Source organism: Cnephaeus nilssonii (genome assembly GCF_951640355.1).
Source record: "Cnephaeus nilssonii genome assembly, chromosome: 2".
NCBI classification, from domain to species: domain Eukaryota; kingdom Metazoa; phylum Chordata; class Mammalia; order Chiroptera; family Vespertilionidae; genus Cnephaeus; species Cnephaeus nilssonii.
Window position 1 is genome coordinate 47,595,728 of NC_137073.1, and position 144,179 is coordinate 47,739,906.

The 144,179-nt window shown below is 40.7% G+C and overlaps 3 protein-coding genes across 6 annotated transcripts; all 3 read left to right on the forward strand.

Moving 5' to 3' along the window:
* Window positions 1-6,383: 6,383 nt before the first annotated feature.
* Window positions 6,384-18,023, forward strand: TMED7 (transmembrane p24 trafficking protein 7). The gene is made up of 3 exons (XM_079793734.1): window positions 6,384-6,837; window positions 11,491-11,736; window positions 14,882-18,023. Exons 1-3 carry the CDS (start codon window positions 6,643-6,645, stop codon window positions 15,116-15,118), a joined length of 678 nt encoding a protein of 225 aa, XP_079649860.1. The 5' UTR covers window positions 6,384-6,642; the 3' UTR covers window positions 15,119-18,023.
* A 14,037-nt stretch (window positions 18,024-32,060) lies between these two features.
* Window positions 32,061-75,041, forward strand: TICAM2 (TIR domain containing adaptor molecule 2). Of its 3 annotated transcripts, XR_013814749.1 has the most exons (5): window positions 32,061-32,280; window positions 40,241-40,361; window positions 48,505-48,595; window positions 70,412-70,568; window positions 74,035-75,041. XR_013814749.1 is itself a non-coding variant. In XM_079793717.1 (3 exons), the coding sequence occupies exon 3, from the start codon at window positions 45,820-45,822 to the stop codon at window positions 46,522-46,524; it is 705 nt and encodes a 234-aa protein (XP_079649843.1). In that variant the 5' UTR covers window positions 32,061-32,280; window positions 40,241-40,361; window positions 45,765-45,819; the 3' UTR covers window positions 46,525-47,316. The 3 variants fall into 3 exon arrangements, 1 of the variants encoding a protein (XP_079649843.1); XR_013814750.1 differs by lacking the exons at window positions 70,412-70,568; window positions 74,035-75,041 and having other exon boundaries at window positions 48,505-48,675; XM_079793717.1 differs by lacking the exons at window positions 48,505-48,595; window positions 70,412-70,568; window positions 74,035-75,041 and adding an exon at window positions 45,765-47,316.
* A 9,611-nt stretch (window positions 75,042-84,652) lies between these two features.
* Window positions 84,653-114,813, forward strand: FEM1C (fem-1 homolog C). Of its 2 annotated transcripts, none has more exons than XM_079799517.1 (3): window positions 84,653-84,826; window positions 85,696-86,432; window positions 110,241-114,813. In XM_079799517.1, the coding sequence occupies exons 2-3, from the start codon at window positions 85,889-85,891 to the stop codon at window positions 111,548-111,550; spliced, it is 1,854 nt and encodes a 617-aa protein (XP_079655643.1). In that variant the 5' UTR covers window positions 84,653-84,826; window positions 85,696-85,888; the 3' UTR covers window positions 111,551-114,813. The 2 variants fall into 2 exon arrangements, with proteins under 2 accessions (XP_079655643.1, XP_079655644.1); XM_079799518.1 differs by lacking the exon at window positions 84,653-84,826 and adding an exon at window positions 85,329-85,419.
* Window positions 114,814-144,179: the final 29,366 nt, after the last annotated feature.

Genomic DNA, 144,179 nt, shown 5'->3' on the forward strand with positions numbered 1-144,179 from the left:
GTAACTAGTTTTTAATTGTCTCATTTTATAAAATTTTAGTTTCTTAAGTGTTATGGATCTTTAATATAGTATGTCCTTGTTTATTTACCTTACAGTACATGTTCAGTATAGTGTAGAAGAAAAACATAATTCATATCTGATACTGTATAGTATCCTTGAGAGCTACATACAAACATACCATTGACGATCCCATTAAGTGTTAAATAATTGGATGATTAATATTATAAATACTTATATCATGCATATACATTTAAGGATTGTTATAGAATGGAAGATTGTTATTAGTGATATTTAGGAAAATTGGTTGGATTTTTTTGTATGGATATGATTATTTTTCCCATTTAAAATACTAGAATATTAGACCACCTCTAAAAAATACTAGAAATAGAAGCAGACTCTAGTGTCTAAATTGCTACTCAATATCTCAGATTCAGATAATGAGGAATACAGGCTGTAGGTAAAACAGTGAAGATGTTGACTTTTCTGGTCCCGTCCCCCCCAATTTGTGGCAGGTGCTGTCTAAATGGTCATCTTCATCTCTGCATGGCCAAATGCTTCATCCTACAGCTTCTCTGATCTGTATCTGATGCTGACACCAAGGAGGTCATGGAAGTGTCTCCATCCCAATCCTAAACATTGTCATTTAAAACCTCTTGATTTTATACAGACTGTCTCAAAAAATATACACTGAGTGGCCAGATTATTATGATCTCTGAACACATAATAATCTGGCCACTCAGTGTGTGTGTGTGTGTGTGTGTGTGTGTGTGTGTATAGATATAGATATATATAGATATATATCTATATATAGACATTAGAGGCCCAGTGCATGAATTCATGCATGGGTGGGTTCCGGCCAGCCTGGCCAGGGGCAGGGGACATGGGCGGTTGGCCGGCCTGCCTGCTGGTCGAACTCCTGGTCAAGGGGACAATTTGCATATTAGCCTTTTATTATATAGGATATACACTGAGTGGCCAGATTATTATGCGTTCAGAGATCATAATAATCTGGCCATTCAGTGTATATACTCACTGTAACAGCTGATAGCTCAATTTTGAAAATGAAATGTATTTTAATAAATACATTTATTATTATATATAATTATTCAAAGTGTGTGTTTACATTTTGGGGGGACACCCTATATTTACCTTCCAACCTGATCACTTAACCTGATTTAATAGTCTAACATACAGAAATAAGCATAGATCCATATACTGGTATAGGAGTAATAAGATAAAGTTTTTTCATTGTAGCTTTTTGGAGAATTATATATAGAGTCTCTACTTCATTTAATGCACTATTCTGTGTGCTGTATGCTATACAAAATAGGCATTATTACCTCTTTTTTATGGATGAAGAAACTGGGTACCAGAAAGTTAGGTAATTTGCCCAAGCCTACATGACACTACCTACATTAGGAAGGGGTATGAGATGACCTAGGCACAAAGCCTATATTTAGGTCAAAATTTCTATTGCTGTGTTTTCACTGTAGGCTGAACAAATCATGGTGTGTTTTTTCTTGTACCATTTTGTAGTCCCTACAAGAATGTGTATCTGACATAAAGATCATATCATCTCGTGTATTTTATGAAGCTTTTTCACATTATATACTCTCTGGTTCTTATAATAATTCTGGGAAATTAGAAAAAAAATAAACTAAAAATTTGGAACAAAGTTAAATTTCTATTTTCTAGACTATGAACTGTCCAAGGGCAAGAATCTAATTTTATTCATTTTCTGTCTTTATCCAGTAGGGTAGATTGATTGCAAAAATGAATAAAATTCTTCCTTCACCCCACCCCACCCCCCATCCCCTGCTTCTTCAAAGTGTCTGTGGTGCATTTGTACTGTATTAACTTAATTTAGCTCAGCTGGAACTATTCTTTCCTCGAATTCCATTCCCTGCATAGTTGGGGGTTAGTGGTCCACAAGAGACATTTTGAAAGACAGCAGTGATGAAGCAGCTGCAATATTCCTTTCTGCATCCAAAGAAAGGAATGGCTCTGGGCCAGTGCATGTTTAACTAGATGAAGAACACCAGCTCTTCCTGTAGACCACCCATCATGGAAGTTGGAGAATTGGAGGCGATAAAAATGTGATGTGGGTTGTGGCTGATTCTTGAAGGTCCAGTTTCTCTTCCTCCTTCCACATCACATCCATCTTCCCTTTCTGACTGCTTTACCTGCAGACTTCTGGCTCCGGCACCAGATGAAGAAGTAACAGCCTCCCAAAAAACTGTTTAACCAGCTACCCCAATTAGAAATGTCAAATTCCTATAGTCGACTCCTTGCTACACACACACACACACACACACACACACACACACACACACACTAGAGGCCTGGTGCACAAAATTCGTGCACGGGGGGGGGGGTCCCCTCAGCCCAGCCTGCACCCTCTCCAATCTGGGACATCCCTCTCACAATCCAGGACTGCTGGCTCCCAACCACTCGCCTGCCTGACTGCCTGATTGCCCCTAACTGCTTCTGCCTGCCAGCCTGATCACCCCCTAACTACTCCCCTGCCAGCCTGATCGACGCCTAACTGCTCCCCTGCTTGCCCGATTGCCCCTAACTGCCCTCCCCTGCAGGCCTGGTCACCCCTAACTGCCCTCCCCTGCCAGCCTGGTCACCCTAACTGCCCTCCCCTGCAGGCCTGATCCCCCCCAACTTCCCTCCCCTGCAGGCCTGGTCACCCCCAACTGCCCTCCCCTGCAGGCCTGGTCACCCCTAACTGCCCTCCCTGCAGGCCTGATCGCTCCCAACTGCCCTCCCTTGTAGGCCTGGTCCCTCCCAACTGCCCTCCCCTGCTGGCCATCTTGTGGAGGCCATCTTGTGTCCACATGGGGGCAGCCATCTTGTGTGTTGGAGTGATGGTCAATTTGCATATTACCTCTTTATTATATAGGGGCCCAGTGCACAAATTCGTGCATCTTGAAAGGAACTGTGGGCCGTGAGGCTGCGGTGGGCACAGGGGCTAGTCTCAGCCCATCCTCTGTGTCCCCACCTGGCCCCTCCCATTGTGGCCCCTGGTCCCCTGTCTGCCGGCAGGCAGCCCCACTCCCGCTGCCACCCACGCGCTGACAGCACTGGCCCCCCTCACACCCACTGATGGCGCGGAGCCATTGGGGCCAGAGCAAGCAGCAGGTGCAAGATGCAGCTGATGCTCCAATTGCCCCTCAGGAGCAGGGGGAGGTGGAGAAGCCCTCAGGAGTGATTGGGACCAGCGCCGGGCACTAGCAGCAGGTGCAAGTGGTGGCTCCGGTGCTGGCAGCTGGTGCAAGTGGGGCCAGCGCCGGCAGCAGGTGCAAGCGCCGGGCAGGACTATGGTGCACAGGAGCAAAGAATTTTCAGTAACCACCAGAGGCTCGCCCTGATGACAGCAACCGGCACCCTGCCTTGGTCTGGTGCCCCCACTCACCTGCTCCACCATCCCACTGTGGCCGACACCCACTATGTTCTGCGCTCTGCCACCTTCTGTCAATGCCCACCATGTTCTACATGCTCCCCCTGGTGGTCAGTGCACATCATAGCAACAGGTTGTTTGGTTGTTCAGATGTTCAGTTGTTCTGCCGTTCAGTCTATTTGCATATTAGGGTTTTATATATATAGATATTGTTTTTCATTGTTCTGCTTCCCTAATGGAGCCCTGACTTTGCAGCTCTTCCTTGTCCCTTGAAAATAGGTTGGCCTTGTAATTTGTTTTGGGTTACAGAATGAGGCAGAAGTGACAGGGCCCAGTTCTGAGCCTAGGCCTCAAGAAGCCTTGCACATTCTTGTGGAATCCTATAACCATCGAGTGCACAATCCCTGGCCTGCCTATTGGAGGATGAGAGGCTACAACATGGACTACATGGAGGAGAGTCCAGTTGTCCTAGCCAAGGCCATTCTTGACCAGCCTATAACCATCTGTTCCACCAAAATATGAGTACGCCCAGCCAAGATCAGCAAAGCTGTCCACCCAACCTCCATCTGACCACAGATGATGAGTGAGCCCATCTGAGAGCAGATGTACCAGCTGACCTATAGTCTTCCAGGCAGTAATATATATTGTGCAAGCCACAAGTTTTTAGGTGTTTTTTCCCCCAAAATAATAGCTAACTGATGCATCCAACATAGTAATTTTTCCTTTTTTTTTTTTTCAGGACAGTTCAAAGAAATTCACTTATACTTAATCGTAAAATACATAAGGGTTTTTTTTAGCTTTTAATATGCAATTCTTCAAACTTAACATCTACATATTACTTTTTTAATTGCCATTTTTTTATTTTTTAAAGTTTATTGGGGTGACATTGGTCAACATGAACATATAGGTTTCAGGTGTGGGTTTCTATGTTACAACATCTGTATATTGCACCATGTGCCCACCACCCAAAGTCAGATCTTCTCCTGTCACCATATATTAGGACCCCTTTTCCCCCATCCCATTTTTTCTCTTCTCTTATTGTGAAATATAACAAACATACAGAAAAATACATAAAACACATGTGAGTTTAACAAGTAATTATAAAGTTGAAATAAATGTAACTACCTCTAGGCAAAAAAAAAAAAAAAAAAAAAAAGAGCATTGCAGGCACCAAAGAGCCCCCACCTCACAGGCCACCCTGTGTTGCTTCTCACCTGTTACCCCATTCTTCCCTACTACCCTGACTTTTGAGATAGTCATTCCCTTGCTTCTTTGGATCACTGTATTAGGGAATATAGTATCATTTAGTTTTGCCTGTTGTAAGCCTTCATTTTCTGTGTATGAGGGGTCTTGTTGCTTTATATGCTCGCCAAAATCTGGTAGTGTTGCACTTTAAAATTTATGCCTAGTATTTCTCTTTTGTTCATGTTCATGTTGTCCTCTTTTGCCTAGCTCTATTGTATTGTTTATATAATTTTCCCATGTTGTCCTATGTTACTATAATCTGTTCATTTTCATTGCTATGTAATGTCCTACTTTATTAATATACTCAAATTAATGGATATTTGGGGTATTTCCAGGTTGGGACTCTTATTAGGCTTTAAATATTCCGTATATTATTGTGGTGTACCTGTGCTTAAGTTTCTCTGAAGTAGCTGTTCTCAAATTTTTGATCCCAGAATTTTTAAAATTAAATGTTATTTAATTTCAAATTTTAAAATTATATTTCATTAGATAATGCCACATTGTATTCCAACGCAGTTGTAGCAGTTTCCACGTCCACAAGCAGTGTATGAGGGGTCTTGTTGCTTTACATTCTCGCCAATATCTGGTAGTGTTGCACTTCGAAATTTTTGCCTATCTGGTGGTATGTAATGTATTGCATTGTGATTTTAATCTAATTCACTTTCATTCTTTGTTTATATTGCCATTTTATGTATAAAGAAATTGAGGTTTAGAAGAGCAATGTTACTTGCCCGAAGTCAAGAGTTGGAAAGTAGAACCCACAACTTCGACTTTGAAATTGTCTTCTTCCTACTCACAGAAGAAATAATGCTTCTTTTCAGCCCAGTTTTCAGGAAGGTGCGATCTCCCGCAAATTTCACCTCCTTGGAGCTCCTTCATCCTGCCATAGAAGTTCTGCCTCTCGCTGCCCAGGAACACCCCCTCCACCCCATCTCTCTACCCCACCTCCTCACTGCCCCCCTCACTTCCGTGCCTGGCTCCTACCCACCTGCCTCTATTTCCTTCTCGGCTGATCATCTTACAGCGCATGAGCCTCCCCATGGTCATTTATTTTAAAAAGGTATAATACCTAATTCGTGTTTATAAACACGAGAACATGTATAATGTATGAAATCAACAGCTGTTGGCTACTATTAATATTACCCTCTATTATTTTTTAAGTACTCCAAGACAAACTTCCTCCTCAGTAAAACAGGCATAATACCTACTTTCTAGGGTTATTTGAAGGATCCAAAAACACAGTGAATGTCATGTGCTTAGCACAGTGCCTGATGATAATGAACACTCAATAGGCGGTCCCAGAATTCACGCTCCTCGCAAACTGCTTTCCCTCATATTTGTTATTATTTAAGAGAAAGCTCTCTGCAAATAGCTAAGCACTCTACCTTCGGTGGTTAGCCCCCGAGGGTAAAAATGAGCTCATCATCACTCCCTGGGAGCTCTCAGCTCTTACAGCACCAGCCCGTGCAGCTTACTCTCCCCGGCGGGAGCTCGCTCAGTAGGCCGAACGCCCTGACAGGAGCCCGCCGGCCACACCCCTTCTTCTAACCCCGCCCACCCGCTCCCTACATTGGCCCCGCCCCACCCGCTCCCTACGTGAGCCCCGCCCCTCGTCCCAGGCTGCGGCGGAGGCCTCGCGAGCTTCCACGTATACACTCCCACGTCTCTCCCCTCAGTCCGAAGAGAGTACATCCGGGTCGCTGGGGCAGGTGCCTCAGGCCCCGCCCCTTCCCAAGCGCTGGCTCCCCACTTCCGGCCACCTCAGGCCTTTCCGCCGGTTCCGTGCGGGTTTTAATACCTGCTCCTCAGGTGGCTCTCGGCGCCAGGTCCGGGTCTCTCCGCACCCCCACTTGCCCCCCGCGGCTGGCTCCTCATCCCCAATCTCACCGAGGCTCGGAGCGACTCGGGCTGAGGCCTGCGGCGCGGTGAGTCCGCGCAGACCCGACTCCGCGTCTCCCCTGCTGTGTGAAGGCCGCCGCCACCGCCTCGGGATGCCGCGGCTGGGTTCTGCCCCCCGCTGGGCGGCCGCCGCGGGCCGTTGGGGCTGCCGGCTGCTCGTGCTGCTGCTGCTGCTCGTTCCGGGACCCGGCGGCGCCTCCGAGATCACCTTCGAGCTGCCCGACAATGCCAAGCAGTGTTTCTACGAGGACATCACGCAGGGCACCAAGTGCACCCTCGAGTTCCAGGTACTACGGGCTCGGCCCCGGGCCCCCGCCCTCGGTCCAGGATCCGGAGTAATCTGCCAGTGCTCCCCTCCCGACCTGGTTTCTTCACTCCTTGGCTGATTCAGGAATCAGCTCTAGGCAGCTGAATGAGCTTTTGGTTTCCCTCTTCTAAACCGTGGACGAGAGACATTTAAGACCAGATATTAATATATATGAGTTTCAGAAATGCTTTCCGTAGCTGTGATCCCCCCCTTCTCTAATGTCCTTTATTTGAAGGCCATTGGGCTTACATTTTTAAAAGACTTTCCTTTTTTAAAAAATTATTCCTGTTCTATAGTGCCCAGTGTCTGTCCCCACTCTCTAATCCCACCTCTGCTTTCATCAGATGTGAGATGCTGCCAATACCTAGCTCCATTGCTTTTAACTTTTTTTCATTGATAGTAGAACTGTTGGTTAACGCATCCCTGTCTTTGGAAAAGCATCATTTTAGGCCAGATGACCATCAAGGTGGTGTAAAAAGAATTGCTGCAATAAATGAGAGAGGCCCCTTCTGTCTTTGGAAGTATAGTTAAAAAAAAGAAGAAGAAGCTTTATTTGGCAGAATGTAGTTTAAGTTGGTTAGGACAATCTTGACTCCTGTTTCTATTCTCTTTGGTAGACTTATTTCACGTATTTGAGCAGCTTTTCGGTGCTAGGTGCTGTGATCAGAACACCGAAGGGTGTTTTTTCATTCCTGATTCCCCGCTTATCCTACCCTTCTTTTCTTACTTAGTACCTGCTCATTCATCAAAACTGCTTTAAGAGCAGAAAATACGGAATAGACAATCTGGTCTTTGGGATCAATGAAGGCCTCCTTTAGGAAGTGATTTTAAGCTGAATTGTAAAGAATGAGTTGTACATACTTCAATAAGGAGGAAGAGGGAATAGGCTTTGCAAGGACGCTGTGTAACTGATCATTTGAAAACTATAGAGAGGTCCTATATATTTGGGAATCAGAAGCCAGAAAGGGGGGCAGAGAGGAGGGGTGTCAGCAGGGGTCAAACCACATAGTACTACAAACAGGACCTGTTATGTGGAGACAGTATGCCAAGCATTTCAGGTATATTAATTCTCAGGGCAACTCGATATGAAATAGGTATATTTCGTATTCCTTTTTTATTGATGAAGAAACAGGCTTCCATAGGTTAAAACACAAGGACATAAAACATAGCAAGTAGCAGAATCAGTATGCAGTTCCAGGTTAACTCAAGACTTACTTTGACCTCAGGAGCTTATATAGGCATGTACAGTCATTTAATGTTAAATGCAACAGTGAAAGTACACAGTAGGTATCGTGGGGCCATAAAAAAATAACTTCCTCCCTCCTTCAAAGTTCTAGCTGGACTCAAAATCACATTAACAGGAGAAAATGTACAAAGTTTATTACGGATGTATATGCAGGGGTACCACGTATCCCAATGATCCAACCCATTGGGCAGTTGAGGCTTATCTGCCATGTTGGACAAAGCGGAAGGTGTGGGCAGGGTCTGGGATTTCAGAGGAGAAATAGACAATTCACAGGTAACCCAGAAAGAGCAGAACATGTGGCAGACAAATTCCTGCTAGGCAAACCAGGAACACTGGGCGGAGGGCTAGGGAACAAACAGGCTTTGCTAAATTTTTTCCTCTTGTGTGATAAAGTGAATATGAGGTTCCCTTCCTGAAGAAGGTTTTTTATCTGAATCTCCTTAGAAAAGGGGGTGGAAATGGGGGTCTGCAGGGGCCAAACCCTGGGTGGGAAAAGGGGAGGTAACAGTCTTTTTGAGTCTTTTGTTTCTTAATCAGCTTAAAAATCAATATTCCAGAAGGCACATTTGGGGTGGCAGAACTTTGGTGCTGACTGAAGGAGGAAGGATCATTGGGAAATTTAGCTGAGGGGCTGATGTTTGGTCTGAGTCTAGAAGGATAAATAGGAGTTACAAGTCCGCAGGACGAAAAAGGACATCCTAGGTAGGTATATTATGTTTGTAAGACTAAATTCCAGCAGGCCTGAAATTAGCCTTAGCTGGCACTGAAATACACTGAGTGATAGTGTTGCTTTGTAACTGTGGACCCAAGGGCTTTGGGGGTAATTTGTACTAGTTTGTTGGTATTTTTTAATTGATAATAGTGAGATTGATGATTTGCACCTGGTCTCTTTGAGACCTCCCAGAGGCTTGGTATTAAGACTGGTTACCTATCAGGAATATGCCTATGTGACCAGCAAAATGTAAAATACCAAGCCAACACTCTTGGGCTAGTTCCAAGGTGTTCCTTGCACACTTGGTGGTACCTGATCTGAGCGAGAGAGTACTAGTATTTGTGTAGCCACACCCCTCAAAGGGAGCACAAAGAAGCCAAAACCTAACTTCTTGATCTGTTTCTGTGAGACAGCTTTTAGCTGTGATGTTTCTTTTCCTGTAAAAAACCGGATTTGTGAGTATTGTCATTTTGGGTCCTTTGGTTCTTCTTCAGCAAAAAACTCTGTTTAACTGTTAGAAAAGATTTAAAGCGAGGACTTCAGAGAACTTCTGGCTGTCTGCTGTTTTTGGAACACAGAATGAGAAAGGGTATAAAGGAAGAGCTGAGGCTACCTGGAGGAGGTACAAGGGAACCGATGCCATTGTTAACAGGTTTGGATTTTTCTGTAGAGGAAATCAAAAGGGGATTTCTAAAAGGAAGTGTAATTATCAAAAGGTTTTAAGCAAGTGGGGTATGGAGAAGGATAGGGAGGTTGCCCCACCTCCAGGAGACATGTGTGGGGAAGGGGAGACTATTGGCATCTGCACAAGGCAACACAGTCCCCACAACCAAGAATTACCTAGCCCACAATTATCTAATCAAAGTTGAGAAACACTTGATTAGAGGAATGAGAGATTGGGTTGTGGGAAGAACTTTTAGTAAGTTGTGGCAATAGTCCTGTCTGGATTGTGGATTAGGAATAGAAAAGATGGGATGTATTTGAGAAAGGCAAAAACATCAAGAGATTCCTTTGATTTAACTGAACTGGTAGGGCCACTTAATTCGAGATGATTTCCAGTTTCTATCTAATGTGACTAGACAGGTTGTAAAGGGTTACTGTTACCTGAAATGAGAATACTTGTTTGAAAATTTGTTGGAAGAAAAGTGGCATTATTATAAGTTCTGGCCCTATTCAGTTTGTGTATGTATGTACTTATTTGATTATTTAAAGTGCAACAGTCAATATGAATTAGGTGAATAAAATGATAACATATTTCTTCCCCCCTCCCTATCCAGAAGAAAAGTTGTTGACTTTTGGGGAGAGAGGTAAAATGATAAGACACTGTTTTTTATGTCAAAACATTATGTCTCTAATATTAGTCTTACATATCTTTACAGTTTCCTAAGTGCATAATTTCATTTAATTATCAAAATGATCTTGTAGCATAGTACAGTTACAAGAGGTCATATAAGTAACCCATTCTTCTTTGAAGTTCAAAGTTTGATCTCTGTTCTGCAGATCTAGAATGTCAATAATATGCTAACCAAAGTGTTCAAGCTTGAAAATACAGGCTTGTGTCACTCAGTCTCATGTTTGGGAAACCTCAAACCCATTGTCTCTTCCTCATGAATTCTTACCCAAGTGTATACGTGCACCCTATTTTCTTCTCCTGTCTCCTCCCTCTTCCCATCAGTTCTTTCTCATATAAGGAGGCCTTTCTTCTCTTTATTCCTCTCCCCCTTTTCTCTGGTGATTGTCCAGTTACTTCAGGAAAAATCTCCCCCTTCTCTCTTCACTTGGAAAACGCAAGTTGCCCAAATTGTGACTGATTAAGCATAAGCCTTTGAAAATAGCTCCAAAATCCTCTTCAGAAACGTGTTATCTATTCCCAGCTTTCCTTTCAATGTGCTTGCCCTTAAATACAAACTTTCCAGATAAAAGGTCTTTTTGTTTTTATGTTGTTCTGTTTTGTTTTTGCTTTACTCATTAATCATTTCTGTTTCTCTTGGAAACAAGTTTATAAATGATGATAATACTCTTAGAACAGCCGGTAAGTCTATTCAATTCGCATTGTAGTTTAAAACAAAATATATATCAAATTCTATGTAACTGACTTGTAAAATAATTTAAACACAACCTATTTGTAATTTGGCAATAAAATTAGTTTGAGTTCTATGATGGGGTGTTATGCTAAGGACTGACCTACCTTACTATTTCATTCTCTATCCATGGGTATGCTTGGATGATACTAATAGGAAACTAGATGAGAAAATTTGCAGAAGAAAAATATTACATGACATTAAGCTTAAGGGTAAAGAGTACGACTTTGGAGGTCAAGTTTCATCTTAACTCAGTTTGTCAGATGGAAAAATGAAAAAACCTCTGGTAGGTTTGTTTGGGAGAATTAAGTGATATAAGAGATCTACATTAACTAGAATAGTTGTCTGGCTAATTAGCTAGTTCCTTCTCTCCTATCATGAGGAAATTTTTTTCAGTTTTTATAAACCTTTAGTTGAACTGAAATCTGCCTCCCCAAGTTCCATCCACTGGTAGAAATAAAAAAATGTAAAATTGTCTGTGATAGTAAAGGTCCTTAGCCTATAATTTTATTGCCATTTTAATAGGAAATCTGGTTATTTCTAAAACTTGTTAATTGCAGTGATCTCTTTTTTTCCCCCTCTCTCTCTTTATAGGTGATTACTGGTGGTCACTATGATGTAGATTGTCGATTAGAAGATCCTGATGGTAATGTGTTATACAAGGAGATGAAGAAACAGTATGACAGTTTTACTTTCACAGCCTCCAAAAATGGGACATACAAATTTTGCTTCAGCAATGAATTTTCTACTTTCACACATAAAACCGTATATTTTGATTTTCAAGTTGGAGAAGACCCCCCTTTGTTTCCTAGTGAGAACCGAGTCAGTGCTCTTACCCAGGTAAATAAAAAGTCAATGATACAATGTTGGTGTGTGAAACACATAATTTATGTGCATTACCTCGATACACACAGAATTTTGATTTTTAACACAGTCATTAAGACTTATCTTAACTCTTATAGTAGATTAGGCATTTCACAGAGAACCTCAGACTTTTCAGTGAAGACCATTGTTAAAGGATTTTATGAACTTTTAAGTGTAAAGAAAATAAGAAGTATTTAAATAGGAGGATCATTTAAGTAGAAACATCAGTGGCAAAGGAAATTTAGGAAGTCTAAACAGCGTTCCAGCATTCTGAAGCATTTTCATGGAGGAATATTGCTACCATAGCTTAGCAGATTAGTATAACTAGATGCAAAATGATGCCTTAATTAATATATAAAGATACCACAGGTGGTTTTTACCAATATTTATGTTCTTCAAGCTACTGGTACAATAACTTTTGCTGTAACTTAAGGTAAAATATTAAAAGATTAATGATAAGTCATCTAATAAAAATAGTTAAGCTAAATTGGATTTTATTTTGAAGAACAGCTTAATGAGAAAAAGATAGCAAAATAAATTTAAAGTCAGTGAACAGGTACTGTTCAGCTGATGAAAGGGCTAATTTAGTTCTAGTTCAAATACAGTATGAGCTCAGATTATCTAAAAGATACTCAGGTATTCAAAGGAATTATTTAACACCTGCTTGTTAAAACCTTAAACTGGTATTTCATTGTTCCCACATTTCTTGGCAAAATCATGATGATAGAGGCAGTTTTTAAGAATGTGTAAGAAGCCCTAGTCGGTCTGGCTCAGTGGATAGAGCATCGGCCCTCAGACTGTAGGATCCGGGTTCAATTGTGGTCAAGGGCACATACCGTGGTTGCAGGTTCAATCCCCGGTCCTGGTCGGGGTGCGTGTAGGGGGCAACCAGTAGATGTGTCTCTCTCACATTGATGTTTCTATCTCTCCCTCTCCCGGTCTCTCTAAAAATCAGTGGGAAAATGTCCTTGGGTGAGGATTTACAACAACAAATTAATAAAAAAAAAAAAATGATAGTTTTAGTAAATCACCATTTTTTAACCAGTAATAAAATGCTGGATCTAGAGTAGGCAGTAAAACCCTCAGGTGAAAGGCAGATGGGAAACCTTATAATGGGTAGATAAGACTGATATCACTAAATCTAATGATATTTCACAAGTAGAGAGGTAACTAGACATGTGTCTTCTGATAATAGGCAGTAGCGGAGTACACAACATTGCCTATACTATGTTCCCACTAAGAACAATACACCTGAATCCCATCAAGTCTCTAGTTCCAACTACTAGTTTATAAGAAATACAAAGGATAGAAGAACACCATGGGAATACAATTACCAAAATTCAGAAAGTGGGAAATGCTACAGGAATTGAGGCCCCAGTTTCTTCAATAAATGGATGAGAAAGGAAAAAAGGGAGAGAACCAAAAGATTAAAGAAGACCTAAAAGACCTATCAACCAAATTATTGTGTTGACATTGTTTGGACTCTGACTTGTAAACAACTTTTGAGGCGTTTGGGGGAAATTTGAATACTAATTTTATATGCTATATAAAATTTGTTTACCTTCTATAATTGAAACTTTGTAGCTTGAGTGGAGGCTTAGGCCTGGCAAGGTCAGGCAGAAAGCTTGGCTTCCTCTGTTACCTAGGAAACCTTGCTCTCTGTGGCTGTAGCCATCTTGGTTTGGGTTAATTTGCCTACTCGCTCTGATTGGATGGTGGGTGTGGCTTGTGGGCATGGCTTGTGGGTGTGTCGGAGGTATGGTCAATTTGCATATTTGTCTATTATTAGATAGGATTTTCAATTGTTTTCAGAGAGGAAGGGAGAGGGGAAGGAGAAACACCAGTGATGAGAGAGAATCATTGATCAGCTGCCCCCTGCACAACCCCTAATGGGGATTGAGCCCACAACCTGGGCATGTCCCCTTAACTGGAATCAAACCCAGGACGCTTCAGTCTGCAGGCTGGTGCTCTATCCACTGAGCCAAACCAGCTAGGGCAAGCTGTTCTTTTAAAAAAAAAAAAAAAAAAGTAAGATGAAGGCTTACAAACTGATTACACAGTGAAACAAACTTGTATCCCATAGAGAACATATATATGGGTTTGGTTGATTGGTATGAGGGAAAAACTTATTTAACAAATTGGTAACTATTTTTTTTTAAAAAGGTACTCTGACCTATTTTCAGATTCACATATTTTTAAAATAGATAAATAACTTTTGACTAACAATCTATTTTTATGCCATACTTGATTTATATGTGTATATAGTCTTACTAGAGGCCCGGCGCATGAAATTCGTGCATGGGTACGGTCCCTAGGCCTGGCCTGTGATCAGGCCAACTTCCCTGGCTGCCGGCAGCCGGCCCTGCCCCCCACTGCCACCCACCCCCCAGGTCCCCATTCGCCATCAGTCGATAGGAGCCTACCAGCCGTGGAGAGGAACTGAGCGGTTGGCTATTCCCGCCCGCTCACCATCCCTGTCCCCCAACACCAGTCGCCCTCTGTGTGTGGGGCGACCAGTGGGGTGGGGGCCTTGGCCTGGTGCCACCCGCATCTGTTGCCATCCACCCCCGGTTCCCCATTCCCCATGGGCTATCAGAGCCTGCCCTCTGGGGGAAGGGACCAAGAGGTTGGCCCGCAGGTGATCGGGGCCTGCGGGCTGGGGGCAGCTCCTGCGTTGAGTGTCTGCCCACTTGTGGTCAGTGTGTGTCATAGCAACCGGGCGTTCTGCTGTTTGGTCAATTTGCATATTACCCTTTTATTATATAAGGATTGGTCATATTTACTGATCTACCCAATTTCTTCTTCCTAATCTTTCCTTTTTAAGGAATCTGGGTTTGAAATTTTATAGCCACAAACCTTAACTGATAAGTATTTTTGCTGCTGTTAGCAGCTTAGTGTTCCATCCTTACAGATGCCACAGCTGTGACATTTTAGTTTGGGGCAAGCAGCTGCTTTATGGGATCTCTAACTTTACCAATTGTACTAGTGGGAATGAGTAAAGGGTTGCATTGCCAGGACCTCTGACATAAATGTGTGAATGTTAATGAAATAAGAAATTAAAAATGAAAGATGGAGTGTACAGAAAATATTAAACATGCTAACTGGAAATATTTCTCTTTAGATGGAATCTGCCTGTGTTTCGATTCATGAAGCTCTGAAGTCTGTCATTGACTATCAGACCCATTTCCGCTTGAGAGAAGCTCAAGGCCGAAGCCGAGCAGAGGATTTAAATACAAGAGTGGCCTATTGGTCAGTAGGAGAAGCCCTCATTCTTCTGGTGGTTAGCATAGGGCAGGTATTTCTTCTGAAAAGCTTTTTCTCAGATAAAAGAACCACCACAACTCGTGTTGGATCATAACTACGTTTTGGGAATTGATGCACCATTGCCACTGTAATATTGCTGTCCTCTAATTAATTTTAGGTAACTGAAGAACTGAATATTGGCAACATTTTAAAAACCTTACTCATATACTTGTTTGGGGGAATACACAATGCATATCCCAAACTATGGAAAGGACACCTTTTTTTATTTGTAAAGGTATAAAAACCTTGGGACTTACTTTGGGCTATTCGTGTTAAATATTCAACACCAATACACCAGTGATCTCTTTTCTTGGTTGTTTATATCTATTCTTCGCACACTAAACTTTGGTATTTTGATTCCTTTTTGCCATTTAAAACTACTTTTCTTATAGGTAGTGAATATTTTTAAAACCTTCGATTTAATATCTACATGTGTTATGGAGGAAGAAAATTGCCTTTTAATTGTTTATAGTAAATTGGGTTTTGTTTTTCAGAAAACCAAATGTGACTCACTATAGCCCAAGCCCTATTCTGCACTGTTTAATTTTCATGGGGGGAAAATGTACCATAGAAATGTTTGTTAATATTGATATAATTTTAAACTGATACATCATGGTATAACTTATTTTTCACTAGCTTGGAAAATGTCAGATTTTTGGTTTGGGGATTTATTCTATGATTTATAACCAGATATGTTATTTTCTTCATAAAGATATTTTTACCACATAGAAAATAGTATGTTTCAGTAGCATAATAGAGTTTTCAGGCCTTAAAAATCAGATTGTCATACCAGTTAGAATAAATACAGAATAATTTAAGGTACTGCAATGTTTTATAGTGTAGGGACAAATGAAATAAGAATTTTATTGAGTTATCTGCACCCATTACATTTTCGGTGCTTTTACAAAGAAAAAAGGTGATCTGTTTCATTTAAACATTTAATTGGCTCGTTCTTGCCATTATGTGGCTTTAATGTTTTTGAGTCATTCCCAGATTAAATTGATAGTTGTAATATTAGTATCTTAAAAGTGCCATACATTTAATCCCAGTAGGTGTGATGCACTGAAAAGTTAGTTTCTTTGGATTTTATTTTTCTTTCTCTTTTCCATTCTTTTTTTGTCTTGTATATGTAATTTGTATAATTTCTGGTTAGCATCCCAAAGATTTAAAAATTTAGAATGCTGTGTGTTTTTTATTTGATTGTACTGCATTTAATGAATATTAAATAGTGCATATTCTGTACACTATATGGTTTAGAATGTGTTTGTATTTTATAACTTATATAGATTGAGCTGACTGGAATAACATTTTGTTCTAAGATAAAATACAAGATACTGTAAAATTGTATAGATGTTTAAAGCTTTTCTGCTATAAAAAAAAAAATAATGCAACTACTTTTTGCCATGCCTCCCTTCCCCACCCAAAGTGGTAAGTGCTGAAAAAGACTCATATTTAATGCCAGGGGTCTTGATCCAGCACCTTGAAGGGGTTTGGGAATCTGGAGAAGGCGCTATGTGTAATTTAATAAAGAGTCCAGAGACGAAACATAATTTTGGAAGGCATTTTGGAGAGCCAGAGAAGACTTAGCTCAAGGAACCAAGTTCTTCTGTCTCTCTGGACCCCTCACTTTTTATTAACACAAATTGTTCTAAAGCAAGGTAGATACACATATCAAGGGCCAAGGTTTAGTATACAGAGGTTTTGTTGGATTGGAGGAACTGCCTTTGGCTGTTCAGGTGTTTGGCCAGCAGGAGGCAATAACATGTAGATTGAAATGCTCTCAGCTCTCTGGCAGCAAGCAATCATTTATGCATCCTTTTCAGGTTTTGGGAAATGCCCTCAGCCATTCCAGATGATTCAGCCCTGCTGACATGCTGGAATTAGCTTCCAGCACGTATTGTATAGACTTTGATATGTGGTGCCATGGAATACTGATTGGATAGCAATTCTAATCACCACTACTGACTAAAAGTTAACTCAGTTTTAAGCTGTCTTTAAATGCGTATATACGTATATTACTGCATGTAAAAGCAAAAGGAATTAAAGTTGTCATGCTGGCTAATTTCAAATGCTGCAATGTAGTAAGGGATAAATATGTTTTCAACTTTAACCCTTTAATTCTAAAAATTTTTAAGACCAAATAGCAAATTCTTAATATCAGATTAAAAACTGAAGTTTAAGATTTTGCAGTTTTATCATTTGGATTCTTATGTGGGAGTTGTCCCACAGCTTTATAAGTGTCCCTCTGTATTTAGATTTGGAAATTTTCAACACTAATGTTAATGTGATTCATAAGCATGGGTGTTCTTAAATGTCCTTTCTGGTTACCTGTCTGCTCTGTTTTGTTCAGATACTTAGACCATAAGTAAGCAGAGTCAGGTACCATTAGTGTGCTGAATTTGGCATAGATAATGCAGTGATTTCATCTGTGTCTATCAGAATTTCATAATATTAGACTATTGCTACAAATAACTTTTGATGAAACTATTGAGATATATTAATATGTTTGAAATCACCACTGTTACCTGTCGTAGAAAATAGTACAGGCTTAGTCTAATCTGTATGTAACTGGTTAATGTTTGATGGCTGCCTATACTCAACTGGGTATGTATATATAAATGAGAAAGTACAGATTTAGCCAGACATAAGTGTTAAGTAAACTTTTTTCTTCCTCCTATATAATTTGTAGCTCATTTTTTTTCTTTAATTCTTTCATAACTTGATGCAACAAGTTATGAAATATTATTTATATTTGAACATATGGTTCAGAATATTTAAACATCATTAGCTGTATATATTTTTAAAGTAGACTAAATAATGGAAAAGGACTTTGATATACAAGTGTATCAAATGAATACTTAAATTTCAACTGTGAAGATACATTATAAGATTACTTTGCTAATAATCTAAACATCCTTTTTACTATTAAAAGAAATAAATGGTGTGTGGTCATTACTTGACTTCTGGCTTGATGCTCATCAACTTTGAAAATACAGTGGACTAAAAGCAATTCTATTCTTTTAGATTTCACTTAAATCTCTGTACTGTCCATATTTGCTTAGTTTATAAATGTGTAACATTGATAGTTAAATAGGACAAAGCTAACCCTATGACTATTGATTTCAAAAATTAAGCAAATTAATATATAAATAAATCAGAGAGGCTTTTTAGTTACTTTTGAAAAGAAAAACAAATTTCTCTTAAACAAGTATTGGTTCTGTAGGGTTGCACCAATCAGTTCTTGTAGAATTTTTTAAAAAATCAATAAATTGACTTGTTTCTGTTAGGATTTAAGCTCCTATGAACTTATAGCTTGGAGTACATTTTTGTAGCCACAGAGTGATTATTTATTTGGTATTTCATCAAAACATCTTGGACTGGCCAAGAAAAAATAAATGAAGAGAAAGTTCATAATATACCACTTCCCTTTTACAAAAAGATCTACATTATATGTTCTTGTTTTCACTAACTAGAAGAAATCCAAAGAGGATTGTCCTTTTATGAGAAACTAGAGGCCTGGTACACAAACTTTGTGCACTCGGTGTGTGTGTGTGGGGGGGTCCCTCAGTCTGGCCTGCGCCCTCTTGCAGTCTGGGAGCCCTCAGGGGATGTCCAACTGACAGCTCTGTGGGGAGTGGGCCTAAGCGTCATTCAGACATCCTTAGCACTGCCACGGATGCAGGAGAGTCTCCCGCCACTGCACTCCCCAGCTGTGAGCCCGGCTTCTGGCTGAGAGGTGCTCCCCCTGTGGGAGCACACTGATCACCAGGGGGCAGCTCCTGCGTTGAGATTCTGCCCCCTGGTGGTCAGTGTGCGTCATAGCGACCAGTTGTTCCGCCATTCAGTTGATTCGCTTATTAACCTTTTATTATATAGGATGGTGAAAATAGCATTCAGCAGCAGTTTTGCAGGGAACCATTATAGAGGCAGCATGCACCCTGAGCAGCATGAGTGGCACTGCTTTCATTATATGTTCATGTTATTTTAGGTTTTATGTGTTATTTAGTACGTTATTTTTTTGGTCTGGGAATGCTTAAAATTTTTCCCATGTAAATTAATGGTAACTGCTTCTTTTCTTTACCCCATTTATGCTTAGGAAAGGTTTCATAGGAACACTCAGCTTTCAGATAGCACAGGAAACCTGTACCACCTATAAACTGCCTCATTTTTAAAAAAATATATTTTATTGAATTTTACAGAGAGGAAGGGAGAGGGATAGAGAGTTAGAAACATCGATCAGCTGCCTCCTGCACGCCCCCTACTAGGGATGTGCCCGCAACCAAGGTACATGCCCTTGACCGGAATCGAACCTGGGACCCTTGAGTCCGCAGGCCAACACTCTATCCACCGAGCCAAACTGGCTAGGGCTAAACTGCCTCATTTTTAACCTTTTTGAATTTCTTTCTTTTAATCCTCACCCAAGAATATTTTTTCCATTGATTTTTAGATAGAGTGGAAGGGAGGGGGAGAGACAGAGAGAGAGAAACATCTATGTGAGAGAGACACATTGACTGGTTGCCTTCCACACGTGCCCCGACCTCCAGCTGGGGTCAAGCCTGCAACTGAAGTACATGCCTGTGCCCTTGACCAAAACCTTTCAGCCCGTGGGCTGACACTCTAACCACTGAGCCAAACCGGCTAGGGCCCTTTGCATTTCTTACTGAAAGTTTGGGTGAAAGGCAGTTTAGCCTGCAGTTTCCTAAAAAGCTCTTATTTGTTAAGCAAATTAACCTAGACTGTATAATGCCAAGTTGCCTCAAGTTTTTTCTTTCCCTTTATAATGTAGTCATAGGGGACTTTCTGGTTTCTGAGCACAATCCTATAAAAAATAATAGTAAATAGTGAGGGTGAGGGTAGGATTGGGGGGTGGGGGGCAATTGGGGGATAAGCACACATTTGTAATACCTTAATCAATAAAGGGGGGGAAAAAGAATGCAAAAAATCCCTCTTATATGCATTGCCCACGGACACAGACAATAGGGTGATGAAGGCCTGGGGTGGAGGAGAAACCAGCTGGTGGGGGTCAAGGGGAAAAAATGGAGGACATCTGTAATACTCTCGACAATAAAAATTAAAAAAAAACACAGTAAATAGAGATTAACATTTATTGAATGCTTACTCTGTGCCAGGTGTGCTAAATACTTCACTTGTATTGATACATTTCATCTTTGCAATAGTCCTATGAACCAACAAATTCCCATTTTACAGCTGAGAAAACAGAGGCACAGAGAGGTTAGGAAACCTGCCCCATATACAAACATTGCAGTCTGGCTCCAGAGCCCTCTTTCTTAGCCACCGTGCAGTATTGCCTTACAAACACTAATTAAAGGATAGATTTATGAAGGCTTACCTATCTTGATTTTAGGGTAGCTCAATATCGGTTTAGTGCTTTAACATCAAGTTCAAATCATGATTGCATGACTTCACACAAATGGTTTTATTAACAGTATGTTTCTTCATCTATTACTAAGGTGATATCTACTATAATGATACTATAACAAGTTGTTTATAAAACATTAGGATCAGTGCCTATCATATACAAGCACTTAACAGTAGTTATATTTTTATCATTGGTCCAATTCTGGTTTCTTGTTCTTTTGTTTCTAAAGTTCTTACTTTGGCCTCTACCCATATGGTTCTTAAGTAGTATATAACACACGTATGAAAGTGTTTGAACATCTATTGTGTATATAATAGTCTGTTAAAAGTTTCAAAAATGAATAAGATAGTCTGACCTCCAGGAATATAACTTAATTGGGGGAGGCAGGCAGGACAGCTATGTGAGCAACTAATGTTTTATAAGGAATTAAGCAGAATGGCCTTGGAAGGGGCTAAGGCTTTTACAGGGTGCTACAGGAGGAAGAAAATATATAGGTCGAAAGACTTATATCCCAAGAAGTTTAACTTTGTCTACCCACAGGGGAGGTCTGTGGTTGTCTAGCTAGGTCAGCAATTGAGTGGAGTAAACGCTAATTCAGGGATAGGGACTATTAGCCTGACCCCATTGCTACAGGTGGGGGAAAAACATGTTCTTTAACTTTGTTAATAATAAAGTGATCTCTTAACCTCTCCACCTCAGTTGTTTCCAAATTCTGGAGGAATATACAGGATGTTACCCCTAAACTATCAAATGTGCAATTTTTCAGTCTGCATGTCTTGATTTTATCTATAAGATATCATCATTAGAAATTATCCCATTCCTTGCTGAAATCAAGGTTGTACCAGAAGTAACACTGGTCTAGCATAATCCGTTTTTAGTGCCGTTATTTGCTAGTGATTATTACTACCTTAAAAAGAAAATGCAGCTCTAACCGGTTCGGCTCAATGGATAGAGCGTCGGCCTGCGGACTCAAGGGTCCCAGGTTCGATTCCAGTCAAGGGCATGTACCTTGGTTGCGGGCACATCCCCAGTAGGGAGTGTGCAGGAGGCAGCTGATTGATGTTTCTCTCTCATCAATGTTTCTAACTCTCTATCCCTCTCCTTTCCTCTCTGTAAAAAATTAATAAAATATATATTTAAAAAAGAAAAGAAAATGCAGCACAAGAACTTAAGAAATAATGTTTCAGCCCCGCCAGTATAGCTCAGTGGTTGAGCATTGATCTGTGAACCAGGAGGTCACAGTTTGATTCCAGGTCAGGGCACATGCCTGGTTTGCAGGCTTGGTCCCCAGTAGGGGCCATGCAGGAGGCAGCCAATTGATGGAGATCCATGTATCACTCTCACATCGATGTTACCCTCTCCCTCCCTAAAAATAAAAAATAAAAAACATTTTTTTTAAAAAAAAAGAAATACAACATTGCCAGCACCTTAGAAGGTTCTTATGTATCTTTTCCTGACCACATCCCTGAATTTCTCCACTAGAGATAACCAATGTTCTGCTTGTAACGAAAATAATTTTATTTTTCTTTATATTTTCACCAGTTATATATAATAGTTTTCAAACTACTTTTTAAAATAATTTCCATATGTCACAGATACTTTTATAAATACAAAATCAAATACTTGAATGTTTTGTCAATGTCAAACTCACTTGATTTGCTTATCTCAGCATCAGCCTATAACAGTTTAATACAGTCTATAGACCACACTTTGAATAGTACTGATGTCTGTGTTACTGAAAAATATTTCTTTTTTAATCAGGCAAAAATTAACTTGAATAAGTAAAATTTAATGGAGTATTAAGTTCTATTTAATAAGTTGAATATTACATGTATTCTTTTGTGACTTTGTTTTGCTGAATCATCCATGTTGATACATATGGCTGTAGTTTGATTTTGTTATTGTATATAGTAGTCCATCATATGAGTATACCACAGGTATATGTCTACTGTAATAGTTTTGGGATTGTTTCATGTTCTTTATTATTATTAACAAATCCACTATGAACACTCTTGTATACTAGTATGTGTCCTATTGTACATGTGTATGATCTCTTGAGAATACATCTAGGAGTGGAATTATTTGCTCCTAGTGTGTATGTATCTTCATCTTTACTAGGTAATAGCTAATTTTTCTAAAGCAATTGTATCAGTTAGTGCTTTCACCAGCAACATTGGAAGGTTCCACATTTGGTATTGTCAGACTTTAAAACTTTTGAAAATCTGAGTATTTCAGTTATTTTTATACATAAATGTGCATATTGTTAAACTGGCATTAAACTTCATCATTGCTTAATTTGTATTTTCATGAGGTAAATCTTTTTTTCTCATGGGTCTATTTACCATTTTGATTTCTTCTCTTGTGAAGTCCCTGTTCAAATCATTTGCCCATTTAAAAAAAATGGCATTAGTTTGACATTTTTTTATTAACAGGATTCCTTTATGTATTCAGGAGACTCAATCCTTTGTTTATAACTATTTCAAATATCTTCTCACTGTTTGTTTTTATTTTCCTGTTTCTAGTGTATCAATTTTTCCTGTATTAATGTTTTTATGTCTTGTTTAAGAAATATTTCTCTATCCTGAATTCATGAACACCTCCTATACTATGTTCTAAAATATGTATAATTTAATCTTTTACTTGGTTTGAGTTTTGTATGAGATAAGGTAAGTAACCAGGTTTCTTTTTTCAATTTCTTGAAAACTCATATTTCTCTATTGATTTATAATGCCAATTTGGTCATCTATTTATTAAGTGCCCATATTTACATAAGTCTGTTTCTGTGCTCTCTATTCCATTGATCTGTTTGTCCTTAATACCAGTAACATTGTATTAATTACTAAAGCTTTTTAAATTCTTGATAATTGGTAAAATAGGTATTTATACCTTGTTCTTCAAGATTTGGGCTGTCTTTTGCATTTTTGTGCAAAATTTTTTTTTAATATTTTATTAATTTTTTACAGAGAGGAAGGGAGAGGGAGAGAGTTAGAAACATCGATGAGAGAGAAACATCGATCAGCTGCCTCCTGCACGCCCCCTACTGGGGAAGTGCCCGCAACCAAGGTACATGCCCCTTGACCAGAATCGAATCTGGGGCCTTTCAGTCTGAAGGCCGATGCTCTATCCACTGAGCCAAACTGGTTAGGGCGCAAAATTTAGAATTAGCACAATGCTCTACCACTGAGCCACACCGGCCAAGGCTATGTTAGTTTTCTATACTATGTAACAAATTACCACAAATGTGTCCCTGTCAAACACATACTTTATTATCTCACAATACCTGTGGGTCAAGAGTCTGGGCAAACCCTAGCTGGGTCCTCTTTTCAGGGTCTCACAGGCTACAATGAAGTTGTCACCTGGACTGTGCTCTCCTGTGGAACTTGGTGTACTCTTCTTAACTCTTCAGGTTGTTGAGGAAATTCAGTTCCTTGCAGCTGGACAACTGAGGCCCTCAGCCCGGGAGGCTTCCCCTCCACATAAGCAGTTCCCATCGTGACTGCCTCTTCCAGGCCAGCAGGAGAGAGAATCTGCTGCTTTGAGTCTCTTCTTTCAGGGAAGGACTGATAGGATTTTCTGACTAGGTCAGAGCCACCTGGAATATTCTCCCTTCAGAGTCAACTGAATAGGGACCTTAATTGCATCTTCAAAAATTTTCCATCTTTGCCATATTCTGTTGGTGAGAAGCAAATTACAAGTTCTGCCACACGAAGGTACAGATAAGGGGATGGGGAGGGATTTCAGGGACCATCTTAGCAGTCTGCCTACCACGAGCTCCATTCTACAAGTCTTGATATCTACTTATCAATTTCAAAGAATTTTCTGATTTTATTATTCTAATTTGACCCATAGATATTATTTGGAGTTATAATTCTTAATTTCCAAACGTAAGTATTTAAGTTTCTTTTTATTATTGATTTCTAATGTAATTGCAGCATTGTGATCAGAGGCCATATTCTCTATTATTTAAATTATTTGAAATTTATGGACAATTGCTTTGTGACTCCATTTACCTTCTCAATTTAAATGTCATCTATTTTGTATACCTTTAAATATGTTATTACTATTTTATGTAGTCAATATTAATTTAATTTACCCATATATTTACCATCTTTGTTCTCTGTTCCTTGATGCTCTTTGAGCTTTCATCTGGAATAATTTTTCTTCTGCTTGAAGAATACATTACAATTTCCTTTAGTGCAGGTCAGCTGGTGGCAAGTTCATTTTGTCTTTTTTGAAGAAATGTCTTTACTTGGCCTTCATTTTTCCCCCCTTCATTTTTGTGCTGAGTATAGAAGTGCACCTTGAAAGGAACTGTGGGCCGCTAGGCTGCAGTGGGCACAGGGGCAGGTGTCTTTGCCCATCCTCCATGCCCCGCCCTGCCCCTCCCGCCGTGGCCCCCAGGCCCCTGTCTGCCAGCAGCTCCACTCCTGCCACCTCTCCCATGAGTTGACGGCACCGGCCCCACTTGTACCCGCTGATGGCGCAGAACGGTTGGGGCCGGCACCAGCAGTGGGCGCAAGCGGGGCCAGCGCTGGCAGCAGGTGCGAGTGCCCTGCAGGACTGCAACAGGTGGGAGCAAAGAATTTTCAGTAACCACGAGAGGCTCGCCCCAATGACAGCCACCGGCGCCCTGCCTTGGTCTGCCACCCCTGCTCACCTGCTCCACCATCCCGCCGTGGCCGCGGCTGGTGCCTGCCATGTTCTGTGCTCTGCCGCCTGCTGCTGATGGCCGCCATGTTCCGCGTGTGCCCCCTGGTGGTCAGTGTATGTCATAGAGACCGGTTTTTGGTTGTCCCGCCATTTGGTCTATTTGCATATTAGGGTTTTATATATATAGACTAGAGGCCTGGTGCACGAATTTGTGCACCAGTGGGGTCCCTCGGCCTGGCCTGCAGGATCGGGCCGAAACTGGCTCTCTGACATCCCTCAAGGGGTCCCAGATTGCAAGAGAGCGCAGGCCAGGCCAAGGGACCCCACCCGTGCAGGATCGGGGCCGGGGAGGGATGCAGGAGGTTGGCCAGCCGGAGAGGGACTGCAGGGCGTGTCCAGCCCATCTTGCTCAGTCCCGATCAGCTCGACGCCAGCATCAAGCTAATCTATCAGGTGGAGCATCAGCCCCAAGGTGGTCAGTGCACGTCATAGCTACTGTTTGACTGACTGCCCCCTGGTGATCAGTGCACGTCATAGCGAGCAGTTGAGTGGCCTTAGAATATCATTAGCATATTATACTTTGATTGGTTCAACGGGCGACTGGATGACCAGACACTTAGCATATTAGGCTTTTATTATATAGGATATCTTCCCGTTGTCTCCTAGCTTCCATTTTGTTATGAAAAAGTCAGCTATCCATCTGTTGCTTTATTGAGACTAATCTTTTTTCCTCTGGCTGCTTTCAAGATTTTCTCTTTGTATTTGATTTTCTGCAGTTTCGTTATCCTGTAAGTGAGGATTTCATGTATTTTATTACTTGGGTTTTATTTGGCAACTTGGATCTGTGAATTTGAATGTCAGTTCTGGGAAATTCTCAACTCTAATCTCTTTAAATATTACCTCTGTCCAATGTGCTATCACTTTGCCTTCTAGGACTTCAAGTAAACATATGTTAGTCCTTCTTTGTGTATCCCCTATATCTCTATATTTTTCTTCTATATGTTCTGTATTTATTTTCTCTGCATCATCTTAGATAGTTTTTGATATAGCTTATAAGTCATGAATTCACTTTTTAACTTTAATTTACCATAAGAGATTCATTGAGTTCATGATTTCTGTTTTTATATTTTTTAATCATATTTTTTTCAGTTAGGTCCTTTTTCCTTATGTGCTCTGTTACTTTTTATGGCATCCAGTTCCTTGCGGCCTTTATAAAGTGAGGATTTTATTTCTATGGATTATCCTTTGTATCTGATAATTTCATTATGTACAGCCTGTTATGATTATTTTTGTGCTATTTGTAGTCCATTTGCTTCTAATTAATGTTGTCTTGGTTATACTTATACTTCATTATCTTTGATTGTTTACTTGAAAATCCTGAAGAAAAAAGAAATAACTTAAGATCTGAAATGATTTTCTCTTCCTTAAGAGACTTAGGCAGTTTGGTTTATTTGTTCATTTGTTATGTAAATTAACCCACTTATTAAAAGCTAGCAATGTTTCAAATGACAGAGCTGCTATTGTTTTTTCAGTTCCTTCAGTCTTCTGATGGCAGACTTCACTGTGATGGCAGAGTGTTGTTGTAGGTCCAAGTACCACTAGCTATCATTTTCATGCAGGAACCACAGCCACATCCCCACAATTCACCTCTTCATCTTGGTTTTGCCATAGAAAGAGCAGGTGTACTTGGTGTGTTGGCCGACTTTAATTTTCTTCACTATTTCCCTGAGGGAGGCACCATAATGGGTCTCTATTTACCAATAATTCTGGCCTTGGTGCATTAGCTATGTTGCTGCCAAGTAGATTCAAGGGCAGAAGTTTTTTATTCTTTCTGCCAAAGTGCCTGAGGTCGCAGTCTGGAACTTAGGCATTCGAGTTTCTGTGCTCCTCTAGGTGACACACTGCACTGCAGTTTGTACCCCCCACTCCAGGTACAGCCTTGGATACCAAGCCCAACCCTTGTCTTTCCAGTTGTAGTTGGTGAAAAGACAACTCTGCCCTGGCCACGGTGGCTTAGTTGGTTGGAGTATCCTATATACTGAAAGGTGACCGGTTCAATTCCTAGTCAGGGAAGTCAATCTGTGTTTCTCTCCACATTAATGTTTCTCTATCCCCAATTCCTCTCTCTAAAAAAATCAATAATAATAATAATAATAAAAGACAGCTCTACTGCTCAGCTACTTCCTCTAAGATTGCCAATCCACTCCAAGGGCAAAAGTAGTTCTGGCACTGCTTCCTGAACTCCAATCCTGTCCCTGATTGTGACCTGGGAAATTCTCTCTTTCATGTCTTCAAGAAGACATGTTTCATCTTCAATGGGAACATGGTCCCAATGACCTGTTTTCTCATTATCCACTTCCAGAAATTCAATTTACATTTGGGTCATGAATGAAATGTGTAATTTCTGTACTTTCATTTCCTACATCACCCTTGATGACTCAGAGTTCAGATAATGCCCAGATGATATCTTTTTATTAGTGACTCATTTATTTATTCAACAAATACTCATTTAGTGCCAAGTATGTTCTATCCTTTTTTTCTAGAAATAGAGATTCAGTGGTAAACAGCTTAATCATTTTGTTCTAGGAGTTAGCCAGTTTTCATGAGAGGCTCGATCCCCAGTATGGGGCGTGCAGGAAGCAGCTGATCAGTGATTCTCTCTTGTCATTGATGTTTCTATATCTCCATCTCCCTTCCTCCCTGAAATCAATAATATATATACATACATACATATATATATATATATATATATATATATATATATATATATATATATATATATTAAAGCATTATTCTGTATGATGTTAGAGTAATTTAGCTTTATGAAGTTTTAAATTCTAAGCCTATTTTGTTACTTATTCTACACGGTGGGAATTGGAGATTAACTTTAAAACTTTCTACTATTCAATAGATGTTTGACTAAAGGTCTACTGTGTGCTAGGAAATGGGGATACTGAAGTAAATATGATAATTTCTTATTCTCAAGGCATCTGGAAACAGATACCAAACAGAAAATTGCGATAGTAAAATTACAAAATTACAACCTGAAAATAGTTGTTCTCAAACACTGTGCTATAAGAATCTCCTAGTCTACTTGTAAAAAACTGATCTTTCTCAAGTTTCTTCCCCTGACCCTGAGATTTTGATTCAGTAGATGTGGAGTGAATCTTGGAAATCCTCACAGAGATTCTGATGCAAGTGTTATACCACATTTTGAGAAATAATAATAGTAAAACACTTTTATAATACTATGTACCTACTATACTATGTGCTATATAGTTTATTTACTCCTCTAAACAATGCTTTCCCACCATTTTACAGATTAAGAAACTGAAGCACAGAATGGTTAAGTTCACTTGCATAAGGTCACACAATTAGTGCTAGAACCAGTGTTCAAACACACACATATCTGCAGGGCAGGCTTGTGTCTCCCATGTGTATGTGTAGCCTTCCAATCATGCAGAGATCTGTGAAGAGCTCATTTGGATTTTCAATAGCTCTCTCATTTCCAGGACCTTCCTGTTAAATTGCTGGCTATTCCACTGGTCTGCTGCTTACCTCATGTGAGACCACAACCTCAGACTAACTAATAAATAGGGTTTCCCTATTTATTTCCTCCCAAGTTTGTGATTTTTATTGACACAAACTTTTTGCCATCCATCCACTCCAAGTCAAGTTAGCTCCCTCCAGCAGCTTTTTTTTCTTCTTTTTAATACATTTTTATTGACTTCAGAGAGGAAGGGAGAGGGAGAGAGAGATAGAAACATCAATGATGAAAATCATTGTTTGGCTGCCTCCTGCACGAGGGACAGCCCCACACTGGGGATCAAGCCCATACTTGTGCATGTGCCCTGACCAGGAATTGAACCATGATCTGGTTCATAGGTCAATGCTCACCCATGGAGCCATGCTGGCTGGCCTCTCCAGCAGCTTTCATTGTTGGCCTCCCCCTGGTACACCAACACTGGAAAATGTGCTGAGTTTGGGAGATAAGAGCAGCTTTTCGCAAGAATGCCACAGACTCCTACCAAAATTTCAGCATGTTTTTTTTTTTAAATGAATAAATGATTCTCAATTTGTTGTTTATCTCAATTTCCAGAGCCCTTGAATGATTACTTTTGACAATTTTGTCCAGTGTATATTTGTTTTGGGGGAGAAAATTTGATTTTTTAGAAGTTCCACCTACCAATTTTGTCAGGTCTAGGATTTGGTTTTACCCCACTTACAGTCTAATAAATCAACCTGTTACTGTTTCATGGATGCTGGCAGAAGACAGAATTCCTGGGTCAGAGACAGAGGACGTTTGTTACTCATGACACAGCAAGCAGCACCACCATCAGCACATTTGCATTGGTTCCTCCTCACAAGGCCACATGGGGTGGTTGACACATACCTGCCAGGGCTTACCTTTCATGGCCATCCTGTTGTTAGGTAAGGGTAGAGGAACAGGAAATAACTTTTAGCTCTACCTGTGGCAGGAAGTAGGGATTGCCTGAGAATTAAAAGAGAAGGGGTGAGGGGCTATTTTTGAATTGGGTTCTTTTTTTTTTTTTTAATATATATTTTATTGATTTTTCACAGAGAGGAAGAGAGAGAGGGATAGAGAGCCAGAAACATCGATGAGAGAGAAACACGGATCAGCTGCCTCCTGCACACCCCCCACTGGGATGTGCCCGCAACCAAGGCACATGCCCTTGACCGGAATTGAACCTGGGACCCTTGAGTCCGCAGGCCGACACTCTATCCACTGAGCCAAACCGGTTTCGGCTGAATTGGGTTCTTAGGATATGACTAGGATTGGGATCCTGAAGTAGAGATGGTAGGATCAAGTTTTTGGCTTTATAAGTGTGAACAAAACAGAGACCACATACTAAACCTGACAAACTCCAGGGAGGCCTAAAGTAGGACTATAGGGCAATATGATCCTTAATGGCCATTTGTAAGCTTCCTGCTGCAGGAGAACAAAAGACCAGGAAAAACTTGCTAGACACTAGGAGTTGGACTAACTAAGGAATTGAAACTGTCCTGAAGGCACCTGATTGCACTCCTGCATTCCATCGCATTCCAAGCCCACCACCTCAGCCCCCAAAGCCATTGACGACAAAAGCTTCCCTCCAGTGACTACATCTACACTAATAAAAGAGAAATATGCAAATTGACCATACCTCCACGACACCCACCAGCCAATCAGGGGTGAGTATGCACATTAACCCAACAAAGATGATAGGTTAATTTGCATACACAGGCGCGGAGCAAAGACTGAAGGCTCGGGCCAGAGCGAAGACTGAAGACTAAAGACAACTGTAGACTAAAAACAACTGAAGACTGAAAAGGCTTGGCTTCTCCGCTGCAGCCAGAGCGAAGGCTTGGGTCCCGGGTGCTGGAGGAAAACCGGTGCTAGCAACCAGGGGAAGGAAGGCCTATTGCACTAATCTTTGTGCAACGGGCCTCTAGTATAAGGATGAAACTCCAGCTCCTGAGTGCTGCCATCATCGATCCAATGTCCCTAAGGCTGGGTGCTGTGCAGCCCTTCCCTTTGGATATCCCAACCCCTACCCCCTCGATTTTTCTTTATCTACCATCTGAGATGGCTATTTAGCCTGCCCGTGTGCACCACCCATGTTAACCTTTTAGTACCCACATAGGATGGTCTGAAATTAAAACTTTTTAACCAAAAACAGGTCCTGCAGGTATTCATGTCCTGGGTCAGGATCTTTCTCGACAAAGGTCAATCTTTACCTCAGCTGAGTCTTTCTTATTATCTTTTTGCATTTAGGATAACATATGTTTGGAATGTCAGGGTAATTTCCTTTTTCCAGACCCCCTCAGGGCACAATCTCCCACAAGAGGAAGACCACAGAACTCCTCATTGTTATTGTTATAATGTTAATTGTTAACTGTCCTATACCCACCTATTAAAAAGAAGTATGTGTCTATTCGTCTTACTTTTTAATTCTGACCCAGAGATTTCTCTGCTTTGCCTTTTCCCACTTTCCCTAATCTATCACCAATAAATTTCATGTAACCCCCTTATGCCTCCTCTTTTGATTGTAATGTATAAAATAAGATGTAAAACTCTCTGGAGCATTTTTCTCAATTCATTGAGATTTTGCTTCCTGGCAATTGCCATCTGTTTGGCTCAAATAAAGGCAAAACTGTTCTTACAGGTGTTTCTTACATAAGGCTTTTTATGCTTCTTTTACTTGATTGCTTTTTCTTTCTTTCTTAATTCAGAGAAGTTTCAGTCGGTTTCAGTTGTGGGAAAGGAACCTGAGAAAGGTGATTTTGCAGGGGACGGGGCGATGCGCTATGCATCCCTGGCCAGGGATGTGGTTGATTGCAGCAACAACATTGAGTGACCGAGCCCCAATGGGAAAGGAAACCCCAAGGAGCCATCTTGGAGGACCAGGGGAGTCGCAGTACCTCGGGAAAGGTCTAGGGTCTGTTTGGCTAAGACAGCCCACTCCTTCCTTTGGAGTTTAGGGGCTCCGGTTTGGGAAGCGTCGGTGGATATGGTAGGATCGAGTATTTGGCTTTACTGGCGGGTTCAGTGTTGGGCGCGCGGGGAAGGCGGAAGCAGTGCACCCAAGTCTGTTAGGAGCAGATACAGTGCAGTCCCCCGCACTCCCCAGCCTCAAAGTCAGGGCTTATGGGGACCCCCCATAAAAAAAAAAGCAGAAGCGCAGAAAGAGTCCACGTTTGCCTGGGTCAGAATTCTGATTTCTTCTCCGCCCTTCTGAATGGTCCGCTTCTCCCTCCTGCGCGGAGAGGTCCAGCCACGTTATAACCACTCCCTACACACACGCGCGCGCGCGCACGCACAAACACGCACACACACACATACACACACGCACACATACACACACGCGCGCGCGCGCGCACACACACATACACACACGCACACATACACACACGCGCGCACACTAGCCCTGGGGAGCTGCGGCGCCCGCACCGCCGACCTCCAAGGGTTAAGTGTCAGCGCGGCCCCGAGGGGTGGGGACTCTGGGTGCCTTGACTTCCGCGCGCAGGGCAGTGGGCGTGGGCACGGGACCTGCAGCCGGGCGGGGGCTGGACACCTCGCCCTCCCGACGCCCCGGGGAGGTCGCACACTGAGTGGGTCCGCTCAGCAGGAGACGAAGACCAAAAAGCCACGAGGCTGGGCCCGGTGTGGCCCGCACTCCTTCCAGGCAAGTAGGGCGTCGCGGGGCGGCGCCGCCGGGCTCTGGAGCGCTGGGGGGCCGGGCGGCCGCGCGCAGCTGCCCCAGCGAACCCGGCCCGCGGCGAACGGGGCGCGGCCCGCTCCTGGGGTCCCCGGGGGGCCCAGCGCCGTCTTTTCAGGCAGACGGTGCCTGTCTCTGAAGGGAATATCCATGAACTTTCTACTGCCCTTGTAAGTTTCACGTTGACTAGAAAACCCTTTTTTTTTAAAAAAAGAAAAGAAACCTTCGAGCCACATGCAAATAGCCCAGCGTCTTAAATGGTTTAATTAAAGGTTCTGCATGAGCCTCAGCCAGGCACAAAATGCTGAAGGTTTCGATGGTCTTATTTGGCTTCTTGTCCAAAAGTTAGTTTGGATAAAAATAATTTGGACTGACAACTGTGAGCTGCTTTTAGGTATTATATTAGTTAAGGACTCTCCATATTTTTTTTTTCTTTCTGGCAATAAACTTTAAAAAAGAAGGGAGAGGGGTGTCTTTAAAATATGAGATAGTTGAACACTTTAAATAGTGTGTTGGTTATAAATGGAGTTAAGCAACTCCAGTTTATATTTCATTTAAATCTGAAAGTAGAGGAGCTGGAGTAGAATAATGCCTTACTTCCTTTTGAAGCAAAGTAAATTGACGCATGCCCAGCAGTATGGTACTTGAAGTATAAACCACATTTATACTGTTGAGTCATTTGCTCCTCGTGGTATTTTTTTATTATTATTCATTTAACAAATTCGGGACTGCTGATAAACCTTGTCTTTAAATAATTCTCCCCGCCCCCAGACCGAACATCCTTTCTGGGTCCCCCCCATTTCTTTGCTCCCTTTTATTTAAGCAACAACTAAAGGGGACATCTGTAATACTTCCAACAATAAAGATTTAAAAAACAACAACACTTCTTTCCATGACTTGCGGCCAAGTCTCTATTTCCACTCCTCCAGTGTCCTCCTCCACCCTCTCCTCTGGGCTTTTTGTCTCCATCACCCCCTTGCCATTGGGGAAATCCAATATCTGTGCCTAGTTTTCACTTCCTATGACAGTTGACTACTTCTCCTTGATATTCTTTCTTCATTTGGCTTCCAGGTCACCAGTTCTGCTCTTCCTTCCACCTCACTGGTACTCCTATGTCTGCAGGCTTCTCCTCTCCCAACCACTAAATGTTAAGAGTACCACAGAGCTCAGTTCTTGGCCATATTCTCTTTCTAGCCATACTTCATCCCAAGGCAGTTTCTATCCCAAGCCATATCCCATGGTTGTGAATAACATCTATAGGCTGAAAAACTTCCAAATTTTCATCTCTAGCTTTACTTCGCCTGAGCACCAGATGCATACATCCAGCTGTTTACACACCATCTCCACTTGGAAGTCTAAAAAGCTTGTAAATGGAGTTAGTCCAAACAGAACCCAGTCCTCCCCTTCCACGTTCCCCTCAGTTACCTTCCTTGTCTCAGTAACTGTTAATGCCATTCAACTAGGCTGAACCTCGAGGAATCATCCTTGATGCTTCTTTTTAGCTCAGACCCTACATCCAAGCATCTAGCAAATTCTGTTGACTCTACCTTGAAAAGATACCGCAAATCTGACCACATGTCACCGCCTCCCTCATGCAAAACACAATCTCTCTTACCTAGCTGACTGAAGTCTCAGATTTACTCTTCTTGCTTCTGTCCTTATTCCTCCTCCGTCTTTCTACAAATAGCAGTGACTTTTTTCAAGTATAACCAGAATTTTCACTTCCCTTAAAAATCTTTTGATGGCTACTTATCACAGTCATAAAAAACAAACCCTTAATATGGCTTCAAAGCCTTGTGTGATCTAACTCCTGGCTGCTTCTCTGACCTCATCCCCTACCTTCTCCCTTGCTTACCCCACTGTAGAGGCACTGACCTCGAGGCTGATCCCTTTGCCTGCCATGGCCTCTAGTAGACCATCACAGGCTATGCACCTTCACTTCCCTGTTCAAGTGCTCTGTCTCAGTACTGCCATGGTCCTGTTGTACCATTTGTTTCTTTACTACTGACCCTCAGGTGGGTTGCTGTTAGATACTGGTATTCCATGAAGCATGTGGCACCTTTAGAACATTATAGGTTACGAGGACTCTCTAATATATTTTTTTATATATTTTTAGTTGGTTTCAGAGAGGAAGGGAGAGGAAGAGAGAGATAGGAGCATCAATGATGAGATAGAAACATCACTGATCAGCTGCCTCCTGCATGGCCCCCATTGGGGATCCAGCCTGCAACCTGGGCATGTGCTCTGACTGGGAATCGAACTATGACCTCCTGGTACATAGGTTGATGCTCAACCTTTGAGCCATGCCAGCCAGGCTGGACTCTCTCTATTATTAAAATACACAACCATCTTTCTGTTGAGCCTCATTTTGATAAGATATACAGTTTACCCTTAAATTCTGTGTTTTTATAAAATGTTCTTCCTGCTTGGGAGAAGATTTGCCCTTTAGTGCCAGCTCTCACTTTTAAATTCAGAAAATGAAAGAAAAATACCATCCAGTTTACTAAAAAGATTATGTAATAATTATTTTTGTTAATTCCTTTGCTTCAGTAGGAAGTTGTGGTCTCTAATTTAAAGACTTTCTTAATGGTACCAGTAACAGGTACTTTAAGTAGAAAGAAGAAAAATGAAGTAGCTTGTTCAGAAAATATTATACACATTTTAAGTGACTAAGTAGACATCAGACTATCAAGCTTTTATAGCAAAATCTCCATTTAAAAGTATAAAACCTAGAAAGCAATTTTTTATTTACTAAAATAAGTTTTTTTTCAGATTGCATTATCATTTTAGAAAAAGGATACATATATATAGATATACATATAGATATACGTACATTCACACACCTACAAAACACAGATAATCAGTGTTACCTTTTTGGTGTACTTCTTTCCAATCTGTTTTCTCCAGTTAGTTTTACAAAGCTGAGATCACACTGTATATGCTATTTTATACTCTACTTTTTTTCTGTTAATATTATGGATGCATTTTCTCGTGTCATTAAAATTATTCATAACATTCATAAACATTTTAAATGATTTAATAGGATTCAGTCATATAAATAGTATGATACAGTTTAAGTTATTGCCATTCCCCAGCTTTTGGACATTCTGATTGTTTACCTTCAATAGAATTTTGGCTAGTCCATGATACTATGTTCAAGTATCTAATAAAAGGAAAATATAGTCATAAAACTCATTCTTCAAAATCGCAGTAAAATGTCTTCGTAGACCCTGTGGCAGGAGAAAAGCTGAGCAAATTGGAGGATCTGGGGGAGAAAAAAAAAAAGACCTGTGTGCGGGGACCTGGAGGAACAGTGGGGAGCGAGGCAGGGGACGAGGTTGGAGCTGAAGAAGTCAAATACAGGGCAGCATTGACCATATTAAGAAATTTTTATTCTAAGAGCAGTAGAAAGCCATTGCTGGGTTGTAAGTGGAAGTAACTTGATCCGAAGTATGTGTTTAAAAAGATCAGTGCTTTGAGTGGAGAAAGGATTAGATTGACCAGAGTGCCTACAGAGACCAATTAGGAAGCAGTGCAGTGGACTAGGGGAGAGATGTTGATCTAGAGTGAAAATGTGGTGTAGAGGGAAAGTGGAACAATTAGAGATGTATTTTGGAGGTTGAATAGACAGGATTTTTGATAGCTTGAAGTGAAAGTGTAGAGAGGAAGGGGAAAGTGTCAGTGATGCCTCAGGTTTCTGGCAGTCATAACTGGAAAGTGATGGTGCCATTTTCCTTGACAAAGTATGGGAAAATGAGTGGAAGCTACCTCCCAGGCTACCAAGGAAGACAGGTTAAGATTGCTGTGCTATACATATTGCAAGAGCTGTGAACAGGATATTATGGGTGTCCAGGAGAGGAGTACTTAACCTAGAGATAACAGAAAATGCCTTCTGCCAAATATGAACCGTGAGCTGTGTCCTGAAATGAATATACCATATTTATGTTCACATAATTTTAAAAAATGCAATATAATTGCTCATTTTAAAATCCAAGATATCTTTGGATTGGCTAGTCCTATTCTGATTGAATAAGTAATTTATCTAATACAGATGATAAAAAGCTATTTGTTTGGCTATCTCTCTAAACGAAACCATACCAAAACAAAACAAACGAAAAACCTGTTAGTCATATCTGGAATTGTCTTATTTACTCATTCAGAAAGGTTTTCTTGAGTGGTGATTGTGAGACTTTGGGGGTATAGTAGTGAACAAGGCCAATTTGGTCATTGTTCTGGTAGACTTTACAATCTACTAGTTTATAGCCTGCCAGTGGGAAAAATGAGAAACTAGGCAGCAACTTAATAAAGTGTATGTGATTAGTGCCATGAAGGAAAGATGCAGGGTGCTACACTCCTAGATAGCCGATAACCCTAACTTTTCTCATGCAAGCTCTGGTATCTTTTATGAGAAATACAGGCACTAATTAGTTGGGCTATAAATAAGTATTAATAGGTAATATTTGCTAATCCTTTTATTTATACTGGGCCTCTGCCATCCTTATGAATTCTGCACAATCTCCAAAAGAAGAAAATAAATAAATGCCAGCTGATTCTTAATAATATTATTTCAGTATAAGATCAGGATGGATTAAAATTCTACCTTTTGCCCTAGCTGGTTTGGTTCAGTGGATAGAGTGTCTGCCTGTGGACTGAAGTGTCCTGGGTTCAATTCCGGTCAAGGGTACATGCCTGGGTTCCAGGCTCAATCCCGAGTAGGAGGTGTGCAGGAGGCAGCCGATCAATGATTCTCTCTTGTCACTGATGTTTCTCTCTCTCTCTCTCCCTCTCCCTTCCTCTCTGAAATCAATAAAAGAAAATTTTTTAAAAATATACTTTATTGATTTTTTTTTCCTTTTTTACAGAGAGGAAGGGAAAGGGATAGAGAGTTAGAAACATCGATGAGAGAGAAACATTGATTAGCTGCCTCCTGCACACCTCCTACTGGGGATGTGCCCGCAACCAAGGTACATGCCCCTGACCGGAATCGAACCTGGGACCCTTCAGTCCACAGGCTGACGGTCTATCCACCGAGCCAAACTGGTTAGGGCAATAAAAGAAATTTTAAAAAAATTCTACCTTTTTATGCTCGTATTGGTTACCATAGTTGGTATTTTAAAAATACTTTCAGTGTGAAGACAAGTCAACATGTTCCTTGTCTGGCTGTAGGTCTGTTCTCTTGTGTCCTGGCATTCCTGTGCTGTCGTCCTGGGGTTGGCAAAATTTTCCTGGAAAAGGTCAGATAGTAAATATCATCAGCTTTATGGGCCACATGGTTTCTCCTGTAACTACTCAACTCTGCCTTTGTAGCATGAAATTAGTCACAGACAGTACATAAGTAAGTGGGCATGGCTGTCTTCCAATACAACTGTATTTACAAAACAGGTGGCAGGCTGTTTTGCCCTGAAATTGGATGTTGTACCAATCACAGTTTAGTTGCAGGGAACAGAATCTACTCCAGCTAGTTGAAGCAGAGAGGTATGCATACGAGGATATGGCAGGATTTACAGTCTCATCAGGAAAGTTGAAGAGCTAGGCCCTAGGTTGCGTTTCTGGGGACACCTCCTTGCACCACCTAGCAGCATTGGGGCTTTTGCCACAACCAGGAAACCTATAAAAAAAAACCTATTGGGAAGCTGCCGGCTCCTGAGTCACAACTCTGCTAAAGTCTTCACCAGCTAAATAGGGGCCCCATGCTCTGCCTGCCTTCATAGTTAACCCAGACATGTAAGTACATCTGATTGGCAGAACTTAAACAACATCTTGAACCCTAGCTTCAAGGGAGTCTAGGAAATACATCTTTAAGTACTTTTGATATAGGAATTTCGGGAAGGAACACTAAAAGGAAGTCAGAATCAATTTTGCGTAAGCAAATCTGTAGTACCTGCTACAGAATGCCCCTTTGGCCACTTCACATCCATACTGAAACTTCCAGGCAACAATATCTCTCTCGAGATACAGGCAGTCCTCGGGTTACATTGGACTCGGCGTACATTGTTTTGTGGTTACGTCGCCATCTCCCATTTATTTATTTAAAAAAAATGTTTCATCATTTTGACGTATGCACATATGTGCTTTATGTTTTTTATTATTTATTTACCACAAGTAAAGGTCAGTATTGTTATCTTTCTTTTAAATTTTTTTTTACTGTCCCACTTCATCACTGCTGTGTATGTGCTCCATGTGAGTGACGCAGGTGCTTATGTAGGTGGGTTCCCGCTGTAGGAACGGAGGGATCTCCGACGTAACCCGAGGACCTATTGTAATGCAACTATCCCTCACACAAACAGAAGTGCACTCACCTTCTCCTGAAAGCCGCTAGGTCACCACGTTGTGTGCAGTGTTCCTCGGGAGCATGATCCCACGACCTGGCACACTCAGGAGCTAAGGCTTCTCTCTGCTTTCCTCAGGAAAGGGGAAGTTGGAGAGGCAGAACTGCCTAATGACCAAGAAGATAACAGCTCAGCTCTAAGAAGCTCCCTCATATTTTTCATCATCTTTTTCTCTCCTAGCAAATTCCTTCAGTTCCTAGGCATTCCAAGTATCACTTTTCTTACTGAAATCTTCTCTGGACCCTTCGTTCATTTGTAACTATTGGGTCTCTCCTTTCCTTCTTGGGGAAGTCCCCCCGCCCCCTCCTCGAGCCCTCACGTCCTGGACTCTGAAGCACACTGCAGTCTGGTGTGGTGGCTCCCGTCATTCCATCACTGCTCCCCACAACCTCCAGGTGCTAAAAGCAGTGGACACCAACCACTGCTCAGAGCACCCTCCTCCCTCAGTTCCAGATACCGATCTGTGCCTGATTTTCCTGCTGCTCCAGGGCCACTCCTCCCTTTCCTCTGCGGGCCCCTCCTCCTCTGGATGCCCGTCTGGCATTGGTTCTGTCTCTGTTCTCTCACCTTACTTTCTGCCTAGTCTCAGTTCCTCACAGAATTGAAGTAGTGCCCAACTTTTATCCCCCATGAAGATGTTCTCCTATTTGTGCATTGGACCTATCTGTGTATGTGCCTACTGGACAACTCATCTTCTAGGTTATGGGGTCCCCAAGAGCTAGGCTCTAGGTTGAGTTTCTGGGGACACCTCCTTGCACCACCTAGCAGCATTGGGGCTTTTGCCATGACCAGGAAACCTATAAATTCCAAGCAGGATTAATTGTTCACACCCGCCTCCCCCATTTATCTAGGCCCGTGGTCGGCAAACCGCGGCTCGCGACCCACATGCGGCTCTTGGGTCCCTTGAGTGTGGCTCTTCCACAAAATACCATGGCCTGGGCGAGTCTATTTTGAAGAATTGGTGTTAGAAGAAGTTTAAGTTTAAAAAATGTGGCTCTCAAAAGAAATTTCAATCGTTGTACTGTTGATATTTGGCTCTGTTGACTAATGAGTTTGCCGACCACTGATCTAGGCGAATGGCAATACCACCAAGTTACAGCAGGCACAGGTTTGGGAGGCATATGTGATTCTTCTTTCTGCCACCCACCCACCTTTGTTACCTACTATAGGTCTTTGTCTCCATGATCACTTCTTTAGGTCAGGACTCTGCTTTCTCCCCTAGGTTATTATTGCACCAGCCTCTCAACTGATTGTTCTGCCTGTCTAAGGCCTTACAGACTTCTATCCTGTCTAAAACACCCCAACTGAACACCTACCAGGGGCTCTCTTTCTGCCAGCATGATCAGATTCAAAGTCCTGAACAGAGTATCATAGGCCCCTTATGCTCTGTAATCCTATTTATCTCTCCATTCTAATCTCTCATCACTACCTTCTTCCCACCCTCATATATGTGGACTCGAGCCATGTAAACACCTAGTGCAAAATGATCCTAACAAAAGTTGCCCTCTGGTGCCTGTGTTTTTGCAAATGCTGGTCCCACTGCGTGGAAACGTCCACCTCTCTCTCTGCCGCGCTAACGCCCGTGTTCCCTGCTGCAGGTGTCCTTCCCCAGTGCTTGCGTGGCACCCGTTCTCCGGAGTGAAGCCCCAGTGCAGTGGGTCTAACTCGTCTACTTATCCTGGCTTCACAGCCCCAAAGCCCAGCAGGTGTTGGTACAGAGTAAGTTTTCAACAACACTTATTTATTAATAACATCAAAATGTATGAACTGACAAGCAAAGAACCCATTGATTTTGCATGTATTTGCCACAAGATGGAGCTGTTTAGATCGGACAGAAAACGTAAAGGCTGAAGGATTCAAGTCTAGTCCTAGATGCATTAATTTTAAATGTGTTAAATTTCAGAGGCTGTGATTTGAACACAAAAACTTTCTTTCTGTGGTAAATACATGGACAGATTTATAAATTGTATATGTGCATGTATTTTATTATCAAATTATTAATGATTATTATTTTATTTATTGTTTGGGAGCCTCTCTTCCCAAGTGGTCATAATGTTTTAAAAATGCAAACATTAACTCTTAATTTTAGGGCAACAAACTTTTAAAGAAGGTGGTATTAGGGTTCTCCAAAGAAACATGACTAATAGGTTAGAGGAGGGAGAGAGGGGAGAGATGGAGGGAGGAAGGGAGATTTATTTTAGGAATTGGCTCACATGATTGTGGGAACTGGCAAAATCCACTTCCTTTTTCTCACTCCCTTAATAATTTCATATAACCTTTAGATTTTAAATGCCAAATAACCACCTCCTGGCTGGACCTCTCCCCTAAACCCAGACTATATGCTGTGCTTACTCGACATCATTAGCAAGTCTTGCCATACATTATGGCTGTGCATATCAATCATATTGAATTACACCAGGAGGTACATAATGTCTAGTTGTCATCATTAAGATTGATCATTTGGATTAGAGTGATGAATCTGTTATATCTTTGAATGTTTTTGTTATGATCATTGAGTTTTCTGTTTCAGATGCATTGATTTTCATTTTATTGGTTGTCTTTTAAAAGAAATCTTCATAGCTATATCTTTTTCTCAAATTGCTTTATTGGGGTGGAGGGTGTCTTTTTTTCCTTTCCATATTCTGTGATTTTTTTTCAAGTCTTTCCACCATGTTTAACTGATATGGTTTTGATTTCATATTTACTTCACTCTTGGCTGTTTCTATTTTTTCCTAATAGTGTTAGGTCCTCGATTTGTCTATAGCTTCCCTTTCCATCTAATTCTGTTAATCTCATTTTTAATGTTTTTGCTTTATGGATTGTCCTAGGGTTATAGGCTATCTGGAGCAACTTTTGTTAGGATCATTTTGCACTAGGCGTTTATATGAGGGTGGGAAGAAGGTAGTGATGAGAGATTAGAATGGAGAGATAAAATAGGATTACAGAGCATAAGGGGCCTATGATACTATGTTCAGGACTTTGAATCTGATCATGCTGGCAGAAAGAGAGCCCCTGGTAGGTGTTCAGTTGGGGTGTTTTAGACAGGTTAAAATAGTTGCAGTAAGGAGACGAGGCTAGAAGCCTGTAAGGCCTTAGACAGGCAGAACAATCAGTTGGGAGGCTGGTGCAATAATAACCTAGGGAGAAAGCAGAGTCCTAACCTAAATATTCTCTTTTGTGTCTCCTAGAGCATATTACTCCAAGTGCTTGTCTATAATGTAAGAAGCATGCATCCAATGTAAACCATGCTGCTTTCTTCATTGAGAATGTCTTACTATGAAAAAAAGTCAGCAGAATTAAACAGTATATTTAACTGATGTGGTTGATGGACACTCTGGCACAATCTCCTTATCTTGACATAGGCTGGCACCAAAAAGTTCAGAGACTAGCAACTTGTCCATGCACTACACTTTGAGTTGCACTGTCCCAGAGCATAAGCGTTTGTTGTGTAAATTTTTCTTTAGCTTTTGTTATGTATGTAATAACAGTAACAGCTGCTAAAATTTTGGGTGCATTGTTCTAAGCCATTTTGATCTTCATAGGTACTATAATTATATACTAAAAACCCTACATGTAGGTGCTATAATTATTACCATTTTACATATGGTGAAATCAAAGCACAAAGATATTTGGTAACTTGTACAAAGTTTCCCAGTTTTTTTAATAGCAGAGCTGGGATTTACATTCAGACAGTCTGATTTCAGAGCCTTAAGGAAAATGGAATTTTTTATTGGTCTTTTGCATGCTATGATTCTTCTTTATATTCTTTTTTTATTTCCTGTAATGTTTTTGCATATTTGGCAAGATGTCCTTTCCATCTTACTCTTATTTAATATGGGAGTTCTATTGGAACCTCTTTAGCCTAGATATAAAGTGGGTACACTGTGGACCTTCATTCCCTCTTATCTCAGACCTGTGCTGATCTTTCCTTCAGAACCTCAGTGTCAGGCTTCATTCGGATGGATTATATTTTTCCACATTTCGCTTGCTTAAGGGGATGTGATTAGCTCTGTTGGGCTGTGGTCAGTAGTAATTGGTGGCTTCTATGGCCTTATATCTTTGCTGGGGCAAGGGGGGGAGGTGGGGGTGTCATTGTATCAAGTTAAAAACAGACAAACAAAAAAGGTTCAATCTCATAGAGAGCAATTTGGCCAAATCTATCATTATCACAAGTGCATTTGTTATTTGATATATAAATCCCATTTGGTAGGATTATTCTGCAGATGAACTTGCACACATATGAAATGACTTTTGCCCAAAGTTATTCATTGAAGCATTGTTCATAATAGTAGTAGACTGGAAACAACTCACACGTGCAGGAACAGGGGACAGTTATAGTACATCCACATGCTGCAAGATTGTGTCATTGTAAGGAAGAGTGAGGAAGTTCTCTATGTGCTGATATGGAAAGCTCTGAGGTCATAGCGTTAATGGGAAAAGCAATCTGCTATATACTGGTGTTTGGCAGTGTGTGTGTGTGTGTGTGTGTGTGTGTGTGTGTGTGTGTAAATGAACATTCACATATATATGTATATATAATACTTCTTTTATAAAAAGGAAAGAAAAGAAAATATATATTCATAAAGAAACAGTAGAAGGATATAGGGGAAACTTGTAAAACTGATCACAGTTGGAGACCATGGGGGTAATAGGATGGATAAGGATGGGAGTGAGACTTTTCAATATAAATGTTTTCAAAGTCATTAGGTGTTTCAACCACTACCTTTCCTAAAAAAGTGAATGCACACAGGATTTTATTCCTGTGAACAGCCATCTCATGTGCCTCTCCCCAGCGGCCACCTTCACTCTCCTTCCATTTAGCCGAGGGGAAGGAGATGAAACCTAAATGTGTTAGCCCTGTTGCTGACCATTCCTGATGGGTGAGGAGAACTTTAAAGGGAGCTTCCAGGGATTCTTTTTGCGAGCCTTCTCTCTCCCTCCTTTTCCTTCAGCACTCTAAGCCTTCCTTCTGATCTAGTAAAGCCCTTTGTCAATAGAGTTAATGGCTCAGAGTGGGCGCACTCAGGTTCTCTCCTTTCTCCCAGCCTTGTGAACCCCAGTGATGAATCTGGACCATCTCCCCGGCTGTGCATCACTGATGGTAGGAAAGGCAGGTTTCAGCACACAGCTTTCCACATCCTTTCCCCTTGGCCATCTCCTTTCTCTCTCCCTCCAAATTAGAAGGTCATAGTGAAGCTTTTCAGACATCGTTATTCACTTTTTTCTGCTTAGGGGTGGGTGGGAGTGCTTGGAAGTTGAATAGCACACAGAGGTTTCTGGAGTGTTTTGCTCTTTTTGCTGACTGGTATTTAAGAAAACGAAAGCATAATGTTGTAATTCTTTTTTAAATTTTTAGTTCAAAAGACTTTGTGATCTGGCTTGACACAGCATTTTACCTTAGAAGTTTTTGACATTTTTATGAATATCTTTATTACTTAAGTGCACTTACCTGCAGCAGCTAATGATCAAGACAATGATAGTAAGTTGCTTTAATAAACCACTCAATGAAGAAATGAAGATCATTTTAATTGGCACAATAAACCAATGTCTCTGAATGGTTTAACAGTTATTTTATTGTGCAGGGGAAGCTTCTTTCTGCAACTTTGCATGGTACAACCTGTTTTCATAATGCAGTAACAAAGTCGGCAGTTAATCCTAACCAGTGAAGAAAGTTCAAATTCATTTGTTTTTAAACATATTTTTTTTTATTTTTTTTAAATATATTTCTTTATTGATTTCAGAGAGGAAGGGAGAGGGAAAGATAGAAACATCAATGATGAGAGAGAATCAGCTGCCTCCCACTGGGGATCAAGCCCACAACCCGGGCGTGTGCCCTTGGCTGGAATCGAACCTGAGACCCCCCAGTCTGCAGACCAATGCTCTATCCACTGAGCCAAACTGGCCAGGGCAAATTGATTTGTTTTTAATTATTTGGAATGTATATATGTATGTAAGTAGCAGTTTAGAATTATTATGCCTAGAATACCTCTTGGTAGTTGGCATAATATACTATGGAGTGAGAACCTGAAGTACAGATTGAATAAATGACAGACAGGAGCTGAATTCCTTCACTATTCAGGGGAAGCAGCAAACCCTTTCACGCTTTATAGATATGAGAAAGAAGTTCTAGGTGTTTTTTCCCTATCTTTCTTCCTTCCCATAACAATTTTTCACCATTTTTGATGAATGGTTTCTTCTAAACCTGAATTACTTTGGTATATGAAGCTGTGTTACTCATGTCATTATCAATGTAATTCTGATTTCTTCCTGAACTCTGGTCTTTGCCCATGAACAATAAATAAAAATGCTCTGGAAAATAAACAGAATGGGCCCATATTTGAAAATATGGAGCCTAAAGTTATATATTCTGAACTTTCTGTTTTTTGATAAAACAATCCCCCTTGTCACTGCCTATTTTGGAGTTACACTAACAATGTTACCAACATTATCTGAACATTTATTTAAATTAGATTCACGTGGAATACTTTTCTTTTATGTCTGATTTAATTCTTCCACTCTGAAATTAGACTCCTATATAATAAAAGCCCAGCGACCAAATGGCAGAATGACCGGTCGACCAGTAGCTGTGATATGCACTGACCACCAGAGGGCAGACATTCAACACAGTGGGAGCGCCGCTGGGCTGACCGGGATGAGCGGTGCTTGCACAGCAGGCCGATCCCTGCAGGCCACACCCCCACCAGTGCACAAATCTCATGCACCGGGCCTCTAGTAGCCTATCTAATAAAGAGGGAATATGCTAATTGACTGTCACATCCTCACAAAGATGGTGGCACCCACAGCCAATAAGGAGGAAATATGCTAATTGACTGTCACACCCTCAAAGATGGTGGCACCCACAGCAATAGAATAGCATTTAAAACTTCCAAATGTCTCCTATTATATTTGCCTGACACTCGGTTTAACTTACCTTTGACCACCTGCAGTAGCCCTTGTGAAGCTCACAAAAGACAGTTGATTTTGTTTCCCAATGATCTGTGTGGCATTTCTTCCTTAGGATCTATATGTTGTCATCTTTTTGAGCTTTTCATGTTGAATGCACGTTTCTGTTTTCAATGTTTTGATTAAATTTACAATGTTCTTTGTTATTTTTTCTTTTAGAATGAAAAGAAATGCTGAGAAATAAAACTTTTCTCTTCTAACTTGGATATTTATCATGGGTATTGGGAAGTCTAAAATAGATCCCTGCCCTCTTTCTCTCCCTTTGGGTAAAAGCCACAGTGTGGATACGAGTCAGAGACGACATGAGTCGGATTCCAAGAAATCTGACATCTCCCTGCATGATGTTGCTGAGCAGAGCTGCACAACAGAGATGCCAGCGGGAGAGCTGGCGGGAGCTGCGGGCGTGGATGGGATGTCTGAAGAGGAGGCAGAAGAAGAGGTGTTCTTCAAATTTGTGATATTGCACGCAGAGGATGACACAGACGAAGCTCTCAGAGTCCAGGATCTGCTCCAAAATGACTTTGGCATCAAACCTGGAATCATCTTTGCTGAGATGCCATGTGGCAGACAGCATTTACAGAATTTAGATGATGCTGTAAATGGGTCTGCATGGACCATCTTATTGTTGACTGAGAACTTTTTAAGGGATACCTGGTGTAGGTTCCAGTTCTACACGTCCCTAATGAACTCCGTTAACAGGCAGCACAAATACAACTCTGTTATACCCATGCGGCCCCTGAACAACCCCCTCACCCGGGAAAGGACTCCATTTGCTCTGAGAACCATCAATGCCCTGGAGGAAGAAAGCCGTGGCTTTCCCACACAAGTGGAAAGAATTTTTCAGGAGTCTGTGTATAAGACACAGCAAACTATATGGAAAGAGACAAGAAAAATGGCACAAAGGGAATTCATTGCCTGAGGTAGAACACAGAACACGTGGCTGGCTCTCGACTTATAAAACAAATGATTTATCTTCACTTGAGAAAGTAACTTCCAGGAAAGGTTTAAATAAAAGAGATCCTATTCTTATAGGAACCTAGAGAGCACAAGGGAGATAAATTTCTGTCAGACAATCAAAGAATTGTGGTACTTCTTGAATTTTCAATAAACTCGAGAATGTCAGTTTCAAGATCTTTGCTGTCACAGTTTTCCTAATTCATGAATATGACAAAGGATATTCTCAATTCACAGTCCTTGTGTTGAACCTTGAACAACAACTTGCATGATAGACATTTACAAAATATAACACTTTCATCCTGGCCTATGTGGCTCAGTTGGTGGGAGTATCATCCAATACACTGTAAGGTTGCAGTTTTGATTCCTGGTCAGGGCACATACCAGGGATCCCCAGTTGGGGTGCAATGGGAGGCAACTGATTGATGTTTCTTTCTCATATCAATGTTTGTTTCTCTCTCTCTCTTTCTCTCTCCCTCCCTCCCTCCATCCCTTCTTCCCTCCCTCTCTCCCTTCCTTTCTCTGTGAAATCAGTAAGACCATATATCCTGTGGTGAGGATTTAAAAATAACAGTAAATTGCCGAAACCGATTTGGCTCAGTGGATAGAGCATCGGTCTGCGGACTGAAAGGTCCCAGGTTCGATTCCGGTCAAGGGCATGTACATTGGTTGCGGGCACATCCCCGGTAGGGGGTGTGCAAGAGGCAGCTGGTCGATGTTTCTCTCTCATCGATGTTTCTAGCTCTCTGTCCCTCTCCTTTCCTCTCTGTAAAAATTCAATAAAATATATTTAAAATTAAAAAAAATAATAATAAAATAAAATAAAAATAACAGTAAATATGTGTGTGTGTATGTGTGTGTGTGTGTGTATGTGTATATATATAATATATATATATTATATATATATAATTAAGTAATATATATATATATATATATATATATATATATATATATATATTACTTAATTTTCTTCTCAAAGGAAACACATAAGAATGGCCCCAAGAGATCTGACGACCCTCCCGACCCTCCCTCTTGAGACACCTCTCATGAATGTTGTGATAAAGCATCTCCCCTATTGTCACCCAGAAATCTGGTTAGCCAGAATATAACATATGGAATGTTGAGTGCTGATGAACATGAAATCAGAAATAGATGTGAGAATGATGGGGCTTTTCAAAAAAAATCCAGTTAAATGTATTTTTCGTTTTGCTGGAATTTACATATTTGGAGGCAAGTCCCACTACTGATTAGCAGCTCGGTTGATCATGTGGTGGATAGAGACTCCATGGAGGAGGGTTGCGATGTCCCCTGGAGCTTGAAGCTCCTCATGTTGGTCATTTTCTGTAACCAGGACTTTATCTAGTGTCCCACACTCATAGCAACCCAGAAAGCCCCAACAGACCTGTCCTTTCCCTCACAGCCCTCTGCCCAGCTGAGATTCAGGGAGAATCATCAGGTACAGACCAGGAGGAGTGGGGTGTGAGCCAGGTCATGTTGTAATGTGAAGAGCCCCCAATGGGAGATCAGGAGACCTGGGTCTAGTCCAGTCTCTGCCACTGAGGATGAATGTGACCGTGGGCAAGCTGCTTACCCTCTTTACCTATGAACTAAAAGGACTGGATTGAAGGGTCTCTAAAGGCCTTGGTTCTCTCCCAGAATGTGAACAACTAGGAACCAGAAAAGGGAACAGCAAAAAAAGAATTTGGTAATGTGATATATAATATAGTTTCAGGAGGCTTTATGTATATGTTTACAATGAAAGGGGATTCTTAGATGTTTACAGTAGTTTTCATACTGTTTATTATATTTTTATAGTCACATAAAAATTATAATACATGCTTACTCAGATTTTTAAAAATATGTTTTTTTATAGGGACCCTCGAGCAAAGACATTCTGCATGATTTTTTCTTTCTCCTTATCCTGCTTCTCCGTGTCTCCTTCTAGTACTGGGGTCTGCTCACATCTTTGTACAGCCCACCTCTTCACCGCCAGGAACCAAAATGTTCCCTGAGGAACATTCACCTATATCTTGCAAGTAAGTCTAGCCTCCTTCTCTACTAGTACTTATTAGAGAGGGGATTGTTTTCATTGTGTGGTGACATTTTCTTAACCTCAAGTTCCTTTCTATCATAGTAGCTTACTAACTCTTCTTCAGTTTTAATAATAAGCTTTTTTTTTTTGCCATACTGCTTCCTGTATCTCAAATTTCATAACCAACAAAACATTAATCACCCACTCTTCATAGTACTTGCCAAACTAAGAGCTATTGATGCTGGATGGTTTTTCTTAAATAAATGTTTTTATTCTTTACCCTCGACTAAACTTGATTATTACTAACTCTATTGAAAATTGTGGAAAAGTATTTTCAAAAGAGGCATCAATGTGTACTCCTCTGTCGAGCACCAGACACAATGTCTCACTCCATTTGGAGCTCAATACAGTTTTTTATGATGAAAAATGCTAAGTACCAAATAACTGTATATGTTGAACCTAATAGTTTTAACAAGAGATTATCAAAATAGCTGGTTGGTGTGGCTCAGTGTTTGAGCATCGATCTACGAACCAAGAGTTCACCAGTTTGATTCTCGGTCAGGGCATATGCCTGGATTGTCAGCTTGATCCCCAGTAGGAGGTGTGCAGGAGGCAGCTGGTCAATGTTTCTCTCTCATTGATGTTACTATCTCTCTATCCTTCTCACTTCTTCTCTCTCTAAAATCAATAAGAACATTTTTTAAAGAAAATTATCAAAATAGCTAAACTAAGGATGAAAAGAGGTAAAGATGTGGGCTAGGTCATGTGTTTGTGTGCCTATACATACGTACACATACATAGATTTAGATTTACACACGTACCCATGGGGAAATGCTGAAAAATTGTGCCACATGCTGGAGAGCTTCCACTCTGAGTACTCTGGGCCTATTGCCCACCCTGGAGCTTCACAGAAGAATCTGAATTGTGCCTCATGTGTCAGTTAGGATTCTTTCAGCTGTCAGAAACAAAACCCAACGCACATGACCTACCCCGTAAGGTAAACTTATCATCCACCTTAACAGGAGGTCCCCTAACATATGGTGCCTCAAAGGTGTCATTAAAACCCAGCTTCTTACATATAGTATAATATTGCACCTTAAAAAGGAATAAAATTCTGATACATGCTACAACATAGATACAACCTTGAAAACACTATGTTAAGTGAAAAAAAGCCAGACACAAAAGGACAAATATTGTATGTACTTAATATAGGCAAATTCACCGAGACAGAAGAATAGAGGTGACCAGGAGCTGGGGGAGGGAAGAATAGAAAGTCATGTTTATTGGGTACAGAGTTTCTTTTTTGGGATGATGAAGAAGTTCTGGAAGTGGATAGTGGTGATGGTTGCACAACATTGTGAATGTACTTAATGCCACTTAACTGAATGGTGAAAATGGTAAATTTTATGTGTATTTTACCACAATAGTTTTAAAACCCCAGGTTCTTTCCATATCTTTGCTCAGTCATCCGCAGTGTTGCAGTCAAGCTTCCCTCAGTTGTACCATGATTGTTCCATTGTCAGGCACAATATACAGACACAACACTGTCTAGCCTATTACAATGATGGGAGGGATCCACCCAAGTAAGGAAGAATATTTCATCACTGCTATATTGAAAAGTTTTATACATGGCGTAATAATTTGAGTTGATTTTACTATTTTAAAATTCTCTCCACCTGCAGCCAAATGGATTCCTCCCACCACCCCTCTTCCCCGTCCCTTCCAACGCCACTGCTGGGGAATAAGCCCATCTGGGTTTGAATCTCACCCTGTCCTCTATAAAATGTGATCTCAATTAAGATACCTAGCCTTTCTGAGTCTTAGAGTCTTTATCAAAAAAATAAAGATATTGTCTCCCTAGTAAGGTTATTTTGCATATTAAGTAATACATGGGAAGCATTCAAATAGTGCCTTACACATAGCTACTATGCCAGTTCTATGCTACTAGAACTATTCCTGTTGCCTATGCACATTTAATCTGCTCCATGGTAATGCCGATGGTCTTGATCCAGCATCTAGAAGGGTTCAGAAATCTGGAGAAGGCGCTGTGCATAAATTAAATAAGAGTCCAGAGACGAAACATAATTTTGGAAGGCATTATGGGGAGTCAGACGAGACTTAGCTAAAGGAACTAAGTTCTCTTTGTTTCAGGACCCCTTGCTTTTTATTAACACAATTTGTCTTAAGGCAAGGTGGAGATATATACATCAAAGTGTAGGGTTAGGTACAGAATCCATTGTCAGATTATCAGGTTTGGGAGAAACTGCCTTTGGCTGTTCAGGTGTTTGGCCAGTAGGAGGCAATAACATGTAGATTAAGATGCCCTGAGCTGTCTTGGCAGCAAGCAATCAATTTATGTATCCTTTTCAGGTTTGGGGAAATGCCCTCTGCCATCTCCAACAGGTGATAACATATGTGACTCAGCCCTTGTTGAGTCCCCAAATTCCATCAACCTTTTGATGAAACTCTTGCATTTATGACATGCTGGAATTGGCTTCTGGCACATGGGATGGGGGAAAGGGCAAATATGAGTTTATAACCACTTATACCTCAATTCTTGCAACTCTTGCTACTTGCAGGAAATAGAGTTTTAATAGAGAAAGAAAGATGCAGGGCCTTGTTTTTAGGTGCAGTACCCATCCCAGCACTGAAACTTGAGAGAAGCCTCCTGAACAGCAAGAGATGTGTGAGCTGTTGTGGTAGGAGGAAGCCTAGGCCACAAGGATGAAAGAACATGGCTGAGACTGTGACAAGTTAGGGAAGTGGGGCCATAAACTAGGAAAGCAGGGGGGTGGAAGTCCAGGAGTGCCAGCTCTGAAGAAGTTCATGCAAATAGCCGAGATGCGGATGCCTCTGCTGTTCATTGCTTCTCACACTCAGAAGCAGCAGACACATGGAGCATGCTGTTGAGTTGGGGTTTGAGGGCCTCATTTAACTCAATTATTTTCTGGGGCTGAGCAACACCTAGATAATTTTGCCTCATTTGGGAACACAGGTTTGATGAAGTAGTTAGACTATTCATTCTTAGGGTGGGCAAAGGGGGTAAAGAACTCATGCACTTTGCTCCTTCCTGACCTAACTGGATTTCTACCCTGAATTCAAGTTGCTTGCTGGGCTTAATCCCTTCCAGTGAAAGTCATGGCTGTTTTCCATTTCATTCTGTTGTTCTTCACCTTGCAGACCCTAAAGTATGAGTTGGGCCTGGGGGTGGACCCAAAACCTCCTATGTAGGCCTAAGGCTTCAATGCATGGGGAGTAACACAGCCAGTTACAGAAGTAGCTTCCCTGGGTCCTCACATTGACTGCAGCTCATTCTTAAACCCCGAAGCTGGCTGTGGTTGTGCGTGTTGTTCCAAAGCCCGAAGAAGGCCAATCACTTCATCTCCAGGTGGTAAATATTAAACTCACATGTAGATGAGGTCTTGTAGAGCAGAGGGGAGAGAGGGCAAAGTGATTTTCATAAACTCATAGGGAAATCTGAGCTGACACCCAAGTTGCCGAGGATTGAGGGTGGCTTAGTATAAATATCTAATTCAGAATTGTCTCAGTCCATGTGCCACACTTCACTGTTGAGTCAGACTGTTTCCTCCTTTAGGTAAAGCCTCTTGACCCAGGACTGGGTGGGGCTGGCCGAAGGTTGAGAAGCTGTTGCCATAACTGCATTGCTGGCAAGGGGAGATACAGTGTATTTGCCTTGGGCAGTCAGCCCTGTGCCTTTCCTCCTCATCAGAGTCTTACATTGCCAGGTCTTAATGTCACCCACTGGGTGGGTCACAGAATGTGACCGTACCCTCTGTACATGTGGGAAACTCTAAAGGGCAAGGAGGAAACTTCAGAAAGCTGCCAAGCACCTGAGTAAATGAAACCATAGCATCTGAAAATTGATGTCCTTAAGCCAATGACTAAAAGAATGAGCTAGTACAATGTTGTTGTCCATAAACCTGATTTTTCTTATGAGATTCCAAGTAGAAAAAAAATGTATTAGAATTTGAACACTTAGTAGCTGGATAAGAATAATAGCCTATCTAATAAAGAGAGAATATGCAAATTGACCGTCACACCATCACAAATATGGCAGCGCCCAGTTTCCTCAGCCCCGCCGGAGTCCCCCAGTGCTTTCAGCCCAACCAGGGGGTGGCAGGTGAACAGTGTGGCCAGACCCACCCTCAGCCCCCCAGCCGCCCAGGGCCTCCCGAGGCTCAGGTAACCAGGGCCGACCAAGGCTTGTGCTGCCAGCAGTGGCAGCAGCAGAGGTGTGATGGGGGCATCGCCTTCCCCTGATCGCCAGGTCACCTCCCACCCCTAAGGGCTCCTGGACTGTGAGAGGGGGCAGGCCAGGCTGAGGGACCCCCTACTCCAGGGTATGAATTTTCATGCACCAGGCCTCTAGTCTATGTATATAAAAGCCTAAGCGACCATGCGACTGTTTGACTGGCCAGCCATTACCTATAACATGCACTGACCACCAGGAGCTGCTGAGCTGCCATGACTTAGCAGCTGCAATTCTCAGGTGACACACCCAGAACCAGAGAGGAGGGAGCCCGATTTCTGGGTGCGTCACCCAAGAACTGCCCTCTCGCAATCGGGACGCCGTGGGGGATGTTGGAGAGACGGTTTTGGCCCGATCCCCACAGGCCAGGCCAAGGGACCCCACTGGTGCACGAATTCATGCACCAGGCCTCTAGTTTTTATATAAATTTTTATTTTAAGTCATATTTGACAATCTACATTGTCAATTAACACATTAAGTTTGAATTGGAGTAAACAGTATTTGAAAGTTCTATTAATTAATAACTTAGAGCAGGGGTCCTCAAACTTTTTAAACAGGGGGCCAGTTCACTGTCCCTCAGACCGTTGGAGGGCCGGACTATAGTTTTAAAAAAATTATGAACAAATTCCTATGCACACTGCACATATCTTATTTTGAAGTAATAAAACAAAACGGCAAAAACACCCACATGTGGCCTGCGGGCCGTAGTTTGAGGATGCCTGACTTAGAGCATGAAAATTATTTGATTAAAAGCTCAATGAGCTAACCTGTGTGTGTGTGTGGGAGGGAGGACTAAGAAGGAGGGAAATGGTTGCTCTCTTCTCCTTTGCCAATGCACTGGCTTTCACAACTGTTTACTCCAACATCTATGCTGGTTCACACCTCCCTCCCTTTCTGGCTTCAGCAAGAATTGTTCTGGGGGAAAATAACTCCTTTATTTGGTATAACACTCCCCCCATTCTCTTCAAATAGAGTTAGTTCTGAGTCATTTTACTCTGAGGTGAATAAATAGGAATGCTTTTTATAGCAAATAACAGGAACCTGCATTTAAGCAGTTTCATAATCTAATTAGGAATGTTCCTTCCAGCTACCTACTCAAACAGGTTTAAAACAAGGAAATCTGTACAAACTAGCTCCTCCCAGGGGATTTCCATGGATACACTGGAAAGAACATATAACCAGCTTTACAAAGAGATGTCTTAAGTATATTTATAAATAAAAACACTCACATGAATCTAAAATTCTATTGGGTTAACAGTTGTACAGTTTGGCAAATATACTAAAAACTATAGTATATTGAATTGTACACTTCAAATGGGTAAGTTTTATGGCATGTAAAATATATCTCAATAACAAATAAACAAACTCCACAAACTGCAACAACAAAGTGCTATAGCAATTTGGAACATAATTTGGCAAGAGCTAGTTATGTTGAAATGGGCATATCTTATGAACCTAGCAATTCCTCCTCCGAATTTGTACCCTAGAGAAACTCTCCCACAGATACCCAAAGAAGCACTCATGAGGAGGATGTGTATTGCAATATTCTTTGTAAGATTAGAAAAACCGGGGAGAAATTGAAATGTCCACCAGTAGGAGAATATAGAAATATATTGTGGTAGGTTCACACAATTGAAAAATATAGAGCATTTAAAATAACTAACAAAGCTATATATATCAACCTGGCTAAATCTGAAAAACACAATGCTAGAGAGGGTGGAGCAAGTTATAGAATAACTTGGGGGTGTCCCCCAGCCTGGCCTGTGCCCTCTCACAGTGCGGGAGCCTCACAGTCGATCGCCCCAAAGAGGTAGGCCCCGCCCACCCATCCAGGGCTCCTCAATGGATTGCTCCAAAGAGGTAGGCCAGAGCCGGGGGTCCGGCCTCAGCAGTGCATGCGGGGTCGCGGGAACCCCGGCAGAAGTCACGCAGAGCAGCCGTGGGAACCTGCCCCCGCACACACAGCGTCAAGCCCTGCCCACTCTGGTGATGGATTGTGACGGTGTGATGGCCGACTAGGCTTTTATTAGTATAGGCTAGAGGCCCGGTGCATGAAATTCATGCATGGGGGTGTCCCTCAGCCGGCCTGCACCCTCTCCAATCTGGGACCCCTTGGAGAATGCCTGACTGCCTGTGGGATAGGGCCTAAACTGGCATTCGGACATCCCTCTCACAGTCCAGGACTGCTGGCTCCTAAACGCTCACCTGCCTGCCTGATTGCCCCTAACCACTTCTGCCTGCCAGCCTGATCTCCCCCTAACCACTCCCCTGCCGGCCTGATTGACACCTAACTGCTCCCCTACCGGCCTGATTTCCCCCAACTGCCCTCCCCTGCTGGCCTTATCATCCCCAACTGCCCTCCCTGCTGGCCTGATTGCCCCCAACTGCCCACCCCTGCCAGCCTGGTTGCCCCCAACTGCCCTCTCCTGCCAGCCTGATCGCCCCCAATTGCCCTCCCCTGCTGGCCTATTTGCCCTCGACTGCCCTCCCCTGCCGGCCATCTTGTGGTGACCATCTTGTGGTGGCCATCTTGTGGCGGCTATCTTGTGATGACATGAGGGTGGCCAGCTTGTGGTAGCCATCTTGTGATGATGTTGCAGCGGCCATCTTATGACAATGTTGCGCGATGCCACCTAGGCTTTTGTTATATAGGATATGGACAATCTTATACCATTTATATAAAGTTTTAAAATATACAAGACATATTTTCAATGGTTACATACATAGGTGGTAGTATAACATTTTCCATGCTTTTCTGTATGTTTGAAATAGTTAATAGTCATTTTTTGAGTCAGCACATACTTGAAGTCATGTTAAGTGCTGTAGAATTTTTTAAAAAATATATTTTATTGATTTTTTACAGAGAGAAAGGAAGAGGGAGAGAGAGTTAGAAACATTGATGAGAGAGAAACATCTATCAGCTGCCTCCTGCATACCCCCCACTGGGGATATGCCTGCAACCAAGGTACATGCCCTTGACTGGAATCGAACCTGGGACCGTTCAGTCCACAGGCCGATGCTCTATTCACTGTGCCAAACCGGTAAGGGCGTGCTGTAGAATTTTAATGCACATGCAGTGATTTGAGGAATGAAAAAACGAGGAAGACTCAATAGATGCATAAATTAGAGAAATACATGCTGGTGCTAACTGGTTTCATTTTTTACCACCTAATGTGTTGGTCACTTAATTTACATCATCTCCATGTTTTCACATGATTAGTCTTTTTAAAAAAATGTATTTATTGATTTTTTACAGAGAGGAAGGGAGAGGAATAGAGAGTTAGAAACATCGATGAGAGAGAAACATCGATCAGCTGCCTGCTGCTCACCTCCTACTGAGGATGTGCCCACAACCAAGGTACATGCCCTTGACCGGAATTGAACCTGGGACCTTTCAGTCTGCAGGCCGATGCTCTATCCACTGAGCCAAACTGGTTATGGCTCACATGATTAGTCTTAGTCTCTGGATAATGAAGCTGGAGACATAAGTAATAAGCCCAAGATCACAGGCTGGTAGATAGTGGAGTCATTGGAATATCAAGTGATCTGACTCTAAGTCTGGTGCTTCTCAATGAATCTGTCTGCTCTTCCCAGGGTGGAGAATCTTAGGAGAGGTCAGTCGGTAGCATGAGGAGAAGCCATAGCAATTTCTAGGTAAAATCAAGAAATGGCATGGTGAGATAAAGGTACCCTGTTTCTAGTTTTTGCCTAGATTAATAACTCATGACTGGGAGTCAGGAGATACATGGTCCAACTCCTCTGTGCTCTGTCTAGCTAACTTTTCCAGTCTTCAGTCTTAAGGACTCAAGTTTTGTCCTAAATTTTGCTGAGGACTCCTGTTTTGCTTTATTTGCTTTCTTTATTCACACTAGATGATATGTACATTAAATGAAACACTGCCTTGATTTAGAAGGAAGAAGAAAAATGAGTTGGAATTGTGTCTATTTCAGGAAAATTAGTGTTGCAAAGCTTCTGGGTACATATAACTATGTTGTTTATTATGTCTTCAGAACAAAAAAAATCAGCAATGTACAAAACATTGACTAAAGGAAATATAGACATTCACATACACTCTGATCTATGAGTTTCAGTAGGGCTGGTTCTAACAAAAATTATTACTCTTCATGCTAAAGGTAAAGTTACTATGACTTAATGCCTAATGTTTTCATAAGAGTGCAGCCTTTGGAGCCACATTATCTGGGTCCAATCCTAGTTTTGTTATTTACTCCTTGGGTAACTTTGGGTCAATTACTTTCCATGTTTCAGTTGCCTCATTTGTAAAATGGAAATCATAGTAATGACTACCTCTTAAGAGTTGTGAAAAATAAATGAGTTATTACAGGTAAAGTGCTTAAAGCCACAGCTGGTTTAGGTCAGTGGATAGAGTGTCGGTCTGCAGACCTAAGGGTCCCCGGTTTGATTCTGGTCAAGGGCACCTTGGTTGCAGGCTCCTCTTCGGCCGGGCCCTGGTCCAGACACCTGCAGGAGGCAACCAATCGATGTGTTGCTGTCACATTGATATTTCTCTCTGTCTTTCCCTCTCTCTTCCACTCTTTCTAAAAATCAATGGAAAAATATTCTCAGGTGAGGATTAAAAATAATACTAATAATAAAGTGCTTAAAACCAACATGAGTAAGGCATTCTAGGAAGTCACTTTCATCATGACCTTGCTCATTAATCATGACCGACTGCTAAGCGATTAGCTAAGTAATTCGATCCAGATCTTGATAGTTGCCCTATTTTTTTCCTATCAGACCATATGGGTTCACTTTACTCACATAAGTTTTCCTAAAGTCAAAGAACAACCCATATGCCACTTAAACAGAAACAGATTTCTTGTATTTAACTTTAAAAAGAACGTCTGTAAAGATGAGCCGCACTGCCTCCCTCTAGCCAAGGCTAGGTGCCTGATGTAGTCAGTCATCCAGACATTGGAGCAGATCCAAGGGAGAGAACTCAAAGACTGTGCTCTGAAGATGAGGGGACATAAGGGTTGGTAGTAACTGGTCCTAGGGACTCCAAAGCGTTCTTTGTTTCTCTGAGTTTTATGTCAGCTAAAGAACTGGAAGGCTCCAGCCATTCTTTCACTGGTCAGTCTAAGTGTGTGCTGTGGTGGCTTCTCCATTGCTAGCAAGCAAGGAGAGGAAGGTGAGGGCAGCTGTAGCCCTGAATTCAGTCGCCGGGGAAATTCTGGCATTGGTTAGTACTCTGCGACGGGGTTGGCTCAGGGAGTAGATAATTCAGTCTACCTGACAACTGGGAACTTAGGGGAACAATAAGTCTTGGTTATTATGCTCTGCTGAGATAATTCTCTTATTCTTCCTTGGACTACCTTATTATTATTCAAGCGATTTTCTGTGGTTACAAAGGCCTACTCAACTTTAAAAAAATTAACGTAGTTCTATTTAATTTTTAAATATTCAAATGCTTCAAAATTCTAAGGATACAAAGAAGCAATCCAGTTTCCATTCTCAAAGACCATTAATATTACCAGCTCCTAGGTTGCTCTTCCAGAGATACTCTATACATATAGTCAATAAGACCTATATGTATGTACATATTATACATATGTCTATCCATGCTTATCAATCAGTCAATCTCAGAGGTCATTCCATATCAAAGCATAAATAACTTCCTTATTATGTTCTTCTTGACTGTCAAATATTTCATTGTTTCAATGTGTGATGATTTATTTTAATCAGTCTCTATTGGTGGGCTTTTAGATTGTTTCCAATCTGCTGTTACAATGGTCCTATCTATATATATAAAAGCCTAAGCGACCATCCGACTGTTTGACTGTCCAACTGGTAGCTATGATGCACACTGACCACCAGGGGGCAGATGCTAAATGCAGGAGTTGCCAAGCTACGGTGACTTGGTAGCTGCGGTTCTTAGGTGATGCACCTGGAACCAGAAAGGAGGGAGCCTGATTCCAGGGTGTGTCACCCGAGAACTGCCCTCTTGCAATCTGGGACCCCTTGGGGATGTCGGAGAGCTTGTTTCAGCCTGATCCCCACAGGCCAGGCCAAGGGACCCCACCGGTGCATGAATTCATGCACCGGGCCTCTAGTAACAAATAATATGTGTGAAATGTTGCACATGATTATGTCAGTAAGATAAAAGCCTAGTAGTGGACTTGCTGGACTAATGAGCAAGTGTCTATGAAATTTTTATAGATACTGTCAAAATACTCTCCACAAAGTTTGTATCAATATATATTACCACCAACATTATGTAAGAGTGACTGTTTTCCCAGATCTTTTCAAGTATGTTACCAAACTTTTTGATCTTTGCCAATCTAGTAGATAAAAAATAGCATCTCAAAAAAAGTATCTCATCAAAATTTTAATTGGTATATTTTTAAAAGTGAGGTTGAACATCTTTTCATATGTTTGGTGTTCCCTTTTTTTGTGTGAACTATCTGTGTATGCCTTTTGCCCAACTTTTCATATTGAATTGTAGGGGCTTTTTATGTGTGGGATAAATTAGCCACTGACTGAGATTTAAGTTGCAAATATATTTCTCAGTGTAAGTTTTGACTTTACTTACAGTTTTTTCCATATAAACTTTATTTTAAATGTGTAAATTATAGAATTTATCAATTTTTCTTTTATCTGAGTTTGTGTGTGTGTGTGTGTGTGTGTGTGTGTGTGTGTGTGTGTGTGTGTCTGTTGTTGTTAAATCTCACCCAAGGATATTTTTCCATTGATTTTTAGAGAGAGTGTAAGGGAGGGGGAGAGACACAGAGAGAGAGAGAAACATTGATGTGTGATAGACACATCGATTAATTGCCTCCCACATGCACCCCAACCAGGGTCAGGGATTGAGCCTGCAATTGTGCCCTTGACTGGAATCAAACTTGCAATCCATCAGTCTGTGGGCCGACACTGAGCCAAACTGGCTAGGGCTTATCTGAGTGGTTTTTTTTTTCTATCCTTTTTATGCTTAGGAAGGACTTCCTGATGTAAATATTATTAAAAATTATCCTCTGGTTCCTTCTATACCTTTGTGGGTTTATTCACATTACAGTCTTAGACTTCTATGGAATTTATTTTGGTGTAAAGTGAGAAATGTTGATATAATTATTTTTTTCCAGTTGCTCTAATACCCTTTTGTTATTTATCTTTCTCCAGTACTTCTAAATGCCACCTTTATCATCTATTAAACATTCACATATGTATTTTAGTCCTGTTCCTAGACTCTGTAGTGTTTCATAGTTCCCAATTGTTGCAGTATAGAGCTATTCGTACACCTTCATTCAAAGTCTTTTCATTGAGCACACACTATGCATCATACATTGTGATATAAATAAGAGGCTGAAGATTTAAAGAAGACGCCGTCCCTGCTCTCAATGAGTGTTCAGATATATGAAAGACACAAGTAAAGTAAAAGTATGGCCACAGTAATGACATAAACTCCCTGTATTGGGTACTGTGAAAGATGGAGGAAGAACATTTGAGCTCTGAACAACCATCTAGAAATTTTTGTTTGTTTTAAATTCCTTCATCTTTTTCACTAGGCCCCCAACCACCCTCCCCTTTTACAGTTGTTGGTCTGTTATCTGTGTCTGTATCTGTTTCTATTTCATTTGTTAGTTTATTTTGTTCTTTAGATTTCATATGGTACTTGTCTTTCTCTGGCTTATTTCACTTACCACAATACTCTCCAGGTCCATCCATGCTGTAGCAAAAGGTAAGATTTTCTTCTTTTTATGGCTGAGTAGTATTCCAAAGAGGCCCATACCAAGACACATCATAATTAAAATGGCAAAGGTTAAAGACAAAGATGGGATCTTAAAAGCAGCAAAAGAGCCCTGGCTCAGTTGGTTGGGTGTCATCCCAGGCACCAAAAGGTTGCCTGTTCAATTCCTGGTCGGGTATATGCCCAGGTTATGGGCTCAATCCCCAGTGGGAGGTGTGCAGGAGGCAGCTGATGAATGTTGCGATCTCACATCAATGTTTGTCTCCTTTCCTCTCTCTCTAAAAATCAATAAACTATTCTTTGAGCGGGGGAGGGAGCAGCAAGAAAAAGAGAGTTAGTTACTTACAAGAGAGTTACCATAAGACTGACAGTTTATTTCTCAACACAAACATTTCAGGCTAGAAAGGATTGACACGAAATGATGAAAAGCAAGGGCCTACAAATAAGAATACTCTGCCCAGCAAAGCTATTATTTAAAACTAGAGGCCCAGTGCACGAATTGACCACCAGGACAGGTCGGTCAGCTGAGTGGCACTATTGCTGTGGGAGTGCACTGACCACCAGGGGGCAACTCCTGCATTGAGTCTCTGCCCCCTGGTGGTCAGTGCGTGTCATAGTGACCGGTCGTTCTGGTCGTTCTGGTCATTCTGGTCGTTCCGTTTATTTGGTTGTTCGGTTGCTTAGGCTTTTATATATATAGATGAAAGGAGAAACAAAGAGCTTCCCAGGTAGGAAAAAGCTAAAGGAGTTTGTTACCATCAAACCAGTATTACAAGAAATGTTAAAGGGTCTTCTTTAAGAAGAAGGAGAAAGAGAAGAAAAAGAAGATCTCAGAGGAACATAGTTAAAAGAATAAAATGGCAATAAATATGTACCTATCAATAATTAACTTTAACTTTAAATGGCTTAAATGCTCCAATCAAAAGACACAGGGTAACTGAATGGATAAGAAAACAATATCCATATATAAGCTATTTACAGGAGACTCACTTCAGAATGAAACATAGACTAAAAGTAAAGTGATGGAAAACGATACTTCATGCAAATGGAAAGAAAGAAAAGGGCCCTGGCTGATGTGGCTCAATTGGTTGTAGTGTCATCCTGTACATCTAAAGGTGGTGAGTTCAATTCCTGGTCAGGGTACATAACCAGGTTGCGGGTGTGATCCCAGGTCGGGGTGCATATGGGAGGCAAATGTTCAATATTTCTCCCTCCAATCCATGTCTTACTCTTTCTCTCTCTCCCTCCCTTCCTCTCTCTAAAATTAAATTTTAAAATGGGCTGTTGTCAAGCCTGATTCCTATTGTTTTAAAAAAGAAAAACTGGGATAGCAATACTTATATCTGACAAAATAGACTTTAAAAACAAAGGCTATAGTAAGAGACAAAGAAGGATACCACATAATGATAAAGGAAGCAACCAAACAAGAGGATATATATAATCCTTGTAAATATTTATGCACCCAACATAGGAGTACCTAAATATGTAAAGCAAATCTTGATGGATATAAAGGGAGAGATCAACAATAATACAGTTATAGTCAGGGATTTTAACACTCCGTTAACATCAATGGATAGATGTTCCATTCAGAAAATCAACAAGGGAATGGTGGCCTTAAATGATTCACTAGATTAGATGGATTTAATTGATATCTTCAGAGCATTTCACCCAAAAGCAGAAGAATATACATTCTTTTCAAGTGCACATGGAACATTTTCTAGGATAGACTACATGTTAGGACATAAAACAAGTCTCAGTAAGTTTAAAAAAGATTGAAATCATATCAAGCATCTTCTATGACCACAATGGTATGAAATTAGAAATCAATCACAAGAAAAAAAAAACCTGAAAAACACACACAGACATGGAGGCTGAATAACATGTTACTAAGTAATGAATGGGTTAACGAGATCAATGAAGAAATAAAAAGATACTTTGAAACAAATGAAAAAGAGAATAAACAACCCAAAATCTATGGGACACAGTGAGAGCAGTCCTAAGAAGGACATTTATAGCATTACAGGCCTATTTGAGAAACAAGAAAAATCTCAAATAAACAGTTTAACTTTACACTTAAAGGAACTTAAAAACGAAAAACAGAGCCAAAAGTGAGTAGAAGGAAGGAAATAAAGATCAGAGCAGAAATAAACAAAATACAGTCTAAAAAGAAAAACATAATGTTCTGTGAGATGGTTTATGTCTAGTAGGAGAATAACATGGCCTAATTGTGAGGGTAAGGCAAGCTTCTGAATGTCAGGCACTGTCATATTTGTTGTTGTTTTTTCTCAATGCAAAGTGCAACACTGTAAGATGCACACATTATTTTCTATATGTAATGCTGTGTTTTGAAATTCACATGAAAAACAAAAATATTTTAGAATATAGTTTTTCACTGAAGAAAATGGTTTTAATATAAAGGGAGAGAAATTCTGTTGTTCCTTTTAATGATTAACATTATGGAAATTTTATAATTCTCTTTGGCTGATTTAAGGAAGTTAGACTGGGAGTACCCCAACAATAGCAGGAACATATTTCCTCAGAAGGGTGTGTCTCAGACTGGCCATATCTTTCATCCTGGTATGAAAGAAGAAAAAAAGGTGTTGCTCAGTGGTTGAGTGTTGACCTGTGAACCATGAGTTCCTGGTTCGATTCTGGGTCAGGGAATATATCCGGGCTCTGAGCTCAATCCTCAGTAGGGGATTTACAGAAGGCAGTCAATCAATGATTCTCTCTTATCAATGACTAGAGGCTCAGTGCATGAAAATTCATGCACTTGGGGGATCCCTCAGCCCAGTCTGCACCCTCTCACAGTTCAGGATCCCTCAGGGGATGTCCACCTGCCAGCTTAGGCCCACTCCCCGGGGGATCAGGCCTAAACTGGCAGTTAGACATCCCTCTCGAAGTCCGGGAGCAGGAAGCAGGCTTAAGCCTTCAGTCGGACATCCTTAGCACTGCCACAGAGGCAGGAGAGGCTCCTGCCACCACTGCTGCACTCGGAGCTCACAGCCATCAGCCCAGCTTGTGGTTGAGCAGAGCTCTCCCTGTGGGAGCGCAGTGACCACCAGGGGGCAGCTCCTGTGTTGAGCATCTGCCCACTGGTGGTCAGTGCATATCATAGCAACTGTCATTCCCTGTCGTTCCGCCATTAGGGTCAATTTGCATATTATCCTTTTATTATATAGGATTATATAGGATGCTACTATCTCTTCCTCTCCCTTCCTCTCTGTAATAAAAATATATTTCTAAAAAAGGAGTTTCTACTTTATGTTTCATTCAGCCACACTTATTATTATTATTTGGCAATAAATACCAATAATCATTCTTAGTTTAAAAAAAATAATTTGACTATTCCTGGTTTCTCTTTTATCTATTCTCGTTTACATTTAACAAAAGATTACAAAGGATCATGGTAATAACTTGTTAATCAATGTACAGAGAATGATATTATAAGTCATATATGAGCTTCAGTTGATGTGTTTCAGTTCTAGAAATAGTAGTTGCACACTAATAATAAACCATAAAGACGCAAGGTTAGGAATAATGATAAAAGCTACAATTAGATTCTGGATTACAAGTTGTACAATATATTATGTAAGAAAAAGTCAAGGAAACAATGAAAGCATTTTAGTAAATATTATTTTTTCAATGTTTCATAAATGATAGTACTTGGATAATAAAGTGACCCAAAATAGGCACCAAATTCTCTCTCACACACACAACACTCCTAATATATGTGCTTTTAACTTAGACAGGATCTTACTTCTTATTTCATTCATTCATTCATTCATTCATTCATTTCACCCACCTACCCCTGCCCTCCTCTCCTTTGGTAACCATCAACTTGTTCTCTATATCTATGGGTCTGTTTTTGTTTTGTTTCATTCATTTGCTTTGTTTTTTTATAATCCACATATATGTGAGATCATGCGGTATTTGTCTTTCTCTGTCTAATTTCCCTTAGCATAATACACACTAGGTGTATTATGTTAATGTCCTTCATTTGTGTTGCAAAACCATTTTCTTCAGTCAGAAAAACTATATTCTAAAATATTTTTGTTTTTCATGTGAGCAATATACCTTCGAGCTTTCTCTCGGCTTTGTTCTTTTGCTTTTGTGCCTGTCTATAGTAAACTACTGTTTGTCTTTCCCCCTTCTCTTCCAGATCATATTCCACATACACTTGTTCCTGCAGTAATGCAGGGTGGGGCAAAAGTAGGTTTACAGTTGTTCATATGAATAATATTACAATAATTAATAAATAATAATACAAGATAAACTCACAACTGTAGTTATAATCTGTTATAAACCTGTCTTGAATTAATATGCATACATGCAGCTCAACAGTAATCTACTTCGTAACATTCCCAAAGTGAAAAGCAAAACGGACAGCATTTTGACCATTGTTCCCCTTCCACATGCCCTGACAGAAAGGCTCTCATGTGAAAATAGAGGAAGCAGGCTCAGGAGGAAGGAGGGAGCTAGGCTAATGTCTTGGTCCTGCAGTTCTCGAGATACTTGTCAGTGGAAGGTAAGGGTGAAGACACTATTGCTGTGGTTCTCAAACTTCACTGCACATCACAATGACCCAGAGGGTGTTTTAAAACACCAATTGCTGAGCCCTACCCCCAAGGGCTTCTGATTCCTGAGTTCTCAGGTAAGACTGGAGAATTTGCATTTCCAATGAGCTCCCAACTGATGCCCATAGTGCTGATAGAAGCCACACTTTAAAAACCTTTACTTTATTAGTATATTTCTACCTGTTGAAAACCCCCCCTCCCCCCCAGCTGTGTGGATTTTATGTTCCTTCTTTTAGATTTACCTTTCAACACGCTGAGCTCAGTTCTGGGTAGCCTAGTCTCAAGTCTCCTCTTGCTAATCTGCAAGTCTCTTTCCTGGACTCTTGTCTAGAGCCTTAGTCTTGGATCCCTGAATTTTGCAGGCTCTTTTCTCATGTCCTTGACCCTTTGTTTCTCTAATATCTTAGCCTGGGCTCTGCATCCTTAAAACATTCGAAGGGCTCTCTCCTTTGAAGGGCTCACATATGTTCCTTAAAACATTTCTTGGCCTGACTTCAAGCCTGCCTCCCACACCCATGTAATTTGCAGTGCCTGCCAACCCGTCTTCTGCCTGCATCAACCATTCTTGGCCTGACATGTTCTGTTATCACCCAAATCCCTTGTGAAGCTTACTACCTATAGAATATTGATTTAGTATAGTTCCATTGCTGTGATTAACACAATGAATTAGAATTTCCTTAGGGGTTAAAGGGAAATAGAAATGTGTGATTTGATTGCGTTTGGAAGCACAGTAGGGATATGTGATTGTTAGCTGTTGAATTATTATAACTAAAAAGAGAATCAGCAATTGATGACTTGAATAATAATTGGCTTCAATTATACCAAAGCAAACTTACATTGAATATAGTCATATGTATTTACGAATTGTATTAGTTTTCTCTTGCTGCATAATAAAATCACCACGGACTTCGTGTCTTAAAGTCATACCCATTTATTAGCTCACGGTTCTGCCTGTCAAAGCCTAGAAAGCAAGAGTTGGGTTCCCTGCTTGATGCTGCGGAGGGCTGGAATCAGTGTCAGCTGGCTGCATTCTCCTCTGGAGGCTCAACTAGGGAAGAATCTGCTTCCGTCCTCATCCAGGTTGTTGGTAGAAGTCAGTTCCTTGTGATGGTAGGACTAAGGTCCTTGTCTTGCTGACTATCAGCGGAGATAAATCTCCTCTCTCAAAGGTCACTGACATTCCTTTCACAGGTTCTCTTGCAACATGGCAGCAGCAGAACCCTTCCAGGCCAGCAGGAGAATCTCCTCGCATTGAAGCCTCTCATGCTTTGAATCTCTCTGACTTCTGCTTCCACCAGCCAGAGAAAACTCTCTCCTGTGAAAGGCTCACATAATTAGATTAGGCCTAGATGGATAATCTCCCTTTTGAAATTAAAGGTGACACAATCCTAGGAATGATATCTCATCATATTCACAGGTTCCACCCACATTCAAAGGGGGGTGATTATACAGGACTGAGGGACATTGGGGTAGAATTCTGACTACTTCAGTCCACCCTCTGAACCCCAGCCATCTATGCCTATTCCACATGCAAAATACATGTACCTCCTCCAAACTTCCCAAGGGCCTTATCCCTATATAGCATCAGTTCAAAGTAGAAAATCTCATCTAAATATTATCAGCTCAAAAGTAAAAATATCATCACATAAGTCAGGCACTGATGAGGCTCCTGGGCACAATTCCTCTCCATTTGTAGACCTGTGAAACTAGAGACCAGTTACCTGTCCCCTCACTTCCAACTTCCAATGGTGGGACTGGCATACGCTAACAGTTACAGCATTTCAGTTCAGAAAGGGAGTCAATGGAAGGTACAAAGGAATTATCAGTCCAAAACAGTTTTGATACCCAGTTGGGCCGACTCCATTAGGTTTCAAGGCTTGGGATTATTTCTCCCTCACTCTTTGCTTCACTCGCTTTTGGTTTCTCTCTCTTGGCTTTTGGTTCTTGCCCTCTGGGTGAGTGTCATTATTAGAATAATGCTACTGTAACAATTACTGGATTTTTGTGTGTAGCCCACATTTCAGGTATCTTGAGGAATTCATGGCAGATACATAGGAATCTATGTATACACATGATCTCCTGATAAGCATAACCCTAATAAAACTAATAAAATAGTTTTTAATGATATTAACCACCCAATTATGGGTTGCTCCTCTAGCAGTGAGCTTATACTTCTAAGATGATGACTTCTAAAAAGAAGGAGCATCCACTGGGAATGGTCATCTGATAGATGATTATATCAATAATGGAGTAAAAAGAACTGAGAGAAAAGTTCACAATAAATGCTTTTTTTTTGTAAATGCTTTTAAAAAAAAACATTTTTATTGGTTTCAGAGAGGAAGAGAGGGAGAGAGAGAAATATCAATGATAAGAGAGAATCATTGATTGGCTGCCTCCTGCACTCCCCCTACTAGGGATTGGGCCCACAATCTGGGCATGTGCCCTTGACAGGAATCGAGCCTGGCACCCTTCAGTCCACAGGCCCACGCTCTATCCACTGAGCCAAACCGGCCAGGACAACACAGTAAATGCTTTAAACAAAGTCCACTAGCATTTCTTGAAACCAGGGATTCTCTAGAATAGTCAAATCTCATCAATAAGAAAAAGCTAACCAAATCTCATTTGCATTTGCATAAGTACCCAAAACCTAATCTCAGTGACCAGCATATGGAAGACTCTTTGGTGGGGGTGGGGGGTGGGGGCGCGTTTCAATCATACAGCCTTGGAGACTACTTCCACGCAAGGCTGTCCTGACTGGGACCTTTGGACAGAGTCATGGGATGGCTGATATGGGCTAAAGACAGAGAAAATATTTAGTTTAATGATTTGTAGCAGACAGGCATGAGATAAGGACCAGTTGAAAGGGAAAGCTTAGGACATAATTATGAGTCTGATTCTGACTTAGAGGAAATCTTTGATATTTCTAAATAGAGGGAATAGGGTCAATGTTGTTGGAACAGCAGGTAAAATATAACGTTGGCAGTAGAGTAAAAGATGGGCTAGTGGGAAGAAGTTACAGTGATAATGTGGACATTTTGTCCTTCACATATTAAAACAACGGTTCGTGCTCATTGTCAGCACAGAATGTTCTCTGAGGTGTTTTTTGAGTAGCAGTTATGGATTTGTGCTGATATTGTCATCATTTCTTGTCCACACTCTCCTGTGAGCAAGGACAAGTATTACAGTGTGTTGATAAAATTACTATAGTGCATAGGGTTATGTAAACATTCAGTTTGTGGTGGGAGAATCATTCAAATTTAGCCAGCACAGATAGAACAAGAATTCTGGCTTCTGGCCTTATTACATAATGAATGGATACCATTTATTGAGTGCCTCCTGTGTGTGAAACACTGTGCTGGGTATTTTACAAATGTTATCTCACTTAGTTCTCAAAGCAATCCTTTGGCAGTAAGAATTGTGGACCCATTTTATAGTTGGGGAAGCTGGGGCTCTGAGAGAGGTTGTTATTTGCCCAAAGACACAATTATAAGTGGTGGTTGCCTCTGAAGCACTCTGCATAATTTTCTCATTAAATTGAAATGACCTGCTTATGTGGCTTTTGCCTACACCAGACTGTAAGTTCACCAGGAGAGGGACTCTCTTCTTTTGAACCCAGTGCAAGCAATGCATGTGTGTTGAACTGAATTGTCTGCTGCTAAAGCCTGTGCTCTTATCATCTGCCTAAGCTTAGTAGATGTAAGAACATTATAAAAATGTGGCAGGGACAGGATTAAGGCTTGCAGGCAAGGAGAGTGCAGAGTTTTAGCATTAGAAGGCCTCCTAGTAATGACCTATGTCCTCTTTGGAAGAACCCTCGAAATTCTTCATTCGTGTAAATTTTTCTTGTTGATGATAAGAAACTGGACTCCATGACAACACGTGGAAAATTGTGGTAGAAATTCTTTCTTCCTCTAACTTTCTCTCCACCCCACCCCCACCCCACCTTCTAGAGCACGAAGAATATTAAACAGATAATTACTGCATGTTTCCCATGTTCCTGGCACTACTGCTTGACACTAGGAAACAGAAAAGGATGGAGCACAGGCCCGTGGAGCTCACAGATTAGCAGACAGTAGTCAAGGCCTGATAATGGCGAGGAGCAAGGACCTATGGGAATACATATTAGGGAGACCCACGTTAGTTTTCAGAGTTTGGGAAGGTGTGAAGGATATTTAAGTGGAGGCCTAAGGCAGCGTGGTTAAGTGGGCATTCGCTGGAAAGGCATTGTGAGGCCTGAAGCCAAGTGATGAGCAAGTGTGTGACACAGAGGCGGAACTGCAGGACCAAGATGGCGGGTGAGGAGGCGCGGAGAAGAATGGTAAGCATGAGAAATGTCCAGCAGGTACAGGCCAGATCCTGGAGGGCCTGTAAGCCACATTAAAATCTGTAGACTTCTTCGGGAGAGCAGTGAGAAGCCACTGAATTTAGAAGAGTAGCTGGATATGTATGCTTTTCTCTCTGGCTAGCTGAGTGGGAAATTGGTTGGAGGAGGCAAGAGCAACTGTTAGGACATGAATGCCTGAGTCTGGGAGGGTTAATGGGACAATCTTTTTAAAAAAATATTTTTTATTGATTTTTTACAGAGAGGAAGGGAGAGGGATAGAGAGTTTGAAACATCGATGACTCTCATCAATCAGCTGCCTCCTGCACACCCCCTACTGGGGATGTGCCCGTAACTAAGGTACATGCCCTTGACCGGAATCGAACCTGGGACCCTTCAGTCCGCAGGCCAACGCTCTATCCACTAAGCCAAACCGGCAATGGGACAGTCTTTAAACGCGTCTGCCCCCTGGCAGCACCACTGCTACATCCACCGCCAAGTTATTTCTCTGCCAGGTGAGAGCTACTTTGCATCCATCAGGAGTCTGGACACTGCGAGCAGTTCTGCAGCTGCTTGGTCTGGCCCCTGCCTGCTCTGCAGCCTGTCCAGCCCAGACTCTCTCGTGTACTATGCTATGCATGGTTTGGCTTTCTTTCACTCTCACAAGTGCACTGAGTTCTTTTTTCACCTCACACCCACCGGGCTCTTAGTGACTGGTATTTACTTCCATTTGGACCACTCCTTCTCCCTGCTCTACTCATCGCCACTAGTTACCGGTAACCGCTTCCCCTCTAGCTTTCTTATCAAGCGTCCTTTCCTCAGAGCAGCCTACCCTGAGCGCTGAAAATAGGTCAGGCCCCCTCTCATACTCTCTCAAAAACATCCTGTGTTTTTCCTTCCCAGTGCTCGTCTCAGTTTGTATATATTGCCTATTTGTTATTCTTTTTCAGAAATCTTTTGATAGCGAATGAAACGCTACTGAAACTGGCTGAAGCAAAAACAAAAAGAAAAGTGGGAGGAGGGATATATTGGCTCACATATCTGCGTGGCTGGGACAGGATTAGCATGGAGTCTGACTTTAGGGAGCAGCATTCAACAATTCTGGAGGTAAGCAACCCAGTGATACTGGCTGGAGGAGATCTGCCTGAAATTGCATGATTCCGGGGCTTAGGCAATGCCATCAGGCTAGTCGTGGTGTCTGTCCACATCTCCTTCATGTATGTTGATTTCTGGTAGGCTTGCTTCATGTGGTGGCACCCAGCAGCTTCAGGATTATTCTCCCTGCTGAAAATCCCTTGGGAAAAGGTTCTTTTTATTTTTTTATCATCAGATGTGCCGGAAATTCCCAAATGATTTCCAATATAAGAGTATGATATAAAAGGAAGTTTAGTTCTCTCTCAGGTAAAGGAAATCCAGAATTATGTAGTCTCTGGCTTGCATGTTTCTTCTCAGGACCCAAACTCCTACATCTTCCTCAGTCCACTTCTACTTCATGGCCCCATGTAGCTGCTCCAGCTTTAGCCATACAGCTGTTTTTCAGCCACACACAAGAGGAAGAAGGACACAATATCTTCCCTTAGAAGCATTTTCCTGAAATCGAACACAAAACCAATGAGTGCTGTTATCCAAAGAAAGGAAAATGGTTCCTGGGTCTTGAGATTTAAGCTCCATACATCAGTTAGGTTTTAAGTTTTTAAGCAATGGAAAACTCAACTCAAATTTTTGTAAAGTTAAAGGAGATTTATTGAATTATGTAAATGAAAATTCCACAAGTAGAGTGAACTTCAGGACAATTTGATTTATGCTCTGTGATCTGTTGGCTGGGTTTACATTTTTGTGTCAGCTCCATCCTGCCTGGATTTCTTTATCATGGCAAAATGATGGCAGCGTTTCCAAACTTTTATTTTTATTTTTATTTTTTATCATCAGATGTACCAGAAATCGCCAAATTGATTTCCAGTATAAGTTCAATTATTTTACATGGCACACCACAGCACACCTGAAGGACTGTGTCATACAACCACTTTTGTTGTCACAGACCAATTGGGCCTTCACCATTTCCCCATCTGCAGGAGGTGGGGGTGATGTCCACCCCACTGAAGTTTCAAGGCTAATACAGAATGAGAGAAGGAGAATTCTCAATAGTGAGGTCTGGGTGCTGTTAGGGAGTGGAGAGAGGGTTGCTTACTGGGTAGGCAACCAGTGAACGTAGGTTACCCTCCATATGAACAGAGATGAAATCTCTAATGCCTCGCACTGTACTTATACAAATAGATGCTCAATAAAGATTTGGCTAGCGGGTAACAAAGCACGAAGTAAGTAAGTACTTACCTCTACCATAACCTTTGCCATCTGGCCCCTGCAGCTCATGCTACCCTCAGTTCCTTCTTACCTTGTGGAACAAAAATGTTCCAGATTTACCCTGACCAGAGACCAAGGCCTGACATCTAGCCCCCACACTAGCATGGACACACTCACGGAGGCCTCGCATAGGTGGCCAGGTTCAGAGAGGAGAATTTCCTGGATGAGGTGTTTACTCAAAGGAGCCAGAAACATTAGCATGAAATGGGTAAGCGCAAACCATAATCAATATGAGCCATCCACAATGTTCCAGTGGCACATGGTCACATGTCAGATCTAAAGGGCAAATAAGTTTACAAATGGGCAGTGAATTCAGGGAGCAGGAGTCTAGGATTCAGGAATGGTGAGAAGGCAGATAGGAAGCAATGAAAGAAATAGCTGAGGATATAAACTATGAGCAGGACCAAGGTGGAGGGCCCATTCTCATTGATATTTCCCCAGCAACAGAGGGGCAGGCCTGCCACCTGAAGATTGTCGGGCAGGTCCCAGAGGGGTGGGAACCCTTCCAGGAGGCAACTGTAAGCAGAAGCTCAACTCCAGCACTTGGGGACTTAGGGTTGTGGCAGCCTGGAAAGCAAACACCCCTTACAGAGGAAATGTAGTGGGGAGGCTGTGAAGCACAATGGTTAGGAGATTAAGTTCTAGAGTCAGATTGTCTAGATACCAATTCCACCTGTCACTGACGAACCATGTGATTTTGCTCAAGTTACTCGACCTTTGACCCCTTGGTTTCCCCATCTGTGTAATAGTACTTAACAGTGTTTGTTAGGAAAATTTGATAACAATTTAGTAACAATCCTAAAGCTTTTATGCACAGCTCCTTACACACAGAAACACTAAATAAATGCTCACTGTTACTGTCAGCAGCAGCAAGTACTGATTAGGAAACCCTTGATCGGCACTAGAACCCTCAGATGCGACCTCTGAATCGCCATGCCCCTCTTTCCCTTCAGGATTTCACATGGGATATTCCACATGCCTGGAACCTCATCTCCCTCCTCAATGTCTGGCTACAACTTCCCCACCTCCTTCAGGTCTCAGCTGACACATCCTTTCCTCAAGGTCGGGAGCTCTTGTTGTTCTGATGAGTAAGGACATTTGGATTTGCCTGCCTGAGTCAGGTTTGGTCTGTGAAGTAGGGCAGAGGCTAAGTCTTCCTGCCCAAGGTCCAGCTAGGTACCTGACATAGAAATAGACTCAGACTCAGACATGAGTTATATTTTTGGAGCTAAGGGACCCAGGTTGATGGTTTTACTTAAAATAAAACAAACACTCTGGATATTATTGTTTATTCTGAGGGCAGATGAGACAGAACTTTAACAGGTAGGGCTCTTCTCGGCAGGAAAAATATGGGGTTCTAGTGCCAGAGCCTACTGAATAGATGCACTGCATTAGAGTTTGGGTGTGTGCTGTTGTTTGTTTGTTTTGCTGTTGTTGAGAGGGAGATGGAACATGGATATATTGCTTTTTTTACTCACTGATCCAGAAGGCCGACCTGGAGATCTAGGTAAAGACTTGTCCTCAGGAAAGCCCCTTGGCTAGGGAGCCAGTGACTGAGCTAGTTTCCAGCATCATGTCCAGTTTTCTATCTGTAAAAGCAGAAGTTGGTTTTTACTTGGCACTCTTTATGCCACACCTGGCCCTGCCCCATTGGCTCAAGTTTGAATTCCACCTGAGGAAAGCTGTATGACATCAAGTTCAATTATTTTACATGGCTTTCTAAGATACTCCATGACCTGACTCCTTCAAAACTTTGCCTTTATTTCTCACCACTTCCCATTGCAAGTTATTTCTCAACCATATGGAACTTCAGTTCTTTAGCTGCCAGGCATTCTCTTGCCTCTGAGTCTTTCCCTCTGCCTAGAACTTTCTTCATATCACCTCTTCATCTGTGCGGACTTCTGCATAATTATCACTGCCTCTGGAAAGCCCCAGTCCCTACCCCACTGCCCAGTCCAGGTGAGATGCTTCAGATGCTGCAGGAGGACACGTTCAGCATGACCTTGCTCACACACCCTGTATTCCCAGGCCTCCTCACTGGGCAGAGCAGAGTCAGCAGAAAACGTGTTGAAAGAATGTGTGATTGAATGCATCAGTAAATGAATGGATGCATGAAATATGCCTGTCTTCTACAAATGACCAAGAGGGTTACTTTGAATAGAGGCCTAGAAGATGAGGGTTTTTTTTTTTTTGTTTTTTTTTGTATTCTTAGGTTGGGTGCCCTAGACTAAGGAATTGAAGCCTGTCCAAAAGGTATGGAAAACACTGATATAGCCAAAATAAAATAAATCATGGAAAATGGATTGAACTGAGCCTAAATAGGATTGTGCTGAACACAGCAGTATTCCGCTTCAAGGATACATCCACCAGTCTGTACCTGAGGATTTCATCTCTACTTCTCAAGGGAAGAACCTTATGCTTATAACACAAATCTACCATCAACGTAAGACTCCAGACAGTTCCTCAGGGGCACTCCATAAGAGTTTAGCTTCACAAAACTGACAATGTGGGTCTTATCCCCTTCTGACTGGGGATCCTAAATCAAGATTGGATTGTAAGTGTGGTGGGCTACTCTGGCCTGATGAGGCATGAAGAGAGGCTGAGACTTAGCATGAGACCTACCTAGTAGCATTGGGATCACCAGAAAGTGACTCGGCTGCAGTACTGGCCTTTTCAGAGAGGGGTCAGCAGTGAAACACACTGGGGCCATGTAGAAAGGACCTAAAGAAGGAGTGGGAGGCACAAAATCAGTGGACACGGTCACTAGATGCTCAGGAAATCAGAAGGATAGGTAACGAGGTGGAGTTGAATCACCTTACAGAAATCCACACTAGGACATCGTGGATTTCACTAGGAGGACAAATGGCAAGAGGTTTCTCGAGCTGTGAGCACCGAGGAGATGTTGAAACAGCTCTGGAATGTGTGGTGGTCACCTTGGCAGAGATGGGATCAGCAATGATGCTTCATCCCTAGGCATGAAGAAGATGGCCTTCAAGGTGAGTGTCCCAGGAGGTGGAGGGGAGCTCCTGGGTGAGAGCATTTTAAAAATGGCTGGTACCCCAGGGCTGCATTCTTGCTTTGAAGTAGAGTCTGCAACTGAGGCCGATGTGAAAACACAGAAGGAGTGAAGGCTGTGAAAGCAACATGTATTTCCTGGGCACCAGAAATTTTTTTAAAAAGTAAGGCACAAGAAGGTCATTTGAGTGTTTAGGCCTGGCCAACAGGGACTTTGGAGTGGTGTCTGAGCATTGTCCTCAGGGCTGGGAGAGGGGGTTAGAGTGCCCTAAACCCAGGTTGGGGTGGCAATAGGGGATCTAAATGGACTACTGGGATAGAAGCCATCTGACTCTCCTAATAAAGTGTGGCTCCTAAGACTTTGGGTGGGGTCTCATATTTGTAATTGACAAGAGCCTGCCTCATCTCACATCAGTCTGGGCGATGTCAGAAAACTCAACATCATGGTTCCTCATTTGTGGTGTGTCTCATAAGACTGTCAACCAGGTTGGCAAATCCCACAACATTGGTAGGGTGATACATCAGCCATAAAGCCATATCCTTGGGCTAAAGAGCTCTAGAGCATTCTTGGGTTTTCTACCCAACGTGTCCTACTGAGCAAACACTAATGTCATTGAAGGAAACATGGCTGGGATACACACCCGTGATGTCACCTTCTCTTTAGAAAGTTGGAGGACAGGGACCTATAGACCATGGTTCTTATGAGCATAAAAATCACTTCTAGGATTTATTAAAAATGCAGACTCATGTTTCACATCAAAACTAGTGAACCTTCATTACTGGGATGTGTCCCAGAAATCTTCATTTTAAACAAGTTACCTAGGTGGTTCTTATGCTTCAGATCTGTGAACCATATTCGAAAAAACATTAATGTGGAGGCCCATTCTGCAATAGCAAGTAGAGATGGATTTTTTATTATATGGTGATTGGATGAAAACTGCCCTGATCTGGCTTACTCATGATGGCCTAGATGTGGTGGTAAGGTGTTTGGGAGAGATGTGGTCATCAGGCAATGCAATATTTGATAAACATTATATAAGATGGATAGATGTTGAGGCTGGATGGTTTCTGGACTCATTAGGATGACTGGGCTGTGGCCAAGGAGTTATGGTGAGGTTGGAGCTATTTCTTGGTGATTGGATGGACACCCACAAAAGCATGGGCAGCCAGTCAGGGGCATGGACAGAAAGAAGGACTGAGGCTGAAGCTGTAGCCAAGGTCGTCAGTACATAAGGATCATTTCTAGCTGTTATTTTTAAAATATATATATATTTTTGTTGATTTCAGAGAGAGGAAAGAAGAGGGAGAAATATATTAAAACATCAATGAGAAGAGTATTATTGATCAGCTGCCTCCTGCATGCCCCCCTGGGGATTGAGCCCAGAACCCGGGCATGTGCCCTGACAGGGAATCGAACTGTGACCTCCTGGTTCCTAGGTTGATGCTCAGCCACTGAGCCATGCCGGCTGGGCCCAGCTGTTCTTTATGTATGACAGGATAGTACTGCTGACAGCGGTCTCATATCTGAGGTGACTCTGGTCTCCTTCATCTGTCTCACACCGAAGAAACTCTTCTAAGCTATAAAAAATTCCTCAGGACAGATTCCCTGCACTGAGCTACCAAATGCATCCCCATTTCTCCAAGAAACTTTGGGCTTCTATGCTAGAATTGCTGGACAATATTGGGTGGGCTGGGTTGGGATGTGAGGGAGGAGGCTACCAATAGGTAGACGTTGATTCTTAAGACTCTGCAGAGTCTTTCTCACCCATTGCTCCTACAGAGCTAGAGTTAGAGCCCTGAAAACTTCAGGAAATGAGATAAGAGAGGAAAAAAAAAACAGATACCTTTATGACACAAGATTTGTAGTTTGTAAAAATGTGATGAGTAAAATGATAGAACCATACCAAAGTAGGAGACAGTGTCAAGAGAAAAACGTGGCTGGGATCATTGTCTGAATGATCCCATTATCTGAAATTGGTGATCAAGTTGCTGCCTCCTCATTTTGTATTATTCAGGGCAATAAAGAGAGGTTAATGATACATCTGATAAGGGTTAATCTCCAAAATATATAGGGAACTCATACAAATTAACAAGAGAAAGGTAAACAATCCAATTAAAAATGGGCAAAGGACCTAAATAGACAATTCTCCAAAGTGGACATAGAGAAAGCCTAGAGACATATGTAAGAATAAAGTCACTAATCATCTGAGAGATGCAAATCAAAATGACAATGAGAGAAATGAAGTAACTAAACTTTTTTGCTCCTCCATCAAAGTGGCATGAGCAACAAAGCCCGAAAAAAAGAAAGAGTAAAACACAAACAAAAAAAAATCCCCGACAATGAGATATCACCTCACACCTGTCAGAATGTCTATCATCAAGAAATCAACCAATGCCAAGTGTTGGCGAGATTGTGGAGAAAAGGGAGCCCTATTACTGCTGGTGGGAATGCAAACTGGTGAAGCCACTGTGGAAAACAGTATGGAGTTTCATAAAAAAATAAAAAATGGAACTCCCATTTGAGCCAGTAATCCCACTTCTAGGAATATACCCCAAGAAACCTGAAACACTCATCCGAAAGAATATATGCACCCCTATCTTCATATCAGCACAATTTACAATAGCTAAGACTTGGAAACAGCCTAAATGCCCATCAGCAGATGAGTGGATAAAAAAGCTGTGATACATCTACATAATGGAATACTATGTGGCAAAAAAAAGTAAGAACTCTTACGGTTTGCAACAGCAGGGATGGAACTGGAAAGTATTATGTTGAGTGAAATAAGCCAATCAGATCTCATTCATATGTGGAATCTAATGAACCAAATAAACTGATGATCAGAAATAGACTCAGAGTCATAGAAGCATGAACAGACTGTTGAACCTCAGAGTCAAGGGAGGGTGGAACTTGTAGGCATATATGCATAACCGGTGGACACCGACAATGGGGTGGTGAGGGCCTGGGGGCGGGAGGATGGGAGGGGGCTGGAAGAGGTTAATGGAGGAAAAGGAGGACCTATGTAATACTTTCAATAATAAAGATTTTATAAAAAAAAAAAAGAGCGGCTAGACCAAAATACACAAGGGGAATCTGGAAATTTCCCTGCTGAAAGAATTCTTCCCTGCATACTTCTACAAGTTTAAGATTCATTTGAGCTCACAAGTTTCCTTTTTTTTTATTTTATTGTCTAAAGTTTTACATATATCTCCTTTTTCCCCAATTGACAGCCCCCCCCCCCCCCCCCCCCCCCCCCCCGCCGCCACATGAGCTCACAAGTTTCCTTTTTAAAATGGCTGGTACTCCAGGAATGTATTTTTGCTTTAAGTAGATTACTTTCACCCACTCAGACTCCTGAAACCTTTTAAGAGGGCAGCTGCACTGAGAGAAGGTGAATTCTGGTTGAGCTGCAGAAATGGGAAATGGTGAATTATGATGCACTTTGAGAGAGGGGAGTGGGGGATTTGGGATCTTCAGAAGGTCACTTAGGGTACCACCCTACTAGTATACCTGGGGGTAAGTGAGGAAAAGCGAAGGGGTCATCTCCAGTATTTGCTCAACCTCTGCTTTCTCCATAGGGCTTCCTCCCTTCTCCCCTGCCCTTTGCCTGGGCCTTCGCCCACTAATCATTGAGGATCCAGTTTAATCATCACCTCCTTCCTAGACTTGCCCAAGGAGAGTTAGAAGCTCCATCCTTTGGTCTATCACATTTGTTTATATACATACTAGAGGCCCAGTGCACGAAATTCATGCACAGGGGGTAGGGGGGGGTCACCTCAGCCCAATCTGCACCCTCTCCAATCTGGGACCCCTTGGGGGATGTCTGACTGCTGGTTTAGGCCCAATCCTGCCTGCCTGCCTGATCGCCCCCAACTGCCCCCCCTGCTGGCCTGGTCACCCCTAACTGCCCCCTTGCCAGCCTAGTCACCCCCAACTGCCCCTCCCACCGGCCTGGTCACCCCTCATTGTTCCCCCCCCCCCCCCCCGCTGGCCTGGTTGCCCCCAACTGCTCCCCCTGTCGGCCTGGTTGCCTCCAACTGCCCTCCCTGCCGGCCTGGTTGCCTCCAACTGCCCCCCCTGCCGGCCTGGTTGCAACACACAGCCTGCGGTTCAGTCATTTGGTCGCCCCTCACTGCCCCCCCTACTGGCCTTGTTGCCCCACGCAGCCTGCTGTTGGGTTGTTACAGGGATTACTCACCAATTTGCATATTACCCTTTTATTAGTATAGATTTGACTCTGATCTGTTTATTGTTATATTTCTCCCACAGACTATAGATTCCTTGAAAGCAGGGTTCATGTTCATTTATTATTTACCATAGTACACAATAGGATTCAATAACTATTGACATGATGAATAAATTAATGTCAGTGAAAATACTTCACCTGGGCTAAACAAATTATCAGTGTTAATAAAAGATTCCTTATATCAGAAAGACATTTCTAAATAGTGTAGGAAGCATGCACATTGCTATGCTATTTTTGTGTAACTTTTATATTCATTAAAGTAGGCTCCTTTCATACTTTTAAAAATAATTTTTTAAGATATATATTTTTTTTATTTCAGAGAGGAAGGGAGAGGGAGAGAGATAGAGACATCAGTAATGAGAGTGAATCATTGGTCAGCTGCCTCCTGCACGTCCTCCACTTGGATCAAGCCCACAACCTGGGCATGTGCCCTGACCGGGAATCGAGCCATGGCCTTCTGGTTCATAGGCTGATGCTCAACCAGTGAGCCACACTGGCCAGGCTCCTTTCATATTTTTAAAGTTAAATTGTTGCTCAGTTAGTTACTAAAAACAAAAGGATTTTTTTTTTCATTCATCCTGACCCTTCCCCAAATTAGACCAAGTTACAAAGTTTACCAAACCATGCAAGCTGTCTCATTGAGGTTTCTGATTTAAACAGAGATGAGCAAGAACTAAACATTTGAAAATCCCTGGAAGGAAAACTGTAGAAAGAATACTCTACTAATTATAAGAGATTATATGGATTAAAAAAAAATCACAAGAGTGGGACAGGCAAATTAGAGAAAATTTGATATATTATTTTATACATACTACTAGCTTAGCAAAAATTTTAAAATATCCAGTGGGACAAGGTTCAGTGAATTCAGAATACTCCCTTGCCACTAGCATAGCAAATTGGCCTCTGTGGGAAAGCAATATGACAATATATATGAGAAGCCAGAAAGATGGTTCACAACCCAATTCCTGGAATTTATCCCAAAGCAATACATAAAAAGAAGAAAACAAGTTATATACTTGAAAATGTTCATTGTTCTAGTAATAAGGGTGCCTCCTCTCTGCTTGTCCAATTCCTCCCCATCACCTTTTTCAAGTGTGGGATAGTGTCCCCTCTGGGCTTACAAGTGGCCTTGCTTTGAGGTACCCTCACAGGCTCAGACAGGGCAGATGACTCAGACCTGTGGATGCAGTGACACAGGGCTCTCTCTCAAGGGTAGACTGGCTATTTGTCTTGGTTCCTTGCCATGGTTCCTCGTTTTGTCTGCCATCCCTGAGCACTAACTAGAATGGGTCATTCAGAGGCTCCCTCTGCCCCCTGCCCCCTCTTCCAGTCCTCTAGTTTCCACGTGGACCATCTGCAGACTTCCTAAACTTGAGTCCATGGTTCTTCTTGTTATACCCTCCAAAATATTCTGAGGCTTTCAGGAAGACAGTAATTGCTAATTAAACCAAGTCCACAGCCTTAATGACCAAATCAAAACAAACCAAAACAAACATGCCAAACAAAAAACATTTCCTTCCCATTCATAGAGGGTAAGAAGGAGATAGGTGTTTAGGAAAACAATGTAAAGTCTTTCAGCAAAAAAGAAAAAGGAATTTTGTTGAGTTTCTGTTCAAGAAAACAAGAAACTAAACAAAAGATTGGAAGAACAAATATTGCCAAAAATCTTTAGAAATAGAGACAACCTCCAAAAGGAGGTTGATGAATAAATCTTCAAACCTTTTTGTTCACATACATCAAATACTGTTCATCCTCTTACATATTTCTAGGTTAACATTTAAAATTTTTCATAAGTTTAAGTAGTTTCAAAAGATGCAATTTCCTGCATGCTGTAAACATTGACATTTTCAAATAGAATAGTTACTTTTTAAAATGAATCCAATGAAATCTAAATACCATAGCAATATGCCTACTACCACCCATTTAAAAACTATACAAACAAACTTTCCTGCCTATAGTATATTTTACATAATTTATTTTTCTCTTTAAACTTATAACTCCATTCACATCCTCATCCCTCAGGAGTATATCCTAATTTATTGTATTTTTATGTTTTAATGTGTTTTGTCAATCATCCTATTATATTTCTTTGCAATGAAAATATGTATATATTTAAATTTAAAAAATTAAATTTCCTATGAAAAACTGTAAATGCTGAAACATTTTCTTCTACATTGAGATATCATTACATTTATTAGTAATAATCAAGTATTCAACACAATACTAAATATATTACAAGTTTTTATAATTATTAAATATGTAAATTTTTTTACAATTAGTGCATGCATTTATTGTTAAATACTACTTCTTATAAGAATGAGGCAGAGTTTAGCATTAATGTTTTCTCAATTCTTAATTTTTATAAATTCTAAGAAAATGTTTTTACATTAATGATTAGATGGGGCTGTAGGAAGTTTTGCCATATCACTGTCACTTAATTCTATGAACTCTCTCCAATTTATAAACTCACCTTGTGATTTTAAGGTCATACTTTGTTGAAAGCAATTACATGTAAATCATTGGACTTGTAAAAGTATGTATTGCCCAGTCATTAGAAGTATACATTTCTCAATATATCCCAATCTTTTAAATTGATAAAGAATTGACATGAGTTGCCTGAGTTTTTTACAAATTATGCCCTTTGTTTTTGCAGCTTGGCAAATATATGGCTATTGTGAAAGAATTGGAAAATGAAATAGGGAGATGCCTTAACTACATTCCTTCACCACCAAGTCAGTTTTAGGAAATCTATATATATAAAAGCCTAAGCGACCGTCCGACCATTCGCCCAGTAGCTATGATGCATAATGACTACCAGGAGGCAGACGCTCCGACCAGTAGAGGAGGGAGCCTGATTCCTTGCGGAATCAGCCATGGGTTAGGTTGCTGCTGGGGCACTGTCGGCCCTGAATCTGCTTCACCCGCACCCCGGACCCAGAGATTGGTTTCAGCCCAATCCCCACAAGGCAGGCTGAGGGACTCCACCGGTGCATGAATCCGTGCACCGGGCCTCTAGTATTACATACCAATGCAAGTTGAAGATTCAGAAACTAAGTGTGCACCTACCCCTTCAAAATCCCCTCAGGGATGCACATATCAGTTTAAAGACCACTGGTGTAAATTTTTACACCATTTTATTGAATTTGATGAGAGACAGGTCATCTCAGATTAGGCCTCTGTTGGAGACACTGTGCTCTAGTGTCTATACCTTGGGAGTATAGAACTGAGACCTGTACACTAGGCATCAAACAGCCAGTCCTGTTGGTTGTTTCATTTTTATAGATGGCTAATCTCATCTTTTATATTTGTTCTATATTTTCTTGTCAGTGATAGTAACCTTACCTTCAATATTGGGGTACTTATGTTGAGCCTATATACTGACTGCCTAAGGGAAATATGACCCACTTAAAAATGATTATGTCGGTCTATGGTTGTTGGCACCAATTCAACACCAGATTGGGGGTGTGGTGAAAAGAAGGAAACTTTATTCAGGACAAAGTGCTGGGAAACAGCACAGCTGTAGAACAACAACTCTGGGGCCAGGCCTCTCTCCAGCTAGACAGATCTGCACTGCTCCTGGACTATTTGCTCTGTTCTGCTCAGGGCAGGTCTGCTTTGTGTGGCACTGGAGAGATATCTGTGGGTGTTTTTATTTAAAAAAAAAAAATTGATTTGAGAGAAAGAGAGAGACACAGATTGTTGTTACCCTTATTTATATATTCATTGGTTGATTCTTATATGTGCCCTGATGGGGGAGGGGATTCCATTATACTGATGCCCTAATCAACTGAGCTAGTTAGCGGGGCCACATATGTGGGTGTCTCAGCTCTGTCAGTCTTCAGTGGAAAAGACAGTAGCTCTCCCAGCCACAGGGGAGAAGGTTTATATAAACAGGAGTCCCCTCCCTGGTCCCTGATTGGCCTGCCTCATGCAAATGAAGACTCCAAATCCTCACAGTTTGATTGGCCCAAAGGGCATTGTCCTGATTGGTTAGAATAGAGCCGCTCTAATTGGTCAGAGCTTCACAGTTTTGACTGGATGGGGAAATCATCAAGCCTATTGTTTGAAATAGGATTCCAGGAACTCCTTTATAGGCTGCCTCAGATGGCAGAAATATAGTACAGGTAGGCAGTTCAGCATAGAGGCAGGTAGTTCAGTGCAGGCTACTCCTTGTTTGTGTCAGAGGCCCCTGTGAAGAAATGGCTACTAGGGTCTGTTTTTAAAAATTTGAGCCCAGTTAGCCACCAGGAGCCCTTATTAGTTAGGTGTCTTTTTTTTTTCCTTTTCTCTCAGGATTCACAATTAAGACCACTAAAAAGATAAGAAATCTTTAGAGGATGGTAAGGGATATAAACAAAATATATAGTTGTAAGAAAATTATAATTTCAATTATGCAAACTACATAAACTTCTGGACAATACTACAAGTGAATATGCAAAAATGAAGTGATTTTTTTGTAAAATGTCTTCAATGTTGCATGACTCAAAATAATAATAAACTTTATGATGCTAGGGGGGGGGTGGTCAGGTAATCTGTCAAATCTAATATTCTCTTTCTTCCAATGGTACTAAGAAACCATGTGTGAGTTTAAATTCCCCAAAATAAAGTGTTCAAGAAATTGAAGATCCTTTTTTCAAAAACTAATTTCTCATCGTGATTCACTAAGGATGTTATTTCCCAAATATATTTAACCTCTTCTTCAATCGAATTTAATACATCCCATGCCTTGATGTGACGAATTACAGAGGTTTATTTCCTGCTGTATGAAGTGATAATCTCGTTCATGTTAATTTTTTAGCTTTCTTTCATTTCCTGGTGGTTCAGAGTTCAAGAACTCGACCTTGCTAACTTGTACTGCTCTTAAGTTTTAGCATTCCTCATGGCCTTTATGTTTTTTAAAATCCGTACTTTAAAAAAGTAGTCATGTTTAGCAGCCTGCAAAACTAATCGTTTTCTCAAATTTGTTTCTTGTGGGTTTTTTTGTTTTGTTTTGTTTCTTTTTTGAGATCGGATTGGTATATTCTTGGGCCCACCAAAGGAAGGCGAGAACAGGCTAGTCCGGGAGAGTTTATTGTGTGTGAGAGAGTAATAATGGTGACTACCCCTCTGGGGTTCATGGCAGTGGGACCCAAAGGTTCCCCGAAACAAGCGCCCCGAGAGCTGAAGACCGGAGGAGCCCGCCAGGTGACCGCAGCCCTCCCACTGACCTCCGGCGGCCGCGGCACCGGTGGCCCCGCCCCCTCGTGGCACGCAGGTGCCTCCGCCCCCACCCGTGCCCCTCCCCCTCCCGCCCGCGCTCCGCACGCAGGCGCGTCCTCCGCCGGCTCGTGGCCACGCCCCTCCGCGCCGGCCCGCCCTGGCCGGCTGCTCCGCCCCTAGGCGGTTGCTCCGGCGGCCGCCGCCCTCCCCCGGCCCAATGGCGCGGCTGCCGCGTCAGTGATGTGGAATAGTGCTCAGGCTCGTCCGGCCCCAGGCCCGCAGCCCATTACACCATCCGCCGCGGCAGTCGCTGCAGCCGCCGCAGCCCGCGCAGACTGGGAGGGCGGGAGGCGGCTCGGCGTGGCGGGGCGGGGCGAGCGGCGCGGCCGCACTCATTCCTGTGGGGCGCGGGGCATGGAGGAACTGAGCGGCCGCAGGCGGAGCGGGGCGGCGCAGGCGGCGGCCGGGACAACGGTTTCCATTTGAAGGGGGCGGCTGGAGCCCGAGCGGCCGGCGGCGGCGGCTGGAAGGACTCGCTACGGGCAGGTAGTGGCGGCGGCGGCGGCGGCGGCGGCCCTGCCGCGGCCCGAGGCGCCCGCGGGGAGGCCTGGGCGGGAAGGGGAAGGAGGGCGTCCCGGGCAGCTGAAGGTGGCGGCGGGCTGGAGGCCCCCCGGCTGGTCCGCCCGCCGGGGGGGGGCGGGGGGGGTCGTGGTCCCTGGAGGAGGACCTTGGGGAGGGGCTGCCCGATTCTGGAAAAGGTGGAGGTGAAGGTTCTGTGAGGTGAAGGGGTGCCTGAGGTTGGGGGACCTGCGATCCCTTGGGGGCGGGGGATCGGAACGGGGCGGGCGAAGTTAGCTAAAAAGCAGCCGGATTTCCTGAGAGCCTCTCTAGTAGTTGTAAAGGCGAGAGAGCCTTTCGGGGGAGGGCTTGGCGGCGGCCGGCGGTGGCTTGTTGTGTCGGATTTTTTGTTCCCCCACGAAACCCGTTCTGGCCACCACGAGGCCTCCCAGCCTCGCGCCCTTGGCCGGCTCTCCTCCGCGGACGGGGGAGAGGCTCCGTGCTGGACCCGCGCCGCACGCCTGTCCGGGCTGTACGCTCCCCGGGCGTGTGCAGCACCGAACTGGAAGGAAGCTTGGCTGGTGAGGAGCCTGTTAGTGTTTAAATTTACCATATTTAGAGAAGAGTCCGCCTCCCACCAAACCCTTCGGGTGTGTGTGTACCTTTTTGTGTTCTTTTTCACCTTTTGGGCGGCGAGGTGGGTGGGGGGGGGAGGGGGCGTTGGTGGCGTGGTAGTCCCTAAAATAATGACTTTTCCTCCCCACAGGAGTAGAAATTATGAAAAACCAAAACAGTGTTTTTGCTTTTACCTATGAAAAATTCAAAACTACTACTTTTTTTTTTTTCTCTTTCTCCAGTTTGGTGCTCTGGTTGTCAGATGTGGGAAGGCAACAGGACAGAACAGACTCTACGTGTTTTTTTACATCCGTCCTGGAGTTCTGTGATCACAAGTGAACTTTGGTTTCCTGTAACTCGTGCGTGTGTCGATAGAGTTAACCTGGAGCTTTGCATTGAAGGATAGATCAAGCACAGCCTCTCACCTGGACATAAATGGATCTAAAGACAGCAGTATTTAACGCAGCTCGCGATGGCAAACTCCGGCTCCTCACCAAGTTGTTGGCAAGCAAATCCAAAGAGGAGATTTCCTCCTTGATCTCGGAGAAAACGAATGGGGCCACGCCACTCTTGATGGCGGCCAGGTATGGGCACCTTGACATGGTGGAATTCCTCTTAGAGCAGTGCAGTGCCTCCATAGAAGTCGGGGGCTCGGTCAATTTTGATGGTGAAACCATCGAGGGGGCTCCCCCTTTGTGGGCCGCTTCTGCAGCAGGACACCTGAAGGTGGTTCAGTCTTTGTTAAATCATGGAGCATCTGTGAACAACACGACTTTAACCAATTCAACTCCTCTAAGAGCTGCCTGTTTCGATGGCCATTTGGAAATAGTGAAGTACCTCGTAGAACACAAAGCTGATTTGGAAGTGTCAAACCGGCATGGGCATACCTGCTTAATGATTTCCTGTTACAAAGGACACAAAGAGATTGCTCAGTATTTACTTGAAAAGGGAGCAGATGTTAATAGAAAAAGTGTTAAAGGTGAGTTTCGCTTTTTCATTTGAATTTTTGTTTACCACTTATTTTCTGGAAGTTTGGTACATAATTATAAGCAGTGGTGTTGAGTAAGTCAACACTGACTTGTTTTGATTAGGTATCCCTTCCAGTATAACCTTGTTGATGTTTCTCTGATATTTGATAACCTTGAACAAGTGTGATAGAAAGACCTCTGTTACTATGTTAAGCAGCATTTTCTGTCTCTTTTTGGAATAACTTCTAATTGCTGGAGAATGTGTTCTTCCAAGTTACAGAGCATGTTAGTGGCAGTTGGAGCCATTAGCTTGTATTTCATCTTCTTCAGACTATACTTCAATGTATTATGTTTTTCTTAGCTCTAATTTTTGTAGAACACTCTTGGAGTAAAAACTATATTTAGTGAGTCATCTTGTTTATCTTAGGTCGGCATTTCTTTTGTTATTCTGTCAGGGAAGGCTAGGCCAAACTGACCTGGAAGGACAAGTATCAATAGAAAAGGAGAAAAATCTGTTCCCTTATTCCCTATTTATTGTGTGGCCAGTTTTTTGTTTTGTTTTTTAAATAAAGAATATATATTAAATATAGCAAGAAAGAAAACAGATTTTTTAAAACGACTAACAATACTGAGAGCAAAACAAGGATTAGGTTAAACAAATGTGGATTTGTTGGCTAGCAACAAGGTAAATAACCTTTGTCCACAAAAGTTAAGGTTTACAATGGAGTATAATTTCCAGTGATTGTAGTAAACTTAAAACAGCAAATGATAGTTTAGAATTTTTTAAAATTCTTAAAGAACTGTTCTGATACTACAATTTTTATACCTGAAGACCTATTTTTCTTAAACATCGATTTATACAGCAGCAAAATAATTCAGTGTCTAATTTAAAAAACTATTAAAACTTGAAAGTAGCATACATACATGGTAAAAAAAATATTCAAACAGCACAAATTGGTTTACAGTGTTTATAGTGAAAATTAAGTCGTATCACCCCTGATTTCTAGACCTCCAACCCACTCGTAACCACTATTTACAGTTTTTGTGTGTGTGTGTGTCCTAGAGATAGTCTATGCAAATATAAGAATATGCCTCTATCAATCTCACCTTTCCTCTGTTAGTTGATGCATAATGTTTAAAAAAAAATTCTAATTTATCTTGGATGTCATTCATCTCCAACACACATAGCTACCTCAGTCTGATTCATAGCTACACAGTACTTCATTGTATATAATTTATTTATCTATTCTCTATTGATGGACAGTTCTGTCACATCCAATACAAACAATGCTGCTGTGAATATTCTTGAACAAAAGTGTTGCACATTTGTGTGAAAGTAGCTGTATTGTAAATACTTACATGTGGAATTGCTGAATCAGTATATGTGCATTTATCACTGAAGTGTCTGATTGCTTTTCAGACACTCTAAACTACACAGTTATGGGGCACATAGTTACTGGATATATTTATTAAAGTTAGTATCATCTTTTAAAAAAAGGTTTGTTGTAAAAGTGAATCAGACTCATTGTGATTTTTCTGAAAATGTTCTTCCCTGAGGAAATATAAAAATATCACAAAATCCAGACATTTAGAGGTAATCCTTCCAAAGATGTTTCTGAATTTTGTGAATAGATATATTATGCAATTTTATTTTATGTCCTCTTCTATAGCCTGTTTTTAGCTTACTAGATGTTATCTTTAATACAATTAATTATAGCTCTTTAATTTCAATAGCTGCATACTCTTCTAGTGGAGTTTTATGTTGCTTCTAACTTTTCAGTATGATGCACATGTTTCTGTAAGCATTCTTTCTTATGTTTTCAACTGTTCCCAATTGTCTTTGAGATAGGTTGTTAGGTCAGAGGACAGCATGACTTTTATTTTTTTAAACAATCATCATTTTTTAAAGAACACTTATTTCTAATAGGACAAATTGCTGCTTAGAGACCATGTTAATACTAGGAATGCTTTGATATCATAACTAAAAGAGGGTTAAAAGGTGTGGCTGCTTGTTTAGGCTTGTTGGATTTTTTGTTTCTTTGTTTTGGGTTTTTTATTTATCAGCCTAATGATGGACAGATTGTTGGTAAGTTCATATATTAGGGTATGTTTTAAACTCTTATATATCATTGGAGAGATGAGTACTGGTACTATTTCCCTTGTGTTTTTCAAAGCTGCTTTATATACTCCTAGAAATATAGTAGTTGAGAGAACTATATTGTAAGTAGCTCAGCCCGCGCAGCTATTGTGAGCATTTTCCTTAATAAACTCTGAACAGTATTTAACTTGATTACCTTTGCTATTTTAGAAGAATATTCCTTTTTAATCACTATCATGTAGCTGTGTGTATCCTTCCTCTTTTGGCCAATGGTCTGCTTAGTCTATAGTCATTTTTCCCCCAGTGTCAGTATCATATATTTATGTCTCTAAAAAATACACGTAGCCTAATTTTATATGCATACAAATATACACATACATATATGTGTATTTTATATATACAGGGTGTCCCAAAAAAGTATATATACTTTGAATAATTATTCATTCCAATGGGTTAAACATGAAAAAGAAACATCAATTGAGCTGTCAGCTGTTAAAATATGTATACATACTTTGGGGACACCTTATCTATAATATATATTGCTCTGTGTGTGGTACTCTACCTTTTCATGGTGCATTTTAATTTCAACAATGATTTTTAATGATTGTTGGGGCAGATTAAAGTACATTGCACCCTCTCTTACTCTGATTCTGAAACTTCCATTCTTTGATGATCACTCTCATTGGCTCTTCAAATTTTTTTTATGGGTTAAAGGGTAATAAAAAAGCAGGGATCAGTTGAAATTGAGGCAGGAACACTGGAGAAAGATCCGATAGAGCATCAAGAAGAATTTTCCCCCCACATTTTTAATCCCATCTAGAAAATGGAAAACACCGATAAGACCAGGGATAAAATGGAGAGAGAGGAAGAGAGAGAGAAAAAAACATCAATGAGAGAGACATATCCATGGGCTGCCTCCTGCAAGCCCTGTACTGGGGATGGAACCCGAAACCTGGGCATGTGCCCTGACCAGGAATCGAACCAGCGACCTCTGGGTTCATGGGATGACGCTCAACCAACTGAGCCAAACCGGCCAGGGCTCTTAGGAAATTTTATATGTCAGCTGTTGGAAATGATTTTGAAGAAAGAAAATGCCAATAGATTATGCTTAGTCAGCTTAAATATAAAATGTATGTGACATTTATATTCCACTAGAGGCCCGGTGCACAAAATTCGTGCACGGGGGGGGGGGGTGTTGTCCCTCAGCCCAGCCTGCACCCTCTCCAATCTGGGATCCCTCTCACAATCCAGAACTGCTGGCTCCCAACTGCTCACCTGCCTTCCTTCCTGATTGCCCCTAACCGCTTCTGCCTGCCAGCCTGATCACCCCTTAACCACTCCCCTGCTAGCCTGATTGATGCCTAACTGCTCCCCTGCCAGCCTGTTTGTCCCTAACTACCCTCCCCTGCAGGCCTGGGTCCCCCCCAACTGCCCTTCCCTACAGGCCCGGTTGCCCCCAACTTCCTTCCTCTGCCGGCCTGGTCACCCCTAACTGCCCTCCCCTGCAGGCTTGATCGCCCCCAACTGCCCTCCCCTGCTGGCATGATCACCCACAAATGCCCTCTCTTGCAGATCTGGTCCCTCCTAACTGCCTTCCCTTGCTGGCCATCTTGTGTCCACATGGGGGGCAGCCATCTTGTGTGTTGGAGTGACGGTCAATTTGCATATTATTTTATTAAATAGGATAGAGGCCTGGTGCACGGGTGGGGGCCAGCTGGTTTGCCCTGAAGGGTGTCCCGGATCAGGGTGGGGGTTCCCTTGGGGTGTGGGGTGGCCTGGGTGAGGGGCCTGTGGTGGTTTGCAGGCTGGCCACGCCCTCAGACAACCCAAGCGGAGGCCCTGGTATGTGAGATTTATTTATCTTCTATAATTGAAACTTTGTAGCCTTGAGCGGAGGCCAAGGCAGGCCAGGGCTGCGGAAACTTGGCTTTCTCCATTGCCAGGGGCAACTCAAGCCTCCTGCTCTCTCCAGCTCCGTGGTTGCCGCCATTTTTGTTGGGATTTATTTATCTTCTATAATTGAAACGTTGTAGCCTTAAGTGGAGGCCAAGGGCAGGTGGAAAGCTTGGCTTCCTCCATTGCTGGGGAAACCCAAGCCTCCTGCTCTCCCTGTGGCCGCAGCCATCTTGGTTGGGTTAATTTGCATACTCGCTCCTGATTGGTTGGTGGTCGTGGCTTGTGGGTGTAGCAGAGGTACGGTCAATTTGCATATTACTCTTTTATTAGATAGGATTACCCTATTTTCCAGCGTATAAGACGACTGGGCGTATAAGAGGATCCCCAACTTTTCCAGTTAAAATATAGAGTTTAGGATATACCTGCCCTATAAGATGACACCCGGTGTATAAGACGACCCCCGACTTTTGAGAAGATTTTCCTGGGTTAAAAAGTCGTCTTATACGCCGGAAAATATAGTACTTTTTAACATGCAGTGGCATTTGAATATATTATTTAACCTCTATTCATTACTTTTTAACAGGCTGTTGGCATTTTGAGCATATTTTAAACTAAGGTGGAATATATTCATTAATTGAGAAAGCATTTATTGAGTCCCTCAGTGTGCCAGGCTGTTAGACTTAGGACATATAAAGATGAGTAAGACAAGCTATCCAGTGTTTGATTCCCTGCCCTTGAGGAGCTTATGGTTTGATGGGAGAGACAGGTTAAGCAGATACTTAAACCACAATATGGTAAGTGCAACAGCAGTGCTTTCTTTTTTTGGAAATACTTTATCCCTAAACAACTCATTCCCTTAGTGGACAGTGGGTTCCTCCTTTTCCCTTGGTATTCAGAGAGGGGAAAAAAAACTTTGAAATATTTAGAGAAACTTCTCCAGTTTAGCACAGTTGATTTTTGAGACAGGAGAGTTGTTTGCTATTTAAAACTACAGACCCTAAATCAGAAGCGATTATACAGGCCAATCTTTGAGCTGTCACATTGATCTCAGCCCGTTATAGTTATAGTCATTTTTGGCTTTTCTTTTTTTAAATATGTTTTTATTGATTTCAGGGAAGAAGGGAGAGGGAGAGAGAGATAGAAATACCAATGATGAGAGAGAGAATCATTGATTGGCTGTCTCCTGCACGTCCCACACTGGGGATTAGAGCCCGCAACCTGGCATGTGACCTGACTGGGAATTGAACCCTGACCTCCTAGTTCATAGGTCAATGCTCAACCACCAAGCCACGCCAGCTGGGCTCTTTTGTTCTTCATTATTATTTTTTTAAACTTAGAATGGGACTCTGCAGATCTATTGTAAAATTACTTAAAGCCCTTCAATTCTGCTTTTATACCAAAATTTAACTGGTAAATGAGCAGCTGAAAGTGATTGAGTACTACAGACCAATGGAACAGCTCTGAGTTGGAATTGGGGAGGCTGGCCCTAGAGGACACACCATCCTCATGCATGGGTCAGTCATTTTAGATACCCAAGGTAATTAGTAAATTGGTAATAAGATAATTACTGTGCATTTTCTGTAGGCAAGACATTGTGTTGGACGATGTGGAGGCTATGAGAAGATATGGGAAATCACATTTGTTAATTGCTAAAGGAATGGTATAAATCTATGCTGTAGAATTTTATAAAAGTATACTTACCTAGACTTCATGGAGAAGTTGAACTTGGCCTTGAAAGGATTGTTATGGTTCAGATCTGCAGAAGAGATTTGATATAGTTCTTAACACTGAGGAAATGGCATAAGGAAAGACACATTGAGAAATACGTTTGGAACGCCCAGGAATTGGAAGGTAGGTGTTCTGTTTGGACCAAAGGGCTAAATTATAAAGGATATTGACTTCTAGGTAAAGGTGTTTGATTTTATTCTTTATGCAATGTTAAGCTAGTGAAAGTTTTCAGCAGAGGAATAACTGAGATTTTTTAGAGAAACCCATCGAACTACATTCTACTTAGCTCTTTGAGGTTAGATGCCTGGTGTTTGTATCTATGCATTAGAAGGAGTATCTGGCCCATGGTAAGTATTTAGGAAATGGGCCAGATACTACAGTATTTAGACATTGAATGAATGTCTTGGATTTAATAGAAGAAAGATTATAAGTTACTTGATAGCAAGGACTGTGTTTTGTAGTCCTTCCAATATGGAAATAAATACATATGTGAAAAATTGACAATAATTGTGAAAAATGGGTGGTACAGGTGGAATTCTATAGAGTTTAGAAAAGGGAGAAATCCACATAGGCTCATGTTAAGTGTAGCTAGCATGTAAGGGTTTGTAGAGAGCTAGTTCATGCAGTGTTTTTATTTTATTGCAACTTTCTAATTTATATGTAGGTATAAAGAAGAATACATTGAATCACTATATACTTACCACCTTGCTTCAACGATTATCCACATCTGCCAAAGTTTTAAAAAAGTGTATTTCTCCTCTCCTTTTGTTTTCTGAAGTAATTTAAAGCAAAACCCAGGCAATACATTATTTCTCTCCCATAGTATAGGCATTTCAGGGTATAGATGTATTTCAGTCAAGAAAATTTAAAAAAAGGAAAGATATTACACACATATATATTGCTTTATATGTGTGTGTGTGTGTATGTGTGTGTATATATATATATGTATATATATATATATATAGTTCCATGTTCATTCTTTTCCCTCTTGTATCTCCTTGCACACTTCCCTATATCCTTAGGGAACTTGTTATCCTAATTGGAAAGCTAAGCTGTAGATGGTGTGTAAATTGAGTTCAGTAGGAAAATAGTGGAGATTGGATTTTGAAATGTGAATTCTCACAGAATTGAAGTTGAATTGAAATGAATAGATCCTTTGCACTACTGCTATTTCAAGAGCTGTAGGCAGCACCAGGAATTGAAGGCAGAGATTAAATTTTACTTAATGACTTTTGGGTACATGTGGTCCTCTCATGGAGTTCATCTGAATCACATTTTTCAAGATTGATGAATTAAATTTGATTAAAACAAAGTTCTGGAAGCCCTTGGTATTCTAGAGATTTATGCTATTGAGACATCAGGAATCTATGTGTTGGAAGATGGAGGTGGAAGTGGTGGGGAAAGGCCCAAGTAAAGAAGTCACAATGATGCAAATCTGACTGAAACATCTCTCTCTTTTTTCTCTCCCTTTGGGAAGAGCTAAAGTTGAATAGAGCGAACTATCGAGACCAGAAAGGTAATTTTAATGAAGTCAGAACTGTAATGTTGATGCTTTTATCAAGTTTCATTGTGTAATTTTTATCAAATTACGCTATTAGTTGTTTTAGTCCTGATTCCTTAGCTCGGGTGTGCTTAGCCTTGAAAATTCTACTTCCAGGAGCCATTTCAAAGGCAATTTTTCATCCCTAGTTGAACTGCTTACCCTTTTCCCCATCTTTACAAGTAGTCCTTTTATGGAAGCTTAGTCCCAGCTACAAAGTTGAAGAAGAATGATGCCAAACACAGTAGGCTAAAGAGGTCCTATTGTAACAGATTTGGGCATTTCCAGACAAATCCGTTACAATAAAAGACACTTTAATTGCTACTTTTATAAGTCAAAACTTACCAAAAACACAGGTACTTTGACTTTAAAACAGCTTTCACATACCATTCACTGACTTAAAGTATATAAATCAGTGGTTTTTAGTATGTTCACAGAATTGTGCAACCATCACCACAGTCACCTTTTCACCCCCACCTACAGCCCCGCAAAAAACCGCAATATCCATTATTATTCTCTGCCATTCCCCCCTCCTCCCTCATCCCCAAATAGACTAGTTTTAGACAACCAGTAATATTTCTGTCTATCAATTTATCTGTACTGGACATTTCATATAAATGGAATCATAATATGGTTCTTTTGGGACTTCTTTTATTTAGCATAATGTTTTCAAGGCTCATTTATTTTTTAGCATGTCAGTACTTTATTTCTTTTTATTGTTGAATCCACTATATAGATATATCACATTCATTCATCAGTTGATGGACATTTGGGTTGTTTCTACTTTTTGGCTATTAGGAATAATGCTGTTATGAATATTCGTGTAGAAGTTCTAAGGATTTATGTTTTCATTTTTCTAGCATAGGTAGGGATAGAATTGCAGGGTCACATGGTAACTCTCTGTTTAATCTTTTGAGGAACTGTCAAGCTGTTTTCCAAAGTAGCTACACCATTTTACATTCCTATTAGCAATGTAGGAGGGATCCACTTTTTCCATACCCTTACTAACGTTTGTTATTCCCCTTCTTTTTAAGATAACCATCTTAGTGGGTGAGAAGTTATATCTCATTGTGGTTTTGATTTTTATTTCTCCAATAGCTAATGACTGAGCATCTTTTCATATGCTTATTGCCCATTTGTATATCTTCTTTGGGAAGTGTGTACATATCTTTTGCACTATTTTAAATTGGGTTCTGTATCTTTTTATTACTGAGTTGTAAGAGTAATTTATATATTCTGAATATAAGTTTTGTAACATATATAACTTTAAAATTTTTTCAACATTTTGTGGATTTTCATTCTTTTGAAGGTGTAGAAGTTCTAAGGATTTATGTTTTCATTTTTCTAGCATAGGTAGGGATAGAATTGCAGGTGTTTTTTGCAGCAATTTGGATTATACTTTACAAACTAATTTAAAAATATTCGACTGTGGGTCATTTACTTAGATTTGGTTTAAACAAGAAAATTGTTAGGAATAGACTTCAGGGTTTACTGATACTCTTTACTAGATAAACAGGAACTTTTCTGTGGATCAACTGTGTAATCTAGTTGTACAATACTAATAATCTAAAACTGTGTAATCTAGTTGTACAATCTAGTTGTACAATACCCTATGTCTGCTATGACATGTAAGTACAGGCCGTCCTCAGGTTATGTCAGACTCGACGTACGTCGTTTCGTGGTTACGTTGCCATCTCCCATTTATTTATATAAAAAAAGTTCCATCATTTCGACGTATGTACATATGTGCTTTATGTTTTTTATTATTTATTTACCACAAGTAAAGGTTAGGAATTATCTTTCTTTTAAATTTTTGTTACTGTTTCACTTCATTACTGCTGTGTATGTGCTCCACGTGAGTAACGTAGGTGCTTATGTAGGTGGGTTCCGACTTACGGCGAAAATTGCCTTAGCCTTACATTGCGCGGTAGGAACAGATCTCCGATGTAACCTGAGGACCTATTGTATTTAAATTTAGAGTAAAGAAGAATAGTGAAGTTTTGTTTCTGTATGGTGTAAAACAGGGCTGTGACCTAACTCTCCTTTTAAACTTATATTTATACTAGAGGCCCAGTGCACAAAATTTGTGCACGGGGGGGGGGGGGGAGGGCGGGGTGTCCCTCAGCCCAGCCTGCACCCTCTCCAATCTGGGATCCCGGTAGGATCGGGCCTAAACGGGCAGTTGGACATCCCTCTCACAATCCAGAACTGCTGGCTCCCAACTGCTAGCCTGCCTGCCTTCTTGATTGCCCCTAACCGCTTCTGCCTGCCAGCCTGATCACCCCCTAACCACTCCCTGCCAGCCTGATTGATGCCTAACTGCTCCCCTGCCAGCCTGATTGCCCCTAACTACTCTCCCCTGCAGGCCTGGGTCCCCCCCGAACTGCCCTTCCCTGCAGGCCCGGTTGCCCCCAACTTCCCTCCTCTGCCGGCCTGGTCACCCCTAACTGCCCTCCCTTGCAGACCTGGTCCCTCCCAACTGCCCTCCCCTCCTGGCCATCTTGTGGCAGCCATCTTGTGTGTTGGAGTGACAGTCAATTTGCATATTACTATATTATTAGATAGGATAGAGACCTGGTGCACGGGTGGGGGCCGGCTGGTTTGCCTTGAAGGGTGTCCCGGATCAGGGTGGGGGTTCCCTTGGGGCGTGGGGTGGCCTGGGTGAGGGGCCTGTGGGGGTTTGCAGGCTGGCCATGCCCCCCAGCGACCCAAGTGGAGGCCCTGGTATCTGGGATTTATTTATCTTCTATAATTGAAACTTTGTAGCCTTGAGCAGAGGCCAGGGCAGGCCAGGGTGTGCGAGAAGCTTGGCTTCCTCCATTGCCGGGGAAACGCAAGCCTCCTGCGGCTCTCTGGCCACAGCCATCTTGGTTGGGTTAATTTTCATACTCACTCCTGATTGGCTGGTGGGCGTGACTTGTGGGTGTAGTGGAGGTACAGTCAATTTGCATATTACTCTTTTATTAGATAGGACTAGTAGCCCTGCACACGAATCCGTGTGCCAGTAGGTCTCTGCTGCCCTCCTGTAGCTCTCCTGCCCCACCTCATAGCTTGCCCACTTGTAGTTTGCTGCCCCACCCTCCTGCAGATCCGATATCCGGTTGTTACGCCTCATGGCATAATGGATAATTAGCATATTCCTCTCATTATAAAGGATCATTTGATAGCGCTATTAGATATGTTAGCTATATGACAAATAGATATAGTAAGTCCTCACTTAATGACATCGATAGTAACTTTAAACAAAAGGATGTATAATGAAGCCAATTTTACCTTGGGCTAATTTTTACAAACAAGAGTTAAGTTCCTAGGACATCTCATCAATGTTATAATTAAATGATGATGAATGAAACAATGTTATTTGAGGACCTGCTGTATAGCAAACAAAAACATAAGATTCATTCTCTGTTTCCTTGCTGCTCAATTAGCAAAGGCCAGCAGCATAGGCACCACTTGGAGCTACCTCTAGATCAGCTGACTCAGATCTGCATTTTACTGTGATCCTCTGGTGTTTGTACACTGAAGTTTGAGAAAAACAACTTTATGTGACTTAGTTCAAGTTTTGTGTTTGTGTTGTTTTGAACTATGTGAAGACTTTACAGACAGTGGAATCTGTTGAATTGATATTGCTTAGAAAAAGTAATTTAAATTATAACAAACATTTTGTATTTGTTAAATATTTTATTGCCTTATGAGGACAATTTTGTTTCATTAAAAAGATAAATTCTGTTTACTCTTTGGGAATGGCTTAGAAATGGACTGAATTCTGATTCTGGTAAGTAATCTTACCCAAATTGAGATATTTATAAATGTTTATATAGCGTATCTAACACTTTAATGAAACAGCTGATAGAGCAAACTATACAGCCATATCTCATTGTATTGCATTTCATTTTGTTGCGCTTTGCAGATACTATGTTTTTTTTTTACAAATTGAAGGTTTATGACAACCCTGCATCAAATGCAAGTCTGTTGGTGCCATCTTTCCAAAAGCATTTGCGCACTTTGTGTCTCTGTGTCACATTTTGATAATTATCTAATATATCAGACTTTATTATATTTGTTATGGTGATCTGTGATCATTGATTTTTGATATTACTATTATAATTCTTTTTGGGTGCCATGAACCATGCCAATATGATAATGAACTTAATATATAAATGCTGTTTGTGTTCTGACTACTCCACCAACTGACTGTTCCCCTATCTCTCCTTCTCCTGGGCCTCCCTTGTTCCCTGAGACTCAACAATATTGAAATTAGACCAGTTAATAACCCATTAATGGCCTCTAAGTGTTCAAGTGAAAGGAACAATCACAGATCCCTCACTTTAAATCAAAAGCTAGAAGGCATGTCAAAAGCTGAGATAAGTTGAAAGTGAGACCTCTTGTGCCATTTAGCTAAGTTGTGAATGCAAAGGAAAAGTTCTTGAAGGAAATTAAAAGTTCTACTCCAGTGAACACAAATATTAAGTAAAACAGCCTTAAATGCGGATAAGAAGAACATTTTAGTGGCTTGGATAGAAGATCAGACTGGCCACAATGCTCCCATAAGCCAAAGCCTAATCCAGAGCAAGGCCTTAACTTTCTTTAATGAAGAGAAAGAGAGAGAGAGGTGAGGAAGCTGCAAAGAAAAGTTTGAAGCTAGCACATACTGGTTCATAAGGTTTAAGGAAAGAAGCTGTCTCCATAACATAAAGGACTGATGTAGAAGCTGCAGCAAGTTTTCTAGAAGACCTAGCTAAGATGATGAAAGTCGCTACATTAAACAACAGATTTTCATTTTAGACAAAACAGCCTTATATTGGAAGAAGATGCCATCTAGGACTTTCATAGCTAGAGAGAAGTCAATGCCTTTTGCCTTATTTTAAGAAATTGCCAGTCACCCCAACCTTCAGCACCTACCATCCTAATCAGTCAGAAGCCATCAACATCAAGTCAAGGCCCTCTTCCAGCCAAATGAATACGACTTGCTGACGGCTCAGATGATGGTTAGTATTTTTTAGCAAGATATATTTTTAAGTTAAGGTATGTACATTGTTTTTATAGACATAACACTATTGCACACAATAAACTATAGTATAGTGTATCATAAGTTTTATATGCACAGGAAACAAAAAAATAAATCTTAAATCAAAAAAATAAAGCAGTGTGACCTGCTTTATTGTGGTAATAGCTTTATTGCAGTGGCCTGGAACCAAACCTGCAATATCTCTGAGATATATCTGTATACAGTAAATATAATAGATAATTTGTTATCATTTACTAATCCCAGAAACGAACATAAATTAGACATATCATAAAAGAAAATGAAGTTTGTGAACAGACATGGAAAATGTTCTATATAACTAGTTATAAAGGTAATATAAATTAAAATTCAAAGATTGATTCCAGTGCTAGAAAGAATACTATAAAATTGGAACTTTTGAAATATTTTATAATTCCTTTGAAAATGAATTAAAGATGTGTGTTAAGCTATCACACATTTGTGATTCTGTTTTAAGGTAGGCATTAATTTTTTTTGTCATTTGTTTATTGAAGTATAATTTATATAGAAATAAATCCATCTCTTTTAGTATACAGTTCTGTAACTTCTGACAATTATATCCTGTAATTTAACTACCACTAAAATAAAGTTAGAACAAAAGGTTCCTTCATGCCCTTTTGTAATCAATCCCTCTTCCAATACACACGCCCTGGCAGTCACTGGTCTGTTATCTGTCCTTACAGTTTTTAGGCACTAATTGTAATAGTGAAAATTCTGAAACAGTGTAGATGTCCATTAACAGGAAGGTGTTAATATAAATTAGATGTCCATTAACAGGGAAGTGTTTATGTAAATTATGACATGCCTCCTTATTTGAACTTTCATCATAAAGATATTAAGAATTATTAAGTAGTAACTTTGTAGTTCATGTAGTAACATAACATGAAAAAAAAGAACAAGATGTAGGAGAAAAGCATGCAAAAGTTGTATATGTACTGATTATAACTTTATCAAAGCATACTATGTAAAAGAGACTTGGAGACATGAAACAAAAATTATGATTGCTTTAAAATTTGCTTAAAAATTATGGTTGCTTTAAAATTGTTTGTTTTTTTTAAGCCTCTGTTTTCTAAACTTCTAAGTAATGCTATAATTTAGAATATTTTCTTAGGGTTTCCAGGGCATGAAAGTTGTAGTCTGATATACTTACGTTGTTAGAATATTAACTAGATGCCCTCAATTCAGGAGATCTTAAGATTTTACTTTTTAAACTTCTGTATCTTCAGAGGCTAAGTTTGAATCACTTTTTGTGATATCAAGTATTAAAAATATAACAATCTATCTCAGCTTTAACAGTGTGCTAACTGCTATCTGGGATATACAGGAAATATAGGATCTGGGTACTTTAGGAATATCGACAGTTTAGGTAAGAAAACCTATTTCTGAAGCAGTGACATTATACTATTACTAGAGGCCCGGTGCATGAAATTCATGCACGGGGTGTGGGGGGTCTCTCAGCCTGGCCTGCACCCTCTCCAATCTGGGACCCCCTCAGGGGATGTCCGACTGCCTCTCGCAATCCAGGACTGCTGGCTCCTAATGGCTTGCCTGCCTGTCTGCCTGATCACCCCTAACCACCTCTGCCTGCCTTCCTGATCGCCCCTAACTGCTCCCCTGCTGGCCTGATCCAGGACCTCTGGCTCCTAACAGCTCGTCTGCCTGCCTGCCGGGTTACCCCTAACCCCTCTGCCTGCCTGCCTGCCTGCCTGCCTGATCACCCCTAACCGCCTCTGCCTCACCCCACACCCAGGACCCAGGATTCCCTCCTCTGGCCGGCCGCAGGCACCCAGGGCCTGGGCTGGCTTTGCCAGGGCCAGCTGCAGCTGCAGGGGACCGTAGGTGGGCAGTTTTGCCTGGGCCGCGGTTGCAGGCACCTGGGTCCATGGGGCGGTCAGCTTGTCCCTCTCCTGGGCCACAGGCAGTGGCACCTAGGACCATGGGGCGGGTAGCTTGTCCCACTCTTGGGCTGCAGGCGCAGCCTCTGGCACCCGGGACCGCGGGGTGGGTGGCTTGTTCCTCTCCCAGGCCGTAGCCTGGCTGGTCCCCATTCCTCTCTAGCGAGCTCATTTGTGCCTGGCTGGTCCCTTTCCTCTCTCCCCAGTGTTGAGTGTCTGAGTTGTGGCGGCGAGACAGCATGAGGGCGTGATGACCATTTGCATATTAGCTCTTTATTATATAGGATTATTAGGATAAGGTATTGCATAATTTTAAAAAAATATATATATATATATATTTTATTGATTTTTTTACAGAGAGGAAGGGAGAGTCAGAAACATCAATGAGAGAGAAACATCGATCAGCTGCCTCCTGTACACTCCCTACTGGGTATGTGCCCACAACCAAGGTACATGCCCTTGACCGGAATCGAACCCGGGACCCCCGAGTCCACAGGCTGACGCTCTATCCACGGAGCCAAACCGGTTAGGGCATGCATAATATTTTAATAGAGGATGCAATATGAATACCTACCCCAGTGAGTTATACATTTATTTACCAGGCTTTCTCAACATGGCAAATTGATACGATATAACTAAGGAGGCCTCTTTGAGCAGCTAAACTTCTTGGGGAAACTTGAAGGACAAGAAGTTAAAAAAGATAAGAGCATATTACAGGAAAAATTAACAGCAGAGGTTTGGAGATGGGAGTGAGCAGACTATTCCTGGTGTTGGGAGAGATACTTAGGATGGAGTGATGTGAAGCATAAGCAGAATATCTGCATTATGGATGGCAGGTATTGATAATTTTTTAAAATATATTTTATTGATTTTAGAGAGGAAGGGAGAGGGAGAAAGAGAGAGAGAGAAACATCAATGATGAGAGAGAATCATTGATTGGCTGTCTCCTGCACACCCCTTACTGGAGATCGAGCCCACAACCCAGGCATGTGCCCTTGGCCGGAATCGAACCTGGGACCCTTCAGTCCACAGGCCGACGCTCTATCCATTAAGCCAAACCAGCTAGGGCTGATAATGTATTTTGAATTAGGGCAGGTGTTGGCAAACTATGGCCCAGGGGTCAGGTCTTGCCTACTCCCTTTTTTTTGGATAAGCCAGAAATGGTTTTTATATTTTTTAATGGTTGGAGAAAAATCAAATGAAGAATAATAATATTTTATGATGTGAAAATTAAAGGAAAATCACACTTCAGTGTCCATAAGTAAAGTTTTTTTAGAAAAACACCATGTCCATTAATTTAACTTACAGTAGTTCCCTCTTGTCCCAAGTTTCACTTTCCATGGTTTCAGTTATCCAAGGTTAACCATGGTCTGAAAATATTAAATGGAAAATTCCATAAGAAACAATTCATGAGTTTTAAATTACACACTGTTCTAAGTAGTGGAATGAAATCTCACACTGTCCCGCCTGGAACGTGAATCATTCCTTTGTCAGGCATGTTCAAACTATACACTTCTCACCTGTTGGTCACTTAGTAGACCTTGGTAAGCACATTGCAGTGCTTGTATTCAAGTGACCCTTATTTTACTTAAATGGCTCCAAAGTGCAAAAGTAGTTTAAACATTATCATAGGTATATATGAATAGGAAAAAACAACATACTGGATGGGGCAAAAGTAGGTTTATAGTTATGAGAATATGAAACATAGTTTATTCTTGTATTATTATTTCTTAATTACTATATTATTTTTCATATGAACAACTGTGCTCAGTTTCAGGCATTCACTGAGGATCTTGGAATGTATCCCCTGTGGGTAAGGGAAACTACTGTATTGCCTACGGAGCCTTTTAGTCTTATGGCCTACAAAGCCTAAAACACTACTTAGCCCTTTACAAAAAAACTTTGCCACTTCTTTGGCAAACTTTGGGCTAGATTCACAGTGCAGCATTCATACTCGAGGTGAAAAGAAATGAGGCTGGAGAGGTAGGGTAGGGAGAACTGTTTTTCAGTCTTTACAATCCATTTCCCATAGTGTTATGTGTATTCCCACTAATCACGATTAAGCTTTACTTCATATACCATGACTTCCTCATAGATTTCTTCCTATTGCCCTTCCACAGATGGTGCTTTGAGAATCAATGCTGTAGAATTTTGAAAGCCATCTTAAAGATTTTTAGCTATTTCCATACAGGAATCGTGAAAGCTTTAGAGTTGGAAAGTAATGTGATTGGTGAGAGTTTTATTATGAAATTTGACTTATATTAGGTACTAGAGGCCCTGTACACGAAATTTGTGCACTGGTAGGGTCCCTAGCGGCCTCTGGCTGCCAGCTGCCGGCCAGATACTCCCTCCCTTCTCCCAGTTATCTGCTGCTGCCAGCCAGGGCCTCCCTCCCTTCCCCTCAGCCGGCCCTGCCCCCTGGTCAAACTCCCAGACAACTCCTGGTCGAGGGGACAATTTGCATACTACAATTTTATTATATAGGATAACATTTCATTGGAATCTAGTGTGACTAGCATTTAAAATGTGACCAGTCCTGAGAAATGAGTGGTATTCTGAAATGGTGACTGGGAATTGTAGGTTTATGTTTTACTACTAATGTCTCTGTTTTCTATTTGTAGATACGTTTCTCTTCTCTCCTTTGTGCAGTTATTAATATAACAAAGGGGCCATAGTTAAATAAAATTTAGGAAAATAAAAAATTCTGTGCTAGCATGTTGATACCTTTTTCTTCATTATTTCTGCTTTTTATTATTTGCTTTTACTTCCTCTGGTTTTAATTTATTGTTTTCCCCCTATAACTTCTTGAGATGGAAACTTAGGTAATTTTTTAAAAGCTTTCTTTAATGTACATTTAATTTAAGCACAGTTTTAGCCATATTCTATAAGATAATTATTTCATTATCATCCAGTGAAAAGTATTTTCTATTTGACCCATGGGTTATTTATAAATTTGAAATATATGGAGATTTTCCTAGTTTTTTATATCTAACTTGAATTGTGAGCTGAAAACATACCCAGTGATTTCAGTCTCTTGACATTTGAGTCAGACTTATTTTATGGCCCAGAATATATGATCAATATTTGTATACACTCCGTGTATCCTTGGGAAAAAAATAGTATTTTATAGGTATTGAGTTCAGTGTTCATTTATATATGTCAGTTAAATCAAGTTTAATTGTGTTCAGATCTCCTATATCCTTTTTGGTTTTGGTCTTTATTCTGAGAAAGGTGTGTTCAAATGTACTATGATTGTGTGTTAGTCTCATTTTCCTTGTATTTCTGTTGGTTTTTGCTTTCTATAATTCAAACCTATGTTTGTAGATGAAAACAAATTTAGAATTTTATCTTTGTTATTTTGAATTTTATATCATTTACAAAATGTTTCTTTATCTCTAATCATGCATTTTACTTTAAATTGTACTTAGTCTGATCCTTTAATATCAAACAGCTTTCTTATGATTAGTTTTTGCATAGGAGATATATATTTTTTCCATCTTTACACTTTAACCTTTTCCTTTCCTTGTATTTAATGTGTGTCTCTTATAAGGAGCATGCAGTTCAGTTTTATGCATTTATATTTTTAGCCTGACAGTTCCTATCTTTCATTGGGAACTTGTAGTTTGCTTGCATATAATGTAACTACTGATATATTTGGGTTTTAATCTCCTAGCTACTTTTTGGTTTTTATTTGCCCTACTTGTTTTATATTCTTTGCCTCTCCTTTTTTCCTTTGTTTGGATTATTTTTCATTTTATTTTTTTTCTCTATATTAAGAGAATATGTAGTAATTACATACATAACCACCATTATTTTAGTGGTTACCCTAGATCAGTGGTCGGCAAACTCATTAGTCAACAGAACCAAATATCAACAGTACAACGATTGAAATTTCTTTTGAGAGCCACATTTTTTAAACTTAAACTTCTTCTAACGCCAGATCTTCAAAATAGACTCGCCCAGGCCATGGTATTTTGTGGAAGAACCACACTCAAGGGGCCAAAGAGCCGCATGTGGCTCGCGAGCTGCAGTTTGCTGACCATGGCCCTAGATAGTTCTACTTTGTCTTATCAAAGGCTAACATAAAATTTCAAATTTTACCTCTTTAAGAAATCTTAGAATACAGACTGTGGCAAAAGTAGTTTTATAGTTGTTTATATGGAAAATAATGCAATAATTAATAAATAATAATACAAGAATAAACTGTGTTTTGTGTAGTCACAGTTATAAACCTACTTTTGCCCCACTGTAGTTTAACTCCAAATACTCTTTTTTCTTTTCTGCTATTGCTGTCAAGCATTTTATTTATATATGTATTTCAAGCCCTATAAGACATTATTTTTAAAGTCAATATTTATTTAGTATTTTTAGAAATTACCCTTTTTGTTGATGTTTATGACCACATCCCCAGGCTTTCATGTAGCTCATCTTCTTTTAGCCTAAAGGATGCCCTATAGTATTTAATCTGCTGGTAATAAGTAATCTTAGTTTTTTCTCTTGCTTTTCTTTCTCACCTGAAATAGTTTTTTATTTCATACTAGAGACCTGATGCATGAAATTCATGCAAGAGTAGGCCTTTCTTTCCTTGGCTGCCGGCACCGGCTTCCCTCTGGCACCTAGGACCTAACTTCCCTCTGGCACCTGGGACCGGGGCTTCCCTCTGGCTGCTGGCAGGCATGTGGGACCCAGGCTTCCCTCGCAGCCCGGGCTTCATCCGGAAGGATGTCTGGTCTAATTAGCATATTACGCTTTTATTATTATAGATTTATTCTTTTAAAAAAATGTTCACCCAAGGATGTTTATTAATTTTTAGAAAGAGGGAAGGAGAGAGAGAGAGAAAGAGAAACATCGATTGGTTGCCTCCTGTGTGTGCCTTGACTGGAAATCGAACCCACAACCTTTTGGTGTATGGGATGACACTCCAACCAAACAAGCCATCCCATCAGGGCTATTTGATATGGGTATAGAACTCTAAGTTCGCAGTTATTTTTCTTTATTGCTTTTAAGATATTCTGTTGATTCCTGCCTTCTGTTTTTCCTGATGAAACTTTCCTGTCAGTTTAACTGTTGCTCTTTTGCAGGTCATTTCCACCTATTCTCTGATTTTAAGATTCTTCTCTTTGTCGTTTGTTTTCAGCAGTTTTGCACTTGTGTGCATCAGAGTAATTTTTTAAAAAATGTATCTTGGTGTTTTTAGAACTTATTATTAAATTTATACTTTAATCTCTGATCAGCTTCAGAAAATTTTCAGGCTTTATCTTTTTATGTATTGCTTTGGGCCAATTTTCTTCCACTAGAATTCTGGTTTTAAGTACGTAACTCTTCTGACAGCATTCCCTCTTTCTCTTATAGTTTCCTGCTTTGCCATCCCTTCATCTCCATACTTCTTTTATTTTCTCGCTCACTAGTTCTCTGTTCAGCAGTATGTAGGCTGCTTTTAAAGCCACCCACTAAGTTTTTCAGTTCTAGAATACATATTTGGTTTTTTCTTTTGTAGTTTCCAATTTCCTGTCTCATTCTCAAAATTGTTTTTTTAATTTCTCTGAATATGCTGAGCATAGTTATTCTTTTTAAAATCTGTATCTGATAAGTGTATTATCTGGATCTTCTGTTGGACTTTACTGTCAGCTCTTATTTCTCTTGGTTTTTCTGTTATGGTTCCTTGTTTTTCCTTCTGTCCATTATTTTTTATTGGAAACTAAAAACGTTATGCATGAAGAATTCTATATAATAAAAGCCTAATATGCTAAGTGTCTGGTCATCTTGTGGGCCGTTCAACCAATCAAAGCGTAATAGGCTAATGATATGCTAAGGCTGCTCAACCGCTCGCTATGACGTGCACTGACCACCAGGGAGCTGACACTCTGGTAGGTTAGCTTGCTGCTGGGGTCTGGCCGATCGGGACTGAGCGAGACGGGCTAGACATGCCCTGGAGCCCTCCCACGGTCCCTCCCGGGCTGGCCAACCTCCCGCGTCTCTCCCCACTCCTATCGTGCACCTGTGAGGTGCCTGGCCTGCACCCTCTCGTAATCCAGGACTCCTCGGGGGATGTTGGAGAGCCAGTTTCGGCCCAATCATCCCGCAGGCTAGGCCGAGGCTAGACAAATTAGTGCACCGGGCCTCTAGTATAAAAAAGACAAACAAACTAGTGACCCAGTGCATGAAATTTGTGCACATTAAAAGGGAATTAATTAGAGTAAATATTTTAATATTGCTATTTGCTCCTTCTCTGTAATAGAAGTGTCAGAGATGAAAGAAAATTAGTAAAATGTATATGAAAATCTTCCTCCTGTCAGAGTCTGGGGTGCGCCACAGGAACGAGAGTCAAGTCCCCGCCCACCCACGTGTGTCTTGAAATCTCAAGAGACCCAGACCCGGCCGACCCCACCCCCATTGGGCTAGATCCAGACCCGGCTAGATCCATACTGCCGGGTGGGGGCTGCAGCCTCACGTCACCTGGCCCGGCACTGCGGCAGGGGGTGTTGCCTGAGGTCCCCCGTCAAGCCCCGTGGGCGGGGTCGCGGCCTGAGGTCCCCCATCAAGCCCTGCATGGTGGGGGGCGTGGCCTGAGATCAGGCGGGGCGGGGGGGCACAGTCTCAGGTCCTTTGCCCCGGCCCAGTGCCACACAGCCTCAGGTCCCTGCTGATTGCTCGTTAAGGCTCGTTACGGGAACCCAGCCTCTAATGTGGGTGCAGCCATCTTGTTTTGGTGTGACGGTCAATTTGCATATTTTCTCTTTATTAGATAGGATAATTTGAGCCTTAGTATGATAATATCTTCAAATTTCTATTTGCTTTTTAGCTTTTGATTATGTATATGAGCAGTTCTGGATTACTTTAATATTGAGATGATTTAAAATTGGATTGTAGTTCCTATGATGGCTTGTCTGTTTGCAGTTCACCTTAACTTCTAGAGTATAGACCTTCAGAGCTATAACTCAAAGTGTAGGGTGATTTCAAAATTCATTTATTTTTCTTTTAATGTTTTAATTGATTTTAGAGAGAGGGAGAGAGATTTAGAAACATCAATGATGAGAGAGAATCATTGATCAGCTGCCTCCTGCATGCCCCCCACTGGGGATCGAGCCCACAACCCAGGCATGTGCCCTGATTGGGAATTGAACCATGATCTCCTGGTCATAGTTCAATGTTCAACCACTGAGCCACACCAGCCAGGCTCAAAGTTCCCTTTTCAGTGGGCTCTGGACTCCAGTTTTCTTCTCTAGCCCCATACGGTTGTCCAAAGCTCCACTCAGTTTTTCACCTGTCTCTAGAATTGGTAGCAGCCATTGAGGGAAGCTTCCCCAAATTGTAGGCTTTACTTTTCTTATTTTCTTTACTTTCCTGGATGTTGTTCCCTTGTTAGCTCTTACATGAAGTCAAGTAGATTTTTAAAAATACATTTTTTCACTTTTTTTAGTTCTTAGTGGGAAGGTGATCATATTACCTCTGCCAATTCTAAATGTGAAAGTCTTCCTTATTCTTTTTTCTTAAACTAACATTTTTTTCTATATATGGGGTATTCAAAATATGTATATTCTGTATTTTCCCAATACATCAACTCAAACAAAACTGGCTTTTACTGTATAATTATTATTGATTTTGTTAGTGAATAGAGAATGCCATCTAAGTCTTCTCTTTATATGGGGCAGGCAAAAGTACAATTGTGAGTACACAAAATACAAAGTTTATTCTTGTATTATTATTAATTATTGCATTTCCATACGAACAACTGCAAACCTACTTTTGACCACCCCTGAATTTATATTTCTTTTACATTGTCATTTCTTAGAGAAAAATTAGAATATTAGGAATTCTTAATTCAAGAGTTTAAAAAATATACTTTTGTGTAATAGTTATGTTTAATTGAAATTATTTTCAGCAAATTAACATTAGTAGTTTGAAGTTCTGTACTCTTTCAGTGCTTGGTTACCATATATTGCTAAAACATTCTATCAGACACCATTCCATTGAAGACCACTGAAATCCTGGATCAGAATAAACATATCCAAAATAATTATTTAGTCCCTGTAGATATTATTGAAGACTAAACTTGTGGAGAGATAAAATCCTGATCTATTATTACCTTTACTGTTTTGGAATTTTAGTTATAGATTGAAACCATTTTCTTAGTATATATGCTTTGTCCAGGGTCCCCAAGGCCATCCCCATGTTTGGAGGTGAGTCAGCATAAATTGTACTCACAGCTAAGACTTATTACAGTGATGTAATAAGGAGATGCAGATGGATCATAATGAGAAAGGCACAGGTGGGTCTAGAGAAATCTGTATGCAGGGTTTTTTATGCTCTCTTCTTTTCATGAGAGGTCACAAGGGTCACAGTCTTCCCCTAACAGCACAAATGCATGTGTGCAATGTTTCTGCCTAGGGAATCCCATTAGAGACTCAGAGCCCAAGATTTTTATTAGGTGCTTCTGGTCATGTAGGCACCCTTACCTGAGCACATATCCAAAATTCTAAACTCCCAGATGGAATGCAGGTGTTCAGCATAAAATTCATACGGTGAGCCACCTTTATCATTTAGGAAAAGTTTTATGTATGTCTTGGAACTGTTTCCCAGATGGTTGTCAGATTCCAGCCAATGGCCTTGCAGGCAAGCCTTTCTTAGGATAGCTGTCTTCAGCCGACTGTGTTATAATCTTTTCTGTACACATGTCTAAAATGACTAATAGTTGACATTTTTTGTAAACATTGTATGTGAATATCAAAGGCCTCTGTGATAATTTTTGTTTTGATAATTAGTAAAATGTTTATTATTAAACTTAGGTAGCTAAAATAGTTGAGTGGTTATAATGTCTTATTATGTTCCATACATGTTTTTACTAATGTGCCAGTGCCTGTTGTCAGTTTTAACCCATATGTGGGAAGAACAAGACGGTGTTAGAACATTTAGTACATCTAAAAAGACTGTTTAAAAATTAAATTACAGTGGGAAATGATCTATTATGAAAAGACACTTCAGATGTCTCCTTTTAAAGTTCATATTGAACCACCCACATATTTTTCAGATTTCAGTGGACTTGTTTTTCTTAAAAGAGCTTTTTGAGGGAAGTACTTTGCTATTAAGAATTTTGACTAAACAGTTCTCTTGACAACCAGAAATAATGAAAAATAATTTCTGACTATTAGAATCAAATTGGAGAATCTTAGATATTATAGACTAGATTTCTTATTTCCAAATATGAAAGCTGACCCAGGAAATTAAGTGACTATCAGCAAAACTGTGAGTAGCTGGTTAATTTCATTTCATTAGGTTTTAGTTATAGATATACACCTGAAAACATTATTTAAAAATATCAAGAGGCCATGGATTAATTTTGAATTTTATTCTTGGATATCTTTTCATGCCTAGTTTGGTCATTTTATTTATTCAACAAATTTAACAAGTATTTCTTTAATCCTTGCTGTGTGTCAGACACTAGTTTTAAGTGTCGGGTATCGATTTATTTATTTATTTATTTGTAATCAAATTAAAATCTGTCCCATCAAGGGTAGGTTGAAGCTGCCTGTTATTCTGTAGGTTCTTAAGTATATGCATTTATTACACTGGATCCTGGTCCCTCAAAATATTTTATCTCTTTTTTTTCCTCCCCTTAAGGTAATACTGCATTGCATGATTGTGCAGAATCTGGAAGTTTGGACATCATGAAGATGCTTCTAATGTATTGTGCCAAGATGGAAAAGGATGGTTATGGAATGACTCCCCTTCTCTCAGCAAGTGTGACTGGTCACACAAATATTGTGGATTTTCTGACTCACCATGCACAGACCAGCAAAACAGAGCGGATCAATGCTTTAGAGCTTCTGGGAGCTACATTTGTAGACAAAAAAAGAGATCTACTTGGGGCTTTAAAATACTGGAAAAAGGCAATGAACATGAGGTACAGTGATAGGACTAATATAATTAGCAAACCAGTACCTCAGACACTAATAATGGCTTATGATTATGCCAAGGAGGTAAATAGTTCAGAAGAGCTAGAAGGTCTTATTGCTGATCCTGATGAGATGAGAATGCAGGCACTATTAATTAGAGAACGTATTCTTGGTCCTTCTCATCCTGATACCTCTTACTATATTAGATATAGAGGCGCTGTCTATGCAGACTCTGGAAATTTCAAACGATGCATCAACCTATGGAAGTATGCTTTGGATATGCAACAGAACAATTTGGACCCGTTAAGCCCAATGACCGCCAGCAGCTTATTATCATTTGCAGAACTGTTCTCTTTTATGCTACAGGATAGGGCTAAAGGCCTGCTGGGTACCACTGTTACATTTGATGATCTTATGGGCATATTGTGCAAAAGTGTCCTTGAAATAGAGCGAGCTATCAAACAGACTCAGTGTCCAGCTGACCCCTTACAGTTAAATAAGGCTCTTTCCATCATTTTGCACTTAATTTGCTTGTTAGAAAAAGTTCCTTGTACTCTAGAACAGGACTACTTCAAAAAGCAGACTATATACAGATTTCTTAAGCTGCATCCAAGGGGAAAGAATAACTTCAGCCCTCTTCATCTGGCTGTGGACAAGAATACTACATGTGTAGGGCGGTACCCTGTTTGCAAATTTCCATCTCTGCAAGTTACTGCCATACTGATAGAATGTGGTGCTGATGTGAACGTCAGAGACTCCGATGACAACAGTCCCCTACATATTGCTGCTTTAAACAACCATCCAGACATCATGAATCTCCTTATCAAATCAGGTGCACATTTTGATGCCACAAACTTGCACAAACAAACTGCTAGTGACTTGTTGGACGAGAAAGAAATAGCTAAAAATTTGATCCAGCCCATAAATCATACCACATTGCAGTGTCTTGCTGCTCGTGTCATAGTGAATCATAGAATATATTATAAGGGGCATATCCCAGAAAAGCTAGAGACCTTTGTTTCACTTCACAGATGATAATTTGACTGTATTTTAGCACTGTTAAAGCACGGATTATTAACAGTTGTTTCATAAATGAGCACTGTTATAACACCAGCATTCATTTAGCTTGATATCATCGTGCTCTCATTGGCTAAAACATTATAAGCATCAAATTTACAGGATTGGTTTCCCAGTATTTACTATAAATATACCATATAATATATTGTTTGTGAATTATTGAAAAATGTAATGTCATAATTCAAAATTCTAAAATTGTCTGCCAAAGGCTTATTCATTCTGGTTTTGTTTGCTGTTGGGTGTTTGGGACAGAGTTAACCATTCTTCAATGGTATCTTTATACTCTTCTGGTTTGTGAATTTTATACAACTGAAAGTCTTTCTTTTCTGCTTCTTTTCCAAGCTTCTCCCATTTTCACTTTATATTTTTTCTAACCATTTCTACTTATCATTTTCCCATCCCCCTTATGGACCCATGCTAGGTTGTACAAACTTTATGGACTCGTTACCATATGCAGTTACCATAAGTGCTTTATCTTCTCTACGCACCGGCTTAAACTTGACTGTTGTATATTAGCATATTTTCTATGCAGCAGTTGGTCAACTTCAACTCAAAACACCGTTGAGTTTGTTACAAAGTTCATTTTATGAAAGTACTCTTGTAGCATGGCAATTTTTAGAGCTATTGGTTAGTTACCTGAGCTCAAGCTTTTTTTTCTTCCACATCTGAGATTTCTTTCTCTAGTCCACTGAAATTATTATGTGCTAAATTTGGGAAACAAATCTATTCTAACTCATTAACCCAGTTGAAATTTAGGTCTGTCATCTTAATATATCATGCAGTAAAAGGAGGAATCTTTTTAAAGTGACCCACCTTTCATGCTGTGCCAGCATTGTCCTGCTTGTGCTGATGATGTGATTAGGTGTAGAGAACTCGCTTAAATTTAAACTAAAATTTATCACACAGCTTAATGAGTCACATTGAAATATTCAGTAATTGAACTGCAAATCATTTTTAGTTACAAAAAGAGCTAAAGCATGTCAATGGCATGATGCTTGCCAAGCCAAATCTAGACATCTAGGATAATTAAGATATTTTAGTATGCAATTGACTGCTATTGTATCAAAGGTCAGTAACAGTGTTCTTTCTTTCTTTAAGCTTAAGTATACCTTTAAAGATAACTTGCATGAATTATTTTGGTCTTAATTATTTGTCACCATAGTTAAACACACAAGGTTGCAGTGCTTCCTTTTCCCTTACTGAAAGTTAGCTTTTCTTTACTTTTTTTTTCCCCTCAGTGTTTTTTAAACAGCTTTATTAATACCACAGAAAGGGCTCTTTTAAGATAAATGAAACGTACTAAAAAAGATTCAGGTAATTATTATTCAGCACTTTATTGTTATTCAGAATAAAATTTATGATGGCATATTTGCCCTGCAAATGTCTTACTTAATAAAATTGTTATAAATAAAAACTCCTTATTGGTTTGAGAAAAACTCAGTTTACCTGTGAGTTTAGTGAGCTGGATCACTGGGATTTTTGTGTTGACATTTTATTCTGAGGGTTGATGTAATAGTATTTAAGGAGTCATCATTGCAAACATCACATTAAGTTTATTTCATCTTTACTCAGTAAAATACTTGTAATGAAGAATAGTAAAACAGCATTAGGCTTTGTGGTTAAATAATTGAGGTTTAATTTTTAAAAAGATATCCTTACTTAGTTTACTAGGTTATAAATTTAATTTTACCATTAAAAAAGGTGAATTGGATTTAAATGGTCCCTCTCCAATCTTTTGATAAAGAGATTTTAATATCTTACCATGGCAAATTTGATGAAATATTTGAACTGCCACATATAATAAGAATAATTTGTGATTTAGACAGGTATTCTAGAAATAGCAGACATCAATATTTTGAAACCATTGACTCTAACCTTGTGATATAAGAATAATATATGCCTGAGCTAATTTTTTTTTTTTTTTAAGAAACTGTTGCCAGTAGACTATATCTACACTAGTTGATCTCAATAATTGTTGGGTAAAAGATGAGCAATTGGATTTTTAAGTGATTTAATATTTCCTCCTTTTTTGGGAGTGGGTAGGAGGGCCTACATGCTCTTATAGTAAGGCACATCTCACACTGTTTACAGGTGAACTTGAATTGTACAACCCTAGTATCAATTAAGGATTTCTTAGCATTTTTCCACCACTAAATTTAGAAAACTGTTCACCAATCTTGATAACTTGAAATGCCTTATTTCATTTAAGATGCAATTCTACTCTGTTTGCCATTTCCCCAAATGCCATTAGGAGCGCTTGAAAAATCAGTTAGTTTAATAGCTAAAAATTGTCCATGATTTTTAGAGGAGGTTGGTAATGTGACCTGAGACACTGTTTAGGCCTTTGTCAGAAGGTGTTCTCAAAATTATTGTGAGACTGAATAAAATAAAAATTTTGTGGGTTTTTTTTTTTTTAGCCACAAATGAGTAATTTAATACTTAATGAGCTAATTGTCATTTGAGTCAATCTAAACTTTACACTGTAGCATGGTGATGTTGGCTGGAGTATATGTAAGTTTTTATTACATTTCTATAAAAATGCCTTGTTAAGGCCTGCTGAATTTTAGATGTTCCACTAGTGATCATTTCTGTAAAAGAAATGGTCACTTTACTCAGATTTGATACTAGTCCACTTTATAAAGACAAGTGGATTATAGATTTAAAAGATCATCATTTTCTTATCCATTAATATGACAGGCACATAAACCCAAATCAGCAACAGATAATTTGGTGCCCAGTATGATTTTGAAGTTAAGTAATAGCTCACTTGTAAAGTGACTACCTAATGTATAATATTTTAGAGACCCCCATCTGCTGTGACTTGGGAAAATTGTTAAGCTATATTTGAAAAATTAGTTCTTTAAAATCATATTGCCCAGCAGAAACCTAAGTTGAATTTTACAGGTATAATCTTGTAAATTAATTTCTCAGAATTGTGGGGGCTGAATGAGAGAATAATAATTCTTGTGCACTCTAACAGCATTATTGCTTGGAACTTTAACCATTTTAGAGTTAGATACTAAGTAAACTAAAATTAATTGGTCATCATCTCCCTACCCCCCAATATGTCATTAAACAACTAGTTTCCCTTTTGTCCATTCCCATTGTGTATTTTTCAGAAGAAGTACTGTATTCAGGTGCCAGCCAATAAATTGTCACACAATGGAAAATTATATGCCACAACATTCATTGTAAGGTCTAATAAAATTAAATTTACACCAAATACAAGTGTATTTTTATTAACTCTTAATACTTGATTGATGTTATCTTAATGCTTTTTGATAGCAGACTCTTGCTTCAAAAAACAATTTATGGTCAGAACTTAAGACAGCATTTATTATTAATACTTCTATGTAAAAAAGATGATTTACGTACAGTTTTTTATGGTTTTTTGTTTTTTTTTTTTTCAGTAAAGACCATAGAAACTAAAGATGGGAATACTTGTCAAATGCATGGGAGAGGGATTGCTTTTAACTCTTTGTTTTTAAACTGCTTTGGGATTAAGTATCAGAAGCATGTCATAAATATATTAATATGAAGGTAAGTTTTAGAAATTTATTTACATCACTTTTAAATCATAAAATCTAAGTGTTCATTGTCTTTTCCTTATATGTAATCTTCCTAATACAAAAAGATTTAATAGGTATAGAAAATGTACTGGCTGTAATTTCTAAACTCTCATGCATAGACTGAAATATCCAATTGAGTAGGCTTTCCCCTTTTGAATCATTAACCTGCCACATCCATAACAAGTACAGGCTTTGCCCTCTTTTTGACAGGACCCTTTTAAACCATAGTCTTTTATACCCTTGGTTCTGTGATTGTCCCTGAACACTACCACCAATATTTAAAAGAAAATTAAAATTTCTAGGATAAGGATATTTTTAAGGATTTGAACAAAGAATTGTCTTATATCCTCAAGATACTCCTTTTAAAATATTTTTTTAATCCTTTCTCCCATCTCTCTACTATCAGGTTCTTTCTTGAGTAACTTGGGGTTGTGGGAATTGTGAAATAATTGGTTCCTTGGTGCCATGTTACCTTACATTTTATTTATTGTAAAGACTTTTAAATAAGATCTCTAGTAAAATGAACTCAACTTTATATAATTATCTCAGATGTATAATTTATTTTCCTAATATTTGGTATAAAAATGAAACTACGGTTCTCTGCCTTAAAAAATTGAAAATTTATACTTAAAAAAGTAATACATTTAAAACACATTCACATTAAAGAAGGATTTGAAGAGTAGTAGTTAAACTAAAACAATTTAGGTGCTTATTAACCACTGTATACTTTGCTGTAAATCAAGAAGTGAAGTGGTTTAAAGTATTTGATATTGCCAAAAATAAAAATGGAAAAAAAGAATTCAGTCTATTCTAGAAAAAATATTTCCAAAACTTTCCAGTAAACAGTCTCTTGTACAGTGAGATCTGCTTTATTTAAAGACATATTTGAGCCTTATTTATTTCCTTTTTTCCTTTTCTGAAAGACCAAATACAACTTTGGCAGGTTTACATAATAGATAACCGGTACTAATTGACCCTAGGATTGGTACTTACAATTGAATGTCTTTGTAGATTATAAAACTGTGATAATATTTAGTCATTTAGCAGCCACCTTGATTTTTTTAAGACAAAATATTTAATGTACTCATTACAAGGGCTCAACTGGAGACATTTAAAAAAACAAAACGAAAATGACACCGCAGCTTCATACAACTTCCTACACAGCAGTCAAAGAAAGGAGAGCCCATCAGGAGAAAACGGCAACACGGAGACAGGCTGGATGGGCAGGCCAGAGCTCTTGGAGGGAGACCTGCTCTGAGTAGTTTCCTTGCAGGTTCTCAAAGATTGTGGGTGTTTCCAGAACTTAGCAGCATGTGTGTTCAAAGGGCTATTGATGTTGGGTTCTCAGCAGGCTCTGCATGGAGAACAGGATGGGGCTGACCATTTGTCCTCCTGGATGTCCAGGCAGAAGTGACCGGTGTCCACATGGTGGTGGTGAGTGGGCTGTGACAGTAGGTAGGCCCTGTGACTGTATTCGTTGGTGAACTCCCTGGAGAGGCTTCAGATCTTTACTGACTGTTCTGGCTGCTCTGTGGATGGTCCGCCCATTTGAAGAGGTCCAAGTCAGGGAAGGCAGAAATTCTCTAGTCGCCAGAGAATTACCATGAGGAGTATCAGTTCCTGCTGGAGCCTCTTGCCCAGGACCCCCACACACACATACCCCTTACTGGGCCCCACTCCTTTACTGGTATCTGGGTCTGGGTTCTGGGTCACTATCCCCACCTCGATTCTTTAATAGTAAAAGTAAGGCTAGTTGAGTATTCAGTCAATAATATTGAATTCCTGCAGGACCAGGCACTACGTCAACTGATGATTACTAAGACTTTGTAAAATAAGCAAAAAGAAAACCACCAATCTCATCTCCCAGGTATACACAGTTAATCCTTAGGTATATTTTATGTATGTGTTAAATTCTTTCAGGACAAATTGTTAAAGTAGTGGATGGTAGCTAAATTTTGGGAAATTCTGAAAATAGAATTAGGTCAAGGATGAATTTAAATGTGTGACTTGTTTATAATGGAGTTTTAAAGGAAAATTAGAGATAGTCCTCATGTCCTTTCAGGGTAATCTTAGACAAATACCAAATATGTACTAAGTAGCAAAATAAGTCCACATTCTTTGTTAGTAGGCAACAATTCCTTACTAATCTCTGGAGTAGCTGATGTTAGGATACCTTCTATTCATCTAAATATAAATTTTTAAAGAAATTGGAATCTAGTTACACATAAAGAGCTTATATATTTAAACCTTTCTGATTTTTCTATAATCTTAAAAATAAATGTGTTTATAGTGCTTAGTTTTCTATCACTGACTTTTGAACAAGTCTTGATTTGTGTGAATTATGACAATTATTTTTTATTTTACAGATGAATTATATAAATTAGTAAGATTTATAAATATTTTTATTTCTTGAATAATACTTTTAAGTTTAGAGTAATTTCAGTTGTACAGAAAAGTTGCAAAGGTAGTTAAAGAGAGTTCCTGTATATCCTTTCTCTGGTTTCCCCAACTGTTAACATATTACATGGTACCTGCTTATCAAAATTAGTTTATGAAAATTAAGAAGTTAACATTGGTGTAATGCAATTAACCAAACTATAAACTTTATTTATATTTCACAGTTTTTCTAATAATCTACTAATGTCTTTCTGTTCCTGGACCCAATCTAAGACACTACAGTGCATGTAGTCATCATCATGTAGTCATCATCTCTCCTTAGTCTGTAACAGTTTCTCAATCTCTCCTTGTTTTCCTAGACATTGGCATTTTGGAAGACCACTGGTCAGATATTTTCTAGAATGTCTGTCCATTAGAATCTATCTGATAATTTTTTATGATTTTACTGGGATTGTCATTTTCTAGGGAAGAATACCACAGTGCTTTTCTCATTACATCACATCAGTGGGTACATGATACCAGAATGACTTATCATTGATATTTACCTTGATCACTTGGTTAAGATGGTATCTGCCAGGTTCTTTCTATATTTGACCATTACTTACACTCTATTCCTTACTTTTAAGAAAAAAATGTCTTACCTCTAAAGTAGTTTAAATACTTCTATTAACTTGTAACAGACAGCAAAATATTTCTCCAGCAAAATGGGAATTCTTTTTTGGGGAACAAAAAAAGAATTGCAATTTAGGATATGCCTGCACTTTAATGGTGAACTGAGTGCAAGTCCAGAGAAACAAAGGAGAGGAACACTTAGTTATGGACTTGGGAGGGGCTATTGTAAATGCAGGGTCCATTGGAGGAAATTGAAATTTTGAAGTATAGCTATGGCAGTCTCTCATTGGCTGAGCTGTTATTAGGCAAGGAGAAATCTTTTCTTCCTTCTGCTGAGGTAGTAAAATGATATCACTTTTTGTTGGAGATGCAAGGTATGCCTCTTCCTGTTAGGGTTTAGTGTGTGCATTGAGTGACATGTGAATGAAAGTTCTCTTTTCTAGTCTAACCAACTTCATTTTAAGTTAGGCTTCTTTTTATTTTCAGACTTTAGAGATATGTAAAGTAACTTTAATATTACTATTTTGAAGGGGAGGGGGGGAGGAAGGTACTGTGTGTGTTAAACTATGTTTGTCTCAGTCTAACAGCTCTTTCCTCAGCATTTTGAAGATACTCTTTCATTGTCTTTTGGCCTCTAATGTTGCTAAGTTCTGTCATTTCTTGTTTCATTTTGGGTACTCATTTTTCTCTCTCCCATTTACTTTGAGATTTTCTCTGTCTTCAGCATTTTACTATTTCCTTATGATTTGATTAGGTGGGATTTATTTATTTATCCTTCTTGAAACAGTATGAGTCTAGTCTATGGACTCATGCCTTTCTTTAATCCTGGAAAATTATCGCCCATTATATCTTTTTCTTAAAACTTTTTTTCCCATTCATTAATTCTATTATCTCTATCTAATCTGTTAACACATTTATGAAAATTTAAAATTTCAATGCCTATGTTTTTATTTTTAGAAGTTCTATTTTGTTCAAGTTTTCTTGCTGCTTTTTCAATTTCTCTCTCACCTCCTTAAACATTCCTACTTTTGCTCCCCTGTAGTTGTACTATGAATCCTCTTATTTATAGTGCTTCTTTTTTTCATGATGAAGCCTTTCCCCCTGGAGGCTGTAATTTTATTTTTGTTGCTATCCTCGGCAGGTGGTATTTCTTCAAGTGGAAGACCTCTGTGTCCAGGACTTTGGGAATAAATATCTCTCCAGAGCAACCAGGCCCCTAGGGTTTCAGCATTTATATAAAATGTTCAGCTTGGGCATCCTATATGAAGAGAGTGAAGTAAATTTGGATTCTATGCAGCAAGTGCAGGCTTTAAGTTCTACTTTCTCATGGGAGCATATTGTTTTTAATCCACTTTGTATTAATGGATAGACAACCAAGGCTCCTAGCTGTTTCACTGGACTAGAAAGATAAGGTCTTTTTGGCTCCTATACTCAAGGAGTAGTCTTTCTCAGGTTCTTATATGTAGAATTTAGTTTCAGCTCTCTGTCTAGTTGGGACTCAAGGAGATGCCATCTGTAGGTACTAAACCTTCAGTCCTGGCCATTAGATACCCCACCTCCATCAATGTTGGCATTAGCTTGTGCACTTACACTTTGGCTTTAAATTCCCCTCTTTATTTCTGAAACTTAAGGGTTTTCCTTTCTTTCAAACTCAGCTATGTATTAAAACAAATTGGGGGCTGGGGAGGCAAGGTATGTTTATCCACCATTTCCATATGCTTGGAATGAGTGGATAGTCTCAAAGCTAGTCCACCAGTCTCATTTCAAATTGTCACAAGTACCAGAGTTACTAAAGGGATTTCAGTTTTATAAATTAGAGTTGAATCAAGGTCATTCTTACATTGATATTTTCCCTAGAATTCAATTATACTTTGTTAATGGATCAGCAAAGCATAGAATTATAATTGTGTTGAGAGTCCTATATGACCTTGGTCATGCCCCTGGAATTTAGTTTTGAATGTGAACATTGTTTTTTCTCTGCCACAATGAAAAGCAAAGTTGCTTAGAGCAACCTGTAATGAAGCCAAGATTTGGGGCTGAGAATCTTTTGAGCCACAGAGCAGTCTTCATTTTGTAGTCACTGTAGACCTAGCTCAAGTAAACCTTCCTGCAATGTCCAGTTCAAAGAGGAGGATGAAAGTTTGTATATTGCATTTCCTCTAATTTACTAGAAAAATTCACGGGTTATTTTGGTGTACAGAGTACAATTTTTATTTTTTTTTCTTGTTTACACATATGTGAAGCATTTAGTGCTTAATATTTCTTTAAGAGAATATCTTATGCCTCTAGCAGTGGACTAACATCACAAGGTAGCTGAAAGAAGAAATGTGTATTTAATATATCTTTTCATCACAAGCACCCCATTTACTATGTAATACATATTGACCCCCAAGATACTTCATTTAATGTATACATCTATATATAAATACATACATGTTACATATTTATATAGAATATATTTAAATATATTTAAATTTACATTTTATATGTATGTATACATATATACACATATATATATACATATACATATATATCCCTTGAGAGGGATTGCTCATATATATATGAGCAATCCCTCTCAAGACACTTTAATATATAGCTAAATGATAATGCACTTTGCTGGACTGTGCCAACAGCATAACACAGTATATTTGCTGGAGTACTTGTGTAAAGTTCAGGAGAGGCCTATTAAGTTATAATGGCAAGAATTTTTTTTAGTCACAGAAAATGATAGCCATTCAAATGTCAGGTGTCTAATAAAAAATTAGATCCATCAGATGGGAACACACTTTAAATAATTGTGACTACATTTGTTGTGCTTGCTGGTCTCCTAGTTACCCACAGGACAGGACAGAATTGCAGAGAAGATGTGGTAAGTTACTCTGATGGTCAAACAGCTGAAAAAAATAGTCTGGCTCTGGTGATGAGAAACCTATCTGTTCCAAAAGCCATCAAAGCTCTTCGGGGCCTTTTTAGTGCATTGAAATCATTCAACATGCCTTCTTTGTAACATACAATTACGGAGCTAAAGGATTAAGTATTAATTATGAATGTGTTCAAGTTTCCTTCGGTAATACTGAAGACTACCTTTCCTAGAAATATAAAATTACATGTGGTTTTATTTATTCATTTAATTAGATTCAACAGAATAGGTCAAAGGCAGTGATGAGCAGAACACAAAATAAAAAGGGAACTAATGACTTATTTATTCAATTATAAAGATTAATATATTACTTATATACATGGGTCTCTATTACTATCTGTGTGACCTTGAGCTGGTTACTTAATGTTTCTAAGTCTTAGTTCTACAGTTAATGAGAATTAATAATACCTATCACATGAGGTTGCTATGTTTTTTAAACTTGGGAAACATTTATTTACTTTCCCACATCACCAATCATTGATAAATCTTATATCTCCTCAGGAAAACATAGCACTATTGAGCATCCATTACATCCTATGGAGAACTTCAATCTTAGGTCACCACATAAGTTTTTTATGAAGAGAAAATAAAGCATTTGAAATGCTCAGTAGAACACCTGGCACATAATCTCTTAGTAAATGTAGTAACTATTATTTGGTGACAAAATTGATAAGAAAATAAGATAAATACTGGATTTATTTGGATTTTAACCTTTAAATAAACTTTACATGTACAATGAGTTTATTTTATACTTGACCAAAAATGTAAATTTTTATTTTCTGAATTCTTGAATATATAACTAAAGAGTGCAGCTGGTGTTCAAAACTAGAAAGCTGTTATACTTTCTTGAACAGTGAACTTGGAAGGTGGTAGGAGGAAACAGCTTCAAATTGGAAAAGCTTCATTCTTAATTTTGGATCATGAAGAGCAACATTATAAGACCTAATACATTAAAATTTTGTAATATCTTTAGAAACAAGTCCTGAAATAGCAAGTATTGGAATGAGAAATGTTCCAAACTTTTCAAAAGCTTTACTTTGAAGGGTCTCAAATGTATTGTCTTTGAGAGGTGGAGAATGATTACTAATTCTGCATCTAAGGGAAAATTTGCCACATTTTTAGTATTATGAGCAGACTCCTAATGCCCAAAGGGAATTATGTTCTGTCTTTTATTGCTTGTGGGAGGGGTGTTGCTAAGAAACAAAATTCCTGATACGTTGTGAAGAATGAAACTTGTCATTTTAGTGATGCACTGAGAATAAATGCTGCAGTCAAGGCCATGTATTTTCAAAATCTAAAGCTGTTACCCTTCAAAGAAGACTGCATCTCTGGCTGATTAGGCATAACTCATCTGATTATGTGAGGCTCAGAAAACAAACCTTAAAAGCCTATATATTGATGCTCTAAAAGCATATATAGCATGCCAGATCATTCTCTTGTGAGTGTTTGAAGGACAAAAGGAAAACAGCTACAGAGTTTGAAGGATGGAAGGAAGCTAACGTGCACCGAGCGCTTCCACCCAAGCACTGGGCTGGGCTCTGTTATGGCCACATCTTGCTGACTCCACCTGGTCACTGGTGAAGTAGGTGCATCATTTCCACTTTACAGATAAGGGAATACATTCATCTGAAACTTGGACCAATGTCACAGGCTGTTAAGTGTTAGTGCTCCTAACGTCAAGCCTTTGTTATTTGACTCCAAGTGTGGAGTTCTTGCCATTAGAGCTACCATCTATCAGCTTCCATTTAAAAAGGACTAAAGAAAGTAGGGTCAGAGTTAAACCACAGCTGCAAAGGAAATTAGGCAAATTCTGACTGACAAGACATAGGCCTAGATTTTTAAGAAGGCCCAGATTCCTGGTCTTGTCTGTCTGCCAAAGAACGGGCACTTTCTTATCATTTTTCATCCTGTAAGGTACTATACACACAAGTGACTATGCATTCTTGCTAGAGATCTTTAAGGCACAGAGAATAGGGTATTACTGACAGTCTTTTAGGGATAATGCGATTTGGTACGATGTAGGAGACTATCTGAGATGATTGGGATCTCTAGGGTCCTTCTGATTTTGTTTCTTTTATACCACCACATTTTCAGACATCTATTCTCATGTCTTCAGGACTGAAATAAGTTTTCTCTATGATGACAACTGGGAATAGCTCATGGGAATAACCACTGTATCCAGAAGTAGAGAATTCATTCATCCAACATGTATTGATTGAGAGCATATTGTGTGATAGGCAGTATCACAGGAGCTGGAAAATTAGCAGCAATTAAGGCAGAATTCCTATTCTGATAGAGCTTATCTTCTAATGGAAGAGCGACATATAGGAAATAATTTCAGATAGTAATGTGTGCTCTTCAGGAAAAGAAATATATGTACGAACAATATAGAGGGATGGGGAGTGAATAGGAATGGGACTGTGGTGGCAATTTATTTTTATTTATTTATTTATTTTTTTTAATTTAATAAATCTTTATTGTTCAGATTATTACAATTGTTTCTCCTTCCCGCACCCATAGTTCCCCTCCACCCAGTTTCCGCCCTATCCTCTGCCCTTACCTCCCCCCCACTGTCCTCATCCATAGGTGTACGATTTTTGTCCAGTCTCTTCCTGTACCCCCCACACCCCTTTCCCCCTGAGAATTATCCATCCACTCCCATTCTATGCTCCTGATTCTATTATATTCACCAGTTTATTCTGTTCCTCATATTTTTAATTCACTTGATTTTTAGATTCACTTGTTGATAGATATGTATTTGTTGTTCATAATTTTTATCTTTACTTTCTTCTTCTTCTTCCTCTTCTTAAAGAATACCTTTCAGCATTTCATATAATACTGGTTTGGTGGTGATGAACTCCTTTAGCTTTTTCTTATCTGTGAAGCTCTTTATCTGACCTTCAATTCTGAAAGATAACTTTGCTGGGTAGAGTAATCTTGGTTGTAGGTTCTTGCTATTAATCACTTTGAATATTTCTTGCCACTCCCGTCTGGCCTGCATAGTTTCTGTTGAGAAATCAGCTGACAATCGTATGGGTGCTCCCTTGTAGGTAATTAACTGTTTTTCTCTTGCTGCTTTTAATGTTCTCTCTTTGTCTTTTGCCCTTGGCATTTTAATTATGATGTGTCTTGGTGTGGTCCTCTTTGGATTCCTTTTGTTTGAGGTTCTGTGCACTTCCTGGACTTGTAAGTCTATTTATTTCACCAGGTGGGGGAAGTTTTCAGTCATTATTCCTTCAAATAGGTTTTCAGTATCTTGCTCTCTCTCTTCTTCTGGCACCCCTATAATTCTGATGTTGGTACGCTTGAAGTTGTCCCAGAGGCTTCTTACACTATCTTCAAATTTTTGGATTCTTTTTGCTTTCTCGGTTGAGTGTTTTTTGCTTCTTTGTATTTCAAATCTTTGACTTGATTCTTGCATTTGTCTAGTCTGCTGTTGGGTCTCTGTATAATATTTTTTTATTTCAGTCAGTGTATGTTTAATTTCTAGTTGGTCCTTTTTCATATCCTCGAGGGTCTCGTTAAATTTATCGGCCTTTTCTAGGAAATTCTTGAGAAACCTTATAACCGTGGTTTTGAACTCTATATCCAGTCATTTGTTTTCCTCCATTTCTTTCGTTTGTGATCTCTTTCTTTGTCTCCTCATTTTCGCTGCTTCCCTGAGTTGGTAGGGTGGCTTTGTGTGCTAGGTGTCCTATATGGCCCAGTGGGTCGGCCTCCCCAGTTACCTGAGGTGGACACTCTTGGTACACCCCTTTGTGGACTGTGTGTACAGCCTTGTTGTAGTTAAGTCTTGATTGTTCTTGGTGTCACTGGGAGGAATTGACCTCCAGGCCAATTGGCTGTGAGCACCCGCTGTGTCTATAATGGAAGAACTGCTGTGCTGGAGACACGCTTATGGGGCAGGACTTGTTTCAGTGGGGCTTTGATGCTCACTGAGTCTGCCTCTTGAATGTGTCACTTATGGATGTGAGTAGTTGAAATCTGGTGTCATCTCACACTGACCACTAGATACACTAGCTTCTGGATCTCCAATGGGGTGCAGGTCAGCTACTGTCTGAGGCCACCCAGCAGGAGCTGCAGTGAGAACTGCAGTTTTCTCCTCTTTGCTTGGGGTTTGGAGGTTTTGGAGCTGTCTGACCAGAGTTGCAGTTTGTTAGGTTAAGCTGCGATAGGGCAGGCCATTTATATGCAAAAGCCGCTGCATGGAGCTTGGGTGGGTTCATAGATTATGTGGGGCGGGGTCTCAGGGAGTCACTAGGCTAGGGCGTGGCAAACAGTGATGGCTGCCAGTCAGCCGTCTCTGAGTCTCCGCGTTTCCAAATCCCCGCGTCCCAAGTAAACAATGATTGCTGCGCGCACCTCTGCAAGAAAGTCACCCTCACTTTCCAACCCGATGGCAGACAGTCCAGCTTCTCCCTGTAGGAGTATGGGTCCCCAGCATCTCCCCAGAAACTGAAGTTCAGAGTGATCGGGAGCTTGTCTCCTTTCAGGTTGAAAAAAGCAGTGCAGCCAGTCGCCCGCCGCCAGCCCGATTCACTCACCTCTGTACCTCAGCTTTTCAGCGCTTGTGCATGTCTCAATGCTCTTTTCTCTTTCCTTCTAGTTGTAGAACTTCCACTCAGCCAGCTTTCCCATGGTTCTGGGTGATAGACGTTTTGTCTTTTAGTTGTAGTTTTGAAATTGTTGTGCGAGGCAGCAGTTTAGGTTTTTACCTATGCCGCCATCTTGGTTTCTCCTCTGCTCTGCGGTGGCAATTTAGAAAGGGTGATCACTTCAGGTCTCTCCATGGACCTGCCATCTGCTCTGAGACCTGAGTAATAGGAAAGAGAGCTGTCCAACCTTCAGGAGATAGAATGTTCGAGACAGACTAGCTAGTGTAAGGCCCAGAGGTGGGCTCCAGCCTGGTTAAGGAATGAGAAGGACAAAACACATGAGTAGGAGCGGTTGACAGGTGCATTACATCAGGCCTTGGTGGCGTGTGGAGGAGTTTGGATTTTATTATGGGTATGATGGGAAGCCATTAGAGGGTTCTGACCTCCAATTAACATGCTATATGTTATTGAAATATAACTCTGGCTGCTTTCTGGAGAATTAGTTGTAAGTGGAAGCTGTAAACTTTAGAAGGAAGGCTGTTACTATATAGTCCAGATGAAAGATGATGATGATGGCTGGGCCTAGGATTATAGTGATGAAAATAGAAGTGGAAGGATATAGGCTAATGCTTAGAGGAAGTTCCTAAAGGATTGTTGATGGATTGAATGGCGAGTGTGAGGGTAAGATGAGGAATCAAGGACTCAACAAATGCTTGGCAACTTGTCACTTTCTTAACAGTTATAAAACAAAAGGCAACCTGCTGATGATTACCCATTCATTTCTGTCACTCCTAGAAACAGCAGCAGTGACTGGCAGTATATTTGCACTTGTGAGTGATGATGGGATTTTAAAAATTGAAGCTTTAAAATGTTTTAAATTATTATTTTAATTTTGTCTCAAAAAGAAAACAGCAAATATTCCCTTAGCTGTCAGAATCTTAAGAAGAAAAAATTCATCCATACACACTCAACACAAACATACACGTACCACTAGAAATGATATTTGGTTTACATAGAATACTGAAAGTATCTGTTAGAATTTTAAAAAAGAAAACAAAAAAACACATAGGCATAAATAAATTAACTGTGTAAATGACTTTGATTCACATGGAACATAAATATAAAATCCACAATGAAAAAGGCCTTTTTAAAAAATGTTTGCCTACTTAAAGATTCATGGGAGGAGATATTAAGGCAGTCTGACCATACATGTTTGGAGTATATATTTCTCACTCAAATAACAATAGTGCAAAAGTTAAAAAAAATAAAAGAGAGTAACAATATTTAGCTTATGGGTCTCCAAGAAGTACAGGAGCTATAAAACAAAAAAGGGAAACACAAACCAAATGTGCGGGATGCACACCATGAGAAATGGATGAAAAGAATTTGTGAGCTAATAGGAAAGGAAGACAATGCCTTCAAGGGACATATGATATTCCCTCTGGTGCAAATTCAAGACAATCACCATGCAAAGTTGCTGTCCCTGATTGCTAAGCCAATGCATAAGGAAACTTTTTAGTGTATTAAATTACTCATTGTCATCAAATTAATACTTAAAAGTACACAACTAAGATGAAAACATCTTCCATCAGTAAATCATTGGTGGTCTAGAGTGGACCTTTATCCATCCCTCCACCTTCCAAACCCCAACACCACTGCCCAGCATCATCCATTCTTGCCTTCTCGTAACAGCTTTCTGATTTCGTTTGATATACTAATCCCTCTCCCAATGATTACAGTCTTAGTGGGACTGTCCTGCTGACATTGACCAAGGTAGGGCAATCCAATGCACTCACTCTGTGGATTTAATACAAACAAACAAAAATGACTGAACTTGTTAAACTCAACAATGACATCTTAAAGAGACTCCCTGTTGGTTTCGATTACCTAGATTCCAGAGCAGCCTGATTCCTGTCCCTGTTGAGACTTGGTTCTTTAGCTTTTCCCTAGTGAATATCACCTCCCATATCCTGTCAATAAATCCCTTTTCTTGCTAAGTTAGGTGGTATTAGTTTCTATTGCTTGCAATAGAAGAATCTTAGCTGAAACAGTTAAATTTTATCTTTTTAGTAACACACCCTGGCGGTCTAAAAATTTTTTTTGTTAACCCTCACCAGAGGACACTTTTCCCATTGATTTCTAGAGAGAGTGGAAGTGAGGGAGGAAGGAAGAGAGGGAGAAAGGAAGAGAGGGAGAAAGAGACAGAGAGAGGGAGAGAGAGAGAAACAAGGATGTAAGCAAGATGCATTGATTGGTTGCCTCCAGCACAGGCTCCAACTGGGGATGGGCAACCCAGGTATGTGCCCTTGACCAGGAATCGAACCCTGACCCTTTGGTGCATGGGCCAGTGCTCTAACCACTGAGAAACACTGGCCAGGGGAACAAACCCTGGTTTTATTAAAATCTTTGCTTAACTGTTTTGCAAAAGAATGCTAAGAGACCCTTATGCTCTTTAAATGCCTAGTGATAGCTAAGGCTTCAAAGATAGTAGTGTTAAGAATCTGCATATTTAGAAATGGCTTTAGATGCCAGTTCAGTTCCCATGACTTTCTCAGGTCGACTTTTGTTGTGATACAGATATTCATTTACTCTAATGCTGCCCTTGTTCCTATAAATCTTCTTTATATGTGTTTTAAAATAACAACTACATGTCATACATTTTTAAAAGGTCCATATTCAGTTTCTGTTGCTTTTCTGTTTTCAGAAATGTTCACGATTAATTAAGATGACACTATTTTCACTTGTGATTTGCTGTCAAGAGAAATGGTAGATGTGCAGATCAAACACAAGGCACAGATCAGGCCAGGGTGATCAGGCTTGCAAGGTCATGTGACTTAACAGGGCCAGGGCCTAGCCTAGCATTCAACACGTGGGGAATGATGAGGGTGCATTTGAGAAGATGGAAGAAAGAGTGGGTGTTTAATTTTTTTTTCTTTTCTGTACTATTTTTAAAGCACCTTCAACATGGTGTCATTCTGCACAGTAAGTCTGGTACTGCCGTATTGCTACCTCGGTTGAAATGAAGAACCTACAATTTAGCACAATAGTCACAGAGATACAGAAGGATAATAAAGCCACCAAAGAGAAAGGCAACTTAATTTGCAAATGACATGAAAGACAGGAGAAGTAGGAGGATCATTAGCTTACGTAACCAGGTTCAAGTAGAACAGGTGTTGGGTATGGGAGCAGGGCAACGTGTGCTTTAATTTGCCAAAGATAAGGTACCAGTAAAATGTGAGCAATGTTCATATAAAATAATAAGGGGTTGGATGCCCTCACTGAGCCTGCATTTCTTCCAGCATTGAGTTCTGATTGGAGGAGGGAGATAAACTAGTCAACTCGCTTTTCAGCCCTTCACGCAAACAATATTTTTATTACCTTAAGTTGATGGAGAAATTCCTACTCCCCAGACTTTGTGTTTCCATGAACGATCTTCCATTTGCAGGCCGCCTCTCTATCCCTTACTCAAGGAGAAGTAGTATCTGATGGTTCAGCTCTGGCAGGTTTCTCCCTGGCCAGCCTGAGCCTCACAGCAGCTGCGTTCTCCTTTCACGCCTGTCCTCCATGCAGTAAGCATATCTGGGTCAGGCCCAGAACCCACCTCCTGTATGTACTTCGGGAGATTTTTTTTTCTCTTTGTCCTTGCTATCAGGGCTTTGTAAGTTATGAGGCAACAATGACTAGGTGATTTTTGGATAGTCTGGAGACCCAGCCTCTCTTGTAGGTGAATCCAGGAAGCATGTGATGTGGATTCCAGCTAGAGGTCAACCTGTTCAAACCATTCATGAGGGCCCTGCCTAACCACCTCCCAAAGGCCCCACCTCCAGATACCATCACACTAGGGCAGTGGTCGGCAAACTCATTAGTCAACAGAGCCAAATATCAACAGTACAACGACTGAAATTTCTTTTGAGAGCCAAATTTTTTAAACTTAAACTTCTTCTAATGCCACTTCTTCAAAGTAGACTTGCCCAGGCCGTGGCATTTTGTGGAAGAGCCACACTCAAGGGGCCAAAGAGCCACATGTGGCTCGCGAGCCGCAGTTTGCCGACCACTGCACTAGGGATTAGGTTTCAACATGAATTGGGGGAGGGCCTCTGTGTCCTCAGTTGGATGGGTGTTCAGGGGTAGTTATCAGCTCTCCATTTCTCTTTATACTGTATGGGTTTGACCATAAAGGTACTAGTTAGAAACCATGTGTAAGTACTTTTGCCTGGGCCAATGCATAATAGTGGGCCGGATAAAAAGCAGCAGAAACATAACCAAGAGAATGCAGTCACCGGTTACCAATAATAAAGTACTCAATTTGGAGAACCTAAATGAAATAATAGAGCTGCAAAACTAAATCCTAGGTTTTAGACTTCTTTCTATATCAGAACACACACACAAAAAAAAATAAGTTCAAAAACCAAATGTCTTGCCTCCACATAGAACATTGTGTTATAGTTTTTTATTTGGGAGGGACACATACTTTTGTGTATTTTTATATGCTTTATATCTTTTTTTAAAGTGGCTGTGGTGGAGGTGGAAACATCTGATTAGGTTGGAAAACTCTTAAACTAAATAAAAGGTGGTCCTGAATTGCCAAGAGTATTTTGGTAACTTTGTTCTCAGGAGAATGATGGTTGCATACTATAAGCTATTTTTTTTTATTTTTCCTTTTCTCTCATTTAAATAACAAGGTATGCATTTAGTCACTCTATTTTTTAGCAAATCAATATCACAAAATAAGCCAGTATAATTAAATTCATCTATCCCAACCTAAATTTCTGGTCAGCAAAGTTTTTAAAGCAAAACAAACAAACAAAACAAAACAAAAACAACCCTCAGTCTGATTTTCTGAACATAAACAATAATAAATTTCTTTTCAGGAAGGGGAACACATTTTCTTGTTTATAGTTTCCTTTGATTTCCTTTCATCATTAGCAATGCTGAACTATAGAGTCTTGACTGCAACCCCATTGCAGCACTGGGGATTGATGTTAAAAAGTGGACCAGAAGTGCCTGATCTATTGCTTGTTTTGAAACAATAAGCCTCGTGTTGTAAAAATGGCACAGTTCTTACTGTCCTTGGTTGTGCATTGTGCATAGTTAAATCCTGATCCGTGGGAGCATGTTTGTATTGCAACGATCCTAATTTACCATAAATAAATTATTCTCCCATGAAGCCCATAATAAATATAGTTTTAATTGCATGCCAACTGTTAGATCCTAAAATTAGACAGCTTTGGTCATCCTTTGCCAAAGGGAGGAGGTGTTCTGGAATATTTGAGTGGAGGTTTTCTGTGGCTCCAGAAGCACTTTGGGAAAGAGAAGAGGCAGCAATATGTATGATGAGTATCTGAACAAATTTCAGTTGTAGAAGCCTTATTTCTGCGTCAGACAGAAACCATGTTCAAAATGCCTTCATCAACCAGTTAAAGGATGGTGTCCCAGCTGTGTCTTTTATCATCTCTCTTCTTTTGAATCTCCAGGGTCCATTTTCATAGATGCAGCTAAAGAAGGTGAGTTAGAGACTTATTCCAGTGTTCTTCTTCCTTAATTAGCAGAAATAGTTCCCACTTAGGAAAGATGTTCATGCCCTTGGACCAGGAGCCTTCAAATAGTCACTCTCTAAAGGAAAATGTAGGACAATCTTACAAATTAATTTGAGCACCAGGGAATTCAGGCCATGTGTGAAATTAGGTTGGCCCCAATAGAAGTGAGGTTAGGAGCACCTGGGAGATTTTGAGTCTCCTCACTCCCCCCCCCCACCACCACCACCACCATCAGCACGCCTTTCCCAGCCCACTCCCAATGGAGCCACTTGCTCCTCTGCTCCAGCTGAGTGGCTCTGGGCAAATACTTAACCTCTTGATGCCTGTTTCCTCATTTGACAAATAGGGAGCATAACAGTACCTACCTCACTGAGTGGTTGGAAGGATTAAAGCAGATGCTGTTTATCAAGTGTCCACACACCAAGTGTCCTTTATTCCTCAATTCACATTTTTAACAAAGAGGAGCACACTTTTTAAAAACAATTTTTCAAGCAATGTTGGAGGATTCCTATGTTCTCTCAAACAGCTGATATCTTTCTTTTCTTTTTAATATTAAAAATATAGTATAGATATATTCAGAATGTCAACAATATACTTGCAACTCCTTATTTTGCTATTCTAGAGTAGTCTTTAGTTAATAGAACAATAATTTGAATTCCCCTTTGGGAGGCATGTAAGTTTTCCCTTTCGTAATGGTCTTTGTTCACCTTTGCCATGCCTTCAAATTTCCTTTCTCTTCAGCAAATCTGCTCTTCCACAGTCCTGAGTATGTTTAAGAAACTTCCCAGAAGTCGATGGAAGCATTTGGGTGCTGTTCTTCTTGTGTTTCTTGGCTTCTTAGAATCTCCTTCACCCACATCTCATTGTTTCTCCAAAGGTTAGAAAGTCAGGTTGCTGATGCTTGTGCTTCTACTACAGAAGGAATATATAAGAAACAAACAAACAAACACAAAACACAAAAGAATTTTTTGAAGCAAATTCCAGGTCTCAATTAATCATACATCAATCAAGCAATTCAGGATTTCTCAATGATTTCTTTTAAAAGATCCCATTTGCTCAAGACTTCGCTGCTAGGAGGGCGGGTAAAGGCTGTGTTCTCTGAAAGGGTCAGGGCTGTCTTTGTGAACCCCCAGCACTGTGGCTTACTTTCCTGTTGGCTTAACTGTGCAATGCGTTTCCCTCTTTTTACATATACAGTTTTGAGTAGATAAAAAATATACGTGGATGTTCCCTTCTTTTGTAGATCTGTGGAGTAATATAAACCAGTGCATTTCCAATTTTTTCTTTGCTTTCACAACACTTTCAGGAGGAACTGCACCAGAGAAATTGGTGAAAAGCATCCCTTCATTCCTAGTCTCTCAACATCCAGCCCCTGCCACCACTTTTGCTAGTTTACTCATACACTCTTCTGAGATATTTTAAACATGTGCAATTATGAATGCATATGTAATTACTCCTTTTTTTTTTTTTTTTTTTTTTACACAGCAAGTACCATACTCACCACAGTGTTTGGCAACTTGCCTTTTCCACTGAACACTGTCTTGGTCATTATTACAAATCTGGACACAAAAGTTTCCATGTTTCTAAAGGGTGGTCTTCTTCCCCTCCTGTGTATATGCATGTGCATGTGAAGCTTTCCGTAAATAATATTTTGGCACACTTAATGCCTAGATCTTTCCCTCTCTCTCTTTTCATAAGTTAAGGAATAGACATAGAAGCCTATGATGGCTGACTGTTTAGTGAGGATTCTCTCATGCTCTCAACTTCTTTTCTGCTGCCCCCTCTCCCACACCCCCACACCCCCACCCCACCCCCGAGCGCTGCCTTGGATCTCAGGCATGTGTCCAGAGTGGTAGTGTTGTCAGGAGGGTCCCAATATGTTACTGGGAAACCCCCAGTTGGGCTCGGGTTGCCTGTTGCTATGTCCAATAACGAAGGCAGGGTTAAATCACAGTAGGCGTCTATTGAGAAGGCTAGCCAACCAAGAAGACAGGGTGCTTACAAGCATTCAAATCCTGTCTTACAGCAAGGTGCAGGGGAAAAGATTATAAAGGGGAAGGGGCTAGAGTGAGGCAGCTCTGGAGGTCCACAGACATCAACTATTGTTGATAAGATGACGTTTTGACTGCTGATGGGTCAGTCTGACCATGCTTATCGGTTCTGCTTGCTGGATTCACAGCTGAGTCACCTCCCCAATCGCTTTGCACAGGCCTTGAAAAGGAAACTTAAGAAAAACGTAATCCTCTGTCCATGTATAAGAAACGTAACCCTCTATCCACATAACTGTATGTGTTCTAAGATTTAAAACAATATGATTATTTTTCAGATTAATTCAGGTGCTCTATCAGATTATAAATACCCCTATCAATTCCAGCACAATCCTGTCCTAGAACTGGTTTCTCTTCATTGCCATATTAAAAGGACTCTGTTGCCCATCTGAGGGATTTTTAAACTGACAGTCTATGATTACTTTCTTAGTACCGTATTTTCCGGCATATAAGACGACTGGGCGTATAGAAGATTTTCCTGGGTTAAAAAGTTGTCTTATACGCCGGAAAATACGGTACTCTTGCCAATTTGTGTAAGTACTAAGGTAGTAAAGACCTTTTTGGGGTGGGGGTTGGGGATACCTGGAAAGAAGTAGGAAGATAGAGTGATTTGATCTTATGGATGGGTATATAAAAAAATTAGTATTGACTAGAGATTTGTTTTCCTTTGGGTGTGATTGGTAATGGTCATGCTTCTAGATCTAGCACAGAGTGAACAGCTATTATGAATGGAAAAGTCATGAGTCTTAAGAGAGGGTTATAAATGTTTGTTCTTTAGGGCTATCTGATTAGCACCCTGAATTTTCTTTGATAGATTCCCTTTCCACTTCTGTGTGTGGTCTTGGGAGGAAGCCCAAGGGCCCACGTGGGGCCTCTTCCTGCCTTAAATAGCCTTAGGGAAGACAAGTGACTTGGGCTTGGCCTTTGGATGTTGTCCCCAGCCTCTTGAGAGAGTGGTGTAGTAGGATTGGCAGTGGAGGTTCAGGCCAGCAGTGTGGTGCCAGGCTACCCAGATGAGCCTTGCTTTTGTGACACACCTTTGCTGTCAGCAGTATCTCCCCTAGACAGGGGCAAGAGGGCCACCACTTTGATTCTTCTGGCTTCGCCTCTGCCCACCCAAAGCCTATATCGTCCCTTTTAGACCACAATCTGATGTGGGTTGCTTCTCAAAGTTGTTTCCCTGCTCTCTTGATGGCATTTGAGCTTATGGGTGATTGACATGACTGATCCTTGAAACTGCTGACCCTTGAGCACTCCTTGCCTGTATCTGACACAATCTGCCACCCAAGACCACCACAAGCCCACTGTGGAGGCGTTAATTTTCTTGTCTGACTTTCATCCTTTCTTTCCTCTGGTGGCATCACTTCAACTTTCCTTTGGAGTAGCAGGGGGAGGGACTAGTGTGGCAAATCAGCTTGTTTCATCTCTCGATCACCTAATTGGTTCAAGCAGAGCATGCCACTCAAGTCAGTCCACTATGAATCAGTGCTGAGACTTATGTGGAGCTATTAAGAAGGAGAGAAGTTCTCTTACCTTAGTCTAATTGGGTGAAAGCCTGGGTTCTTTGGGGGTTCAACATGAGAGTGCGCTGAAAATAAAGCCAACTCAGAGGAAATTTGGTGAAAATTAGCAAGAGAGAGGTTGATTGATTCCTGGCATCATAGGATCTGGATTATGTATCCAGTAAGACCCACAGGCCTTGAAAAGGAAACTTAAGAAAAACAACCCTCTGTCCACGTATAAGAAACTTAACCCTCTATTCACATAAGTATATGTGTTCTAAGATTTAAAATAATATGATTATGATTAAAATAATTATGATTATTGTCTCCCTGAGACAATAAATTCCCCTTTGCTTAAGCCTACTGGTCTTGGGCTGTTTCTCAGTTGGAATTCACAAAGAGTCCCAACAGATTCAACCACCTAACAAGTGCGAAAAAAAAAATTACTTTTCATTAAAAAATAACAAGAAATGCTATAGTTCTTCCTTGCCTTCCTCCTGTCCTCCCAGAGAGTGTAGGAAAGTAAGCTTTGGCATTGGACTTGTCATCAGAACAGAAATTCGTTCACAGAAGGAACAGAACACTGTTCCTCGAAGCTTTATAAAATGGAATTGTGGGCCCAGGATGATGTTTGTGCCAAAGGACCTTTGTTCTTGGGGAAATCTGGTGCTGGGTCTTTCCTGAAATTGCCCAGCATTCCTGACCCCTCTGCAGACTGAGGGAATCGGGGCATGTTTCACAAGCTCAAAGGTTGTTAGAGATACAGCAACCAGAAGATGTTATCAGGGAAAGAACAGGCTATAGAGAGTTTCTAATAGTACTTTCATAGTTGAGGTGTGGATTTTTGAACAAGTTTATATACTCTAGAGCAGTGATTTTCTTTTTTAAAAAAATATATTTTTTTATTTATTTCATAGAGGAAGGGAGAGGGAGAGAGAGATAGAAACATCAATGATGAGAGAGAAACATTGATTAGCTGCCTCCTGTATGCCCCCTACTAGGGATTGAGCCCGCAACCTGGGCATGCACCCTTGACCAGAATCGAACCCAGGACCCTTCAGTCCAAAGGCTGATGCTCTATCCACTGAGCCAAACCAGCTAGGGCTAGAGCAGCAATTTTCAAGTGGTGTGTCACAAAAACTTTTAAAACATGCAATACCTGACTATTTAGTCAGGGGCACTGACCTCTTTTCCCTTAGATTGTCAAGTAAAAAAAGTAACAGCTAACACAACAATAACAGCCCGGTGTGAATCAATCAAAACTGTACCTTTTTTTTTTTTTTTGTCAGATGGGAAAAAAATATATTTTGGTGTGCCATAGAACTTTAGTAAGTTCTGTGTGTCATGAGATGAAAAAGGTTGAAAATCACTGCTCTAGAGACATGGGGAATCTCAGGGCTCTCAGTAAAGCAAGAAAGCTAGAGAGATGAAGCAGAGAGGACATTGTAGATAAGGAAGCAATTTTCAACCGGAAAATGTTGCAACTGCAAAAGAAAACACAGAACTGATACTTCCTTGGCTGCTCTTACTGCGTGGGCACTTTTTAAACAAGTTAAAAAAAAAATGAGTCATCAGATTGGTTTACCAAGCAGGAGGAAATTAGTTGTCTGTGCGTTTATTCCCAGCACTCACTCTGCCTTGGGCCCCATGCCTTATTCATGGTTCAGGGAGGACTGGTTGTGGGTGGCTACTCTGAAGTCTCCTGGCTCACCTTCTCCTGTGGGAGATGGTCTCCTGCCAGGGACCTGGCCGAGCAACCTGGAGCATGGTGTTTCCTCATTGCTTCATGCAGATGCCCAGACCTCAAGTGGGGGAGACACGGAGGTGACGCTGACCGGTTTCTAAGTGAGGCTAACTGGAGGTCAGTGCGGCACAGGCTGGGGAAGCTAGAGTAGGGATCATTGGCATTTCCTTCAACCAAATGACTCTTTGGATAAAAGCTAGTCAACTAACCAGTTGGTTTGGCATCTTGTAGACTCCACCACACCCTTCAAGTTGCCACACTGATAAACAAACATAGGGCTTTGTTTTCTAGGAGTTTTTAATGTATTTCCCAATCTTCCCAAATTCTTGAAAGCATATTTGACACTATATTTTCTTTTAGTCTTATTACTATTTTCTTAAAATTACACCAAAAAAAATCATGCTTATTATAGACACATGAGAAAATTTAGAAAAACAACACAAAGATGTAAGAATAAGCCCAGAGGTCATCTTTGTTAACATTTTATAAAATATATTTTTTCTTTGTTATTATTGCTTGTCAATTTTTTTTTATTTTTTTTTAGTGTATTCTAGACATCTCTCCTTGTCAATAAATACACTTCTGTACAGCAGAACAATCCAGAACAAGAGACCTATCTGGCCACATGGCAGCTGTTTAAATGTGAAAGACATTATCCTAGCCTCTATTTTCTAAGTTAAACCTCTTCACTTTCTTTCACATTATTAAAAGCTTTCCAGACACTCCAACATCCTTCTTGCCTTTGCTGGCACCTCTCCAGCTGACCAAAGTCCGTCTTAAAATATAGTTCCCAAAATTAATTTGTATATCCTAGCTGTGATCTCAGCAGACAGCTCAAAAAAGTATTTCAAGTAATCTAGAAAAAAAACCACTTCTCTGAGTATTTTGGCTTAATGAGTAATGAATCAAAGCAAGCATTGGCTGTTGATATGGCTGTTGTTTGGGGAGGTAGCACCCTACCCATTTTTGCTTATGACGAAGAGAAGTCCTGATGTGGTAAAATCAACAAGAGGAAATTACAGAGATTCTAAGCCCACACATGGACTAACGAGGAACAAATACCTTGGAAAACAGAGCTATCTGTCACTCCTGGGTCTAAGCTAAGAGGAGTATGCTTACATTAGAGTATTTAGGAGAAATTGTTGAATTGGGGGCAGGAAGATTAAGCCAGATGGCCTAGAATATTGAAAAATAGAAGCTAGAAGGAATAATAAAGATTATTATCCAGGAAACTAGGGCCCAGAATGGGGATTGGCATTACCACAGTTCACACTAATTATTGGAAGAAAGGGGAATAGAGTCCAGATTTCTAATCCCTGGCTCAGTATACTTCTCACTACATGTTATTCTTTCCTATAAGGCCCATGCAAATCTCAACTTCATTGATGCTGTGTCTCCTCGAAGGGGATCAGGTGAAGGGATGGGAAAATGACTTACTCTCTGGATTTTATTATGAAGTTAATGCTGTCAAGGCTAAAGTGTCTACTTATTCTTAGTCTATTCCTTCCCACCAACCAAGTAGGTATGTCATTTTTAGAATATATTAATAGAGGTCTCAGTTATTTCCCACTTAAATTTTGACTTTACTTGATAGGCATCTCAATGGAATATTTCTTAGTACATAGGTTAGAAAATCATTTATTCTTTGGGCCAAATGGAACAAAACAATGATTGACCATTGAGATGTCATATTTAATGATAGAAAGAGCAGAGCCACTCATGAAAGAAAAAAATTCTTTTGGGCACATCCTGATAACACATGGGACTAAAGGACATACTTTGACCCAGGGATTGTGAGATTTCTGAATTGACTGGAGCTCTTTGAGACCCTTGGGATTCAGGTCCATTTATGACCTGAGGTCAAGCCTGCTGACACCTTACTCTCTGGTGCCAGCTGGCCAACCATTGCAGTGCCAGCTTCTCCATCTGTTAAACAGGGGTGCTTTCATCACTATCAGTCTCTAAGACCTTCAGGTCTATTAGGAGGATTCATGAGCAAGAACCATAAGAATCAAAATATGAAGTACCACTATCAGATCCTTCAACTTTTAGTAAAAAGCCTGGGCAGTAGAAGTAATCAAATGCAATATGGCAGAGAAAAGTGAGTAGAGAAGAAAATTTTAACTGTTTTTAATAACTGTGACTTCAAATCTATTTCATTAATCATAATATAAGGTTGTAACCCCATCCCTTACCTTTCTTCCCTCTTCCTCCCCCTTTTCTTTATTCCTTTTCCTCATGTTTTCCCCTTCTTTCTTCTCCCTCCAGCTATTTATCATATCACAAATTTCCCCTTTATTTCTGATCCCATCCCACTATCCTTTGCTCATCTAGGAATATCAAGATGCACTTTAGCAATGTAGGCATGGGGAAAGGTAAGATACATGAGCAAGAAGTCAACCATCTTTCCTTGTTTGAATTTATATTAAAATATGTTTTAGACTACCTATAAAGTGCAAGGCACTGTGCTAGACATTATAGAAGCTACAAACAGGTGAGCAGATATTCCCTAGTGTTTAAATCTAGTGGGGGTTGGGGGTGGGAGAGAAAATAACCATGACTTGGGAGAAACTGATTAGTTCCTTAAGAGAGGGAACATGACTTGCACTGGGAGAAGGGAGTAGTCCAGGTATATTCAATGGAATTTATAGAGCTAGGTCCATGGAGTGATTAGTATATAGCAGTTAATTTATTAATCATTATTCAACAAACGTTTATAATGTGTTTCTATGTGTCATTTATTATGCTTGGAACTGGAGATATGGCAGTAAATAAAGGCAATATGGTCTTCCTTTAGTCCTCAGGTTTCTTCAACTATAATATGGGAGCTTGAACTAAATGGTATTCAACATGACATCTAGGCTTAATGATTAAAGATGGAATGTTTGACCTTGGTACTTGGAAAAAGGGTTCTATGATCAGAAAAGTTTGGGACATGCTGGGATCAAAGTTAAACATATCTTGTCCAAGGTCATATGGCAAACCTGTGACCCAACCTTGGGGTGATTGGATGTTCTCTATCTTGATAAGGGTTTGGGTTACATAGGTGAATGCATTTGTCAAAACACAGCACCTGTAGACTTAGCATTTGTGAATTTCAGAGTATTTAAATTTTATATCAGAAGGAAACATCTGTGAACAGACATCGAGCTCTAGCTAATAATATGCATGCTGAAGTATTTAGGGGGAAGTGTATTGAGAATTATAATTTACTTTGAAATGCACCTAAACTAAGATGGAGTATGGATGAGTAGAGGGATGGATGGATGGATTGATGTGATACAGTAAAATGATCGTGATAGAATCCAGGTGGGATCATGCCAATATTCACAGGAAAGTGCTTTCAACTGTCTTGTATGTTTGAGATTTTTCATAATAAAATTTTTAGAAAAAAAAATCACTGTAACCAAAAGGGTCTACCTAAGGGTCTGGCTGCTGGGTCTCAGTAAGACCTGTAAGCTGAAAAAGGCACCCTGTTGTATGTGATGATTCCCCTCCGAGGCAAAGAAGGCTCGCCCTTTTTCATATCAAGGAAAGCAAAATTCCCTCCAGCTCAGTTGGTCCCCTCATATTAACAAACCCCAGAGCGCTCTTTGAGGCATAGCGAGCAGTTCTGAAATAACTCCTCTGCTTCAGCTGTCATCACCTCTGTTCCCAGCTGTTCCCTTGGCTTTGTCAGCTCCCACTCCCCACCCCCAGCAGTCACTCTCTCACTATTGTTCCTCCCCAGCCTCCGTGGTGCCTCATGGCCTGGGTTTGGGCAAGTCCAGGAACCCTCTGATTCCTTCTTTGCCCTTTCTCTCTCAATCCCATCTGAGATAAATCCAGGGATTTGAGCAGATGACCCTGTTTAGTTGTTTTAGTTGTTTAATAAATTAATCAGGCACATCTTAAACTCGGAATTTAGTCCATTTTTGAATTATAATAATTCCTGGCATTTGCTTTTTAAAATTACAAGCACTTTCCGTCTCTTTCCAAAATGCTTATTTAAATTTTCACAAGATAGACTGGCAAGTATTATTCAGCTTTCATGGATGGAGAATCAAGGAGATGGTGCAAAAACATTTATGGAGTTCCTACTGTATGCACTCACTTGCTGCATGTGTCCCACTTAAAACCCATGACCTCCTTGGGAGGTGCTTGTTATATTGGCACCACTTTTACAGGTGAGGAAACTGAGGCCCAGAGAGAATATTTCCTGAGGTCCAACAACCAGATGACAACTGACACAAGAAGTGTAGTTCCACAGAATGTCAGAGTAGGAAGGGGAGTCAGTGAATTCCCAGACCAGCCACTGCATTTTCCAGTTGGGGACACTGAGGCCTAGAGCATAGATGTGAGCTATTTAGAAGAAACACTAGAATTAGAACTCAGGTCTAAATTTTCTGACTTGATTTAGAAAAACAAGAAACTCCATGTAGATTTAGACATATGGGGAACGCTGGAGAGTTTCACACCCACAGGGTATCTGTATGCCACTTCCAGGCTGGCATTGCAGATTTTAATCTGGCATGAGCCGCGTGCAGGGTTGTCTTGAAAACTTAGCCGCACACAGCCTGAGAGGCACTTGGGCTTCCGGACATGCCAGTGTTCCTTTGTTCACTAATTGTCTCACAGCACAGGAGGCATGGAAAGCAGAGCAGATCCAACAGTTGTGACATAAACATGGACATGAGACGTGAATAGGGAAAAAAACAACCCAAAAAACGTGGCACATAGAGCCCGCCGCAGCCAGGCCCTGGGCCTGCTCTTTTACAGCTCCCACATGTCACATTCTGAGTCCGTTTGACGGGGCTTGAGGGTGAAGGGGGAGTGCCAAAGCCCGGTTTCCTCACTGATCTCATTTGCGGGTAGCATACGCTTTCTTATCAAAAGCCTCTGGATATGGCCGTACACTCCCAAGTATTGCAGACAGAGTCTCACTTCTGAGCTGATATTTGCCTCCCTCTTCAAACAGAGTTGGTAGCTCGACCCGAGGTTACTTTATATATTAAGTTGCTTGTATATCAGCTAACATTGCTTAGTCATTTAACACACGGGGCTCCTGTCACTGGAGGTAAGCCATCCTGTACGAACTGTGCTGTGAAAGTTGGCTTGACTGTCTGAACGTCATGTAACAAGGCTGGGTTTGGACTTTATTTGGACTCCTACTTAGCGGAGGACTCACCTCTTACTGGAAGAGTGACTGAAAAAGGACAGTATTGATCTTGCCACATTGCAACCTGGGTTGGACTACTGATGTCCCACGCATACTGTTATGTAAGCCGGAATGAGCCAAGCTTTGGTGGATGTACACTTGCAGACAGCTGGCATCTGACTATGGTTGGGTCCTATGGGGCCCAGTCATTCCCTTGGTACTGGGGCTGGGTTTCCCTGAAAGGAATGGGTGTTCTCGCTGTCAGTCTTCCTAGCCCGTTATTCCTAGGCAAGGTGATCGTGTCACGTAACATCCAAACTGGGCTGTTTGGGGGAGTGAAATGGGGAAACTATTAATAATTATACTGGAACCTAAGGTGTGAACCAGGACCAATGGTCATCTCTCTTTTAGGACACTCAGAGGTGAAATAAGAGAAAAGACTGTGTCCCTGGGCTCCGGGGAGGCCTGGAGCACTTCCTGGCCACAGCAGCAGCAGACTGGGCACTGAGAGGGAGAGGGTGGAAGGGGCACTGAGAGGGAGAGGAACGAAGGGACCCTGGGGGCAGATCTGATTCTTGGCACTTGTTGGAAGCTGGTCTTTGAATTGTACGTGAAGTCCAGTATCTCTGGTTTGTAGGTGCAGATTCTTCAAATGATAGTGCCTGGACTTTTGTAATGTGTGGAGAATGAAGGGAAGGCCTGGGCTGGGTAGAGAAACACCAGGAGGAAAGAAGAGTCCTGTCCCTGGAGGGTTGAGTGGTGGGAGCAGTTAGGGGGCGGGGGTGTGTGCAGGGGAGTCTCCAGCAGAGCAGAGCCATGCACAGCCTACAGCATCCTCGGGAGGCAGCAGGGCAAGGACGCTGGTCCAGACAGGCACAGAGGTCAGGGGCCAGGTGAGGAGGGGAAGGAAGGGGCCTGGGGCAGAGGTCCCGGCTGGCCTGTTGAGGGCCTTCCACCCTCTGTGCACACCGCCTGGCTCCCGTGCTTTACTCGCCTTCCCAAATCCGCCTCACTCTTTCCTGTCCGAGTGATATCACGGGGTATTTATTTTGCAATCACAAGGGACAATGCTTTTAGATTTTGTTTCTTCTTGTGGCTTCTCATCTTTGGAGGGGATAATGGGTGTGTTTGGGAAGCGGTCTGAGTTCCAGGCTTCCTCATACTCTGCACACACCTCTGCATTTGAGTTCTGAATTGTAACTGCCTGCCGGCTTATCCGGCTGATCTCTCTCTCTCCCACTCCCTGTGCCAACAGCGACTTGTTGTCACATCCCCACGGCCCAACACAATGCTTGGCTAAAAGCAGTAAGTCTTGTATAAATGATGGGGAGCAATGGAAATGACTGTGAGGTGGGAGAAAGATGTCAAGATCTAGGCCCCTTAAAATCTGCTTCTTAAAATCTGCGATATCCAGGTGGCTTTTCCAGGGTAATATAAAAACTCCAGTCTCATCTTTTTCTATTGCTTTCAATTTGATTTTGTTGATCTCTTCCTACCCTACAGAGAGAGGGGGAAAAATGGATCTTACTATTGTGGCTTTTTAAAAAATTGGAGCAAGAAGCATTTATTTTTAATTAAATGCTTCTGGAAATATTTTTCTGAGCGCTTACTCCTCTCTCCCCCCCAACAGTTCTTATAACTAATAATATATAGGGATGCTTTTTTTTTTTATCACCTCCAATTTTTCAATTGTCAATATTGCCTTGGAGTTCTGAAGACATTTCATACCATAATCTAGAAGGAGTATTTACCTTGCAGTTTTCTTAGAAAATTTTCTAGATTGAGCACAGGGCATTAGAAGAAATTACATGCTATGCTATCTGGTTGTATGCTTTCGTGAGTTTGTGTCTGTTGTCTTTATCCCCCTGTTTCTCACTCATAGGGACATTATGCTTGACATTGCATTTGAAATTTTGTTTGTAGAAAAAAATGTGAGGCCAAGGATGAGAACATAATGCCCCACAGAGCATTTTCATTTGCAGCTGACACTCAGGGACCACCTTAATTGAAGCCCCAGACTTGAGATTCCCTGAGTCACCCATGTGAGGACAGTGTTACTTCCCATTCACTCTCACCGCTGTGGTTCCCAAACTCCCCTGCACCTTGGAATCGCCTGGGGAGCTTCAAAGTACCCTGATGCCGGTGTCCCACCCCAGAGACTGTGATTTAATCGGTCTGCGGGGTGGCCTGTGCTTTGGAATTGTTAAAAGCTCTCCAGTGATTCTAATGTGCAGACAGGTTTGGGAAGCTCTGCTCTAAGAGTAAAGCCCTTCAGGACCTCAACTTAGTGTGTGAGTATCTATCAGACTCTCCACTTGGCAGGCCCTTTTATCTGTTTTGCCAGTGAGGCCACCAAATACCACAGCTCCACATTGCAGCTGTTTCTTCCTGACTGGAGCAAAGGCAGCTTTGAGTACTTGCTTCTCAAATTCGTCCAAATTTTGGCATGAATATCCTTCACTGTCTTATCAGCTCTTTGATGCTTTTAAGAAAAATTAAAATATATACTGTATTTAGATTTATAGA

What these genes read in the sequence shown, in the direction of transcription:
- FEM1C (XM_079799517.1), top strand. Translation starts at nt 85,889, where the DNA reads ATGGATCTAAAGACAGCAGTATTTAACGCAGCTCGCGATGGCAAACTC. An exon ending in TAATAGAAAAAGTGTTAAAG is followed by an intron (nt 86,433 to 110,240) that starts GTGAGTTTCGCT and finishes CCTCCCCTTAAG; the next exon opens with GTAATACTGCATTGCATGAT.
- TICAM2 (XM_079793717.1), top strand. Translation starts at nt 45,820, where the DNA reads ATGGGTATTGGGAAGTCTAAAATAGATCCCTGCCCTCTTTCTCTCCCT.
- TMED7 (XM_079793734.1), top strand. Translation starts at nt 6,643, where the DNA reads ATGCCGCGGCTGGGTTCTGCCCCCCGCTGGGCGGCCGCCGCGGGCCGT. An exon ending in AGTGCACCCTCGAGTTCCAG is followed by an intron (nt 6,838 to 11,490) that starts GTACTACGGGCT and finishes CTCTCTTTATAG; the next exon opens with GTGATTACTGGTGGTCACTA. An exon ending in GAGTCAGTGCTCTTACCCAG is followed by an intron (nt 11,737 to 14,881) that starts GTAAATAAAAAG and finishes ATTTCTCTTTAG; the next exon opens with ATGGAATCTGCCTGTGTTTC.